At 38.2% G+C, this 117,669-nt stretch overlaps 4 protein-coding genes across 10 annotated transcripts; 1 reads left to right on the top strand and 3 right to left on the bottom strand.

Moving 5' to 3' along the window:
- Window positions 1–8,157: 8,157 nt before the first annotated feature.
- On the bottom strand, window positions 8,158–27,473 carry LOC132128836 (protein FAM110B-like). Of its 4 annotated transcripts, none has more exons than XM_059540200.1 (2): window positions 27,320–27,473; window positions 8,158–11,679 (listed from the first exon to the last, which is right to left on the bottom strand). In XM_059540200.1, the coding sequence occupies exon 2, from the start codon at window positions 11,183–11,185 to the stop codon at window positions 9,833–9,835; it is 1,353 nt and encodes a 450-aa protein (XP_059396183.1). In that variant the 5' UTR covers window positions 11,186–11,679; window positions 27,320–27,473; the 3' UTR covers window positions 8,158–9,832. The 4 variants fall into 4 exon arrangements, with proteins under 4 accessions (XP_059396183.1, XP_059396184.1, XP_059396182.1 ...); XM_059540201.1 differs by lacking the exon at window positions 27,320–27,473 and adding an exon at window positions 26,656–26,772; XM_059540199.1 differs by lacking the exon at window positions 27,320–27,473 and adding an exon at window positions 20,341–20,479.
- A 12,897-nt stretch (window positions 27,474–40,370) lies between these two features.
- Window positions 40,371–47,227, top strand: LOC132129634 (cytochrome c oxidase subunit 4 isoform 2, mitochondrial-like). Of its 2 annotated transcripts, none has more exons than XM_059541275.1 (5): window positions 40,371–40,419; window positions 41,825–41,924; window positions 45,933–46,100; window positions 46,664–46,795; window positions 46,869–47,227. In XM_059541275.1, the coding sequence occupies exons 2-5, from the start codon at window positions 41,825–41,827 to the stop codon at window positions 47,000–47,002; spliced, it is 534 nt and encodes a 177-aa protein (XP_059397258.1). In that variant the 5' UTR covers window positions 40,371–40,419; the 3' UTR covers window positions 47,003–47,227. The 2 variants fall into 2 exon arrangements, with proteins under 2 accessions (XP_059397258.1, XP_059397259.1); XM_059541276.1 differs by lacking the exon at window positions 40,371–40,419 and adding an exon at window positions 41,441–41,583.
- A 3,113-nt stretch (window positions 47,228–50,340) lies between these two features.
- Window positions 50,341–77,330, bottom strand: LOC132129633 (bcl-2-like protein 1). 2 transcript variants are annotated; one of them, XM_059541273.1, is made up of 3 exons: window positions 77,116–77,330; window positions 73,972–74,676; window positions 50,341–50,558 (listed from the first exon to the last, which is right to left on the bottom strand). In XM_059541273.1, exons 2-3 carry the CDS (start codon window positions 74,545–74,547, stop codon window positions 50,415–50,417), a joined length of 720 nt encoding a protein of 239 aa, XP_059397256.1. In that variant the 5' UTR covers window positions 74,548–74,676; window positions 77,116–77,330; the 3' UTR covers window positions 50,341–50,414. The 2 variants fall into 2 exon arrangements, with proteins under 2 accessions (XP_059397256.1, XP_059397257.1); XM_059541274.1 differs by lacking the exon at window positions 77,116–77,330 and adding an exon at window positions 76,208–76,412.
- Window positions 77,331–77,926: 596 nt separating this feature from the next.
- Window positions 77,927–115,343, bottom strand: LOC132129492 (brefeldin A-inhibited guanine nucleotide-exchange protein 2-like). Of its 2 annotated transcripts, none has more exons than XM_059541116.1 (39): window positions 114,963–115,343; window positions 99,918–99,948; window positions 99,577–99,700; window positions 98,873–99,019; window positions 96,588–96,767; window positions 96,129–96,444; window positions 95,873–96,010; window positions 95,656–95,789; window positions 95,130–95,263; window positions 94,495–94,729; window positions 94,182–94,275; window positions 93,918–94,057; window positions 93,265–93,373; window positions 93,010–93,190; window positions 92,817–92,928; window positions 92,524–92,729; window positions 92,351–92,435; window positions 92,018–92,189; window positions 91,771–91,922; window positions 91,391–91,519; window positions 91,139–91,297; window positions 90,640–90,787; window positions 90,427–90,523; window positions 90,302–90,342; window positions 87,679–87,848; window positions 87,397–87,548; window positions 85,047–85,219; window positions 84,790–84,950; window positions 84,577–84,707; window positions 84,349–84,478; window positions 83,981–84,116; window positions 83,621–83,759; window positions 83,213–83,270; window positions 82,888–83,002; window positions 82,079–82,218; window positions 81,770–81,941; window positions 81,533–81,671; window positions 81,066–81,183; window positions 77,927–79,415 (listed from the first exon to the last, which is right to left on the bottom strand). In XM_059541116.1, the coding sequence occupies exons 1-39, from the start codon at window positions 115,126–115,128 to the stop codon at window positions 79,251–79,253; spliced, it is 5,529 nt and encodes a 1,842-aa protein (XP_059397099.1). In that variant the 5' UTR covers window positions 115,129–115,343; the 3' UTR covers window positions 77,927–79,250. The 2 variants fall into 2 exon arrangements, with proteins under 2 accessions (XP_059397099.1, XP_059397098.1); XM_059541115.1 differs by having other exon boundaries at window positions 94,176–94,275; window positions 114,963–115,342.
- Between the last annotated feature and the right edge of the window lie 2,326 nt (window positions 115,344–117,669).

Below are 117,669 nucleotides of genomic sequence, written 5' to 3' on the forward strand. Positions count from 1 at the left end.
GTCGTGTGCAAGCCTTTTTTCATGTTCGGTACTGTACTTCACATTTTCTGCTTGCACAAACTCACTTCATAGCATTAAATCTTGCCCATGTTATGGAGTAGTGCATTTTTCATGAGTACTGCAAGTGAATAACTCCAAACAGAGAGACGGGAGAATTATCAGGGGAACTGCAATGAGGTCAAAACCTTTAAAACAGTATATTAAACACTAGAATGTTATCAACGTAGCCCAATCCTGTATGAACATCTTTTACATATCACACACATGTAAAAAGTATGTCAAGACAAAAATAAAACATTTCCAATCTGCCAAAAGACAAACACCGATGCTGTAAATGAACATGTAGTGCATCCTTATGACAAACTATCGAATATTCCTCCTATAATTCCTCCTGGCTGCCTGTGATGACTCTAAATTGAAACAATGCTCATTAGAAAATTACATACAATTCATTCTGGATTGAACCAGAGACTCTTGTTTGACTGCAGTGTAAGGAGAGCCCACCTGCAGTTCTACAGACAAATGAAAACACAAAACAGTCTTTTTGTGCGCATCTTGTTCTCAGCCTCAACCACAGATTTCCTCTGACTGTAAGATCTCATGCCTACTCAAATGACCCAGTTTGGAGTCATTGCCTTTGAGACATCACTGTTTCTTTTTGAAGACAGCTTGAGCTGCACAGCATGACATCCCCATTAGAAAGAGAAAGAGAGAGAGAGAGAGAGAGAGAGAGAGAAATAAAACTTCCCAAACCAGTACAAAATAGGTATATAATATTATAAACAGGTAAATTAAAATAAAACACTTTAAAATGTGTTTTCTTTGCATGAGAAAAATAGTGATATAGCCAATCAGTGCAATAATAATAATAATAATAATAGTTATTATTATTTTATTACTAATTATAAATTAATCAATCAGTTTAGAGAATGGCTGGATGGATAATTGCGGACAAAATGGAGCATAAGGTGAAATTAATAAAAGTTTCATTGGTTCAATGCTTATGTCAATGTGATTTTTCTCTTTAAAAAAATGTGCATTATCTACAAAAATAGCCTCAGATTGTTCAGAGAGAACAATAAAGTCCATGGAAGTCTTTTCTTCACATGTCTCTTCTGGTTTTAGGAAATAAGCCATTTTGTGCTCATGAAAAATTATGTAACAGTGAGATCAAAGAGAGACTAAAATATTTGGACACTTGCAAAATATGCCAAATTTATGTTAAATAAAGTTTAATGAAATGCCAGGCCACAGGATTTCAATAGAGCAAATGGTGACATTTCTCAGTTTATGCCAGTGTATGAATCTCTCCGTATGAATCACTGCTAACTTGAAAGTCATTTGTATTTTTTATGTCTGAAAATCTTCACCCACACAAAGAGAGAGAGAGAGAGATTTACAATACTGAGCTCTAAACTGAGAAATAGGGAGTGAGACAAGCAGCATCTGAAAGTTGCAGGCGCATCTCTTTATGCACATTATGGGAGCCAAAAGTGGGCTAGATTTTGCATTTTTAATTAGAGACGGGATTTACTATCTGTAAGAATCCTCTACTGAGTGAATGGAGAAGGAAGTGAGAGGACTAGAGAAAGAAGAGGTTGTGATGATGCTGTATGTCTGATGATCTCTGTATCTCTCGTTTTTCTGCCCTGTCCCCTTTCTTTATTGCATCTGGCTCAAGATGGCTTTCTAGATTTTACAGACATATGTTTTAGTCAGTACATGATCTAATAGGTCTGTGTTTTTGGCTCTGTCCTCAGGTTCCCACGCAGCAGATAAACTGGAAGCACATTCTGCATCACACAGCTGTTGATGTCACAGTCCAGAAATCTGTAAAATCATAAAAGAAATCATAAAAACATACTGTAGCAGTGCACTGCTACAACAAGAACCGTTTGAGGAATATTCCAGGTTCAGTACAAGTTCAGTTCAAATTCACTGCACCAAAATGAATATGCAACTAAACCCCGCTTTTAACCCCAGGTACGTTTCACACTTTTTGGGTTATAAACTTTTGCAGTGTCTTTTGCAAACTTGTTTAGTGTGAAACAAAGCGCTGTTAGAATGTTTGTGAATGTGAATCAAGTGCCTCGTGTCCACGTGCTTTCGACAGTCATGGACACAATACATATAAACAATTGTTTCAGCATTTGCGAGGAAAACTGTCTATTAACTATTTCAATTGTGAAAAGCCACAATAAGAATATATAGCCACAAGACGTAAACAACAAGACGTTAGTGTGAAGACACTTTGCTGACATTATATAACACAATGAGACGACTCTTACATGACGAGAACAACACATAGTTTAACAGAATCATTAATTCAATACATAAATTGAAATGTGCTTCATTATAAGCTTCACATTTTGGTATTTAAATAATCCAAAATGTTCCTCTTTTTACTTCCATTATAGGTTTCTCTGTATAACCTCTATTCCTGCTTCATAAAAAGTTGTGGCAATCCACATTATGCCACAAATCAAAAGTGTCCCAAATCTGTGCATCATATCAAATACACTAAATCCTGGCCACATAACCACTCAAAGCACAGTGAGGATTGACTCAAATAAATAGACAACTTTCAATTAGTGCTTTGCAGCTTTCCAATTATCTGAAGTAGATTCTCTTAAATAATTTATGCCCACAACATAATAAAGACAAGCAAAACTACTTTCATTTCCAAAGTGATAAAGGAAACTATTTTGGGTGCACACATAAACAGACTCCGAGATTCAAACAGGAACCAGCCAAACATTCAAGCTCTTATCTACTGAAACACCTGCCATCAGCAGGGAGTCTTAGGACCTAGTCATTTTACATAATGATGCAAAGAGGACTTAGAGTTGGGCCGAATTATGTATATCTGTTCTTGAGGGAGGGAATGTGAAAGTAAAGTTTACAAGGTAATGAATGTTCAGAGACAAGAGGAAAGAGGAATTGAGCCATGCTAAAAGCAAAAAAGTGGGAGCCTGAAGACAGTAAAATAAATACCTGTACATTATTTTTGTCATATATTACTTTTATTACATTTTCCAGTTCTAATTTTATTCTGAAAGTGAACGAAACGTGTACTATCAATTTTAATGTAAAAAAAACTTGTCCTTTTCTGCATGACATTTAATAGTATTATACTGTAAAATTGCATGAAATGACCAATAAACAGAGTGACCATATAATTTCTACAGAATTTTACCAGTAAAATTCCAATTATTATTTACAGTGTGTTGGCAACTCAGAAACGAAGACCAGGAGACTCTTGGGTAATCTTCAGCAGGATTCTTTATTGAGAACGCTCTGCGTGGCGCTGCAGTCATCAAAAGTCTAACTTGTCCCTAAGACATTGTAGTTTATGTACATTTTAAGGGGGCGGGATACACAGAGGTGGAGACAAACCTAAACAAAGCATGCAAATGCAATCAGGAAGGTGCCAGACACTGACATCTTCCCAGCCTTGATCTCATCAGCATAACAGTGTCATTTAAATACAGAGGTGCCTGACAGTATCACTGATACCTTCACATTATCATAGAGACAAAAGGCACAGCTGTGTCTTGAGTTTAAAAAGCCAAATGGCAAGGAAGAGACAAAAGGACATTATCTCAGACACCTGATTTTCTTGATTTACCTCAAAATGTATATCAAAACGTTTTCAGTTCATATGCTATTAAATTGGAACCTAGATTTAACATTTTAGAAATTTGTAATCCCACAAGTGTAACAATGAATGCTTTGCATGAAAAAACCGAACTGAAGTCTGAAGGGAGCATGGGCGGATCTACAGGGGGGCAAGGGGGGGCAGGTGCCCCCCCACTCTAGAGCCTTGCCCCCCCAGCTGCCCCCCTAACTTTAATGATCCAAAAACTGTACTTACAAAAACAACCCACCACTATGTCCAATACATTTACCAAAAGTGAACAATTTAATTTTTAATTTTAAATGTATTATTCGCCCTTCCCCCCTGCCCCTCAAATACTTAGTTACGTCCCTGATTCAAACGTGCAGAGCGGCGTTCGCTCAGTCTGGCTCATACACACAGCGAGTCTGCTTCGGTGCGGTGGCCCTGCAACCAGAGACTGAGCTGCCCCGGACAGATCCTCTGAAGGTGAAGTGAGTTTCCCCAGGTGTAGTTTAAACACACGTTTAACTTAAAATTAAATTTATAATGAATGTATTGTATGCTAAAGACGATTCAGCATCAGCAAAAACAGCGAGTCTATTACGTTAGGCAAAATCAGCGGTCAAATCGCTCCCTCATGATTTGTAAGAGCACTCTTCTCTTTGATTAGCCTGATTTTGATTTTAGTAAAGACAAGAACAGCTTAATAAAAAATATAAAATATTGAGGGGCAGCGCTAGGGCTGGGCTAATGGGGCTTAAGCCCCGAAAGTTTTTAGTAAAGCCCCGAATATTTTGCTAACTTGTCTTTCTCACAGAGCAAAACAATTCATCAGAAAAACAAATGTGAATAAGATTACAGCGGCCGCGATTAACTAATCATGAACAGTGCATATTACATTTTTATTTATAACTTTCCATTTGCATTAAAGGTACTTTTGACGTGCTTTTGCAACGTTGAGCATTGTAGCCAATCACAGACATGTCTGTTGATCACATCGGCCAATCAGAGGCGTTTAAATGAGTCGCTGTGCTGAAGATGTGTTTTGCGCGAGCTCACCGAGTTCACGTTCGCAAACCTGTCATTATTATTGGCAATAAACTTAAGATGCAGATAAGAGATTCACTTGATATTATTATTGATGCTGCTCTGATGCACTACATTACGCAACGCTCTGTTTGTTGTTATGAAGACTAAAAGTTCAGCGGTCTAGCTCATCAATGTCAAAATTATTAAATAAGTTAACAAATGCCTGGTAAAATGTAAGTAAATAATTTAATATTTGACTGTTTTACAATAGAAAAGTTCAACTTTTTTTATCTATTTATTAAATTTTGCCTTTTTGAATTGAAAATATGCTATAATTTCCTTGATTCATTTATGTAAATTAAAAAAAATATGACTTGCAAATAGTTACAATTATTTCACTAATACAACAAGCCTTTCTTTTTCTTTACTCTCTTAAATCACTTTAATAATTAATTAATTACTTTAAATAAAAATACCCAATTTTAGTTTGGGCTGTTACGTTACAACACACAATACAGTGCCAGTTAGGAGATCGATCATTTGATTAGCTAAGCCTAAGCAGTCCTATTAAATCCAATTCCTCTCAGATATCACAGCAATGAAACCAGGTTACAACTGGGGAAATAACAAATACAATAGAACTAAGTATTCTAAACATAACTGGTGTGTGTGTTGTGAATTAAAAAAACGTTGTAGTGTGTAAGGGCATGATTAAACAATAACTACTGTAGTTTAAAAGTGTTTTTGTGTGTTTTTTTTTAAGCAATTCATATATAGGGATTCCATGTACCCCTGCCACCCTGCCAAGACCTCTTGCCACCCCTTTGCCCCCCCATGCAAAATTTTCTAGATCCGCCACTGGAAGGGAGGAAGTGACAACATCTGACCTGGTTTATTAGTGGCTCATGCCTAATTAAGTGCCGCTCATCCATCAGGGCCATGAGCCATTGATCTGTTGAGTCTGGTTCTTCCAGAGAAGGATGAAGGACCGACTGACACATATCTGACTTTCTGTGAAAGCTCATTTGGACTGTTTTGAATTTAAAATAATCATCTAACAAATTTGTATTGCTTATGGTTATTTACAGGCTTGGATCTGGCTTTTTCTGCTTGTTGTGTGCTAGCCTAAAACATGTCTTGTTTAAAAAAAAAAAGAAAAAGCCATTAAGATGCTGCCCGTGTTGGCTGTTGGTTTATTTCACAATGACCACATGAACTCACAAATCTCAACTGTTAGTCTGAAATAATGAATAACCATACAGTCAAGGTTTGTATATTTTTAAGGCACATTTTACAACTTACAGCAAGAATAGCAAAACAATTGGGTCAAAGTCCAGATAAGCATGGTGTTCAGCTCTTGGCTAACACTCCTTTATCTCATGGGTTTAAGCCAAAAGCAGACAGACATAAGAATGCACTACATTTCCTGAAGAACTTTCCCTAGCCAGCAGCAATGTCTCTCTGCCACTATTTACCGCTTCTCGCAAACAATAAAGCCAAAGAAGCAAATTTCACTGCTTGGGCATGATTGTCAAGCTACCCTCATCCAACAAGGCCACAATTTTAGTTTTCCACTAGTCTTTAAAATCAGCTTCCATATATTAAATATGTGTTAAATATATCTGTTGACTCAGAAAGGCAAATCAAATGTCCATAGGGTTTAGTCAAAGTTTATTCTCACCATCGATAGATTCTGATGCTTAAGAACTGAACTGAAATAGATCTGTACAGCGTATCTCTCTGACTTCAGCTGCTGACAGTCTGCTCTGTAAGCAGATGAGTAGTGAGGGTTAAGTGGCTTCAGCTTAGCAAAGAATGAGGCCGATGAGAGCAGACTAACCAATACTCAATCCACGTCCAGTTAGATGCAGAGGGCATGGGACCGTGTATGTGTATCTAATCAGCTTTCAACCACATATCTACCCGACCCCTGTGAGGGGGCCCGTGGGTCAGGTAGTGAGATACATTGGCACCGGCCCTGCTTTGTGGTTTATATCAACACTCGGCACTTGTCCCTCACTGTAAAAATACATATAATTGTGAAAAAATTTATAAAAGGGAAAGATTATTCATTAATACACCTTATTTTTCTCTGATAATCCTACTTAGTTCCTACTTACTAAATGCTAAATGTCTCATTCACCCACTAAATTGCTGTTAAGTCAAGACAGAAATGTCTCATTTGGTCACCTTTTCATTCTTTCCATGGTTTTAAATGACTCTTATTTAAAACATTTATTTAAAAAAATCAATAATATCAATAATAATTTTAACCTCACTAAAAAATAACTAGCAAAGATGACAAAAACAACAAAATCAGAATAAATACAGCCAGTAAACAGCAAAACATAAGCCTATAAAGGTAACTGCTTAATTTATTCATGCTGCAGTGAATGCAAGGTACATCAACACTGCAAATTCAGCAACATTGTTCCAAGTACATTTGGGAGACTATTCTTTGTGTAACCTGTTTTATATAGAATCAAAGTAATTCTCCTCTGCAATTTAAGAAGCCTCTGGATAAAATGTAATTGCTTTTTTACATCCTCATGGTGAAATCCCAAAAGTCACTACACACTAGTCTAATCGCTGCAACATGTTTATTACTTGATCCCACTGTAATATCTAGCGAAAGCAGGAGAACAGTGAGCACTTGAATATGATTATAAGAGCATAATGCAGTCACTTATGAAACTAAACAAATTCTTATTATCCAGAAGTGAAAATTTAAATCCATTGCCGGAGGCTCAAAGGTGCAGAAGTGTTTATTGCACTTTGTGTGTTCCTGAATGAAGCAGCTGGTGTTACAGTAAACACTGTGTGAGTGCACATTTCCCTCGGTACTCACTCTCCTGTCTACATGCGTTCACTATGCACACCGTAAAACACTCTTCACCCCAAACCAACTCACTAAGGAAAAGCATTATCATAATCTTACTCATCCTTCCACCACTTTCTTGGATTAAACTGGGAGGTATTTCAATAAAAAGTAATTGGCCTGTAGAAGATGCTGTTAATCACACCTCTGACCTCTTCATCATCTTCCAACATGGTCACATCTATCTCTCTCCCAAGTTTTAATTCTCTGCTGGTCTGCTCAAGGTTGGTCATCATTCACAGGTGACTAGGGCAACATGCTGCTGCTGGAAAGAGTCTCAGACTCATCCTCAAGGAACAATATTTTACAGTATATAATAAGTTTGAAGAGATGAAAAATATATTTATTTCTTTTTGTCCATACAATAAATTTAAAAGGGGTCCAATGTTGTTTTAGACCCAGATTACTTCCATTGCATAGCCAAAAAACATTTAAAACTATCTCTCTCTCTCTCTCTATATATATATATATATATATAGAGAGAGAGAGAGAGAGAGAGAGAGAGAGAGAGTTTGTCAAGATCTTCGGATAACAGTATTTGTTAAGTTCAGGTTTGTATTTTGCCTCATTTGTTTTCTGGTAATCTAGATCAAGGTTTAAACTATTCAAATCATAGAAAGAACAAAAAAAGTCACAACTTGTTTTCAAAAACATCTCTTTATTGACATCTTCAAAAGACCGATATTGCATTTGACTCTTCCCAAGTTGATGGTAAACTTCAGAGAACAAGCAGAACCATGTTACCCTCTTACTTCAAGAACTACTGCACTGAACTGTTTGAGGGTTTGTACCTTTGTCTGTATTCTTTCAGCACAAAATATTTCAATCAATAAATGTTTTGCATTTACCTCTTCATGCACTTATGGCTATATTTAGATTGCACAGTCAAGGAAAAAAATTTACTTGATTATTGTGCTTCTTTTAATTAAGCAAAACTTTCTCTCAAAAACTCCCAACCAAAAGTGAACATTTGTGTGGCCTCGTGACTTGTCTATGTGCACATATTCGACCAACTTCCATCAAAATAACATTTGTCTCTTCGTAAGGCTTTTCTTTCGCACTACAAGTGTGAAAACTCTGCGGTAAAAAAAATTAACAGCTTTGATTCCCCCAAGATTATTGAGCCAAACACAATATCCCTCAGTTTTGTCAACTATCAATCCTTACCTGTCTTACACAACTGTTTAAAACATCACCTATCCAAAACAGAAAAATAGGCAGAAGGAACAGTCACAAAAATAGAAAACCCACACAAATCATACATAAAAATTAAGCTGAATGGAATGAACATCTATGTGTTTTGGAATGCATGTTTAAGAAATGCACATCGTGCAACTGTGCTTTGCCACGTAATACAGCTGTACATGCAAGTGTGCATGCTGACAAGAGAATCTCACGTGCTTATATTTTGAAATTCTAAACTTATATTCAACAACAGTCTACCAGCCATGTTTGCAGAGGAGCAGCTCCTCTGTGGAAGCACTTCTTCACAGTATCATAGTCTCACCTTCAAAAAAAAGTCTACACTGAACATCTGATGCACTTGTGAATTTTACACCTATGGAGCAAAAGTGTATGCACAGTGAGCAGGGGTTTGTATGGGCCTCGGTTTCTATATGCGTGCACTTTAGGGATTTGCAGGCGGTCTCTGTTCTAGGTGTGGCCTACTTAACTCATCCCTGAGGTCTTACTACCACCGACACCAAATGATGACCTCATAAACACAAGCATCCAAAATGGCTTCATTCATTCTTAAATTCTTCATCCAATACAAAGATTTCTAAAACTAGAAAGTACCTGCTTGATTTCCAATACTATGAACACAATGGTTCCTACAGGCATTAGCTTAGGCCACGGGTACCACAGCATTGCTGTTTAATAAAGACTTTGTACCTAAAAAGCACCAGCACAGCAGATCGACTGCTGCCTTCATCGTCATCCATTCAGCCACTCTTTTAGTGACTTTAGCTTTAGTCTTATTGCTTAAACCAAAATGTATCAAAGTCACAGTGCTGAGAGTCTGTAGTATTCCACATCTAGAGGTACGTCATCCTTGAAGATCATCAGATGCTTGAAAAACAACAGGATGTCCATGTAAATTCTATGTAACAAACATCATGAACATTATCCGTATAGTGAGGAAAATACAAACAAAACAAATATTTGTCAGTGCCTTTAAACATCTTCAAACAATAACATAATAAATATTAGGTGTGTGACAGACATCAACCAAATACTACAGTAAGTCTCTGTCTTATTTATGCTCTCTGGTACTTGTGGGTGAGTAGACAACCAGAGAGAAGCTTCTAGACATTGGAGATGTTTTGTGAGACATCCCGTGCTTGTCGGATACCATAGAGCCACTTAATGACACGTGCATTCCTCTCAATGACAGAAATGCCGTAGGGAACACGCTCACTGGGCTTTATAGGCCCATCGTCATCATCGCCATCATCCTCCTCTTCTCCTTGCCGTCCATCCCCACACTCTGAGCTAGGCGTACTGACGCTGCGGAGTTTGGAGACTGACACAATGTCCGAATTTGCCCGGGCAAAACGCTCCATGCCACCCATTACTTCCACCTCATCTGGGTCCAGTCCACAGTAGTTGAAGAAGCGCTCCAAGTCAGCTGTGGCCCGAGAGTAGCGGTCGCTCAAGTCTGACTTGGAGCGGTGAAGGGAAGGGTGCTTTCGGGTTGAACCGGGACGTGACCCTCGAGAGCTAGCTGAGGAAATCCGGGTGAAAGCGGGGGAAGCCGGGGACAAAATGCCAGGGCGCAGAAGCAGTGGGCTAGAGGGTATGCAGGGGGATGAAGGGTGAGCAGCCAAAGGTTGCTGCTGAGCAGAAGATGTGGGAGGGGCCTGTGGCCGGGCTATCTGTGGTTGAGCTACTTGAGCTTGTCTAGGTTTGGGTTGTAGAGGCAATCTCTGAGGTTTCCTGATCTCTGCCTGTGGTCGCACATCCACCCGTCGTACAGTTACGGAGTTGGGGGTCCCGTAGCTACCTTGTGACACCAGTCGGGGAGCTCTGGCTGGGACCGGAGGTGGCCTTCGGCTGGGCTCTGCAAGTGAGGGTTGATTGATAAGAGGAGAAGAAGTGCGAGAGGAGTTGGGCATTGAGCCAAGGTGTGCTTTGAAGTTAATGCAGTGCTGAGGTTCTACAGATTGTCCACTACCGACACTCTGACCTCCAGAAGAGGGTGAGGAGGCTGAGGGAGAAGTAGAGGATGGAGTAGGTGAAGATGCAAGTGGTCCATCATAGACATTAATTAGATTATTGAGTACTTCAAGGTTGAGTTGCGGTCCTCTGCTCATGCCATGATCCGGTCCTCTGTTCTCTGTCTCAAGTAGCCGCCGGGTAATCTTCCTTGCTGGTGGAGTGTTTATTCTGCATTGCATCATCATGCTTGGTGATAACAGCGGTTTGCGGATGACTGGAGGTTTCACAGGCTCTTGTCTAGTAAGTGCCACTTGCTGACTCTTTACGTACTTGGCCTTGTCTGCTTCCAGGCGTTCAACTGCACTCAGTTTCCGTGCTCCTGGCTCGGGCGCTCTGCGGAAGTAGTCCGGGCCTTTGTTGAGGATTCGGAAAGGCATGGCAGAAGTGAAGGGACCCCCAGTAAGACGACCAACTGTGGGATGAAGGGTCTCCACTGGCATGACTGGTAGCAGTGGGATTAATTTAAGAGGTGAAATGAAGGGTCAAAGTTTCTGTTGTTCAAGAATGTCTTGCAATCCCAACAAAGACTTTTGTAGTCACAGGTCTCTTTATTCCTTCCCCTTTGAATTTTAAGATCTTTTTCCCCACCTTCAAGGGCCCCTTTAACTTTCTTACCGGTCTGAACACTCCTGCTGGTGTTACTTCACTCTTTTTTGTGTGTCTCTTGCCTCTATTATCTGCTCTCTCCCGAGTCTGGTTCATTGAATTGAGGCCCGTGTGATGGGGTCGTAAAGTGTCGCATTCCACATCAGTCCGGCTGAGTGACCCACCAGGAGCAGGCAGATCCTGAAGTGAGCTCCTTGCAGCTGAAAGGTTAGCTGAACAGTTCTGGTGAGAAACGGTGTCTCAGTCCTTTCCTCTCAAACTCCAGATGTCTTGTAAAACACTCCTTAAAAACCTGATCCTCTTTTTCTTGTAATCCTGGACTCTTTTCCTGGAGGAAGAAGAGAGAGAGAAAGATGCTGTCAGACATGGGTAGTCAAAGAGAGGACCTCCTTTCGCTCCCTCTGCTCCACACATATAACAGATACTGGAGTACTCTAGGGCGAATGGGGCAGACGTTTGGTTTTAATGCACTGTCTAGCCCCTCCCACTACACTACATGCGCAAGCAGCCAATCAGGAAAGAGAAAAGAGTTCCAAGCACAAGAGGTGGAGAAAGGAGTTAGCCAGCAGCCGACCTCTGATTGGTCGAGGGCTAGAACGCTAACCAATTGCACCCTTCCCCCACTTACAACAAACAATCCTACTGAATTTTTATTTAAATGTGATTCTTTGAAAAGAAACAAAAAAGAAAAGGGCAGAGCTAAAGAACAGCTGCAATCTTTTATATTCAGTTGCATCAAATAGTGGTGTTTTATGAAAATATTTAAATGTCCTCCTTCATCCCAGTGTTCATGAGCGCACAAAGGCACTTTGTGTAGTGTCTTTAAAGAGTACATTATAGGCAGATTATTAGAGCTGAAACAACGAATCGATTAAAATCGATTATTAAAATAGTTGTCAACTAATTTAGTCATCGATTCGTTGCTAAATAACTTTTATTTGCCGTAAGCGGCTCATTTCGTGCATATTTCAAATCTGCGGTGACCAAAGTGTGGCAGTAATGAGCCACCGGAGGTTTTACTCAGCCAGTACAACAGGAGAAGTAGCGAATAGCCAATAGCTGGCCTCGTTTTGTCAAGTGCTTCCCGAACAGCGTCTCTGCAGCATTCAGCAGGATGTGGGAGTACTTTACTTTGAGCCTTCAAAAAAGAAGAGTAACCTGTAAACTCTGCACTACGGAACTGTTTAAGGGGACGTTCACATATCGCGTCTTTTGCGCGCTCAAGTTCGTTATTTCCAACACCGCATCGAGTTTTTCAACATTTCAACTTTTCAGAATGCAGCAAGCGCACCGCGGGTCATGTGACAAGAACTAACCAATCAGCTTCATCCTTTCCCGTAACAACGTTAAAAGCTCAGTCAAGATGAAAGGAACAGCTGATCATAGTTGTATATGGATTTCCACTTTGAAATAAATTTAGTAGCAGAGCTACTGCAAGCGATTTTTTGAGCTGCAAATCCATTTATCCTTTGCTGAAATTTCCGCGTCTTCAAGGAGAGAGCACGTCATGGTTGCTTAGCAAAGGCAGACGCCTCAGGGGCGCTTCTGCACGAGCGCTTTGGAAAGGAGGAGAAAGTGGCGCGCCTAGCGTTTTCCACGCGTTTTTAGGCGCGATATGTGAACGGCCCCTAAGACTTTCATTTGTGCAGATTCTCCAGTACAATATTGTTTGCAAATGTTTAGTCGTAAAAGCTGATAACATTGCTTTTTAACAGTTAACATTTAAAGCTTTACAAACATGTTCTGTGATCAGTTTGTCGTTTACCAGTTCAAAATTCAGTCGTGCAGCCTAATTATGACTGAATGAGAGAGATAAATGTTTAAAGATATTTGAAATACACTTTTTTTCTAAGTATTCACTGCTCTTTTTCACACAGCAGGTTTTTTGTGTGTGTCCAATTTTTTTTTCTGGACAACCTTCTGATGGATTTTACTTTAAATTGTGAGTTCCATTCAGGTTTCATGCCATTGGCACTTTTTTCGAAGGATTGTTTACAATTTCACAGCAAAAGCTATAAAGCTGTTTTCCAGTAAATAATAAAATACAATGCACTGCAATTTTATTCTGTTTTATCCTTATTCTTCGTGAAAATATGTTCTGAAAGATTCCTTAATAAGCTTTGTCCGGGATGTTAAACTACTTTAGGAGCTCTAAGGACTGCCATGGTGAAAACATTTGATATCTCCTTGTGAAATTTGCTAGAGTATGGGTCAGTGTTTTGATTGCAGAAGAGTTCGACAAAGGATTACTAACACAATAAAACAACTCCAGGTATATTTTTAATGAGGATATGACAATGCAAAATGGTTAAAATCTCTTAAAAATCTATGCTGAAGGATAAAGACCATTTATTAATAATTTACTTGGGGAAAAAATGGAAAAAACTAAAATATAAGCACATAAACCGATTAATCGTAAAAATAATCGACAGATTAATCGATTATCAAAATAATCGTTAGTTGCAGCCCTACAGATTATCATGTTTTATATTCTTGTCTCAGACTAGATCTAAGAAAAGGCTCATTTAAATCTGTCTGTAACACTCATGAGCATCCACACAGAAAAGCTAGTTTTATATAATGTGGTAAAACCTTTTTAACTTCAAACTATAAACAGAGAGAGCGCTGTTTTAAAATCTGTGCTGGCTCAAATTGAGACATTTTCCCTCATTCTCTTCATCACAACTTTGCTTTCATATTCTCTTGATCCTCATTGTCAAGGGAGTGAAGGCAATTTGCTTTTTTCCTTCCCTATTCTTCTTTTTGTTACTGCATTAAAGGTTTGGATTACATCATCAAGAGCGCTGAGAGGCTTGATCCTTGGCGTTCATCATCATCATTATATTCAAATACACATTTTTAATTAATCTTTTTATAGCATGACTTCTTGTCTGGGCCCTCATCCCTGTTGTGCTCCCCATCCCCTTCTTTCACTTAAAAGATAGAAAAGACTAAATACAATAGAAAGACAGACATATTCTCTAATCAACAACAGTTCTTTTGAAACCCTAATTACTGAACAAGGTGAACTGCCTTTAGAGAAACCTACTAATAACCTCATTGACATTTGCCTGAAAGACTGAAAAATAAATAGCCAAAATTGTTTAATGAGCTACTTGACTTGCTCTGCAATTATTTCCAACATGAAATCAAAATTGACCCCATTCGCTTTCTTAATAGTTCCTTGTAATATTGTGAACATTTTATCAGTGCTTCTGTCCGTCTTTATTGCAAATCTTAATCAAAATAAAGTAGCTTGCTCTTCCGCTGAAGTTTCAAGGTTCGATTGATAATTTTAACTTCAATATTATGTTGATTATCGTTTTAATCTATGTAAAATGGGAACATTTCATGTAAAAATTTATTGACTTTTCAGGGTTATTTGCTTTAGATACAATATTAAAAACCCTTACTGTTGACACCAATGATTCCATTCTGGTTTTTGAGTCGTTCAGACATGTGATTCTGACTTGTGTGTGACAGGAAAGTGACAGGTAAGTTAAAAGAAGGTTACTTCTTTCATTGAGAAATGCCTTGTGTTGTGATGTTTCCATTACTATGGAAATATAATTATTTTAAACATGCTTGGCATGTCTCTTATAAGTGGCTTATTGACAGAGTAATGCAATAAATGCTTATCCAGGGCAAATTCTGTGATGCATTTTGATGATGCACACACACATAAACACATACAGCTGTCTCTCAGTGGTCAGGCTTTTAATAGAAGACACAGTTGCTCAGGATCCTGCTATGCTGCTAGGGGCGAGGCAGCTCTAGTGACCAAAAGCCAAAATGGATCATCATTCCTTCCCCTCCACATCTCTGTATTCCCCTGTGCTACACTGGCCTTTACCAAACACCAACATGGAGGAAAGCTCTTCCACAGGGATCACAGACTACAAGCATGAAGGCTTGTACATATATGGACAACAATCAAAGCTAGCAGAAATTCTAGGCCTGCTAAGTCATCAGTGCCCTTTTCTCAAAACAATTTAACTACCTCAGGCATCATTGCGATAAGCACACAGACGAACAGTCAATTCAACATCCAAATGATTCCAATTTAAACGATACACTAAAGATGTTTTTGGAACTATAATATTTTGTTAAAATAAAAAAGAAATAAAATCAAAATCACTGTTAAACTGTTTTTAAAGGTTAACTTCTATATATGCACACTAAACATAAAATAGGGTTAATTAACAAGAAAATAAATATCCAAGGCTGGCTGATATGTATCCAAAATGAACAGATACAAACAAATGTTTAAAATAGATCTCTAATATTGGCAGATAATATGGCTACCAAAATATTGTATATCTCTAATCCAAACAGAACTTATACTGAGCTTGAGCAATGATTAAAAATAAAGTTATCTTTTAATAAGCAGGGTTTCATTCCCAATTGTGAGTGGCAATCCACCAGCTGGGAACCACTGTTTAGAGCAAGCAATGATTCTGTCCAACAGAAGTTGAAATTTTACACATCTTACAACACACTGTGATCCCAAAACCATTAAAGTGTTTAGGTCTCATGTAAAATATGATCCCCAAACAGAAGCAAACACACAGTGAAATGTAAGGGCCAAAGGGGCGAGGAGGGTGGCACGAACAGCCCACTGCTATGGGCACAAGTGAGGTGTGAACTGATTTAGATAACAGAAGCATTTCAGCACTGAGCCAACTGGACCCAGAACACTGAGGACATGGTGAGAGCCAGGAATACACACACTTAGAGCCACACACACCCACGTCAGACTGCCACAACCACAGAGACACACAGGCATCTCCAAAGCAAACCTTGCTGGGCACAAACTAAAGATCTGTTCTTGATTTCTGAGAGCTGATGTAATTTTCCCCACAGTGTTTAGTGGTGGACTGGATTGTTGGTTGAGCCACAAAAAAACGTGAATGGAAAATGTTTGCTAACGGCTTGAGCATGGCATCTAACAGTGATGTTTTTATGGGTGTTTTTAAACCTGAATGGATGTGTAATGTTCGTTTTATTAGTATTTAATGATATGAGGTACACTAAATGAAGGAAAATTTGATGCAAATAAGCTTACAGTAAATACCATGGACAAATGCACTGGGAAACGGCCAGTCGAGCATGAAGGTCTACAGCTGCAGGGAGAAAGCAAAAAAATGACCTCACTAATTTTGGCTGAAAGAAACTCAGCAATGTAATTAGAGAGCAATTCAGCATGACTGGAGGGAATCTGCTTTTTTAAGAATATCTTTTAGTTACTGCTGCGACAACAGGCTCAACATGAGAGATACACGTGAGTGGGGAAAATAAAAAAGAACAAGGAAGAGACAATACAAGACAGAAAGTGAGGAAGAGAGAAGCAGGTTGGATATCTAAAAAAAACAAAGATGAAGAGAGAGATAGAGACGGCATGTTGGTAAACGGTAATTTGAAGATTTTTAGTTTTCTAATGTGAGTGGCACTTGTCAAAGCAAATTGCATCACCACCATGTCAAGGTCTTGCTTAAGTGCTAAAGTTTATTTTTTAGTCCGTTACTATGTTGTTGCTAGTGTGTTCAGCTCAAATTCATAAGCCCAGTCTCTATCAAGGTCCTTAGATATGCTTGCTTGGGTGCTCCTTTTAATTTCCATAATATGTTTTGATACGTTGACCAATTTAGCTTGACACATCACATCTTTCTTCAAAAAACCGGATTTCAGTAATAACTCAAAATGCATCATAATTTTGACTGCACTTTGTGTTAGGGAAGAATAGCTGTACAGTTGCCAGGCTTTACAAGTTGTCTATGTAGAGGCATTTACGACTCTGTGACTGGAGACTGACAGCTCTAAAAAGATCAAAACCAACATTTACTGTTCCTGGCAGCCCAGAAGGATTCACTCTGAGGCTGAGTCACCTGTGCAGTGTTACAGTTACGCTCCTGTTCCCTAGGCTACAAACTTTCCATCCTTTAAACGGGTCAGGAAGCTTGCGTGAATCTGTTCAGGTATTAGGCAAGGACTGAGCATAGAAGATCTGAAATCACTATGAGTAACGAAGGAATTCAGGAATCTCTCCCAACTGGAAACATGAGCCATCCTGCTGACTAAAGCGGACGTTATTTAAGTAAAAAGAGAATTAATATGTCAATCAAACTCATGCAGAGACGTTCACCAACTGGTGTAGAAAAGAGACATGGTGAGGAAAATATTACCTTTGCAAGGTTGGGTTTTTTTTAAGCACGTTACCAAAAGAGGTAACTGATAAGGAAAGTCAGATAAGATGAATTTTGGAAGAGCCCCCATAAACTACTATTTAGCAACAATTGTTCTCACAGTTCTCAACTGATTTATTGATATCGGCTTGTTTCAGCTGTATTTAGAGTGAATCTGAGTGGCTGTGCCCTACAGATGAACCTCATTTGTGTAACCACTCACTTAAAGATTTGACCTCTTACATGACACTTTAGGTGTTAGATATATGTACAAGCTAACTATATAATTCCCAATGGTTTTTCCTGATGGCTTTTACTGCATTTGACAGAGTCACACCTCTCACTCAACTCACCTCAGCGACTGTAATAAAGACACCCCAGAGGATTCAAGCCTTTAGCCTGATAACCCTTCACACTGCCTCCATCCATACTACCACAAAGCTCTATCGGTGAGAGACAGCTGGTTATAAAGGGTCTTAAACAGCCTTCTCTTCTCAATTTGTGGCAATGCACAACACAGCTGTTTCCCCTCCGTCCACAGCAGGCCAGGATGACCTCTCAACACAACATCATTAGACAGAGCTGGTATTGTACTAAACATCCCACAGCAAGACCAGGATACAACTAACACTGAATATCTGAATGAGCCCTGAGGATATTATCATCATTCATCTCCCATTTATAAAGTCAGCCAATATATGAATCCCTAAAGAGATGTAAACACAGTTTACCTCTTTGCCACATCTCACACTCAAAGTTTATATAAATTTAAATAAATACATTTATGCATTTAGCAGATGGTTTTTTTCCAAAGCGACTTACATTACAATTTTCTCCTAACGTGTTCTCTGGGATTTGAACCCCTAACCTTGCACTTGCTAACGCAGCTACAGGAACACTAATAATATATAAAGCATGTTAGAGAGGAAACAAGCAGAGAATAGGCTCGGTCCATTCCTTCATTTCTCATGTTGACTGTAAAAAGATAATCAGATAAGAGCAAAAAGTCCATCTGTCTTTCGTGGGCCAGACACAATGTGAGCATAAATACCCCAAATTTTTCCTCCATCCATCACTTTTAAAGTTCAAATCAGAGAAACCAGATTAGATCAAATCAGATCCCTGGAGTTTGGCTGAATGTCACAAGCGATTAGGACACTCAAGCAGCACAGCACTGCTCAGACAGATGTATCTGACCCCAGAGACCTGGGTGATCTGTCACTTACATGACTAGTGATTTACCGTTTCCACCAGATAAAGCTCTTCACTACCAGCTGCACTTTTGAGCAAGGACACTGTGGTGGCAGAGGTCATTTTAAAATCTCATAATGGCCTGATCAGCCCCTAATTACAACCATGCCAACCCTGTATCTGTCAGACTCTGCCATGACCTCGGTGTCCTTTAAATGGACCCTGACCCTGTGGCCTGCCTCAGGCCTGACAAAGTGAAGCTGATAAATGTCACTCACACATTCTAAACACTAAAAACACATGCACACTCACACCTGACAGAATAACAGTCTGCCACACAAAGCACACCAACACACAGAAGCATATATCTGTGTGTGGACACAGTGTGTAATCACAGAGATGGTTTAAGTGTCAGCCCAGTGTGTTGTTTTTACCTTCTTCCACCGCAGCTACCAGTTCCGCTTTCCCACAGTCTCTCTCCCTCACACACACACAGAAACAAAAGAACAACAAACAACTAGTAACTACGTTTACAAAAACTAGAGCACAACACAAACATGTCCTCCAAACACACACAGGCAGAGGTCACGTATTAACCCAGTTTGACCAATAAATAAGCCAGAACTGTCAGTGAGTTAATGGATCACAGATAGGGAAAGAGAGAGAGAGAGACAGTTTTCCTGCACAAATATGCAGACAATATGACAGTTGATATTACACACACTGATTAATTTCTCAATCACAACTATTTCGACAAACTGTTGACATTCATTTTAAGGATGTACGATGTATCATTTCATATTGGATATTTAATTGTTGATGCTCATTTTCCCTTTGTTTACATTCAAATGACATTTGCTCATTTAAAGGTAATCTTCAAAACACTAATAATTTATAAAAACTAATTAAATGCCCAAAGATGAATGCCCATTTTTGTACATATTAATCTTGTGATGCCTAAATTCATTTGCAGAAAAAAATATTTAGACAAAATAATATAAAGAATGTAAAGAAGAATATACTTTGTTAAATTAATGAATATAATTTGCCAATTATCAGCTTTATAAATAAATATCAGCCAGTTTTTATTTTTTATTATTATTATTTTCAGAAAATTACATACAGCACACGCACAAACCCAACACAATCCCACAACTGAGCTCAAAAAAGCAAACCCACAGACATCCACTGTTTTATTGCATATAACAAAAGTCCTGATGGGAAAATGCTTGAAGTTTATCTGTATTTAATTGCCCAAAAACTGAACTCAATCACCCTACACTCACACGATTCTTACAGATCCCATATAAACAACCATTATGTCTTACTAGGTAATCAGTCCAGTCCCAGCATGCTCAAATTAGACTCGCTAGACACTCACATTCTTCATAAATGAATGATGAAATGAGAGAACATGAGTTATACATGAGCCTTACTGTTACGGCCATTACAGTTGAAGATAAAAAGACAAAAAAAAAAAGATAAGTAAATAAAAAATACAAAAACTAATATAAAGCCAGGGTTCAACACAGTCAACACAAACTAACTGCAGAAAGCTGAGACTAATCCACTAGTCTCTAGATTACTGGATCTCTGTTACAGGTTGCTTAACTTACCAGGACAAGTGTTTTCCAAGAGCAGAATGAAACTCTCAAGCTGTCGAGACTTTTGAAGAACGGAGCTCAGCAGAGAGTCGGCACTCCAGCGAATGTGTGTGAGTCTGTGTGTGTGTGTGAGAGTGTGACTGACACGACAACTCAAATACTTCTCCTCCTCCTCCTCCCACTTCCCTACATGGCTCCTCCCAGCCAATTCTTTCAGGAAGAGCTGGGCTGGAGAAATACAAGCAGGAAGAACAACTCTTCCCCATGGACACATGAATTCATTCAGGCACCACAGAATGTGTTTGTGCCTTATTTACTCCACAAATCCTTTGCCTATTCTTGGACTCAAGGGTTTCCGATTGGAGTTGCTGCTTCCGATCGGAGTTCACCTCCTGGATATTTGTGCCGTTCATTTCCCAAAACAGCTCTCAATAATATTTTCCAGCATTCCACCTCAGACTACAGGAGGAAGTGATATAAGACTGTCTATCAGCTTCATCAAAGTAAAAGGAGCGCTGAAGTGGTGGCCATAAGGAAATCCCGTCATTCAGTTGGACAATTTCAGGAAGATTTCCAAGGAATTACCTGAGACAGACTGAAGAGAATCATCTCGTATGACTGTTTCTGTTCTGGGAAGCAGACCACAAAGAAGAATTTGTGGTTTCTTGGATCTCAGCATATGAGTCTGGATTTAGCATCACCCTCAAAACACAAGTTCATCCCATAAAATCCTGTAAAAGTGGACTGGATCCAGCTCAAAGTGACAGAAATAAGTGAAAGTTATGAAACAACACTTCATTTTCACTGACACGCATGTATAAAACTCACTTTGGAGACTCCACCTCTCCTTTTTAAGTAAGATTAACTAGATTATTTAAGGAGTGGTTGGATGAAGTCTGGTTTGGCGGACCACTTTTGTATGAAGGTGAATGTAGATAACAGATAACACCTGCCATTAAGATGCACTACAAATAAACAAGACCGACCCAAACAGCTCCTCCTTTTCAGGTCTATTCATTCAGTCAAGTGCAGGTGTGGATTCTTACCCCATTCCTCTCCATTTTGCTGCCTTTGAAACCCACACCCTCATGCCAAAGGGTCAAATCGTAATCACAATACCCACAGACCGTCTGCCTGTGGCTACTGTAAAAGATCTCCATGGGAATGGCTGAAGCTCTGTCTGCGTTGAGGAAAGTTCATCAGCCAGATGCTACCAAAGCTGTGAAATAGGGGCGTGAATGATGGAATCACAGGAATCAATTTGCCTAATTTACTTGGTAAAATTAAACTGATGATTAATTAACTTAGCAGTGTATGAAAACACTGTCTATACAGGGATCTGAAGTGAAAATGCACATTGAGTTGCATGTCATTTTTGCAATGTGTTCCCCCAGATGGAGAAAATGAAGCAACATTTCACTGTCAATAAACAATGATTAAATTCACTGTAAACACAGTGATAGTGTGATAGAGATCTTAACAAGCACTATCAGTGCTTAATATGAAGGATTTTTTCTGCTTTCCCAGGCCAAAACCTGCCCTGCTAACATTTTCACTGCACACCACCCTCATTCCCCCAGTATATAATACATATATTTTATATACTTCATGTATCATGATCATATAACTTATAATTAATACATTGGGTGTATAATGTATTTTTTAATTAAATATATATGTATATTTTGTATTAAATGTATATATATAAAACTAAATATAATTTATTATTAAAGATTTTATCAAAAAAAAATTTTTCTCTCAGTGCAAAATACTTAAATAAATTTTTTAAGAAAACTCAAATTCATTTAAACACAGCGGACTGTTTCAATTAACACTCGATAATCAAACTGTTTAATTATATTTATTCACTATATAGATTTAAAAGTAGGGCATGTAGTCAGTGCCCTGTGCATTAATCAAATCACCTTTAGTCTGAACTACTATGAGATTGTTGACATGGGCTACACTAGTTACAATGTTATCTAATAATTGTTTGAATGCACTTTCATAACCATCATCAAGAGCTGATGACCACAGAGTACTTCTCATGTCTGCCATCAGATTTCCTTTTCTGTTTTAATCTCTTCAAACTCTGTTTAGGGAAGAAGACCTCTGATCCTTCCCCTTAACATCATAAATTCATCCCTGCCCAAGTAAATGTTTATGGTGAAGCTGCTTATGTTGCAGGATCAACGTTAATGTTAAAGAGCCTGTCTGCCCTGTGTGACACATTGGTAACGCTGTCAGCACTGATCTGTCTGGGTGCTCATCTGAGCTGCTGAAGAATGGCAGTGTCTTTGAGAGAGAGGATTATGGAGCAGTGCAGGATTACTACTACTGCCCATCTTTCATTCTGAAGATCACAGACCACGCTGCAGGCTCTGAGCGAGACACACACACACACACACCCCTCTGTGAACCTGCACGTACACATAAACATGATCTACTGATTAATCAAACAGTGATGAAAATGACTGTTGGCTACGATGAGCTCACCCATCATAACAAGCTGTTTACATACTTTACAGTTGCATTTAAATAAATGGTTCAGATTTCCATGCAGGTTACATTTCTTATCAGAGGATAGAAGAGAGATGGACGCCAATCCAATTCCCTCTGAATTCAAAAGTGGTGTTATAAGGAAAGAATCTCTGTTGTTGTTGTTTTTGCACAAAATTCTGCAGTATGGATCTACCCAGCTAACATAAATTTGGTAACATTCCAATTAAGTAATTTATTATTAAAAGTAATGTAATATTTTTAATGTAAAAAAACTAACATTTTTGCAAACATTACGGGAATGTTACTCTTGCTCAGAATGTTCTGAAACTAATAACATTCAAAAAAAAACATTAGATGAACAACTAAAATATTTCAGAAAACTGAACGTTCTATTAACGTTACTGGAAGAAAGTTTGTTCATAACATTAAGGGGAAGCTTGCCAGAACATTTGCAGAAGTTCTGAGGATGTTCCCTGTTTGCTGGGTGAACAACCTCTCTAGGGGCGGAGCATCTAAACTGCGTTTTCAGAGTTTTCAGCAGAATTCTGTCTGGAGATTATGGTTACAAGTGGGTGGCACTGAAAAGATTGTTTGAAATTGAGCCTGCTTCAACATGTGCACAGCCACACACACACACACACACACACACACACACAAAGAAACAGTTTGCTAAAAAGGCCAGGCAGGTCAACACTGCAGATTTGGAGGCATTGCACAAAAACAAGAGCACCTGAGCCAATCAATGCATGGAGAAAGATGGAGATCAGGGGTGAGTGTACTCTCAGTCGCAGTGTCATACTGGTGAGGAAGCCAGATTCAATCTCTCACATACTGGAAGGAAACATGGCCCTCTGGGTAGGGCGGAGGGCTGCCTGGACTAGTGCTGTTTATCTTGGGAGGGCAGGTTCTAGGGTAGAGACTTGAAAGAGCCAACTCACATTCCTCAGGAAAATTAAAAAATGGAGATTTAGAAGAGTGCATAAGGAAAAGAGAAAAGCTCGGTCTCTTCCAAAAGTGTGGAAGTTGTATTTAGTTAAAGCAAGTGGGTGGTTGATGTGGCAAACTTCTTATGGGTCAAAAAGCATAATCTAGAGATAAAAATAAGACTAGACTTATTAGTTGAGTGTGCCTGAATTTCATATTTCTAAAATTTCAGTGCTCATATTATGTAACTGTCATGATGTTCGCCTCTGAATAAAATATTTACATTTATTAATTTAGCAGATGCTTTTATCCAGGTTGATTTACAAATGAGGAACATCTAAAGCATAAAAGTCAACAGTACAGTAATCAGGTATACATTTGAAATTCAGCCTAAAATATACAAACATTTGTTGATTAGGAACTATTTAACTCATAATAAACTTAATACAGGGGTTGGTTAAATAGACTTTGTGTCACTATAATAAAAAAAGTTTCAAACTCCGTTAGAAATGTTTGCTCATTGGAGAGGAAAAATTGTTTAGGACATTGGTTCAAGATGTCAAATATAAAAGATAAAATATAAACAGAAATTTTAAATTTATATCTTTCAGTACTATTATACCTAAAAACATCATGTGTAATTGGGAATGCCAAGACAATTCTAGCTGATTTCAATTAGGCCACAGATGTATGTGTGTATATCTGTTTATGTGTGTGTTTATGTCCCATTATCAACCCATCAGCTACTGAGAAATCACACAATAAACAAGACATATTATACACTGATGCCCATTCCAACATTTCACTGATTTTTTTTTCCTTTCTAAATGAATCATCATCATTTGTTATTCATTCTTTAAAAACTATCAAACATTTTAGAGTTTTAGGAAAGTTTGAGATCACTCAATGCATCAGATTCTCTCTCTAATCTTCTCCACTCCGCTGAGTGCAGGATCATTTTATCCACTGGAGCCTTGAGGCTGTCAAATATCACAGAGAGAGATTGTGATGCTTCACATGGTTTGCAGACTAACTGGCTTAGGACTTAGTGGCTAGTCTGTGGTTGAGGGTATGTGTGTGTGTGTGTGTATGGTTTGAGAAAACAGACTTTGCTCTGGAGGAGACAGAGAATATGCAGACTACAGCTTAATCACTACTAAACAGTAACAGTCCCCCCCGTTGTCTATCTCTGCTGATAGACCTCCACTTGCCTCTGACAGTCCCAAATTGGAATTTGACTTGCGGCACATACTGAAAATTCACAAAGCACAACCAGAGGAGACAGAGGAGACGAGTAAAGTCATGGACTCAGATTGTGTTTCGACATCCAGACTGCTCTCAAATTTCACAACAATGTGGAGAATGATTTCCACAAAACTGACATCAGGACTAATACTCAAGAGTGCACAATCTTTTTGCCATGTGGCTTGCTGTGGGTCTTTACTCTATTCAAATACATCTCAGGCCTGTTTAGACTTCATTTTCCACATCCAGCATAAAATTGAGCACACAAGCTCTTCAAAGTATATGCATTCCCAGTGTACACATTAAGGAAGGAAAATGCAGACAGAATTGTGATTAAAAAAAAATATAAGAAAAAATTATTTTAAAAAATAAAAGAATTGTGATAATTGTCATAAAAAATTTAATTTAGTGTATAAATTCATGTTTTATGCCTTAATTTGATTACCCGCCATTTTTGATAATTCATTTGTATTACATCATAATCCAGAAAAATTAAAACAGACAAACAGAATTTCTGAAAAGAAAAAAAAAAACATTAAATACAGCATTATTGTAGTATTATAGTATTATTGTACTTTTTTTTTTAAAATAAATAATTAAATGGTTATTAAAATGTAATTAAATCATTAAAATGAGAAACATGGAATTTGGGGAAAATAAAGCAGAATTTGGTGAAAACTAAAATGGGGCCTTAATGTAATTTGTGATAAGCTTTTAATAAATTGTTATAAATTTTAATTGTAAAAAAAACAGAATTCAGGGGGGAAAAACTAACGGAAAAAACCCATAATTTAATAACTGTCTACAACCCAACTATACCTTTAAAATAAATATCCCATCATCAAACGAATGAGGATAAAAAACATGTGAAAATACACTAAAAATAAAAGGTCTCATTAAATGAACTTGATTCTTTATATTAATATTTCTAATGAAGGATAACATCTAAAATGAAATCTTCAGTCATTATACCACAAAGAAAAGGGGCACAGCTGCCAGAACACATAGACATGACATAGAATGGCTGGTAATGTTTGTTTGAATACTTCAGGCCTTATCGTGTACAGAAAGGTCAATAAGATGCAATTCCCTATTTAGACAGACACTGAATGATAATGCTAAGGTTATCAACTAACAGGGAATTAAAAAAAAACATACCCTAATCCCTCAGTTTCCTTAGCAGTGGAATCAGGTCAGAACAACATAAATAGTAGTATATGTGTGTAAAGTAAAACAAAACTGCCAAGCTGTCTTGTTATTTGATCTGTTTCACTTCGATTGGTGACTAAAGATATAATATATGGGCAGACATCCAAAATCACAGGTTTTTTTTTTAAGCATTAGAGGAATCTTGTACTTTAGCAGCCAAATAACCACACACTTATTAGTTTACTTTCCTGGATTGCATCAAAAAATTCTCCCACTGACAGCTGGGATTCAATTACATGGGAAACTGTCTGAAAGGTTAAAGGGGGAAAAAAATGTCTCAATCTCAAACTTCCTTATTAACAAAATACGCTCGATCCAACCACTTAAATGTAAAAATAGTGCAAAAGAAACAATGTCTTAGATAGGAAGCACCTGTCACTTCAGACTTCTGTTCAGTTATTTAGTTTCTTCAGTGAGCAGTGCTGCAGTCAAGGACAAATCACTCACAGAGAATGTGTGCGGGAAACCTTCACTCCAGGACTTGCCCTTGTGCTCCACTTAACAAGACTGCACATTCATTTTCACCCTGCAGTAAAAGTGCCTATCACCCAGAAGAACTGATTAGAGATGGGCAGGCTGATTCACAACCGCGAATCGGTTCTTTCGAACAGTTCATTTTCAAAACAAATGATTCAGGGAATTACGTCATCACGCATTGGCAAAATAACTTTCTGAAAATGTATCATTCAGTTCATAAAAACACAACTATCAAGAACACATATATCATCTGCGTTTACTCTGAACAATATAAAAAATAATTTACATCACCCAGAATCATTCAGACCATCTGTGAACCGCTTCAAAAGATTCGCTAAAACAAAATTCCTCTGATAACGTACATATCGTGCACTTATAAAGGCATTACAAATCACATGATCTAACTGAATGTGCTCAATAATAATTACAAAAAAAAAAACATGTGAGTGATGACATTTCGATCGTCGTTTATTACTTAGACATTAAGTGAAATATATATTAAACTAGACTTTGAAAAATTATAATGTATTTTCAGCATTTACACAGATTCTGATGCTATCGTTTTTGGCTTCAAATAATCCAAATTCATTCGACTATCATAAACGGTCATTGAGTCTTCATTTTTACCACTCACCTGCAGCGTTTCCAAAGCAGACCAGGAACGGGTAAGACTCAAACAAGATTGTACCGTATGAATTTAGTTAATAGCTAAAGTGTCTTTGAGACAAAAAGTGAGTGTAACTACATTTTCACAAGCCGATTGAATTTCTGCGGGGAATATACCATTATCAGACGATAACACATGAGGTTGCAGTGTTATTGTGTTATTTAAAAAATAGGACGTTAACGGTAACACGTGCTTCAGTTTAACACCCAAACATATGTCTGTTATTTATTTATATGTTCTTACAATAAAACAAAATACAGTTTAGGACAAGAAAAGGGGTTTGTGTGTTTGCACATGGTGTGAACACCCCCAAAACTGCGATTAATAGTATGAGCCGAATCCCGCCATTGGTCGCTTCCCATTTTGGAAAACGCAGGGAAGTTTCCAAGGTAACCGCCCCTCAATGTGTTACGTATTACGTAATTGTTTGGACTCCCGAAAAACTCTGTACGTTCAAATTCAAATGTCGTACCTACTCAAACAGTAGTAACAGTATCTGGGTCAAAATCCATATTATAAACATCATATCATTTGGTTTTATTCTGGCGAGAGAAGAATAAGATGAATAGTACTTTAGAAAACTTAAACTAAAAGTGATTAATTTAAATTCAAGCCTAGATTATTTTTTGCAGCTCATTAGGACAAAAGCATATGGAGGACCAAACCTTCAGAAATGTAAAATAAATACATAAATATGTATGATAGATAGATAGATAGATAGATAGATAGATAGATAGATAGATAGATAGATAGATAGATAGATAGATAGATTAAACAACAGGAAAATAAATAAAGAAATAAATAACTTGATAAAAACAAATATAGTTCATTTGTAATAAAATTTAACCCTGCATTATTTTTTATTTACTTACTCTCTCATTTATTTGTATATTTATTTAATTATTTATTTTTAAATGTATTTATTAATGCATTTATTTATTTCCTGTATATGTATTTATTTATTCCCACATGTATTTATTTCCAGATTGTAGTTTGAGTTTGTAGTTTAGTTGTGTTAGGTAAACAGACTACAACATGTGTGGAGGCTCAGCCAGCTCCAGACAGGGGTGTTATTGGGGGATGGGGTTAATTCATTAACTGACACAGACTCACTAACAGTGTTAGCTCTCCTCTGCATATACAATGGGGCTGCTGATAAACTAAAGTAGCAGAGGGTGAATTCAAAGGGATTTCATTAACTTAAAGTGGACTTCCACATTTTGTCCTCTTTATCTGCTATGGAGAAGCAATTGTGAAGACAAAGAATGCATTAATTTAATTAATTTAAATAACCTCACTTAAAATTACAGATTTATTTTTTTATTATATATATGTGCATATTTATGGTTTAATATTATATGTTTGAAGATGATTCAGCACTTAAATCACCAAATAAAAAACAAACAAACAAAGCAATACAGGCACTGTATAAGGGAATATATTGCACACATCTCAGTTAAGATTACAGATTTTATTTTTGTTTAATATTTTTAATATAAATAATGCATATTTTATATTGTAATATAAATCAAGAATCAAGCTAAGCAATACAGGCATTGTAGAGGAATATATTGCATCAAAGGTTTTACACTGCTGCTAATTGAAGATGAGGTCTGAGTAGACAAGTGGTAATTAACGAGGAGATGCAGAGAATAAGAAAGAGGTTTTGAAAAAAAGCAGCAGCCTGATCTTTAAACCTCCATTACTCACTCCCACTCGGGGCTCTGAGAGGCCAAATGCAGTTTGAATCCATTGTTCAGTGCTCGGTTTAACTGTTAACCATGACAGAGGAAAACAGAGAGCTCTGAAACACAAAGACATCGTCCCCATGGGCCATGAACCTCAACCGTCAATCCTCTCTCCTTACAAACATTTCTCATTAAATACCAACCTACTGCTGATCTGTCTCTCTACTGAAATTAAACTATTGAAAAAGTGGAGTATATCAGTTCCACTTCCAAATCACTCTATCACTTGTATGTGAATCATGTGGTTTGTATATGTTGACATGTAAACAAATGAGCCGTACCACCATTAATGTTATGTAAGCTTATTGCTTTATCTTTATCATTTTATTTTTATCTGTGAAGAGAAGTGAATTCTGTCCTCCCTGAAAAATCAGTTTTCCTGATTTTAATAAAGTATATGAGCAAATAACACCATCTGTTTATATCTTTACTTCCATTTTGAGTCCTCTCTCTGAAAATTGTTTCCGTTTTATTCATAACCCGTGGGCATGAATCAATGACAATTAGTCTGCGGTAGTCAACTCTCCAATTTAATATTCCTGAGAAGCTTCTGAGAAAACCTGCCTGATGATCCTTAATATATGAGCTTGTTGAGAGCCAAGTTATTGTCTTTTTTCAATGACTTCAGTTAACTGAGCCAGGAATTCATGTTCTGCTTAATCTAGGTCCAAAATCCATATTTATAGGAGAGGAAAAACACACCTTGACACACTCTCAAATCTTTTGTTGTTTTTATCAAGCCATGCACTTCCCACAGAGGACTGGTGAGGTGTTAAACATTCTCTCACACAGATCTTGTCTCGTGTATATGTATATGTTAAGTTTTTTGTCAGGCTGAAACAACACTTGTTTATCTGTAATATCTCTTTATTCAAGGTTTTCTTTCATCCTAAACACGTAATATGCTCATAATCATAATTCAGTAATATCAACATCAATGATACCTGACATGATCAAGTGTGTATATTCTGTTATTATTTACTCCCCCTGATCTCATTCCACACATGAAAGCATTTTTCTTCTTCCGCAGAACACAAAAAACTGATATTTGGAAGAATTTGGGTTACCAAATAGTTTTGGATCACATATACGTCAAGTGCATGAGGGTGGAATCTCAAAATACCTTCTTTTATGTCCACAGAAGAAAGAAAGTCATGCAGGTTTGATACAACATGAGTAAATGATGACAGAATTCTCATTTTGGGGAGAAATGTCACTTTAATGATAAATGATCATCTTAATAAAGATCTGCATGACTGCTCTTAATTATATATTGAAATATGAATACACATCTTTAATGTCCTTATCATATTCTCAATGCACATCTAACAACTGCATCTCTTACTTGCACTGAGACAGGGGCTGACAGAAAGCCAATCCAGGATGCTGCTATTCAGTCACCAATGACAGTTTCTCTCTCTCTCTCTTTCTCTCTCTCTCACACGGACACACAAATACACTTCACAATTTAATTATCATATAAAAATGTTTTTCCCTTCCCCTCTCTGTCAACTAAGTACCCTGACTCATTCCCATTGGATGTTGGACCCATGGGAAAGGATGCTGCTGACGATGGAGAAGGATCTCTTATCTCTTACCTTTCATTATCCCATGGGTGAAAACAGAAAGAGAGTGGCAAGATGAAATAGGAAAGATAAGGCCAACAGCTTTGGATAACAGAAAACCACTGCAGAGACAGACAATGAGAACACATCAGATGACAACCATGATTAGCGTGTGAGATGTTTCATAGATGATAAATCATTCCATATACTGGACCACAACCACGCAGAACCCATTACAGTTTCATAGATTTTAAAAGAATGAAATTGCCTAGTGTGTGGTGCTTTGAGATACAATCCTCTGAAAATGTTTTGACTAAGCATAAGGTCACAGTCTGCTGACTTCCCATAAAGCTTACAAGAAAAAGAGCAGTGCATTGTCTTATCAGTGCGCAAACACTCCTTTGTTCTCACTTTATTTTAAGCAATAGTTATTACCAAAAATAAGCATGCTTTCATTATTTACTCATGATCATTATTTCGAAACGCATATGACTTTTTTTCTTCTGTGGAGATGATGTTAAACAGAATGTTCAAGCTAGTCTTTTGTATTATGAAAGTGAATGGTACTAAAAATACCCTTTTGTCAGAAATTCAGCATGAAAATTGCAGTGACAATGTTTCAGATATTACGGGCTGGCATATTGGTGCCTGTATATTTTACACGTTATAACTGTATATTTAATCAAGTGATATAATGTTAATATGGCTACTCAAAAATAAGATACGCGAAACACCATCATGCTAACACTAAAATAATACAATAAACATTAACTAAATATCATAAAATGCAACACACAACTCCCTATTTTACTTTAATAATAAAAATAAGAAGAAACAAAATTAAATAAAACTTAATCATATGTTTCACGCTGAGACTTCTGTGAATGTCCTTATACTGTTTTCACCATTAATTATATGGTACAATTTTAACTAGCAAAATCCATAAATTTGATTACATATAACGCTAAACCATTCACAGTTTTTAACCTTATATGGTAAGTTAATGTACAGCTGATATTATTCAACACGTTTTTACTGTAGCATTTTTGGAGTTTATCTTTTTCATTGTGAACATTCTTCAAAATATCTTCTATGTTCCGCAGAAGAAAGAAAGACAACATGAGGGTGTGTATAAATGATGACAGATTTTTATTTATTTATTTTTATTTTTTGGGTGTACTGTCCCTTTAACTACTGTACCTGACTTCTGTTGTCTCTCATTTCTGTGGTCTCTGGTGTTCTCCTGTTCCCAGTGGAGTGAGCATGAGTCCACCCAGCAGGACCATGACAGCAGAGACTAACACTGAATTAAACGAAAAACTCACTCACATACAGATGCACCACCTACTCTCTGTCAGGAATAGATACAATGTAAACAAAGTCAAGGCTGCTTCATGCTCATGAGTATGTTTATACACTAGCTTGCACGTATACAAATCCAAACCACTTTTGTGCAAGGCATTTTGTTGTTTAGGGTGTTAAGGCATGCTTGAATTACACATCTCAGAATGTGGGTACTGAAGAGTGTATTAAACTTCACTGGCTCTTGTCAGGATTGTTCATGTGAAATGTATAAGTGCATGAGAAAGTAGAAGTAGAAATAGGTAGAGTTTTGATGTTAATGTTCATACAGGATAAACACTGAATGTAAATATGCAAAAGTGGTAGACTAATATAAGATTATAACAAAGAAGAAAACAATGGATGATGATGATTACAGATCTTCATAAAAAAATAATAATAATAAAAACCTCAAAGCTGTTAAAATAAATTGTTATTATAAAGTACGTCATTTCTACTTTTTCATGCTTCCGCACTTTCATCTTTTTCCAAATACCACATCCCACCAAATCTAAATCCTCTTTCCTTTTCTTCATCTAGACAAGCAGCTGCTGTCCTTCTCATTGTGAATGGAAAGGCCCAGGAGAGATGGAGGAAGAGTGCGACTAGACGCCACAGGTCAAAGGTCGAGACTGCATGTGTCATATTTCTATATGGCACATTAGTTAGACATATGTACATACCTACTAATAATATATATATGTATATATATACATGCACACGCATATTCACACACACACACACACACACACACACACACACACTCCACAAATTCTTTTTTAAAGTGTCTGTACAGTTTGGTCATATGTTTGTACATCTTTGCAACATTTTAAACAATATCAGACAAATAATTTGTTTGTGCAATATCAAGATAAATGAATAAATTATATAATATATTTGGATTTAATTATGCCTTCAGTAAGATATAGAAAAAAACATAAAAAGATAAAAAAAGAGGAGATTAACTTTTCTTGAACACTCAATTCACTGATAATAAAAGTATTTATTATTTAGTTTTATATTTTGAATATATGTTCCTTTATATATATATATATATATATATATATATATATATATATATATATATATATATATACAAGTATTATACACATTACAACACAATAGGTTTACTTATTAATAATATGGTATCAACTAAAATTTAAGAAAAAGGAATAAAGACATATTGTTTATACACTATAAAATATACACAAATATATAGCAAGGAGAAGATGCAGCAGTGTTATTTTAGTTTACTGTTATTTTAAACAGTGCTTTATAAATACATTGACCTTACAGTCCAAAGGGTCATATTTGTATTGTTTTATTCCACCCCCTATCTCCCGAGAGCCACTTATAGTATTGGTAAAGTTGGTAATACTTCACAGTAAATACATTTGGTAACACTTAACAATAGTAAAGTGAATTCAGGTTACAGTAAATAGGACATTTGAATTTGCACACAAGTATGTTTGTTCTTCTGAAGTAATATTTGGAAAGATCCTTTCTGCTGAGCCGTGTAAGTGTGTATGCAGTATGAGTGTTTGCTTTACAGATTTGGGTTTAACATGTAAATACGGGACAGTGGGACCTGTTCGATAGTTTTCCACAAACACACAAATCCCTTTGGTTTCCTTCTTGTGTAAAGCTTTTACATGTACATACACCTCTGATGAAAAGGAAAATGATTTCCTTCTTCACCTAAAAACAACAGCCAGAAAACCCCTGCACATGCAATACTTGCTCCACTTGTTTCAGATATCTATTCCACTGAAACTCCTCATGAAGCAAAAAAAAAAAACTATTTCTGACTCAATGTTCATTTCTTCCCTAGAAAGACCATTATTTGATTCAATATGCACAAACGGCACATCATTTCTTAGAATTATCTTATTTCCTGCAGCTCAAATGTGCTAGCAACATCAAAATCAATAATTGCTTTTATCAAATACACAGATGTATGTTCAGTAACAAAGAATCCTGTTCATTTTTCAAAATGATGAATAAATTTTTTGTTTACTTGAGACTTGCTGAGACCTGATGATTGAATCAGTGAGATGTTAATTGTTGCATTCAGTTCAGATCAGTCAAAAACATTGCTATGTTACATTTGCTTATCTTTGTAAGATTTCATAACATGTGAATCAATTTTTAGAAAATCAGTAAGCATAAACAGATTGAAAGCATACAAATGAACTTGAACGAATAAGAAGCCAATTTGCTAAAATGTCAAATAGTTACGAATTACCATGAGATCACCAGATATTAAGTAAAGGTAGTAAAAGAAAAACATATGTTTACCTGTGTTTGGCAGAGAAAACTTGTTGGACTAGCAAATGGTGCATTTTAATGCTTAAAAGATGAGATATGTTTATCAAGTCACCTTTATTTATATGGTACTTCATACAATGCAGATTGTGTCAAGGCAGCTTTACAGTGTTAAACAGGAAAAACTTGTGCTGATAATGCAAGAAGACAATAGAAAACAATCGGTTTATTAGTTAAAGTCAGTTCATTGTTGATTCAGTTGTCTCATCATCCAGCTCAGCTCAGTTCTCTTCTGTGCAGTCAATAATGTTGGCAGAAATTGTGCTTATCTCAGATATATCTCCTCTTGCCTTTATGGAACGTTTTAGTACACATTACATCAGGATTATAAGATGATGAGGAAATGATTTGAATAAATATGCATGAATGAAATCTCTTTGGTATAATGTTGAACGTGTTGTCTATGTTCACAGTGGTTGTTTAGGAGGGAGGGGCACTGATGTTACACCCTGAAGCCTTAACCTCATTTGCCTCATTACGTCTCGTGCCAACAGATAATATGGAAAACTCTAAGCAAGGTAGCTCAGCCTGATAATCCTGTCATGAAGATAACACTGAAAGCTATTATTATCTCCAAAGGTTTGGCACTGCCAGTTCGAATAGAGAAAAACAAACAGTGAGAAGCTCTAATTGGTGTGTAATGCAGGTCAGTGTCCCATCATCCATCAGGGCCATCATGGAGTGCATCATATGACATCCCATTCACTACTCTGAAGCATAACCTCATTGAACAAGAAGCAGCAGAGGAGGAGAGGGTCCAGATCAAACACAAAGCTGTAACCACACATGAAACGGGCGACAAAAAGAGCAGCCACTTTTAATGAAATGCAGTGGGAGAATGACCCATTTACCCAGCATGCCCCGGGGTTCTGAAAGGAAAAGACTGTGTTATGATGCCAGTATGCAAAGTAGGTTGGATGTGAATGGAAGAAGGAAAGGAAAAGTGAGAGAGGTGGCACAGTAAACCAGGACACTGGCACAAGAAGGTCTAGGTCAAAGCTGGCTTTATTTTATCTGCCCTTGGCCATAGTTTTGAGGGCAGGACTTCATAGGTTCACCCACATATTTATGGCCATACAAGGGTTGGTGTAAAGAGAGTGAATAATACATTATCTCTGAAGTAGTGCTCTTGCACATTTTGGCATGCGAAGGCATTTCCCCACAAGGCTGAATGAACCGCAAACAAACAGAAAGCAATAAAGCATCTCTTTAAATTTAACTTCTGTGACAAAAATAAAAAGTTACATACAAAGTACACACACACACACACACACACACTCATAAATCAAATTATTACAAATTATTGTTTTAAAATGTACAAACTTATCTGTAAACTGTAAATTAATGTCAAGTGCAAATGCTGTAGTCAAAGCTTCAGTTTAAATTTGTACATGCAGTTATTTTGTTCTTTTTAAAAACTTATGTTAATATGTTGTTGTTCAAATTTATTTATTTTTAATTATCTTTTTTATACAAAATCCCATTCCCCTGCCTTTACCTAAATTAAATTTTCAATATTTTAATTAAAATGAAAACATTTTATTCTAAAACAAACAAACAACAACAACAGCTAAATATAAAAAAATGATTGATTAAACATGTCAACAATTAAAAAATAACAGAAACCATGTACGTCATGAGGACCACATGTCCCCACAAGTAATATTTTGACCTTTTTGGGTTAATTTTTAGTGCCATGTGGAAACTAGCTTATAATTCATACGGAATTAAGTTTTGTTTTTGTTTTTTTATCTAAAAATGCAGACAATTTAGTTTGAGGGGCTAGGTTTAGGGTTAAGCGATAGAAAATGCAGTTTATACAGTATAAAAACCAGTTCCTGCACATCCAATCCTGACGGTTAACCTGAGGCACAGTTTGAGATCCGAGTTCAACCACCCCATTGCGGTACTACATAGAGAGATAATAACAGAACACAAAAAACATGGAATGGTTGTGTATTTATGTGTGTTCATGTGTGTGTTTCTTGAATACTCATTAGATTTATGAAATAACTGACATGCATATGTGCTTGCAGTGAAGTGGGCATCTCATGGTCTGCAGATAAACTATTAGTGAGTTGCATATGTTTGGATGTGAATGAATGGCATTGGGGACCAGACTGACTTCAAATTAACGGTCAAAAGGGTCATTATGCTTCATTCTTCACCTCTGGCTTTTTGTTGCTTTGTGAAGGGGCAAGACAATGCAAGAAGCCAGGGATGGGGAGGGAGAAGACAAATGGCATATGAGTTTCCTCTAGAGAGCAAAAAATGCAAAATATGAGCATATAACAGGACTGAGCTGGAGGAAGGGGGCTTGGAGATAACAATGGGTTTAACGACAGAAGCAGGGGGTTGTGGACACTCAGTATAAGCTGTGTTTGGTTGGGGGTGGGCAGGGACACGTGCCATTCTTGGTGGGAGGGGACAGGATGGAATGGAGCACAGCCAGTGGTGCCCGGTCCGGCCCTCTGCTTTGTTCTGTCAGCTGTTGGTGTCATAGTCAACACCCGAGAATCAGTGGACCCCAAAGGGACAGTCACCACCTAAATACTCACTTAAGCCCCTTTCACACTGCCATTCCGGCAAATACACGGGTAAAGTGTTCCGGCCATTGTTCCCGGGTCGCTAGATTTTGCACTTTCACACTGCCAGTGATTACCCGGGATATGTGCGTGCTTTCACACACAACCGGTAAAGATCCCGTCACGACACGTGACATCAGGGCGTGACGTGTAATGTACGAGTCGAAAACATTAGGCACGTTATACTTTCACTGAAGCAAGAAAATGATCTCGCCATCAGCGCGGAAAGTGAGGAACAAACTGATCTCTGCTTCATTACAGTTTGCCCATATTTTTTTGACGCGAACGTTGATCTTTCTTCAAAACAGCCGGTAAAAGAGTCGCGTGATAACGCGCGTCATCACTTTGACACGGCATTAGATCTGGCTTTTGTTCACACAGCGCTCGTCCCGGGTCGAACCCGGCAATGTTACTAGGTCCCCGACCCGGGTTCAATGCCGGAATCAATCCCGGGACGTGGTTGCTTTCACACAGAAGGCGACCCGGCAATGTTCCGGCAATATGCCGGGTCCGACGTGCAGTGTGAAAGGGGCTTTACACAGTTCTCTGCTAGGGTGGGGTAGATTGATGTTGAATAAAGAGGCTTTCAACTTAAAAAAGATTAGACATAAATGTTTAATTGTAGCTGCCCTACAGAAGATGTTTAGGGACAAAATGAGTAAAATTCCTTTATTGAGCTACTGATTTCTGAAGGATCCTGTGACACTGAAGACTGCAGTAATGGTTGCTGAAAATTCAGCTTTGCTATCACAGGAATAAATAACAGTTTAAAATACATTCAAAAAGTTATTTTAAACTGTATTAACAATAATATTTCACAGTAGTACTTTTTAACTGTATTTTTGCAGCTCTGGTGAGAATAAGAGACTTTCAAAAACATTCAAAAGTGTTAATTATTCCAAAACTTTGGTCGCGTACAAACAAAAATAAATTATTATTTATTGGGCATGTAACTTGTAATTTTATATTTCAAGCACAGCTGCCGATAGTGATACCGAAGATTTAAAACTGATAACTTATCTAGCATGAAAATAAAATTATATTAGAAATTTCAGAAGACAGGTCACAAGAAATGTACTTTGTTAGCAGATGTTTGTGTAAGACAAGAACTATTTTCCCTCCACTCTTTCTGGCGCTATTCAAACAAGATTACAATGTAATAACAGAGAAACAATGCATCATCTGAAGTTTTTCACTTCACTAAATAATGACATGAATGTAGCATTTACTGTAGGCTCATAGGTTTTTATACTGTTCGGCATAATAGTAAACTATAAAAGTTGTTAAATGATTGAAAGTGTTTTATAATTATTGTTAAATGGAAAGAAAGAGAATAGAGTAGGACTTGGTTAGTGGCAGTTTTATACACAAAAAAGATAAAAAATAAAACAAAATTTTCTAACAAGTGAAGGTATCATATAGAGTTTGCAGTCATAAAACCATGAAGAGTGTTCAGCCATGAATTCCCTCAGGAATTTCCAATGGGTGTTTAGAGCAGCAGTTTTGACTTACGAGTGAAATAAGGTCTGTTGTTAACATTACTTGAAGAGACTTTAACATTTTACTGTAACATAAATTAGACAGATATACCACAAGTTAAAAGTAGTTTGTTTGTTAAAAATATAAGATGCTTAATAACTACCACAAGGATGTTAGTTTACTTGCTTGAAAAATCAGTTTAGCCCTTTTATTGCAACTCAACACCTAAAAGTATAGCATCAGTAGGCCTATAACACATGTGACACTGCGTAATTTAAGTTATAGAACAATATGTATCTTAAAGTAGTTCACCAAAGACCTTAATTTACTCAGGAATAACTATATTTAAAACCCAGAATGTATTCTAGATGACATTTGGTGAATTAGACTTTGGCCTACAGATTGAACAGTTCAACTGAGGTACAGTTTGTGAAATTGTCAAGTCTTGAATTCACATCACAAACAAATCTTGTACATAACAGTCCTGCTCCTGGTTTGGTTTAGACCCATGCAGTCTTTGAAGACATGTTCGGTCAGAGCTGCAGTTGACACCGTGTGAGGCTTACTGCTGCCATCTAGAGGCTTCTGATGCTTTTCACATGAGTAGAGTTCTTACTTTTGTTAAAAAAAAAAAACTTTTTTAAAAAATATACATATACCTTAACATATATGAAAATGAAAATTGAAATGCATAAACTTACTTTAGTGTAATATTCTTAAATCTGAAAGGGATAGTTCACCCTAACATATACCCTAAAATATATTGTAAAATATACAATGAGGTGTAAAGACACAAAACAATTGGTCTGTGCAAGAAACTGAACAGTATTCATATCGATTTTTACATTTGATTCACCGCAACGTCTGAACTGTCCTGAGCGCATTCATGTCTTCTTCTTCAGCCAGCGCGTAATATGTCTTCTTCTTGCTTTATGGCAGATCACAAACTTATAAGTGCATTAACCACCACTTATCTCTCAAATGGACCACTGACACTCTACTGTCTCAGTTAGAAGTGTCAAGATGCAGAGAAGATGCAGTGCGCTCAGCACAGTTCAGACATTGCAGTGAATCAGAGGTAAGAAACTATATAAATACTGTTCATTTTCTTGCACAGACCGATCTTTTCATGTCTTTACACATCAGTGTCACATCACATCATATTTTGTTCAACAGCATGAGAAAGATGATTTTGATATAGATTAACTTGTATTTAACATTCTTTCGAGGCATTGAGATATGAAATAATTCAAATGTGTGGCAACAAAAATGTTCAATAATAACTTGACACCTGCAGTTATTATTCAGAAATTCTCACTTTTCCAAAACACTATTTGGTTACAGTAAAGCAGAGAGAACTGAGGATTTGAAGAAATTACATTTAAGAAAACAGTTTAACCGTGTATGATTGTCTGATCTTTCTTTAGATATATCTGACACTGGAATATTTTACAGCAGGCTTGTCCTTATTTGACCCTGACCTGGCTGAGCAGTGAAACATATTCCCACATGCAGACTCACTACAAAACTTCTGAGGCAGACTTTAGCTCAGGTTGCATTGGGCTAAACCCAGATCGGGACTAGACATAAGCCAGATACCCCCCCCCCCCCATCTTTTACTCCTTTTTTTCTGGTGTTTTCTTCTTCCATCTGCTCTATTCTCTGAATGTTTGCTTCCAAGAACTAAATAAAATTATCTGTGGATTCAAAAAACAAGTCTTTATGGGATCACAACTAAACTGCCATAAAATCATAACAAAACAAGCACTGGGCATTTGATATGTGAAGGGTTAAACTTCAGCACAGACTTCTCAGTGAACAGTGAAGTCACATGGTTGTCTCAGATGTTTACTTGCACAGTCTCTCTCTCCCTCTCTCCCTCCTTACTTTCTTCACCCACCCCAGTGTTTTCATGGTCAGTCAGTGTCAACAGCCCAAGCAGGGACATACGCATAAGACAAAGCAAGTGTGCACTTCTTATTTGTGATTTTGTCATCCTTATCGTCTTGTCCCTCAGGAAAACTGTGAGTACGATGAGGGAACTTTCTAGAAGGAGCAGGGGGAGAAAGACAATAAGCATGGACTGAAAAACGGAAAGAAAATGCCAGTATGTGCTCTTTCACATTTAACTATGAAAAATACTTTAAATAGTTCAAAAGATGCAAAAATTCTACAGCAAGAGAAACAGCTACAGAGTATTCTTTAAGCTTTTATAGAAATTGATGAGTAGGCCAGCATTCAACAGCATCGCAATACTGATAAGCATACAAGAGTTTAATGCTTTTACATAATGACTTCTTTGCTTTTACTGGCTGTTGTGATGATCATGCTGTCGGTATTTTTCCAGTAGAAACTCCTCCTCAAATAATGTTAATTTAAAAAAAAAACAGCTATAGTCACACAAAAATACATTGTAGAACAAAATACAGCAGATAATTGACTTTTACAAACCATTTGGTAATTGTTTGAGAGTTAAGAGTCTATAGGGGTCATTGTGAACTATTGGTTTGGACTTCTGCAAGTTTCCATTTTAATTATTTTGTCTCTCTGTCGCTGCACATAGAGGGTGCAAAAAGTTTTTAGCTTTGCACAGATTAATAAAAAATGTTGTATGTTCATTTGCTTTCTAAAAAAAATAATTAAATAAATTATAATTTTGATTTGTTTTTGTTCAACAAAACCCAAAATTTCCCAGAACTGTGCATCATAAACTCAGAATGTGTATTTTTTAAACCATGGATGGTGGAGATTTACTGTAAAATGCAGTGCCTCCAAAGCTCTCTCAAGCACCACCAGCTGGTCGTTTTCAGGCATTATATCAGATGGTCTAAAAACGCTCTGGTGGACACACGTTATTTGTTCATATATTGTCAAGCATATAGCCTGTTTGTCCATACGAAGCGGGTATTTTAAAAACCGCAGCTTTTTCTATGTGGTTAAGTCTCTTATGCATTTATGCAATATAACTTGCCAAACCAAAGGATTCCACACATAGACAGTAAAAGATTCCACACCATTTAGATACGTAATTTGCGTAATTCATAGGCGGGGATTATGCTAATTGTGAATGAGCGTGCGCGCGCGTCCTATTTAAGAACAATTGGAATTCATTAACATTAACATTTAATCAAATCTGACTTTTACGAACTACGAAGTTTTTGTGAATCCGGAGGAGAATTTTTGTAAAGGTTTGTTTTACGCGTAAATTAATCAGAATTAACTTGAATATTGACGAATGTTTAAGAGATGAGGCCTATTAAAAGGATGACGTTCAAGTTGTCTTAAGAACATACCAGTTTCTATGTAGATCACATAAAAGTAAAAAATGTAGTTACACAACTATGTGCGTTATATTTAACCTAAATCTGACAGGTGTTGTGGTCTTTCTGAGAGGTTTTGAACGTGTTTTCATTTTCTTTTGTGGCTCAGATGCTCCACGTGACAGCCGGACGTGTAGCGGGCCTTTTGTCCAGATGCGGAGGGGCTGCATTCAGCTCCAGCAGTGGCAGGATGGCCAGTCACGGGCATGGTAATGTTAAATGTTCCTTAAAAGAACAAAATAAAATGAATACATTATATATATATATATATATATATATATATATATATATATATATATATATATATAATATATCGAGGGCTTGGAACCAGAGGGGCGTAAGTGGCATTTGACAAACTTTACAGGAGAGCCAAAACAAAATTTTGACCACACTTCAATCAACTGTATTTATTAACCTTCAACCACAACATTGCAACCACTTACATACTTATACGAGTAAGTTCTTAAGAGAACATATTATGGCATATTAACACAATGAACATATTATAAAACCTTGCAAAATCTTGAAAATATGGCAAGAACATCAAATACGCCTTTTTGGCACCAAACATTTCCAATTATTCTAAAGAAAAATAGGGCGTATCTGCTGATCAATGCAGAAATGATTGGTAAAAACATTGGTTAAAAACACTCTAACTTCATTACTTTTCATTTTATTTAAAATACTGTATACATAGTCATTTAATTTCATCATTTCAAACTGTTTAACATTTCATTTCTAACCGTTTAATTTCAGTTCTCATTTATGAGTTCACATTCAAGTCAAACAGTTTAACATTTAATTTCAAACAGTTAAATTTAAAATTTTATTCATGAGTTCACATTAATGCATTTAATTTCAAACAGTTTAACATTTAATTACAAACAGTTTAATTTCTCTTGTTTATTACACATTTCACTTTTTAGTTCACTTTAGTTGAACTAAAAAGTTCACTCACTGCCCACTGTCAGAGTGTTATAGAACTCTACATAACAGTGGGGAATACTCCCATTGGTGCACAGGGTGAGTAGGTCTTTTTTCTTTAAGGCACTGATCCCTGGAGGACTTTCATACAATGAGCTGGGGTGTGTGGTTCTGGTGCCGCTTGTTGGCTGTTGTGCCACCGTCAGTTTTCGGAAGTTTGGGGCGGTGAAATCATACTTGAAGATTGTGTTTGGTTCATCTTTCGTGTAGCGGAACCATTTAATCTTCTGCCAATGAACTGATTGTCCCTCCTCATCTTTTGTTCTGTTTTTGAGTATGTGGTTGGAGAGGGACTTGAAGTCCAGAAAGTCCTTGTGTTCAAGTTCATGTATACTGTATGGGTCGTTCCTTCTTGCCATTCTCACAAGTGTGTAGTAGCCATCAGGGGAGTAAATAGAAACTTTTCTTCTTGCAGTTTCCACTGCAGCATGCACACTATCACACTCCATCTGGCTGTGACCAGACTCCATGTATTTATGGTCAATAGTGGAGAGGGTCGGTGAGCTGACAGCACGCAGGCACATGGTGCTAAAGCATTCCTGTTCTGTCCACCACAAGTATCTGAATAAAGAACTGCATGTTTTACATGTGGACTAAGTTCTTTAGTCCACCATATCCGTGTGATCGAGACAGAAGCCCACCAGGGCGACGCAGAAGACCACCACATCCATGCGGTCGAGACAGAAGCCCCCCAGGGCGGCGCAGAAGACCACCACATTGGGATTGATGACATAGGAGAGCAAGTCTGGTTAGGCAAGTCTGAAACAGCGAACATGAACAAGTTAAGGGTGGCCTCCATGGCCAAGACAGGATCAGTCGAGCACTCAAAGAGTTCGGCTGAGACGTGACGAGGCTCTGGAAGTTTCGCAGAAACGAGAAGAGGCTATGGTAGTTCAGCCGAGATGAGGAGAGGCTCTAGTAGTTCAGCAGAGACATGGGGAGGCTCTGGTAGTTCCGCAGAGGCGTGGAGAGGCTCTGGTAGTTCCGCAGAGGCGTGGAGAGACTCTGGTAGTTTCGCAGAGTTTAGACTGGATTCAGGAATTCACTTGACTCTGCTCATGAAGATCATTGGTGATTTGACTCTGCTCATGAAGATCATTGGTGATTTGACTCTGCTCATGAAGATCATTGGTGATTTGACTCTGCTCATGAAGATCATTGGTGATTTGACTCTGCTCATGAAGATCATTGGTGATTTGACTCTGCTCATGAAGTTCAATGGTGATTTGACTCTGCTCATGAAGTTCAATGGTGATTTGACTCTGCTCATGAAGTTCAATGGTGACTTGCCTTTGTTCATGAAGATCAATGGTGACTTGCCTTTGCCCATGAAGATAGTCTGTGACTTGAATCTGCTCATGAAGATCAATGGTGACTTGCCTTTTCCCATGAAGATAGTCTGTGACTTGAATCTGCTCATGAAGATCAATGGTGACTTGCCTTTGCCCATGAAGAACAACGGTGACTTGACTAGCCCTGACTCTGGAAGGTCAACGGTGACTAGCCCTGACTCGACTCTGGAGATTCAACGGGAACCTGACTTGACTCTGGAGGGTCAACGGGAACTTGACTCAACTCTGGAAGGTCAGCAGGAACCTGACTTGACTCTGGAGGGTCAACTGTGGCTGTCATTCTGTGCAGAGGCGCTGAACAAGCAGCCATCTTGTGCCATGACTCTGGACCGGCGGCCCTCTTGGGCCGTGGTGCTGGACTGGTGGTCATTTTGGGCAGTGGCGTTGGGCTTGCGGCCATCTTGCGTCGTGGCGCTGGGCTGGCGGCCATCTTGCGTCGTGACGCTGGGCTGGCGGCCATCTTGTGCAGTGGAGCTGGACTTGCGGCCATTATGGGCAGTGGAGCTGGGCTGGCGGCCTTCTTTGGGTAGCGACGCTGGGCTGGCGACCATTCTGCGCAGCGGCGCTGGGCTGGCGGCCATCTTGTGCAGCGGCGCTGGCGGCCATCTTGTGCAGCGGCGCTGGCTCGGCAGACGTGTGCCTCCTCTCCCCTCTCCGTCCGCAATGGTGAGACGGCGGCTCCGATCCGTCCCTCACGAACCCAGGGTCGAAGGGGGGCCATGGTGGAGAGCAATGCCTGACCTCCTCTCGACCACTCACTCCTCTGCGACCTCCCCTGGTCCCACGAAAACGACCAGGCGGGTTCCTTCAAAACCACTCTCTGTCCCGCTCGGTGGCTGGGGAGGAAACATCAAAAAACATACCGCTGGATCTTAGTAGATGGAGTCCTTCTGTGACGTTCGGGACCCAGTGAGACACAGGAAAAGAGAGATCCAATAGCAGTAGGTTTTATTAGGGTATTCCAAAGAGAAGTGAACAAGCAGGGGTCAAAACCAAAAATCCATCCAAACAAACAAAAAAATAAACAGGAGAGGAACAGGAACGGGAACAGGAACTCGGACGACGAGAAAAACTGGGTAACGGAAGGTAAGGAAGGAAAGGACTCCATGCAGACAACAGGAAAAGACTGGAAAATATAGGGAGGCTAATGACTAATAAGTGAAGGCACCTGGTGCAATTACTGTGATGAAGGGACAAGGCTAGTGGGAATTGTAGTGCCTACGGTGAGGTGCCTAAGGGGAAGTGAGCCCACTAGTGGACACCCAGGACAAAACATCTCTTCATCTGTCACTTCTTCACAAGATTCATCCGTTTGCTTCATTATATTCATCAAAATTTGTTCTGCCTCAGACAGTTCCATGTGTGCAGCATGGGTGTCAGCCATTTTAGCTAGTGCTGTTTAGGGGCCCCACCCACTTACGCCCTTCTGGCTCTGAAAAATACTGTAGGCTCTTGTATTGTTCAGAGCTAGAAGGGCGTAAGTGGACTTGCGCCCTTCTGGCTCCAAACAGTGTGTAGGCCATACATGTATTTTTTAGAGCCAGAAGGGCGTAAGTGGACATACGCCTCTCTGGCTCCAAACAATACTCAAACTTTTGTGTTAGGTCTTTGTCGTTTTGTTGCTTTATTCAATACAAGTTGATTTCTGATGCGTCTTTTTGGCACAACTAAATAGAGCTCATCAAGACCTTTAATTTGATATATAGAACTCATTTTCGCCCAAAAAGCCACATACGCCCCTCTGGTTCCAAGCCCTCGATATAACTAGGATGATCAATGAGTGGGCATTACATCAGTGTCATATTTATTTATCAGTCCTTGTTTTCCTGCATTATATTTCCCCCTCATTAATCAATTGATAATTTCCTCCAGTTTTCAAAGTTGGGGTGACAGAACAGGCTGATATGTCTGTACCCCTGTACTGTGACCGACTGGACACTCCTCTGCCTGATAGACCATACAAAGACCTGCTCAGTGCTGCAGACGAGAGCCTGAAGCAGAAGGAGAAAGGTCCCTGGAACAGCCTCTCTAAAGAAGAGAAACTTGCCTGTTAGTACTGCTCCTGTGTATTTTATTCAGAATTCTTTATTCTCAACATAGAGAGTCCAAATTCAATGAGTAGTCAAATGTAAGCATTCTGGCGCTTTGATATTCTAGTGCTAGAAGTTGATATTTATTTTCAGCAGATATTTACATTTAAAATCTACACTCTCTGAGAAAATGGACCAAAAATATTGACATCTCGTATTGCACGAAAGGGTGTCTAAATTAATGTCCAGTGAAGTGCTCTCTAAATTAAGGCTCTCCTCTTCAAAGCACCTGCCTCTCAGTAGCATTAACAAGTACTGGTAAATCATGGTACATGACATGGCTACATGTACCATTGTTTATCGCATGAGATCCAAAAATAAAGTCTTATTTGGCCAACTTATAAATAAATACAAATAAATTAAAAAGAACAAGCCCTGACATGTCCTGTCCCAACAACTGGCCATTTGATGGGGGTTTTTATGAACACCAATTTTATCTGATAGGGCAAATAACAAAGACAAAATCATGGGTAATCCCTTAAATATTTTGCAATTTTTATCCACTGTGATCCTCAATGACAGTGTACAGGATTATGTTTAATGAGACATATGCGGAGATGAAGAAACCAACTGGTGAGTGGAAGACTGTGTGGGGCGGCATCTTTTTCTTCATTGGGTTCACTGGCCTGGTTGTTCTCTGGCAACGGTATTATGGTAAGGGATCATCTTCTGGTTTTTAATTCAGTGATTTATGAAGTCTGAGTTACAGTCAATCTTTTGTGCTCAGTGTATCCCCCTCATCCTCCAACCCTTGCTGACGAATGGCAGGCTATGCAGGTGAAGAGGATGCTGGACATGCGGGTGAGCCCTGTGGAGGGTTTCTCAGCCAAATGGGACTATGAGAAGGGCCAGTGGAAATAGATGAAAAGAAATGCAGCTGAGTGCAACACGTTAAAGCCTTGCTACTTACCAGGCTTTCTCCTTTGTCAGTCTTCATGCATTACTATGCAGTTCTTTTATGCAACATTTGAATATTATCCAATGGGCAACCTCATAAAATTTGAGCAAGCGAGAAAATGTTCACAACACTGAATGAATTGCAAGTGTTTCCTCTTGACTGACAGAAGTAAAACTTGAAAGAAATCACATCTTGTGTATCTTCGTATTCGTTCAACAAAAGAAACCAACATAATAACCACAAGAGTAGATGTCTTGTGAATTGAAATGGGTTTTATTTAATTTAAACGATATCAGACATTTAAAAAAAAAGTCTAAGACATAAAACAATTAATTGAGGGGTGAAGCTGTTTAAATAAACCCAAAACTTTAAAAAAATAGTTTCACTTTTGTTCTATTGTTTAGGTTAATTTGTCTAAATACAAACACAATAAGAAACAAATACATTTCAAAAGAAATTATAATGGATTTTAAGGCCATAGGAAGGAACAATATGCGTTTACACCAAATATCATAAATAATATTTTCAAATCCTCAAATGCTTTAAATATTTTCACTAAGCTATGATGAGCTAGTCTAATTGTCATTTAAGTTAACTAGTTTACATAGTGTAGTGGCAATGCTGGTACATTTCACTCTTAAGCATACTGTCACACACACACAAACTCTGCAACATGACTGACAGACAGAATGACAAAGCATGCAAGCAGCAAATTTCGTAACATGGAATGTATTCTGTGAAATCAGTGTCTACAGAGCAGCAAAAAGTGTGAGGCTGATGATACACGAGGCAACTTTCTAAATGATGTTGCCATTAAAGGGCAGCCAGGAGAGAGAGACAGGCCCTTCGACCGATTTAGAGTATCCAGATAGAAATGTGTTGTCCATTCTCAATGGGAAGTGCCCAAGCAACAATGCTCAAAAAGTTACCCCGTGTATTGTCAACCTAAATGTTGGCAAATAGAATCTGATGACTCACCAACTATACTCACCATTTATTCTTTTCAAACTTAAAGGCAACATAAAACTTAATTTCAACCCATTTTACTTACACAATGTTATGAAGGCCTACTTCTGAGGAAAAAAAACTGTTATTGCCTATGTTTTTATTAACAGCATTAAATCATTATGTAAACTATTGGCAGTATGCCAGAAATGCTGTATTTAAGAAAAGAGAAAGCGAAGCACGTCATTATACATACAACATTGAAGATTACAAAACGATTTCCCTGTTTGGATGAATACAGACTGAAAATGGGTTACGATTTTGATGTTGACTTTAAGACAAAACACTGGGAATTGCATGTAATAGTTCTTCGTGAGAGTGTGTAAGGGAGTAGGATATAAATCTTTATTCGATCCGCAGAACTCTACAGACGTCTCTTTTCTAGGTTAGGCTTCAAAGGACGTTATGCTTAGGATTGGTATGTTGTGACTGACACAACAAAAGATGTCAGCTTCCCCACGAGATCTCCACCAGAGGCGGAAGCCTTCAAACACACACCTGTACCCCCATCGCTTTCATCGCTTCTGTTTGAATCAACCCACGCGTCAATCATTACTATTCGGAAAAAGCGAGGGATATTCAACTTGACGTCCTATTTGAATTAATAATGGTTTGAAGCCAAAAGATAATTTCTCCACATCTCCGAGCGCTTTAACCAGTTTGACACGAGCCGAGCGTAAAGCAGCAGGTGCGCGCGCGGACTGACACTTGTGCTTAACCGCTCTGACAGCGAGTTTAAATGAGATTCGGCGGGAATCAGGAGACGGAGAAGACGAAGAGATTTATCCCAACTATTTTTGAGGTTTGCTTTCGAAAACATGATAAATTAGAATTTGAGGAAAAAAACATACAAAAAAAAAAAAAAACTTAACCTTAATCTCAATGTCACAAATAATGAGTTGTCAAACACTAAGGTTTTTGTTTTTCCGCGGCAGCACCATGATGCTATCTGACCCAATATATGCCTTTCATCCAGGATTCAAAACATCATGGACCATTACACGGTAAGGATAAACTCAAATCCATGAATGCTTCAATATATCTGTGGAAGTAACGTTTTCACTTGGAAATGTAAATGCTTCGGGACCAAAAAGTAAGACTAGCATTTTAACTTGGCTCTGTAAAGTTAAGTGTGCTGCAAGTTTTCTGCTTACTAACAAAACCAATGCAATTGACATTGTATATCTCAAATTCCAAATGAAACAAAAACTCAGTGACTATTATCTTGTCCCAACTGCTAGACCAGTATTCTACTCGAATCCTCATTCCCAAGACCATACAAGACACAGAGTGCTCTTGTGGCAATATGGTTTAATCTAATTACTTTCTGCTTAATGTGTTACATTTTCTGTGTACACAGTGAAAGATAGCCACACATACATCAGGAGTGACCTGCTTAACTTACTCCTTGTGTATCTGTGTCTCCTCTAGCTCTAGTTACAACAATCTCAAAAAGTATAAAGAGTTTCATCTGAAGCTGAAGTTAGGTTTAATAAATCAAACATCAATGAACTGCAATGAACATACATAACTTTCTTTCACAATAAAACAAGTTCTGATAACTGTTGGTCCTTTTGACAGTTTAGATGCTTTCAAACCTGCCCACACAACCTGTAGTTACACACATTTAATTCTCATCAAATTTACATGTGAAAAAGAACAGAACAATAATTGAGGGGAAAACCACACTCGCACACACACACACACACGTTTCACCTGTTCTCCACACCTTCCTCTAATGGTAGAGAGATTACAGAGGAAGCAGGCACTCACATGTAGTGCCGACCCAAAAGGCGCCTCTCTGTTTTGAGCTGATATCTGGCACTCCAGACAGCAACAACATTCTTTAAAAAAATGTCAGTGCTGATTTAATGACTGAATACTTCTGATTCAGTTCGGATTCAACTACTTCTCTCTCACTGGGTCATCAACTCAAGAATGACAAACAAGCTTAAATTAGATTTAAAGATACAAATTTTGTATCCTTGCCAGTTGTATCCAAGACTGTTGATAAAGCTGAAAATAATTATTTATAACCACAAAAACAATTATAATTACAGACACAAAGAATGAAGGTTTGGACAAGCGTTTTTCTTAGTCATTTTTCTCGTTTCGTTAAACAGGGCTTAGCTTGATCCTAGTCCGCTAAAAGCAAAGTCCCCTCATGCAGTCTGGATCATGTGATATCACATCAGCAATGTGCTCCACTCAGTCAACAGTACATGGTGGGACATGGGATGTAAACATCAAACTTCTTGGCAATAAAAGGGAAACAAATAAATCCAAAACAAATGTATTTAAGTTCCTTAATGTTAGCAGGAGGTCTAAACGAAGCAGTGGGTGTATTTGGATCTTCAGTTATCCTGATCCTCACAGGCGTTTCTGTGCGAAGAGTGACCCGACCACAACACCCGTGAGCAAGGTCATTCCCGCCAGCAACCACTTCTTGAAGTTTTCTTGTGATTTTCTGCTCTCTGCTGCTGCATCTTTTCCAAAGATCTCTGCAAAACGTTCCTGCACAAAAAAAAAAAAAAACTCATATAAACATACATGTGTATATAAAAGTTAACTAGAAAAAAAAAAAAAAATTAATAATAATTTATATATATATATATATATATATATATATATATATATATTTATTTATTTCACTTTTTTGCCAAAGCAACATTTCTTCATTTTTTTACTTGTCAACAATCTATTACCACAGCCCCATGAGTAGTACAGCAAAGGTAACATTCAAGCTCTGTACCAAATATTGTTACAAGCTATTCACAGAGGAGGAAAATATTACTATGCTCAACTATCCAATAACACACAAGCTCATTTCAGCCAACCATTGAACTCCTTCAGTGCCCCTCCCCCAGGCCTTCCGATAATCCCGCCCTTCCTGTGACTAGTTTGTGTGCACAATAATGTGTTCATACGATGACCACCAGGGGGCGAGATTTACCATGCCTCTATCAAAGACTTCACTAACCCCCTTTCTCAGGATTCTGTAGCAAGCCCAATTTTATCTGAAAAGCTGAAAGTGGATTTCAGGTTTTATACAGTAACCCGTTTCTTCATGGAACACACACAATAGTAGAGCACACCAACTGCAGACAGGGGTGAAATAACTCAATCGGGACACTGTAGTAAAAAGCAAATATGTCTCAAATGTACATGTGTTCATATCACCCTGACAATTTCTGTGAAGACAAATTTTTTTTTCCTCTCAACATTTTCTCAGTAGGATCTTCGGATTCAGTCTCAATACAATATGTTTCAATTGCACTGCATTTTTGTCAGAGGTCTTAAATATTCGGTCCGAAAATATTCAGTGCACATAGTGGATTACAAACACACACACATCAGAAACCCACCCTTGTTTTCTTCTCAAGAAGACTGATGTCATTCTCCAGTCTTTCCCTTTGCCCTAGTTATCTACGCAAGCTTGAAAATATGGGAAGAATGTGGAGGACTAGATGAAACCATCCAATGTATTCAATACATGCAACTGTCACAACACTTATCACTCATTTATCAGTCTTCGTCTTTACGATGAAACAAAACTGGCGATGACACAGCACGTAGCAGTGTGTTTGACTAACTTGGCGTGTATTTTTTATTTTTATTTTTTTAATAAAAGAGCGGCAGGTGGCTGATGACTGGTATAATACAGATATATTTTTAAGGCTATGTGATACTACTAAACAAATTAAAATGCAAAATGTATAGTAGTATCACAGACTTAAAATATCAGTATTATATATATATATATATATATATATATATATATAATACTGATATTTTAAGTCTGTGATACTACTATACAAATAAAAATGTGAAATATAAATAAATTATATATATATATATATATATATATATATATATATATATATATATATATATATATATATATATATATATATATATATATATACACACACACACACACACACACACACATATGTATATACATATACACTTTAAAAAAGCTTTCAGAGCAAACTTTGTGTATGGCCAAGCAGAATAAATATATTAACCAATTATCAGCTACTGCTAATTAAAATCCATCATGAGTGCAAAAGAAATGATGGTAAGAAGAGGAAAAGGGATTGGGGTATAACACAGGCTTGACTCAAACTCTGCAAATAAGTTTCATATGTATAGTGGTTCAGTAAATCTGAGAATGTGTGATAACCACTAGACCACAGCTCTATTACTTTGTGACCATATTTCTGCATATTAATGCTCTTCATACTCTAATGATAGCAACTACATTATTTTCTTTTTCATAGAAACTGATTGTACATGATCAATGCACTAAAAATATTATGTGCAATAATACAAACTGGGAGCAGCTAGGAGAGGTCATATGGGTGTCTGATGGAAGAACAATTTAAATACAACTGACCTATGGAAAATGACTGCATCACACAAGCCTTGGTTATATAATCTGGGGTGGAGCTTTCCAATGTAATGACAGGTACTTTTTTTTTACTGACAAAGAGGCTGAAAGAGTTGGATGAGGAGAAGGCAGTAAGAGACAGTCAAACAGGTGGAGTGTGTTTTGATATGTGACAGGTGTAGTTAAGGAGATGTCTGTCACATATATGTATGCAATTAAGTAAAAAAGCAAAGAGATTTACATTTGAACAAGACGAAATTCATAGGAATTGATTTCGTCAGTGTGAGGGAGGGGTGATGGGAGTGGCGGAGGCTGATAACAGACCTGCAGTTCCAGAGCAGAGGGGTTATCACAAACAGTGACGCAGCACATGACATCACAAGTCAAGACCTCACCTCACTTTCACTTGCAGCTGACACAGATACCCTAAAACACTCACAAAAACCCCTTATATAAACACAAATCTATGATAAACATCTGCAGCAACAACAACTTTTATAATAATAATACAATTGTTTTTTTTTTTTTGTTTTTTTAATCAAAAGGTGATAGCAAAGGCCTAGCAACCATACTGAACAGCCTATCTAAGTGGTTTCTAAAGTTTTCAGTGTGGTTGCTCACTGACCTAAGTCAAAAGATCCCACATTCAAGTCTTTATGTTATTATGGTCTCTGGATTCTGGAGCCAATTGCATAAAAGTTTTAGACTGCTCTTACAATTTAGTCATTAATTTTTTCTTTAAAACTAATATATATATATATATATACACTGTCTTAACATAAAGACTCCTCTTTCAATATGTTTTTCTTTTTTATTCTGGTCTGATTGCTTAGAAAAATAACAGCATACAAACAGCACAATTTAATGTTTGAATCATATCTGTAATATAAACAGTGAAAAAAAGTTCTAGTCAAACAACCCCTTAATCAAATTATAAGCAACAGCAGTATGACAGTCATGCTCAAAGAGCAAAATTCCACTTAAAAGAAAAAAAAACAAATCCAACATGCTAATGTGCATCCTACAAAACGTTTACAATCCTATAAGAATAATCGAGAATACAAATAATCTACCATGTCAATGTACAGTGACTTGAAGAGTAAATATAATTTCTCTCAAGCACTTCCTCAAGTACGCCTTTGTCAAACTTAGGTAGTTTAAACATGAACCACACTGACCTCATCATGAATGGGGAACAGAGAGGGTGTGCCACAGTCAATGCAGGTAGACAGCAGTGGAATTGTTCATCATGCATTAACAGGTACATGAGTAACCCCTGCAGGAATGCTAACAGAATGATCTGACAGCAGAACCAAGCCTAATGCACACACACATTAGTGAGTATCAGTATGTGCAACTGCGAGAACACTGTGTGAACAATGTAAACTGGTATGACAGGAATTTGTCTCTTTGATTACGGTCCAAGTCATAAATCTAAGACATGTTAAGGCATGCTTCTTGGCAGTAAGATTATGGTGCAAAAACAGCACTCCTCCTACAGTGCTTTATGTGGTATAGGGTATGTGCAATAAAGTACAGGCGCAGGCAGTACATGTGACGGGTGGATCCAGGAGGGGCAGATATGGAGGTGTGGCTTAACCTTTTGAGCTGACATCTTTCATGCTGGAGTGAGTAAGCAAAATTTCTGTCTCATGCACAATATGCTTTAATGAACTTGTTATCAGCTGAAACATCGCATGGTTTTGTTTAAATCTCCAAGAATAAGTAATAGTGATGCTTGCCTTGAGCCTCCACACCGTCCTTGTGATGCAATTTTCATCATCAGAAGTGTCCACGGACATCTACGCACTCCGTCAAAGTCCATTAATTCAAAATATCTTTCAACTTTTACTATATATAGACATCGATTAGTACACATACATGGAGCATACTGAATATGGTAAATGGAGGCTCAAACTTTTTTTTTTTTTTATGTGTGATTCATACAGATATGGATTCGATTCCTTTTACAATCTTTATGAATTTTTTGAAGCAAGAACGTTTCAGATGTTTAGACTTTCAATGGAGTGACGAATCTCTCAGGTTATCTTTGTTTCTTGAAAATGATCTAAAGTCTTATGGGTTTGGAATGACATGAGGACGAGTAACTGATGACAAAATTCTAATTTTTGGGTGAACTAACCCTTTAACACAATGTAGGGGTTTAATAATCCCAAGCCCACCAAGCCAGGTACAGCACATGCCCTGACATGTGTCTGACAACACAGTTAATATGCCTGACCATCATGACAGCATTTATGACAAATTTTTTTAAACAGTTCATTTACCAATGTGACTCTTTGTATATCTTGCAGAAACACCTTAAAATATCCACTCCCAAACTCACACTGATCCACTAGGTGAGACAGAGTAAGAAAACATTTGTACAAACACAATCTGTCAGGAAAACCTGATTTTTATTGGCTCCAAACAACGCTGAGGTTGTGTGAACACTCCCAAGAGATACTGGCTGCTAGGCAGCGGTGACTGCCAGGCGTGTTCCATAGCCCTGTCTTAACAAAGAGCACATACAAACCAGGCCCTACAGGAGAGAGTGAAACCAGGTGCAAGGTGCCTGTGTTCTGTTAGTTACCCAAATAGAGGCCAAGAAAGGGGCCGATTCTGTTCCTGAAAGGAACACTGTGAAGGAGAGGTACTAGAGGGGTATAAAAGCTGGCATGGATGATTAGACCGCAAAAACACAAAGTCATCATCACCAGTATGTTACTACAGTAACAATACAGCTACTGAGATACTCTGTTGACATCAGTGTATTACATCAAGTCCGGCCTCTTCCTGTTAGAAGAGGAGCAATTTGTTCATGAAAGAGTGTGTGTGTGTGTGTGTGTGTGTGTGTGTGTGTGTGTGTTTGGGAGATTATGAGAGTTTCGTACAGAGAGTTCCGTTTGGTTCAGTTGAGTCAGAGAACTGGGTTTCTCCACTGTTACACCATCCTGACCTCTTAGCCCTTGCCATGGCGTTTGTGAAGCCAGACACTTGTTTTCTGGAACAGCTTGTTCTGTTTTCAGCCAGATGATTGATAATGCACACACTTATTAACACGTTTCATTCAAAGCACAGCATGGTCACTTCTGTACTGATTACAAAACACTGCTGTGTCTGTGTAGAAGTTAGTGAAGGATGGGTGGCCTTTCTTATAAATACTTTTGTTTCAGCCTTTTCTTGTTTGATTGAGAATCCTTTGAGAAACAATGAGAATAACTAGATTTGTACATATCCTCAAGAGAATACCCATGCTAGCCTCCATGCTAGGGTGTTCTATATGGTTGCTTATTGACTATTTTGGAATAGTCTCCAAACAATTTTATAATAGTCTCTATTTGTGAAATCTCCAAAAAATTTAGTTTTGACCGACATTTAAATTACGTGTTTCTAACTTCTGCATCTTTAGCTCACATCACACTAAAAATCTATTTAGCAGGTTGGTCCAGTTAACAAGGACGCATGTTATAGAGTAGATTATATATATATATATATATATGTATATATATATAAAAAGTTTTTAATTGAAAGCCTCTACATTGAGCTGCACATGAAAATCGCATACTCTTGATTAGGTATTTCTTTTGAATAAGTAGTATGTTTTATATTAGGGATGTCCAGATCCGATCACGTGATTGGAAATCGGGCCCGATCGCGTGGTTTCAGACTCGATCGGAATCGGACGTTACCTCCCGATCAGGACTCGGATATATATATATATATATATATATATATATATTCTCATTAATTTTTAACACATCTTTTGTTATGCGGTGGCACAGAGTTAGACCCTTTTGACTCCACACAGAAACAGCGACGCATGCGGCATGACATCACTTTGTTTTCAATAGCTGGTGTGAATAAATATAGATTCAAACTCAAAGAGACATGATAGTTTGCGCATGACCTGATATTTCATTCGGACTCCGGATACAGCGAGATGAACATCACAGAGCGCTAAACTCTCATGCAGTGTGTGTTTCATTCATACTCGAAGCCGGAGCACGCTCTCGCACTGATATCAGGAAATTCCTAATATGGACAAAAGCGTCCAGCTATGCTGTGGTGCGCACAGGAAAACAGAAACTTATGCAAACACGAAGACGTTAATATACGATCACGACAATAAATTGTTCTTCAAGTCATCTCCAGCAGGTGATAAATAAAGTATGAACAATGCAGTGCTGATTGACATAGTATTTATTACAGTATAGAAACTATTCTGCATTATTATGTGATAAACAGTGTTTATAGTATGTAAACAAATCATTATTATTTGTTATTGTCCAGCATTTATAGATTTCTAAGCCAATTAAAAGCTAGAAATTAGAGAAAAAATAAAGTTGCCTATACTACCAGTCAGAAGTTTTTGAACAGTAAGCTTGTTAAGGTTTTTTTTTTTTTTTTAAGAAGTCCCTTCTATTAACCAAGCCTGCATTTATTTGATCCAAAGTACAGCAAAACAGTAAGATTTTGAAATATTTTTACTAGCCTATTTAAAATAGCTGTTTTATATTTGAATATATTTCAAAATGTAATTTATTGAACATCCTGGATCTGTTTTTTCGCTCTTCTTTATTCTTTTTTTTATGTATTATAGAAGTATCGGATCGGGACTCGGTATCGGCAGATACTCAAAATCAAATGACTCGGACTAGGACTCGAGGACAAAAAAACCTGATCGGGACATCCCTATTCTATATAGCATGAATGTAATCTGGACATAATACATTTGTGATGTTATCATTGTAATGTGACCTATATATGTCAGTTATGGTGCTTCACTGCCATTCACAACTCTTCTCCCATGGCCTCATTGGAATAGATAACATTTAAACTATATCCAACCCTACTGATGTCCAAAGCATAAACAACGCAGGTCAAGTTACACAGTTTAATCCTTATGGTTATGGGTTTTTTCAAATCCATAACCATAGGCAATCGTAATAATGATTCCTAGTAAGCACCACTGAAAGAGCTCATCCTGGATATCTACAGCCTGAGGCCAGAAACCAAACAAAGCTGCCAAGTTCAGATGAGACACCAACCTGTAATGTTAAAGAGGTTTTCCTAGAACAAAGCTCTGAGATACCGTCTGGCCTCTTTAAAATGCACCGAGCTTAACTGGTGAGACAAGAGGAAACCAGTGGGACTCATTTCTGCCATGAAGCCCACACACCAGCACTGAGCAAAACAACTGCAGAGAGGCCGGAAGGACAGGATTTCCTCACGATCGCTGAGGAATGCTGGACACTCTCATTGTGGAAATCAGCTGATATGAAATGTGCTTTTCAATTCCAAATGTGTGTCATCAAGAAAAGGACTTTCTGTTTCTCACTCAATCTCTGCTGAGTCATTCAGACTTCGAGCTGAAACCAGACATTTCCAGTCCACGACTGAAGGGATGGTGGAGAGAGTGAGGAATTGAGAAAATAAGTAAAAAAAAGAATACTGAAGCAAAACAAACCCAGTTAAACTATCACAAGGCAGGATACGTGACAGCCATGGCCATTTGAGAATTACACAAATGTTGCAAAATGAACAGGATGTCAATTTTTACAGAAGGTGAAATTACCATTGCAACATTTTCAGGGTAAAAATAAACATCAACAAGGTCAAAGACCGTGTTTGCCACAGTTACTTGATCTCTGACCAAACTGATGGTCATCTTCTCTTTAGTTCAGGTCAACAATGTGATCTCACCTACTCTAAGAGGGTGATGCTGTGAAGACACATGCTTCACAGCAAATGGGTTTCTGATGTCAGCTTGGGATTTACAATTTTAGATGTCAATGACATCAGCATGCACCAACAGGCCAGGCAAACATTTTTCTAGACATTCTCTCAATTTTTATAGAGAGCAAGTATCTCTGTCTGGTTTATGACCAGTGGGTTTAGTGGTTCAAAGTTAAAGCAGTGTTCTGATTCACCTCCTTTGCCAGCTTCCTATGGAATATGTAAATTAAATCTCATTAAAACCATTTTTATTCCTGGGTTAAGATACATTTTTTCACACTTGTTATTCTGAAAGGATGCTATCACCCCTTTTAATTCAATTCACAATCCTGATTTGTGTTGCCTTGATGTAGAGTGTGAAACAATGCAATTCTAAAAAGAGTTTATAGACAGACAACCATTCACAAACTGCCTAATTTCGTTCAAATGACCCGGAGCTTAACATTTTTAGCCCAAAAGATCAAGTTCTAAATAGGGATCCACCAATTTTAAAACGTTGGCTGATACAATAAAGTAATAATTTTTGTGTTATGGCTGATATTACAATTCTATATTATTTTGTCTGAATAAATGAAAAATGTATCACTATAATCTAAATTCTATGTTTTAAATGTCACATGTGATTTTAGGCATCATATTATAATGTACTGTTTGACAATTTTCCTAAAGGTTACATTTAAAAGTGATATTAAATCATCCAGTGCATAAACGTTTTTATGAACTGGATGATAGCAAAGATAATCTAAAATGTAAAAATGCTGAAAATAAAGCAAAATAAATAATATTGACCAATGAATGAACAATAATACTAATACTTTAATATCAGATTTTATAATATCAAACACTTATACTCTGGCAAAACAGACACCAAGAAAGGGTTCTTGAACTGTTCAACATTTGTTCAGTAATCCAAATACAGGAAGCAGCACCCTTGATCAAAACCAAACAACAGTTTCCCAAACACAGAAAGTACAGTCACCCTGAAACCACAGCAACACTGGCTTGGACAGATGATTTTTTTCCAGCAACTTGGTTGTTTCAATCACACTACCTGTTCTCAGTTTATTAACTAATGTCCTACATCCAATTTTCCCAATTATGTCAGTCTGTGCCCTGAAACATCCTAAGTGTTTCATTATGTTATTGTTTAGTGAGAGGTGAGGACACCTGAAACAAAACACCTCAAATTTAGCTGACAATTAGAACAACAAAACAGACTCCACTAAACCCTTAGCCACAATTTAGACCACAGAAAATCAAATCAGATCACAGCATGTAAAGTAATCCAAGCAGCACACCTCCATATTTTATTTTAGGTCACATATCTGGAGGATCTGTCTGTGGGAGGTGTCCTTTGTGCTTGCCTGGCAATGTGGCCATGTTTGTGCGTACCGTAAATGAATTAAAGAGAAGATTAATGAGTCAGTAGAGTGGGGCTCAGACTCCAATCTGTTCTGTATTTCACCAGGGAGACATCACCATCAGCTCTCATTCTGTCAGCCAAATCCCAATGAGTTTGGACACACACAGACTGCATACATCCATATGTATATATACAGGCCAAAACATTCATGTATGTGCTTCGACACACATGCAGCCAGATTTACCAGCCTCTGACCTAAACCTGCTCTTACAGGCAGACATAGCCTCTGGGGATATTTGTCAAGAAACAGACTGTAGGACTTATGCATATTGGATGGTGTTAAAACAGGGCATGCATGCAAGTACAAGAATTGTGTGATGCTAAGATATAGTCATGCTCAAAAATGGAATGAACTATGTGTTGGTCAATCCCTTTTGTTGGAAGATTTCACAAAAAAAGTAGACACTGTGGTAGCTTAACCAACTCAAAACAACTAATGTTCAACCAATCTGTCAACCACTGGCAGTAGAAGGAGAGTTCATAAATCCTGTTTGAAACATTTTTGAAATTCCATTTGATGACGTTAGTGGAGCAGAAAATAGATTTCTGAGGAGGAGAACAAGGTGGAACCCAGATCGAAACTCCTAACAATATATGATCCTTGCGTGCTGACAAAATGAGTCAGAATGCACACTGGCTAATTTTGAGCTACACGAAAAATTTATTTATTTTTTTTTTAATCAGATTTTAGTCAAATTTGAGATTGTCACAAAAATGTGTTCATTAAGACCTCTTCTAGCGATCCCAATGCTTCAAATTGTAGTTAAACATCTAAAATGATCTTTATTTGTGCGTCTTCTGAGAGGAGTACCTTTTCTAAACTAATTTCTCGTGCTGACTGTCATCTAAAGTGTGCGAAAAATATACACATATACACAAAGTATAAGTCTTCACGGAAACATAATCTGTTGTTTTAAGTGAACGTTTGGGAAACTGTTGGGGAAAACATCAGTTGTGTAAAATTAGATTAGATCTGTGCATTTACAGTAGGTCTTAATATAGGCTGCCTCAATGTTAATCTAATTATAAAATAAAAGACTGAATCACTCGCTGCTCTTGATTGAACTGCTTTTGTAGTTTCAGTAATCCGGTTATTTGTAATGAACACACTCAAGGGATTTTTACGTTTAATTTTTTTTTTTTTGCTTTTTACCCCCCTCATATTTGTTCTACGGTTTGTTTTTGCACTGGTTCTCATTTATAATAACAAGGATAAAAAAAATAGCTAAATTGTGACTATTAATATAGTAATTATTATTAAGAAAAGAACTGGAGGAAAAGATCCATTGCAGGTGATTTTGCTTTGGAACCTCCAGAAAACTTTAACTGGATTTTTCTCAAAATTGATTTTGCTGACTTTAAACAGGTGTAGCTCAGTCATTTTATGAAAATAACTTATTTTTGAAAAATTGCTCATTGTGGCTCATTTTGCCAGCACAGGTCACATACATGACTGATGACAATCAGAGAGGATATGAACACATTTCATCAGTCTCTTCAAATCCATGCGACTTCATGGTCAAAGCCTTTATTCACAGCTGATTCTAATCCTACTGATGGGGCATCAGATTTTTTTCTCCATAATATGATTTCAACTAGAAGCTATACAGGAATGAGAGAAAGCTGGATAGAAAGAGAGGAGCTTTACTGAAACCAGGGAAAGGGATGGACATAATATAAAACATACAGGATGAATAATGAGTGAGAAAGAGAGAGAGGGGGGAAATTGCTCATGACCTGATTTTCCACCATAAGCCAGTTCAGTCGAAGCAGAGAAACAGTCATGTTATGTCCAGAGCGGCACAGGCTAGAATCTGATCTCGATCTGACTCCTAATATGGTCTCAGACAGGTATCACTCAGACTGAGCTTCTCACAGTCCTACTGGAGACTGTCATCTCTGGAAATACTGTGCTGAGCTCAGGTCTTGGATGACTCCATCTCTTCATGTCTTAAAAAAGTATAAACATATCTATATAAACGCAAACAAGAGCACACCAAGATGATAAAAAAAAAAAAAAAAAAAAACTCCCCCCGTGCTCTGCATAGCTAGAGGATGATGTTCATCACAGCAGGTTAGGAGCAAAAGTAAAGCGCAGATGACCCTTTATGGAAACAAAGCACATTTGTTTTCACACAAAAGTCATAATTCTGTCAGATTAAGAAGTTTAATGTAGTTTATGCTCTGTGGAATGGCAACAGAGCCGCTAAAAGGTTAGCGGGTCCTTTCAGTGGGCCGTTATTTGTGTTATTAGAGGCTAATTGCAGTGCGGTTCGATGATGCTGGCTAATCCTGGCTAAAGTGCATTAGAAGAACCGGGCTTAAAGGTGCAGGTCGCTCTTCCACACCACTGACCAACACACAGAGCAGATTGTGAGTGTGGAAATTTTTAATTAGCTAAGAGGAGCTTCAGCTAAGAAGCTAAATCCACTCGAGTTGAACGTCACACATGTATACAAAAATATTGGCATCATCGCAAGATCACAACTAGAGATCGACCGATATGGGTTTTTCTATAGCCGATGCCGATGTTTAGAGGTCAGGGTCAGCCGATGGCCGATATGTGCTACCGATTTTTTTGGGCCGATATCTTGAAGTTTTCCCCTTCATTTGCATGCTAAAATGTCACACTAATAATAAGTGGATGCACAACATTTCTAAACTTGTCATCATTTATTGAGCACTGACTTGAACCAGCTCTCAAATCTTAATTTTGTGCACTGCACGGTATTAAAATAAAAAATGTACCCAAAGTTAACCAAACAAATCAATAAACTGACCAAGTATTAAATATATAAAACAAGTAATATATATATATATATATATATAGCATTTATCAAGTAGAATTTTTCAAGTTTGTTGGAACATAAATGTAAACTTAAATATACATTTAAATAAATATGATTTAAGAAATAGAAATCAATTAAACTGAAAATTATAAAAAATAATGTGTATATATATATATATATATATATATATATATATATATATATATATATATATATATATATATATATATATATATATATATATATATATATATATAAAATAACAGTGGTGCTGCAAACACACTAGCAACCAGCAACATTTGTGTTTGGTATAAATGACACAGAACATCTAAAGTGCATTCTAATTTCAAACTTACATCGCAGTCTGTTCATTATTAAAATAAAGTACAGTCAACCAAACATTTTAAAGATAACACTGGTCAGTTTAAATAGACCGTAGTATATCGGTCCTCTCTGCTGTTATGCCAAGGACGTTTTTGCTCATGTGAAGAGGATGATCTTTTCCATCTAGTTTACATAAAAAAAAATATATATATATTATAGTTAAACATTCAGATACATTGCGAATATGGAAACATTTGAATATGTGCAGAACGAGACGCGAGCAAGAACCTCCAAATACATCTAGTCAAATCCGTGCTCGCACGTCCTCGTATGGATCGGATCATTTTTCGGATCAGCAAAAAAAAAAAAAAAAAAAAAAAAAAAAAAAGGCCAAGACAAATAAACATACGTTTTGTTGTTTTTTTATTAACATTAAATTATTAAATTAAAATATATGAAATCAACTTAAAGTGCACATGGCATAATATCTTCTTTTTAACATAATAGCCGGACTTCTCATCTTCCAGTGTGCTGTGATGAAGTGAGCAGTTATCGTCACAGAGCTCTCCGTCCCCCTGGACGTCCACCCGTCTGTCGTGAGCGCAACAGAGGATGCTCAGGATAGTTCATCCACAACTTTTTTCTTCTCCTGTTCATAAAGATCTGGCACAATCTTTTCACTCTAACCTCTTTCCTTCATTATATCTGACAGGGAAGCCAAAATGCGCGGGGCGTTCAAGCTCCTCCGTTCCTCCGCTCGCCATGACCACTGAGTGTGGACTGAACATGCTCAACATTTTTTTTTTTTCATAAATCAATCCGCAGGTCACGCGTGTGCAGAACCTAAGAACGGATCACGGATCAATGATGATCCATTGCACCACTACTATAGTGTCATTTGAAAACGTTGCAGTTGCGTTTTAAAATACAACAACGAGCACCACGAAACCATTTAAAGAGGCGCATTCAGCGGTCTCCTTGACGGGAAACAGTCAACAAAGTAAAATGATCTCCAACGTATGGCGCGCTCTCTTCATTTTATCAAATGATCATAATCACATCTATTCATTTTACAGTCCTGCTACTAGCATTTTATTCAGACTAAAACCCCTTTAATTCGGGTGAGAAAGCTTTTTTTCAAATTGGCTTTTGCACATAATAATAATACCACTGCAAACGCATTTTGCAGCATTAAGGTTATTAATTGATCGTTAATTTAAACGACGATCGATCATGGAAATTATCGAATATTGACATCCCTAAATACAAATGAGTTGGATGAAAAACTGGTTATTGTCTGCATCAAACCATGCTTCCGAACAAATGTCATTCACCGTTCTAGGCAGCTCCAGGACAGCTGTCTCTCCGAGCACGCTGCTGTCTGGAAGCGGGGCGGAGTAACGTCAGAGACGGTTTACTTTGGTAACGTCACGCTGCAGTGTTTGTTAGAGCTGCCAACTTCTCCACCCCATTTACAGAGTGAAATTCTCTGACTACCTTTATCTCCCAGGACTGTTGTTGAATCTTCCAAAAGTTTTGGCTTGGGGTCCTTCACAGCAGCACTTTCCATGCACCAATAACACGTGGCTGCCCGCCGACGTGCCTGAATAAAATCGGCGCTACTAAACACGGATATCGGCCGATGCCGATATATATAAAAAAATGACAAATATAGGTCCGATATATCGGTCGACCTCTAATCACAACAGAATAATGTGTGTGGGAATACACTAGGTGTATTCAAAACACTTAGGTGAGAGAAACTAGCGACAACACTGCTAACAGACACACAAAAAAAAAAAGTTAAATTCTGTAATTTGAATTTTGATGCTGCTCTTGATTGGTGGTCATAATGAAAAAATTATTTTGTTTCATGGAATAAAGTCACATGGTTTTAGAGCAAGTAAACGACAACATTTGTATTTTTGGGTGAACAAACCATTTAAAAGATGTAAAAATTCTACATTTTCATCCTCTACCGCTAACTACATGGACTACAATTCTGCCCTCTTTCATGTTTGGGATGCTCCATCTCCACCCCCAACCCCCCCGTGACCCTGGCAGAATGGATCAGCCCAACCTTCCTTGAAGGTGAGGCCAGAACCCTGTCTCCCCCCGCCTGTGACATAAGAGGAGTGCACTACCATCGTGGCAGTTCTTTTCTCTATCTCTCTTCCCCCTCTTTGTCTCTCACTCGCTGGTGACAAGGCTGCTGGAACAAGACTGAATCACATCTGTTTGCTGCCATTTTTACTCAGTCAGCCACACACAAACCAAGCACACATAAAGGCAAGTGCATGACATGGTCCAAAAATGAAGTTGCCTTGTTACTCTCTCCTAAAAAGAGAACAATTCAAATTTTGGTGATGAACTCAAAGTCAGGAGTGAACTACAACCTTAAGAATAGCAATGTGCAGCGCCACTGGCAACAGCAACAAATAAACAATATCTTAAGCACGAACTGACGATGAGGTCGGTTTCAGTGTCTATGGAGGATAACATCACATCTGGATCAGCATTTCCACTGCTACTGTCACGGTGTGTTTACAGCCAAGCTCCACACCTGGACAGTGCAGGTGTGCATGTGTGTGTGCACCCGCAACTCCTTTGTTTAAGGTAATCACATGCTCAGCATGCGCTATACCTTGAAATAATTGCGCAAATGTGAGGCGTGTGCCTGTAAACACGCATGAAATGGAACAATAATGCACAAATTTAATTTAAAATGCGACATGTGCAATCCAAACATAGACACAATTGACCAGGAGCACAAAAGCAGACGTATACTGTGTCATGCGACACAGGCGCAGAGCGGGCAGTGCTGATGTATCGGAGCTTGACAAATTATTGCGGGAGGAGGGTCGCAAACACGCATGGTCATCACACCTGCCAAATCAACAGAGATGACCAGTAAGGTGGAGGTGTGATGGATGGACAGATAAACGCAGAAGGAACGAGACAGAATGAAGGGGTGAACAGGGACACTAACAGCAGTGACGCGGGCATGTTGTTGCATGTCTGATCTGCAACACGTCTGCCCACATGAGACCGAGGGAAAGGCGGGGGAGATAGACCATAAGAAAGAAACGAATGAAGGAAGGACATGAGATGGAGGCGGGATAGAAAGTAAAAGTGATGGAGGATGGGGAGTAGGGGGTGGTCCCGTGGGTGTTCCTTGTGCAAACATGATAAAAAATTTGACGAGCGAGTGTGTGTGTATACGGTATGTGTGTGTTTGTATTTGCATGCGTATATGTTTGATGAAACTCTCTGTAACAGCTATACGTCACACAAAGACCTCTGTTGTGGTGACAGTGATTAAAACGTGCTAAAGGCGGACCTTTGTTTATCAGCATGCATGAGAATATCAGTACTAGGATGTGTGTGTGTGTGTGTGTGTGTGTGTGAAGTATGTAATTAATGATTGGCTGTGTTTATGTCACTGTTCTAGTTAGGAGCAGAGTGATAGTGAAGGAACCTCGCTGGACACTAATGAGGGTTTCAGGAGGGACTACTATAATACACACACACTTAAAGAGTAATAATGAACAAAGCAGGTGTAATAAGAGTGAAAAAGTATGCACTATGTACTCACTGTATTGTTATTTTGCCCTCCAACTCTCATCAACTGCAAATAATTTATCCTGTACTAGCCTATATGAACAAAGGCAGTTACCCTGAGCACATTCACATATAATTCAAGCCTAATTGGCAATACCCCCAACCCCCTCAGGCAAGGGACTCCTGTAGTGGAGACTCATTAACATCAGTCATTTCTTTTCCCAGTCTCTCTATTGAGAGGGAAAACATTTTTTCAAAAATACTAGAACTGAATGACACACCCATGTGTTCTCCTCTAGATGCAAAAAGTTAATTAATGATTAATGATTTTTAATAGTAAAAATCATTATATCATTATATTTGTTATATAACAAATAACAATAATGTTAGACTGAGTTGGTTCCTTTTAGTGAATCAAACACATACAGCTTTTAACTGTATGTGTATGGTTATACACGTGTTTGATTAGTAGTCCAAGGAAACAATGGGACCTGAAATAATTTGATTTTTAACAATTCTCATCCATGTGACTTCATGTCTGTATCAGTCACCTTTTTTCCTTTTATCTCAATTCCAAATTTCTGTCCAACCAATATTTTCTGCCACTCACAAAATCATTGTAATCATGCACAAGGAAAAAGACCTGATGTGACCGCACCTCTGGGCATTATTACTGTATCACAGCAGATCTCCCCAGAGCAGGAAAGAGAATAACAGCCTGACATGCAGGTACTGCAATACACCTGCATCATACAGCTGCCAACATATGCGTAACTCTGCGTAGTCAAAGAGAACGATACATAAAGGTGGTTGTAACTGTGGCTGTGTGGGAGGGGGAAAACAAGTATGCACAAAATAATCCTGAATATGCGAGAAGTGTGTGAGTGAGAGTGAAACTTGAAATGGGCATTCCCAGCTTCTACCTACAGCAAGGGGACGTCCCATTGCATAGAACAACACTGCCGTCACCCTTTGGTTTGTGCTTTTAAATCTCACTACAATGCAGAAACTGAGATTGATAAATATCATGAGAACCAAACTGTGTTGAAAATAATCACTAGAGAGAGTTCGACCGCGAAATAGAGCACGCATGTGTTCTTTTATTTGTGCATCCTGCTGCCACTGCGCTCAGACGAATTACACTGGCCTGACTGAGACAGAGCATCCTAAAGACAACTGCTGCTTAAGTTCAGACTGAAATTGATGAGGAATGCGATAGAGATGAAGAGGGTTGAGTGGGAGTCTGCAGAAAGGTGGCCTACATTCATATAACACATGCACATCTGCCTTTTGAATGTCAGACATGAAGACCTCATTTTCTTTTCCCATTGAGGAAGTGACACGAAGCGCACACTCCTACAATTTCTGCTCAAGATGAGTCAAAAACTTCAGCTGTTTGCAACAGGATGTGAAACCTCAAGAATTCATTCATAAGCCCATTGTAGTGCCATTCAACTCTTCAAACTAAGCATAATTAGGGCTGGGCGATATGACGGTATATATCGGATGGACTAAATTAAAAGTATGAAACGTGAATAACAGCATAGGAGCTCACGTCACGTCACATTGCTGTGCGCAAGGCCACGAAAACTATTTTGATAACTCAGCCCCCACATACGTATGCAACCCAGCTTTTCGGACACACTTTGGGAGCTGACGCTTGAAACAGACAGAGGAGGAGGTTTAGATGCTCCAGGCTTATAGGGTTTTGAAATGAATGCGTCTTTATCATAGCTAAAGGGAATGACAATACTATAGCAGATGAACAAAAAAGCGAACATGACACATGAGCATCTTCAAGCAAAAGCCAGAATATATTAGTTAAAACGAATGTTACTCAACTATCGAGAAGAAATAAAGCAACCTCGGCATTCGATCGCAGGCCTTTCCGCTCCTTGAGTTCTCTTCAGCGCTGGAAAGCTGGTTAATTTTCCCAAAAAGATTGTAGCCAACTGTTAATCTCTTTAACAAACTTTTATATTTTATTATTTTGACCATGATGGCATAGAAAAACAAAACAAATGTTTTTTTTAAAGCATACTGTTGATGAATATGCAAGATTAATGCATTAATGTTTTTAAAGTACAAAAATCTAAGTTTCAAAGTCAGTTTAGAAAATACGTTAGAAAATATTAAAATGTTAAAATTAATAATGTTTAATTATTGGGTTTAATTGATTGAAAGTATATTTTTGTAGACAGAAAAATTTGATTCAATTTCATTCCTTAAAATTAAATATGATGATGAAATACTGACTGAATTTAATTAGTCAAAAGCTGTAGTAATTCAAGGCTGGAACTTTCCGTTTATCCGAATATTTGTAATTGCACATTTAACATTTAAAGATTGTTTGTTGTGACTGTTGTGTTCTCATCCCTAAGATCACACGCTGAGAGATTCAAGATTAGGGCTGCACGATGTGACGTTTAAGCATCGATATCGCCATGTACGAATCCACGATAGTCACATCGCAGGATGTGCGATGTAGGCTGTCATAGTTGATCTGTTATTCATTAACTGTACGGGCCAGCTGCTCCCTGGCCCTTGACGAATGTTATTCGTGGATTAATTGCACAGCTTAACCATCATAGAGTGAAAGTTTTGACAGGGCAGAGAGAGAGAGAGCGCGCATGCGCGAGAGAGCATTAGAGAGAGAGAGAGAGAGAGAGCGAGCGAGCCCCGGCCGCACACTCACCGTCTTCAAACAACACGAGCGCTGTCTTGCTCTCTCTCCCTCGCGCATATTAACCAATTGACACGATGGTGTCGATGTTTAAATCATTTAAAATGATAATGTAAGTGTGCTCACCCCATTTTTGTTTGTAAGAAAAAATTTGATTAGATTTCATATCGCAATATATAAATCGCAGAAAAATAAAATATCGCAATGTAATTTTTTCCCAATATCGTGCAGCCCTATTCAAGATCCAAATTTATAGATAAAATGACTTGAATTTTGTGTTGGCTTTTACTTTCTACACAGTTGCGGATTCTTTGTGCAATCAAGACATCACAACATGACAACAAAAAGGAACGTCAAGGGAAGAAAAACAAAACAACAAAAAAGATTTTTCAAGTGACACATTGACAAATGAAAATGAGCATCTAAACTACACAAAAACAACATTAACAAAACCAGTCTGTCAATCAGAATCTGCTCTCTACAACATCCAATAAACCAGCCTTGTTAAAAATGACCTTTACAATCCACTTCCATATCTCACCCGCACTACCCAGCCAATCAGATCGCAGCCCTGACACAAAGAGAAAAAGCAGAGTTGGCCAGGACCCCTCCATTACCTTCCACTCGTAAAACCAACATAAAGAATAACCATCACAAAGGGTTTTCACATGACTTTACTCATGCCACCTTTCATCACTGGACAGTGGACCGAGGGAAAATAACACAGTGAAAAAGTGAAACCAAAAAGTCAATGATGAAAGGAAAACAATGACAGAAACAAACAAACAAACAACAACAAAATAACAGTCAGTGCATTCCCCTCGATTCTCAACCATTTGTGCTCGTCTCCCACATGCTAATGACTCTGCTCCATTCTTTGATCAATAATCAATTGAAATCAATAATCAGCTAACCAGTGGCTGTGGCTCTGCTATCTTATCTACCATTCCTTTCCCCTCCACAGAGTTACAGCATCCCCACCCAGGCCCAAAAGAGAGTAGGCGCTAAAAACAGCCCCCGTCTGGACCCAAGGGAGCCAGCTGGTTTGGCCATGCAAAACAAACTCTTTCATTGATAACATCCATTTTTCCTGGACTATTACAGTCTTTTAAAAGCTTAACAAAATATTTGAATCTAAAAAAAAAATCTTAATGGGATAGATCACCCAAAAATAAAAATTTCTGTCATTTTCGAATCCTCATGTTGTTCCAAACCGATAGGACTTAATCTTCAAAACTAAGGGTGTATTCACACCAGGAAAAGTCCACTAGTTCACTTGCTTTGGTCCGGACCAAATACAATGTAGATTTTTTTTTGTTTGGTGCAGTTAGCTTTCACACAGCCCTTTTTGCAAGTGAACTAGAAATTGTAAAAAAAAACTACACATGTGCTAAGGTCATCCATTTATTGGACAGAAATTCTCAAGCAGGACAAACAGGAAGTGCAAAAACAGGCTAATCATGGAGATCTTTTGTAGTGCTATTTTTATTCTTTTACTGATTGGTGTTATCAGATACTAAGGCACTATGAATAAACTTATGAGCATGATATGAGACAATCTCATACAATGTTTTAATTATGACTAAACTCTACAGATATACATTTTTTTAAAGATATCAGTTTAGTTAGTTTAAACATTTAACCTAGATAAATGTGCACTATAAGGTGTCAGCGTTGGGGCAGTCGTGGCCTAATGGATAGAGTCGGCCTTGTACCCCGAAGCCGAAGGTCATGGGTTCAAGTCTCAGGTCCAGCAGGAATAGTCGTGGTGGGAGTGAATAAACAGCACTCTCTCCATCTTCAATACCACGACTGAGCTGAGACTAGGGCTGTAGCTATCGAATATTTTAGTAATCGAGTATTCTACCAAAAATTCCATCGATTAATCGAGTAATCGGATAAAATGTGTTTTTGCTTAATTAAAGTACAATATTAATTATGCAAGAGAAAATAAGACTCCTGGGTCTTGTGACGGTCACGGAGGGTTTGCACATTCAACAAGGACGTTAATACGCACACATACGCACAAACACACACAGAGACTGTTTGGAGATACAAGAGTTTATTGTAATTATTGATCAGAGAGTGAATGAAATACCTGTAAACTATGTGTATTGTTCCTGTGTAGCGTTTGTCCCGTAATTTTTAGAGTCCTAGTAAGAAACAATGGCAGGAATTATTGGTTCCGCTTAGGGTGGGAATCTACCATGTATTAATTGAGCGTGGGGGTTTCAGGGGCAACGTGGCCGAGTTATTGCTGTTATTTCCTGTTTAATGTGAACGAATTAATAACATCAAAGTAGATTTATTAAGTAGAACATCATGCCAATATGTTTCTTTCAGACTCAGTATATTTAAGGGAACATGTGTAAAGTGTTTTCTGTGAGTTTGTCCCTCCACATGTGGTAACGGTGCTGGCCCCCAGTATAAATGTGAATGTCTTTGTAACGGAAGGTAGTCTGTGTTCGTTTCTGCACTGGAGAGTGTGGCCTGAGGGTTGCAGGTATTTTATTCACTCTCTGATCAATAATTATAATAAACTCTTGTATCACCAAACAGTCTCGCTGTGTGTTTGTGCGTATTAACGTCCATGCTGAACGTGCGGTAACCTCCGTGACCATCACAGGTCTCTTAAAATGAACAACTAAGTTTCCTTTTTTAGAAAAAACATTTTTTTTATTTTTTAAATGCATAGAATGCAATGCATACATCAAAAATAAACATTTAATTATTACCCATTGTTTCTCTGTCTGTACTTGTACTGTGAACAATGACAAGAAAGTTGACAGATGAATTAAGTGCATTTAAGTGCACTTAAGTGCATTTAAGCATTCAGCTGAACAATAGTCTTTAACCAGACTTTTATTTTGACGGGTTGACGTACCTTTACATTTGACGTACTCTTTACGTTTGCCCGCGCCCTCAAATCAAAACACTGCTGACTCCTTGCAGTATGCGATGTTGGACGCAGCACTTGTGTCTCCTTCCGCTTTGTGGGTGACCGTTGTGTCACATTAAAAAAATCATTGTGAAAGAACCTGACGTGAGATTTAAAATAAATTAAAAGAGGCTTCGAGGCAGAGGAATTTTTTGTAATCGAGTTACTCGAGGAATCGTTTCAGCCCTAGCTGAGACCCTTGAGCAAGGCACTGAAACCCCAACTGCTCTAGTGCTGCAACGACGCGTCGAAGTCATCGATTACGCGTCACACTGTTTACATCTCACGTAATGGCATACTGGGAATGGGGAAAGTTGCATTCTATCACAAAAACAGAGACCACTGTTCTCAAAAGTATGGGAATACTTTAAACAGAGGCCAAATAAAATGGCCCTTTGTTTCCTTTGCAAAACCGATATGGTGTACCATGACAGCACAAATGCGATGCACGAGCACCTCAGAGGAAAAAATCCTGGCGCTCTCCGGTGTTACGGTTTAACTGGTTACCGTGTGATCTGGTTATTCAACTTCCTGGTTCAGGTCTCTGCTGCAGATGTGATGGAACGACCGCAGCAGATTCAGCGATTCTAAAAGTACAAACTGATGTGATATTATTAAGTGTCTAATAAACGCAGACTTGCTCATTGCATGATTCTGATATTCTTGTAAACAAGTTACAAGGTATTGGTATGATCACCCGTAGCGGCTGAAGTAAGGATAAAATAAAAAAAGTCTGTGTTGGCGTGGGTTTCGAACACGCGTTAGGGGCGTTCACATATCACGCCTAAAAACGCATGGAAAGTCGCGCCGCTTTCTCCTTCTTTCCAAAGCGCTCGGGCAGTTTCGCCCCTGGGGCATCTGCCGTTGCTAAGCAACCATGATGTGCTCTCTCCATGAAGACACGGAAATTTCAGCAAAGGATAAATGGATTTGCAGCACTAAAAATCGCTTGCAGTAGCTCTGCTACTAAATTTATTTCAAAATGGCAATCCATATACAGCTATGATCAGCTGTTCCCTCATCTTAGCTGAGCTTTCAACGTTGTTACGGGAAAGGATGAAGCTGATTGGTTAGCTCTTGTCACATGACCCACGGTGTGCTTGTGGCATTCTGAAAAGTTTAGATGTTTTTAACTCGATGCGACCGCGTCGCTTCCATTTTGAGCGCACTTACAATGGAAATAACGAACTTGTGAATATGTGAACGGCCCCTTAAAAGACAGCGCGCCACGAGACAACAGTCACAAACCACCGAGCTACCCCGAATCAGCTCCAGATCTCTGGAAACCATGCTAAACCATAGCAGAACCCTGACTACATTTTATGGTTCGTGATGCTAAAGAACATTTCATGACGTCTCAGACAACTGTAAATTTGTGGCTACTGTGGTTTAATTATAAACGCTATCATAAACTCATATTTACCATAGTAAAATCATTTTCTTTGCCGATTTATTTTTGTATACTGTAAAAACTTCAACCAAATTGGTTGAAAATATTATATTAGAAGTTGTACTTATATTTTTTTTGTAAAGTTATCCAAAGGATTCATTAGCTAATCATAATCATCAAAATAATCAGAGTAGTCTACTAATCGAAAAAAATAATCGTTAGATTAGTCGACAGAAAAAATAATCGTTAGTTGCAGCTCTAAACTGCTCCTAATCAAACAGTTGGTGGTTACCATTGACTTCCATAGTATTTTTTCCCTTCTATGAAAGTCAATGGCAACCACCAACTATTTGATTACCAGCAATCTTCAAAATATATTCTATGTTCAACATAAGAAAGCAACTCATACAGGTTTGGAACGACATGTGGGTGAGTATATGATGACAATTTTCATTTTTGGGAAACTATTCCTTTGTCGAGTCCTTTAAACATACTCTTTTTACATCAAGGTTGGCCAAGAGTGATTTAAATCCAATTAACAGATATCTTCTGATCAAACAGAAAAATGTAAGATGGAAATAATTTGAGACCATAAACCTAAACAGATTACATATATAGAGGCTGCTTGTGATCAAAATGAAGAAAGCTAACAGGGTAGGAGAAAAATACAAGTAACTTTCTACTCACCCATCCTCCTTGGCTCTGGATCCAGGGCTGAATTTTGTTGTCTAGGTAGACGGACATCCATTCCGCGATGCTTCCCACTAGTGGGCTCATCTCCTTCTCCACGCACTCAACACACAGAGCCCCTCCAAAGGCAAACAGTCCCACGATGCGGCCCCAGTTGACGCCGTCACGGAACACCTCATCCATCACGCTCTCGAAGCTCTGGTACGCTGTGGCAGGCGTGATGTGGAGCTGCGAGGACAGGTCATTGAAGGCTTGGGAATAACGCAGCTCAAACTCGTTGGCAGAATCACGAAGCGCCTCCTTTACAGCGTCCAGACCCCCAGTCCCGTTCGTCTGATGCTGGGGGGTTGAAGCGGGGGACATTGGTGGGGTTCCAGTGGAACCAGTACTTGTTCCGTTCAGGGAGCCATTAACGAGGGTTGTCGTTCCTGCTGCCCCCTCATCATCATTCCCTTCCGCAGCATCAGTCCGATTTGTGTCTTCTGTAAATTCAATGTGGTTGTAGGGGTAGTTCCTCTGCGAGAGTTTATATTTAATAAAAAATACCACCAGTTCTCTGTTATAGTAAGACATAATTCACGTTGTTGCTCGTCGTTCTCTGATGTCTGAATATCCACTTGCTCGTTCTTATAACACAGTGCACACCCTTGCGTCCTTCTCAGGCTTCTGCCGACGCTCAGGGATGGTGCAATGGCTCATACCCTGTGGTAAGACAACAGTGCAATGAATTGATCCGCAAATACGCAATCATTTTCACAAACAGGGAGAGGAGGAGGTCAGGGTGAAACTTTGGAAGAGGTTAAGGGGCACTGAAGATAAACTGTTTTTTACACCCTCTAAAGCCCTCTTACTTAATGTAGAGGCTTGAGCAAAGGAACAGATGGTAGCCTCTCATCACCTGCCTCCAAATGAAAAACATGGACAATAACCTCTCTCACCTTATCCAAGACATGGCTAAATGTACACTGACCTTGACATGAGTGAATTTTAAACAGCATTGGGGAAGAACAGCCAGCGTGGCCAGAATTATGATTCCCTCATTTCAACAAATATATAACGGACCTTGATTGTGGGGCCAGAAGAACCAGTCTCAAGAGTCACAGACAAAAGATACAAAAGTGCTTCAAAACATTAAAATGTTTTGACAACTCATGTATAATTTTTAAAAAAAAATAATAATAATCTTAATGTATTTGTAAAAGCTCTGCTAAACAAACAAAATAGACTGGAATTAATACATTAACTTAAAATTACATAAATGTTTTATTACAGATCAAATCTATACCATGTTTAGGAATTACAACGTCTGATAAAGACAAGAGAATCATTTTGAGACTATAAATGGATGAATGTTTGGATACTATAGATAGATAGATAGATAGATAGATAGATAGATAGATAGATAGATAGATCTCACAAGTAAAGAGATTTTTAAACAACTTTATTATTAGATACATGGATTAAGTGAGAATTTTTTGCTGATTTCGTCTATTCATTTCACATCGCGAGCGCGAGCGTTGACGCTCCTGGGAAAAGCGCGAGAGTTCTGAGGAAACACTGGATGAGCCAAACACGTGCTGACAACGAGGCCACATGAACATTCCAGAAGCTTCTCTGTTTGTCGTGGGAAAAAATATAATAAATAAAATACTAAAATAGCATATTTTGCTACTTAACTAATGACTCATGACAAATGACCCTCTATCCGAATATGACGCATATTCTCGCCACATCCTTTCTTCCACATGTAACGTTACTGTATATGTAATGTAATGTATATGACATGATGTGGTCGCACTTACTGATTGCTGTCGCTGGATTGATCAGCACAGACTTCCAAGAGTGAACTATTTAAGATTCTATTTAAAGGAGACACGCGGTGTGTTTACAAACACAATGTCCGCTCGCGCACAGCACTGCGCACATTCCCACACAGAGTCCCCGCGTGCATGAATAACATTACATCCTAGACGACCACAAAGCTATTCACTGTTTTATGTTAGGATTGTCAAGAAACAACTTTTTTCTCTTTTAAAATAAAGTCTACATACAGTAGTGGCTAATATACAGCCATACATTTAGACCGAGCCAAATCTTTTATCGACAAACTAGTTAGCAATTACCTAAAACGAAGTCTATCGTCAACATTTTTCTACTTTATCACACGTTATCGTGCTTACTGTAAACGTTTAAGATAATGACAACACGGAGAGTAAAAGAGCATTCATCTTACCATAACACAGTCTGCATACTCCTCTCGTAGATTAAGACAACCAAGCAAACAACTCCAGTGGGTTTAGGTGAATGTTAGTTATAGATTAGGCCACAATACCAAATGGAAACTGCGGCAGATCAAAGGCAATACTGTATGAGGAATAAACGAGCCAGTGCTGGATATTTGTGTTTAAAGCAGACCTCCCCTCTCCCTCTCTCACTCTCTCTCTCTGTGTGTGATAGGAGATCACATAAACGACGCTCTCGCTGTCTACCCAACCATTACGTAATAAAGGCTCGTTCACAGGCCCATAGCACAGGCCAAGCGGAAACAAGCAGCAGTCACTTCTGTATTTAGAGCGAGACTTTTCAAACCTTCAGAGAACAGATCACACAGAATCACTGATGTCCGAGAAAATGGACATATAAAGGACAAAATCCGTAATTATCAGCCAAACATTGCCGCTGATCACAAGCATAGCTCGAAGCTCTCAAAATGTCACCCTGAAGTGAAACTCTGGACCTAGATTATTTTATAATGTCGTAATATTTTATCGGTCTGCATAAAGCTAACGTTAGCATACATTATTTGGGCACGTAAGTAAAATTAAACACACCTTTATGTTTTATTTTCGATTGAATGCAATGAATTTCTGCACGCATATAAGTCATGAGAAACACCATAGCAAGAGAGCAAATTAACAACAAGCCCTTTATAACTGACGGTTCTTGCTGGCCAAGAATGCATTTCCTATTAAATTTAAGTCAACTAATTTAATGTCAAATCTTTCCCCCGTCGGCTAGTTAACGTTAGCCGTGTAGCAAGCGTCACGGAAGATGGACTGGATGTACAGGGAAATCGTTTAGAAACGGGGAAAGAGATACAGCTCACATCTCAGACCCCCATTGCAGACATTTGGTACTTACTCGGATATCTGGAAAGGCAAATTCTCCTGCATGATCGATGTCGGCGTGTTTCTCGTCGACCGGAGCTCATTCGGTGTAACGTTAGAGCCGCTGTCAGCAGAGCTCGGTACATTCAGCAGCGCTTAGTTCCGCCCCTTCAGAGCTGCTCTTTAAACTCAGGGCCTGTTCATACATTACAGCAGACACATCAGATGTGGACCGAGTAACGTACGGAGTAACTATTTCAGTCAATCCAGAGTCGTTAATTAAAGCTTATTATCATTTGAAAAGCAACATTCGATTATGTTTTCAAATGTTGAGACGGGCCATTCAGGGCAACTGCTGCATGACTAAATCTGAACGAACTGGCAACTTTTCCATATTATAGGGTCTGATATAAATTATAATCTAAATCTTACTACAAATATTTAGATATGCATACTTAACTGACGTTATGAATGTACATTTTAGATGCACACTAAACAAAGAATGGCAGAATTACTATGGTAACCTTTGTTACCTCAAAATGCGCGTGGCGCGTCTGTCACAGCGACACCCTGTGGCGCATTTACACGAGTACAAATCTTCGCTATATAAATGAAATTCTTCGTTTGATATGCCGGTGTTGTCATGATATAAAGCAGATGTTTTCTATCTTTAAACACTCAGGGACCCTCCACTCAGACTCGCATTCGAACAAGAGACCCCTAGTGTAAACTTTACTACATTATATATGCATTTAATATTGTTATACAGACAATGGGAAATGCCATAAAAATGAGACTGCTCTTTGAAAACCTTAATATAGAAGAAACGTACAGGTAGGAGGAAATTCAATGGTTCAGAATTTCAAACTTTATTGATTACTTCACCAAATGCTTGTAAGATTACATCACAATATGTAGAGTTTAACATTATTCTGTATATTTTACATGAAAACTTTACACATTGTATTTCTTCATATACTATATATATTTATATTTCCCAGTTTCAAGGGAAGTAAAGTAGACATCCATAGTTGCAAGGGAAGGAATGCTTTTCAGAAAATATTTAAATGCACCTCAAGAATGAAATACATCCTTAATGAAAATGAATCGGGAGTTGAATCTACACTGGTAATACACTAGTAAAGTCATATGTTGCTGGGATCGAATGAAGATATACCTGGATTATACAGTACATTTGTATTCCTGTATTTCTTCCACTTCACTCGTTTTATGGTAATGACATCAGTGACTGGCATCCATGCTGTAAACCGATTCAGTCTCCAAATCAAGAGTGAACATCACTTGCAAAAATAAACTGTAAAAAAAAAAATCCAAGCAAACTTCTAATATCCATTAGATGTCTTTAGATTTCAATGATAAATATGAACCAAATAAAAAGAAAGAAAAGAATGAACAAACCCTTAAAAACAAACAAAACAAAAAAACAAACAAAAGAGCAAGATGGCATTTAAGGAATAGTAGTGTAGTAAAATAAACACCAAATGCTTTGAAAGCAACCGTTACATTCTTAGGAAAATTTGGGCTTTAGTGTGAACACACTGAAACCAAATTAAAAGTTAATGGTTTAATTGTATGATGAATCAATAAAGGACATTGATAATGGGCATTTTTGGACCTTAACAAATCATTAACAAATATGCCATTATTCACTGGCACAAGCTCTTTGCACACTGGGTGTCATTTTCAAGCTCTTAATAACAGGAGATGGTCTTATTTCTGTATGTTTATCTTGCTTCAGCCTTTTAAAACAGACAAAAATTTACAGATAGGACAAAAGCCAAAACAATTAAATCAACAGACGGTCAGAAACCAGATATACAGTAATACTGGTAATAAATTATTTTCGTAGCCATCCAGAAGAAAGTCAAAAAAATAAACAAATATGACTCATGACTCTTAACAACAGACAGATGACACAGCAGAAGAGTCACCCTGCTGAGTCACAGTGCTGTTCTCTCATAGGGGAGCGACTGATGGTAATGAGTCAGGACTGGCAGAGGAGAGTATGGGACAGACACGTAACCATTCTGTGTTCCTGTACAGTCCTTTAAATCACAACAGAGGCTTGTACACGCAGACCATCCATACCACTTCACCAGACCCGCTCTCTTCCCAGTTCGTCTTTGATTTTCCCAGTTCTGATCCACATTATGATGATGAAGGCTGAGCTTGGCCCAATTCAGGAGCGGCGATGTGGAAGACGAAGCCGATGCGAAGGAAAAATCGCCGCAAAACAGCACGAAGTTCTGGAATGAGGTCAAACTGCATCATCTCGCACAGATGGTGGTAGTAGCAGGAGGCATGAGGCTTGAACTGAAAAAAAGATGACAATGTTAGACATTCACGGGCTGACGCCATTTTATTTTATTTGAAATTTAATTTGATTGATTTGGATAGTAGTGTGTCTGTGTGTTTGAGGGGGGGGTGGCGTGTGCAACACTTTTTATGATGGATGGATGCACATTTTTTGGACTTCAAAATCTCTGCCACCATTGATGGCAATGAATTAGACAAATGAAAACATACAAATTAGAAATGCAAGACAATAAAGCTTGGAACAGCCAGGACATTTTTTAACACCAAGTTTGTCTGATAGAGGAAAGGCATACACCTAGAATGTCTTGAGAAAATCATGGGGTAATTTTCTTTTTTGGGTGAACTATCCCTTTAAATTTTTTCAGTTTGGGTTTAGCAGAGTGTCAATCTGGAGTGGAATGCCGCTGGGAGAACCTGATATTATCAGAACAGTGATGAATGGAAAAGTGTATTTTAGTTATGGACAGGGAAGATACCCAGGGCTGCTAGTAGTTTGTCTGCCTAATAGCGCAGTTCTCTTTTACATATAAAGGTCATCACACTGACAAGCTGGCATTTTAGCAGAGTGCTTCCTGTAATAAAAGCCTTAACTCAGACCCCTGAAGGATAAGATAGATATCCAAAACAAGTCTTTTCCTACAGGAAATAACACCCATTGGCTAATTATCAGACTCACCTGTATGGTTAATTAGGACACAATTTTTTTACAGTCTGTTTTTCCTGCTCTTACATGGAACATGCCAATATTTTACATTATAAAACTAAGATCTAGTAGCTGAACCCAGCTGGATGTCTACTTAAAGGTGACATATGAAAATCGGACTTTTCCAGGATTTAAGTGCTTATAATCAGGTCCCCGGTACATCTACCAACCAAGGAAACGTGAAAAACATTAACCCAGGAACTTTGTTTTGATAAGTTTTTTTCTGCAAGTGTCTGAGAAAACAAGCGCATCTGATTTTGTTCCCTTACTAATATTACCACCCCTTAATCTGTAAGTTCCCACTCACGGTGCTGTCATTTCAATCTTGCCAGTGACAAGGATGTACCAGCTCTAATGCCATGTCAAAATCGAGCAAAGCACGCTAACGGTTCTGTCTTTGGCTGCACACTGTTTGGAGTCCCAGCCTCAGAGGAGACAAGAGAGCAGATTTATTGATTTATTTACTGTATTTTGCTGCTGCCACACCGATCTAAAATAAACATACAATTTCTTTCCCAGCTGTTTACCGTCACAGACATAACCGACTGTTTTTGCAACTCGTGTGTTTTTAACGTAAACTTGTATGTGAATGAGAACTTAGTTACAAACAATAATTACAAACAATATGTCTTCTTTAATGTCCGACTCAGTATGAAAGGTAAAAAGTGTACCACTATCTTTATCCATCTAATCAGGGAACTCGGGTTAAATTGTAAAAAATAAACCTGTGTTGTCATGACCATTTTAGCTCAGTAAAAATGTAACACTGCACTTGTGTCCAAATATGTTGAATATTTCAAATGTAAAAATTAATATATTATTATTATAATAATAAAACACACACGTGGTAATTATGACATATTTATTGGCTGGTGAGAAAAAAAGTTAATTTTTGGCCCTGCATCTAATGCTCTGGTTCAGTGTTTGTTTCTGTATGTTATTACTTTGTCATCAGGCAGTCTGAGTGTCCGGGTGAGGAGCAGCAGCAGGAGGCTTGTCCAGGCTTCCCGGTGACTCTCTGAGGTAAGACTGATGAAGTAAGCCAGGGCTTCACTACACACCCTAAATCAAACACACACACACACACATATATCATTACTGTCCCAATACCTTCCCGTACAGCATATTTAAATCAGAGAACTTGACTTTTGTGACTCATCCCTCATCGTTTTACATAAAACAGTTCCTACTGGTTTTTTTTAAGAGTCATACAACTGATCGGATTATTACACATGCAGGGTTGAGTGCAGCACCTATATGAAATCATGCTCTTGATGTTACTATAAATGAAATAATCATACTAAAAAATAAAAATGAATCAACTCAGACTGTATTGTATAAAAGTAGCTGTCTTTGTGCTGATCTTGGTGAGCGGGCGTGATTGATGAATGAGGCAAACGGCTGCACTCACTGCAGCAGACGTGTCTGGATGTCTGGCCAGGAGTCTCGCAGCTGCGTGTCTGAGTACATGCGAAAGAGGATCCTCAGACTGCATGCCAGGCTGCTGGTCTCCTGCTTCAGAAGATTCGGTTTTGACTTCCCCTTAAAGCCTACATGCAAGAATAATAAAAGACACAATAAAAAAAGACAGTCTCCTATAAATGACAGCATTACCACAACCCAGACGAGGAAATAAGAGAGCACGGACCTGCTCTCCAGAGCGCTGTCCTCTGCTCATTGTTGGAGTTGAAGTCCTTGGCAAACCTGTGGGACTCAAGGAGGCAGTCAAGCAGTTTGAAGAGGTGCTGTGATGACAGCTGTCTGTACATGCCCTGATCGACCTCTGTCTCTCCCTCTTCCGCTTGCTCAAGTACATCTCGCTATTGGGAAACACACAGAGACAGAACAAAACACACTTAAGTTTAGCAGGCTGTAACTAAGCCATGGTATCAACACCATAAAGGACTGTTCACACATAAGAAAAAGATTAGTTTATGAAGTTTACTTTCAAACACACCTGAGCAGCGGCCATGTTCTCAGCATCCTCCCTCTTGCTGGTGGCCGGGTAGAATACAATGTTATCTATGGTCTGAATCAACTCCAACTGTACAACACACTTTATAAGAAGCCCTGCAAACAGCCTGTGGTCCGAGACCCCTAGATCGGAGTAAGAGAGTAACGTTAAAAGTAAAAGGACAGAGAACTCTGGACAGAAAAACGATGTGTAAAATGGCACGAAGGATTGGCAACAAGGTTGTCCAGTGTTGTTTTATTTCACATTCAGATCAGCCTCCCATTTATTTCTCAGTGACCAAAATCAATTCCTGGATATATTCCTTGGATATATATCACAGTAGAGAACAGAAGTCGGTCGTGATTTCCGTTTCATGCTGACTTTAAAAGAGGAAGAGGTCATATTGTTCAAAGAGATTGTGGCTGTTGGTGAAAACTCGAAATGATTATGTGGCTATGGCAGCTTATCACTTCTTTATCGCCGTCATGTCAGGACCTGATTCAAGTCCTGATTTATATTTGAATATATTTAAAAATGTAATTTATTAGTGATGTCAAAGCTGAAATTCCAGCAACCATTACTTCAGTCTTTAGTATCACACGATCTTTTCAGAAATCAGTCTAATATGCTGATTCACTGCTCAAGAAACATTTTGACATTAATGCTGAAAACAGCTGCTTCATATTTGTGGAATTGAGGATCCTTTAAATGCATGTAAAGTTCAAAACAACAGCATTTACAGTATGTGAAGTAGAAATCATTTGTGACCTTGTAAGTCTTCACTGTCACTTTTGCACTGCAGCTGTACGTACTGGTTTGGGATTTTCCTTTCCAGGTTTCATCACTGGCGGTGGACATCTGACTGTGTCCTCTCTCTGAAAGAGTCCTCTCAAAGCTACTCTGTGACTGAGAATCAACCTCAACATCCTAAAAAACACATAGACAAGCACACACATGCATGCATATGAAAACCAGAGCCTAATATGCAAATGTCTACTAAATGGCAAGCAAAGCAAATTAAGTGTTAGCAGAACGTAGGGCACAATGTATGTCAGAATAAGGGCTTATAGGTGCTTGATTGTGGCTTATTACTTGTGTGTGTATTCACAATATTGATTTATGTTACTGTGATCTCACCATGTGTTTCCCTTCTCCCACCTCCTCTTCCTGTCCAGCTGGTCGCCATGTCAGCAAGCTGTTAAGAGCAAAAGTCAGAACCAAACTAAGAGAGAATTTCATAAGTAGAGCTACAGGAGCCTCAACAGCCTGTTCAAACGCTCTCCGATTTCAATATCAGTGGTCACGTCAACACCTGTCAAGAGTTGGAATATGTCTGCGCGACAGATTTAGCTAGATAACACTAAAAAATTATCAAGTGTGATTACTTGAATTTATTCAGATTAATTAGCCTATCATGTAATTTATTTGAATGTTTTGTTGTATTTCATTTTTTAGAGATCGACTGACAACACTAATCAAAACACATCCAGACAGAAGGCCGTTAAGTGTCACTGAAACAGATGGTGGTGAGCAAGAGTATCATACGCATGAGGGCTGGTGGTCTGGAAGATATCCAGCATGCAGGCGCAGGTGACGTCCCACACCTCCAGACTGAACTTCTCCCCGTTCAGGATCACCAGGTTCTCCAGACAGTTTGTGCCTGACCTCGCCAGCTGCTCATTATCTGAGAACAGAGGCGGAGCTGTGAGTGTAACACACTAACACTTTCCCTGTATTATTTAAAACACTACCACCCACTGGGCCAATATGCTTCTCCAAATGTGACGTGTAGGTGTCACATTTCAAATGTCCATCTGGAATGAGGTACAGCAAGTAGCAGGGCACTGTCTTAAAATTCCTAAACTCTCCCTCAGGATTAGTGCAACAGCTTGAAGAAATCCTCACCTTGTTTCACACACCACTGCAGCTGTGCAAAAATATCCGCCAGCAGCACCTCGCTGAGAGGCTCGTAGAATTGTGTGAACACATCGCAGATAGCGTACAGGGCGTGGTTACATGTTGTTGTCATCCATTCGGTTTTCTTAAAAAGAAAAAACATGCGTGTAATGCATCCATCTTATTTTACCTTTTGGAAGATAATTCCTATCAATATGCAAGACTTCCGATTTATCAGCCACTGTGCTAGAAGAATAACAAAGTGCCTTGCACATTCAACATTCGAACAGTTTTTCTTCATTAAATTCAACAGACTTGAAATGAGCACTTCCCTGTGCTACTGCTCTTATAGTATTAAAGTTGTGATTAATACTCACTTCAGTTTGCTGCTCAGGGAGCTTCATGTTGTCAAATATTCGGAAGATGATCCGAAAGAGGTCATGCCACCAGTGCTTCTCAAAGGTGTGTCCGTAACTCTTCATGATCTCAAACATGACGGTCAGACCCCTGCATCACACAAACACTCTCCGAATAAGCTCCAAACATCCACATCGTTTCTTTGGATCAAAGTGAAGACCATAGCAGGGTTAGAGATGGGGACCCACCTGGTCCTGATGTCTAGTTTGCAGCGGTTGATGATGCAGGAAAGCTCAAACAGGATGGGGAACCAGCCTCGCACCCAAACACGGTCACCAGGGGCCACATTCATGTCATCACTAGTGTATTCCCTCAGTGCCTGGAAAAGGGAAAATGACTGAAATGTCATTTTTTGAAGCTCAGTCGTCATGGGTAACAAAAGCTGAGGTGACAGCGCTCACCTGCGGCCGGTCAGACACGTATTTAGCACAGTGGCGGATGAGCCGAATGGCCTCCATACTGGTGTCAGGAAATGCAGCATTACATACAAACTCTGACAAACATTTGACTGCATCCTGGAAAGAGTCGATGGCTGCGGCAAAATGCTGCTGAAATGTATTCACTGTGGAGGAAACAGAAAGGATTGACATGAGAATGATGTTTTGTGTTTTTAAATGTTTAAGATTGAAGTGTATAAAGTCTGTTTTCTGGTACTTACTAACAATGTGTCCTGTGGTTTGAAACGCGAGGTCCACAATGTTCTCATCACGATCTGATGCTGCTTGATGGAACACAGAGAAGATGTTCTTCCAGCCAGAGCGGATATTAGCAGCCTGGGAGTTCACCATCTGGGCCACACAACGTATCACCATGTCCCGGATAGTGGGCGACCTTCAGAATGGATGAAGAAGTTACTGCAGAAGAAACTGAAATGCATGGCTTAAAATGGCAAAATATGCAAAAATAATGACTTCAGGTAGGTTTCCTTGAATGCTTCACACATCAGAGAAACTGATAGTTCTGCCCCAAACTTGCTATTGAATTAGCTAATGTTGCATTGTCAGACTGATTGTGTCTTTCAAACTGAGTTTTGATGGCACCACAGAGCCAGAGTTAGGACTGCATAATTAATCAATATAAAACTGAAATCATACATGTATTTAAAAGGCAAAGGCTGCAATTTATTTAAATGAGTATATGTGCCGTGTAAGTTCTGCATGCAGGTTTTCCATCAAAATAAAAGTTTGATAGTTTAATGTTTAAAAATTACTTAAATATTAAATAATAGTAATTAAATATTAGTTTAGGTAACTAACATTTTTCTTAAATATACATTTTCACAGTGAAATATTACAATAATAATAATAATAATAATAATATTATATATAAAGTTTTTATTTAGTAATTTTTCTATATTTATTTAGTAATAATATTATTTTATAATGTATTGATATATAAAAGGACAACATTTTTGGCAAATTGTAATAAAAATTGGCAATCACAGCAAACCTGTAATTTTTTTTAAATTGCATTTTAAAAATCACAATCTAAATTTTAAGATTAAGGGATAAGAAACACTTTACCTCTGAAAATTAGCGATGCACCTGGTCGAAAAACGAAACTGCTTTGTAATAATTATTTATTGTTTTATTGAATAATACAAAGTAATTTTGAGACATTTTAAATTTAACTCACCAATTTTAATTATACTGAATAATAATAATAATAAAAAACAAGCCAATAAAATACACACTTTTATTGAAATTAACAATAAAATTGGACAGAAAATATATTAAATATAAATATATTATTTTAATTCAGAATCAGATACAGAGGGCTTTTTTTGTGACTAATTATCCAAATAATGTATAGTCCTACAAAGCTATTATTATTATATATATATATATTATCAGAGCTATGTGAGCAGAGCATAGCTGGGAGCAGACTATGGAGGTAAATCAGTAGCTAAACTTGAGAGGTTGAAGATCTGAATGTGAGAACTTGTCATATTAATATTTGTATTTGTAAGTTAAAATTTACACTCACAGCTCTGATGTGAAGAGTTGAATCTTTCAATTTGCACACACAGACAATGATCAAAACACCCGTGTTTTGAATTGGAAGTTGTAGATTAATAGTCACAAATGTGTAGAATGACATTCACACAAAGAAAATGACATACACACAAGTTTACGACATATTTACTTTTGCACTTTACTTCAGTTTCGCTGCACAACGTCAAGTCGGCACTTACAACCTCTCAGATCTGGAAGTACAAGGTCAAATCCTAGCGCTCTGACTTTTGCTACTCTTTTTGCGGTATTCTGTTGCAAAACTCACTTGTGTACTTGTATATGCAGATGTGAGAGAGCAGAGCTGGGGGCGGGGCTTTGGTGCGAATGAGAACATTTTATTGGTCGATGCCCGACCAATGAACAACGCCAATTGTTTTCACTGAATATCCTTAGCTTTGACAGGATTTTAAGACACTGCATTCATTTTGCCATTCAGGTATTATCTAGTAGACAAATAATGCAACATATTTGATCATTGTCTGTGTGTGCAAATTGAAAGATTCAACTCTTCACATCAGAGCCATGAGTGTAAATTTTAACTTACAAATACAAATATTAATATGACAAGTTCTCACATTCAGATCTTCAACCTCTCGAGTTTTGCTACTGATTTACCTTTATAGCAGACTTTGTTTTTCTGAGCATGAGCGCTACATGAGTGGAGAGTTCACATGTGCAGTGAGCAACTCAACAGAAAGCACATTCATAGAGTGGAATATTGAGTGGAGCGTCACACCGCGCAGTGATGACACGCTAGGAGGAGAGTGAAACCTGCACACTGAACACTGCTGGGAGGTGTGGTGGGCTGTTTATTTACAGATCATATTTTCCACTTTTTTTTCTCTTTCGGCCTAAAAACTGAAAATGCCATTTTTGGCCAACTTCTGAAAATTGCACACTCCACCAGTAATAACATGTTTCATCATGTCGCAGCAATTTGCCTCATTACTTTGGCTTTTCTATCATTCACATTTCTAACTTTCCTCTCCTCACCTGTTCTTCTTCATGATGTGTTCAAATGGCCTTAAAAAGTCCTTCTGGAAGCGGAAATTGGCCAGTTCTCCTTTCTCCAGAAACTTCATAGAAAGTTGTCTCAGGGAGTCCACAGCAAAGATGGCCACATCCACATTAGGATTACAACCCACCTGCCAAACCAGACATAAAACACAATCAGACAACTGTTTTACTGATTATCAAATCTAGAGAAAGACATTCACAACAAATATTCACAGAGCAGCAGTAAATATGACTGCACATTTAGGTAAGGCTACAGACCTTGTTGAAGTGATCTCCGATGACCTGCCAAATGCGTGACCACTGCAAACGGATGCGATTCATGTTGTAGTAGGAGATCTCCACTATCTTCTGAAGACTGAACATGCGCGGCTGGTGAGCAGAGGCCAGCTCGTCCATGGACACCGCACAGAGCCAACGCACAAAGTCCACTGGAGATAGAGCAGAGTTTACAATTAACACAAATCTCAGTGACATTTTTGCCCCCAGATACAATTTCTACATGTTCACTTTCTACTGGCAGAACACATTTGTTAAGAACAGAGTATGTGTGTGCAGCAAATGTAAAGTAAAACACCGTGGGTTGGAATGAGTCAGTTTGTGACCGAACAATTCAATAGCATGTACAAAAGGTCAACATGAAATTAAACAATTTTTACTTCAGAAATCTCTATAGCAGTCATCAAACATCTGTTTTCAGAAAAGAACTAAACCAAAGCCCCTCCTTCAAAAACCTATAATCTAGCACAGTTGTATTATATGCTGAATGTAAAATAAACTATTTCTGTCCAAAAAAGAAGAATTTCAGAAGCAATTCTGACTGAACAACCCCACCCCTTGTGAATCACTTCCTTATGATATAATGGACCAAATGAATGAATAGACTATGAGAGAAACCCAAGCTATGGTGAAAAGGAAAATAGCATGGACGCCCACTTACACAATAAAAACATAAAACTGAACTGATTTTCCATTACTCAAGGAGCTAAAGATATGTTAAGAATGCAGCTGTTCCTGTTCGTTTCTTGGTAAATACAACGAAAACTGACTTGAGTTAACATGAGCATAATTACAAGTATATTTTTCCACATAATCAACCCACACATATTCTCTCAAACAGGGTTGGGTTATTAACTTGCTACACGTAGCGATGCAAATAACCTAGCTACACTTCTCAGTAGCGTGACAGCAGCTCAATTGTTTTCAAAATAGTGTTGCTTCCCAGTAAAAAGCAATTTTTTTTCCAATGAGTAATGATGTAGCGTGACGCAAACTTGTATTTCACATTGTATAGTGCATAAATATGGACTACAACGATTTGATTTGTGAAACATGTAAACTTTCATCCTTGTAGTAGCAGTAGTCCTTATTTATCAACACGACTGCTTCAAAATAACAACTACAAAGTGAACCACGTTACAATCAAATCACTCTATATCAAACCCCTAGCATTTTTTCTCTCATTTGCAGCATTGGGGAACATTCATCACCTTAGGGATGTAACAATTAACCGTGAGCCGGTTGAAAATCGATTCAAATATGTGACGATTCAAATCGGTTGAAATGCTAAACAAATCGCGATACAACTGGAGTAGGAGTTTATATGAACATATCTCTGAGTTGAACTCAGACTATCTTTTTTTTTTTTTTCATCTTTTCTCTGAGTGATCTCATAAGAGCAGCTGTTTTACAGTGTCTGCTGTTAGTACAGTTTCACAAAACTTAAGTCAGATCTGTTTTTGCTTCAAATTTCGAAATTAGTCTAATTTAGATTAAAAATTACTCATGCTGCATCTTTGTTTGGATCATGATTAGAATCCAGTGTTTGCCAGTGTTTAAATGGAAAGATCACAGACAAAGCCTTAGTTTGTTCATATTAAGAGATTTCTTTTATTTGTGTAACTTGTTTGATTTGGGGTTTGTTTTAAAATGTCAATTAAGTTTTGTTACGTTTCAATTTCACAAAGAAACGTGCAGCAACAGCCTAATAAAACGACAGCTTTTTATTTACCGTATAATGTCTTCAATCTCATTTTGTAAAAAAAATAAAAATTAAAAATACGTGAGAAAATCAAATCGTGAGGTTGAGTTAATTGTTATATCCTTAAATACCATGTTTTCAAATGAAATTAGAGCATTTTAAATAAATGTCAATTTATTTGTTCAAACTTGTCCTGTCATATCCTGTAGCTAATTGAGACCCTCATTGATTTCGTGCTAGATAAATACTGCTGTAATAACTATCAATTAAAGATTAGGTGTCAGTATGATTTAAAATAAATGCATAATCTTATTCAGCAAGAATGCATTACACTGATCAAAAGTGACAAAATTTCTATTTAATATAAATGCTGTCCTTTTGAAAGTGCTATCAATCGAAAAATCCTAAACAAATGCATCCTAGTTTACAGTACAACTGTTTTCAAAACTGAGAATAATAAATGTTTCTTGAGCAGCAAATCATCATTAGAATGATTTCTGAAGAATCATGTGACACTGAAGAGGATTCTAAAAATTCAGCTTTGACAGAGGAATAAATTACATTTTAAATTATACTAATAGGAAATGTATTTTAAATTGTAACAATATTTCATAATATTGCAATTTTACATTTTTTGAATATATAAAGATTTAGTGAGTATAAGTATATTTTTTTATATATATATATATATATATATATATATATATATATATATATATATATATATATATATATATATATATATATATATATATATATATATATATATATATATATATATATATACAAAATTCACCAACCATTAATTCTTTTAAACAGTAGTGTATATATTTAAAATATACTGCCCCCTTAAAAAAAAATCAATACTAATGTTGTTACATTAAAACAAAACAAATACCCTACCAATTGCATTTCCATCAAGCCTGGTGGATCCAGTGAAGATTCTGGCACACAAAACAGAGACGGAAGGTCAGACGAGGAAACATAAACAGCAATGTTTGTATGTTCGTATTGTGATTTCAGTGCACCTGTCCACAGCCACCACAACACTCTGAGAGCTCGTCTCCCCCACGGACTCCTGGATATGAGCCATCTGACGCTTGTCTGGACCTCCAACCAGAGTACCTGCAGGAGACCAATGATATTGTTTTGCTTCCATAAGAACATCATCCACACACACCAATAAACAGACTGAACACTTCGGCCCCATCCATGAGCTCTTAACTTTAGTTGTGACTTACCTAAGCTGAGGGGCATGAATTCCTCTCCCCCTGATGGGAAGCCCTTTATGCTGCCTCCCTGGTCCCGGACCACACTGGAGATATAACGCGTCTTCACCCCTGTCCCAATCAACTGGGCCAACTCCAGCTGACTGATACACCTCAGAATCTAAACAAAGAGCAGGCAGATGTGTAGAGGCTGGAAACAAACTTTAGCAGATCAGTAGTTTTGGAGGAGAGCAGGGGTTTAGTTACAGTTAGTTGCGTGACTTTGCAGGATTTAACAAAATGACCTGAATGACCTGCTGTCCTGGGGTGAGTGTGAAAGTGTTCAGCCCAGTTTTCTATTTTGTATTCTACATTTTTGGAGCAAATTCTGCTGATTTGTTCACTAAAGATTAAATTGTCTAGCTGGATAAAAAAAAATTATTTTGCAGGAGTGGATTTGGAGTAATTGGAGCACACTTTGAAGAGATTGTGGACACTATGCTCAACTCCATTTGCACACTCTGATTCCCACCTCATGCCAGGAGTTGCCCAAGTAGTTTCCATCGGTGTGGGCGACCATGATGAGAGTCTTTATGGTGTCAATGTTCTTCTGCTTCATCTCTGTGATACTTGAGCTGGCAGTGAGCAGTGTAAACCGGGCCAAGGCCTGGATATAGGCATCTCTCTCCAACTGCAAAGAGAGTGAAATAGAAAAGAAAATAAGACCAGAAAGAGCTAAATTAAATGGTATGATTTGCCATATGAAAAGTGTAGAAACACAAACCTGCATGTTGAAGATGCAAGCGATCCTGATAGCACATCGGATCCCCTCCAGACAAAGAGACGCCACGTCCTGATCATCACAATCCTGGAGTCCTACACTGAACGCCGCCAAAAGAGGAGTCCAGGCCAGCTGTTTTACATAGATCAAAACGCATAAACATACATACTGAGAAATGAACACACACAAAACATACTTTCAGAGTTCAACTTCCTTTTGACCTTTTTGTAGACTGATGTGTGAAACCACATCCTGGAACAGTATCAGATCCTACCTACTCCATGAACTGCTCATGATCCTTTTGACCTAGCAATGACTTTCTGTTCCAGTACTCAATGGCATAGAGCTGTTAAGACGTGTTTTTATTGGACATGTGGCAGTACCTTGAACATTGGCCGGACGTGCTCTAGGTGAGTGGCACTGAAGAAGGGAGCCTGAGCGTGACTTACTGCCTCCATCAGAGCTTTAGCCGTTTTGGCCATCTGCTCCATCTCCATGTTATACAGCAGCCTTCTCTGCTTCTCATTGGGTACATCTAACAGGAAGACAAATAGCTCGCTTCAGCCTTCAACAGGGTTTTATTCAATTCCATCAAAGGAAATGACAGGTATTTTGTTGAGCGGCTCTTACTCTGTTTACTGGATTTGGGAGTGATGGAGTATTCTTTGCTCTCTTTCATTGCAATCTTCTTGCCTGCAATTTCATCGTAGATGGAGGACAGATACTCCATGGGCAGGTCTTTACTGTCATTAATACCACGGTTCATTTTTATGTACTGCTCCTTCGTCATCTTGTTCTTCACCTGAAGAGAAAACAAAAACAAAACGAGATTTTGAAATTTTGATGTTTGCAAGAGTGTGGTTTTGCATTTGGCAAGGTTCTGGTTAGTTGCCAAGGTGTCTTAGCAAGCACAAAGCAAAGGGAGAGAAGGGAGACCGTGAGTAAACAATAACTAGTCTTTACCTGTGGACTGTGCAGGTCGGTGGTTAACATGATGATGGAGTAGGCCAGAACATAAGCCGTGTCTGCGCTGGCAAACAGAGTCTGCCTACAGAACAACAGACAGGTTAGTGCAAACAAAAACCCCAGCAGGCTTAAAAAATATAAAACTCTTCCACACAGACTGCAAAACTCACCCCTGATTGCACTCCAGGTAGCGGGCGGCAAACTTCTCCATGAGCCTGTCGATTTTCTGGGCTTCACCCGGAAGCCTGAAGCCTTCCAGGAAGGCACGGAGAGCTGACACAAAGTCTTTGCCACAAAAGTCCAGCTGGTCCACGTAGCTGTACATCACCTCTTTATTAAACTTCACATTCTCTCCTAGAAACTCGCCAACTTGAGTCTGATCACATGACACAGCACAGCCTAAGTAGTACAAAATGTCTCTGTCCACTAATTTATCCATGTCTGAAAACAAGCACGAACTTACCGTGTCCAGTCGCTCCTCCTGTTGCAGGAACTGTGCGATGTCCTCCGGTGAGGTGCCCAGCATGCCTTGCTCCTGCAGGTATTGCAATCCTCTTTTTGGTTTCTTGTTAAATCTTTAAGAGACATAGAAATGGTCAAAGAAAAAATATCACAAAAGAACCTAAAGTAACAAAAAAAAAAAAAAGTCAGCTTACAGCTCAATGCCATGCTCGATGATCTCTTTCTGATGTTTGATGACCTCGTACTGCTCGGGGTGATCCGGATGAACTCCGGAAGACACAGTGGAGTCCAGAGAGCTCACACTATCTCTGCGAGAGGAAAGATGCTCCTGGAGCTTCCCATCCGCACTGTCGCCCTCTGCTGGACGCTCCTGACCTGCAGAACAACACAGTCTAGACTTCTAGAATTCTGATGATGCAGACGATTAAAACACCTCAGTGCTGTCTTACCAAGGTTGGCCTGCAGATTGGGGTTGACGTACATGTCTCTGCTCCATTCCACCATGCACTTCAAAATGGATACCAGACACTCCAGCCCTTTTTTTCTCAAACTCAGCTCCTGCAAATGAATCATTAACTGATTAACACTGAATTAATTACTACAAAGCAACAGTGAATCATGCGCTAGCTTTTACTTGAGAGTTTTGTGCTGTTCTAGAATTATTTTTAAAATGTAGTATTGTGGCATTGCTAATATTGTTGGCTCCTTATGAATAATAACTTCTAAAAAAAATAAAAAATACAATTTCTTTTAATATTTTTTTACCACATTTTAAGTAATTTCTAAATAAATCATCTGTTTAAATAATCTAAATTATATGACATACTGTGATATCAATAAAATGCAACCGGTTTTTACAAGAGATATTTGTACTCTTCTGGTTCATTTCTAAAATGGTTTTCTGGCACTGCTAATATTGTTGGTCTATTTTTAATGATTAATTACTTGTGTTGATATTTGTACCTTATTTAAATGGTTTCAGATCAAAGAATCCTCTAAATAAAATCGACATTTATGGCATATGCTGTATTATGCACATTTAAATGATTACCATGTCATGTAAAGCATACTAATGTTGTAGTTCAAACATGATGATAGCTACCTGTAATGGAGTCATGCCCAGCTCCTGTCCACTCCTTCCCTGCGCGATTTTAGACAGGTCATTTACCAGCCGCTCAAAAATGTTGGCAGCGTTGAGATCACAGTCATAGTTCACGTAAATGTCCACCACACATTGTGCATCTGTGAGAAGAGCAGCAGGCGGATTCACAAATGGGTTTGACATTTAAACCAATAATGTGTGAGACATGTGTGTGTATGTGTGCATGTTGTGTGCAAGTGTACACTGAGGTGCACCAACCCGCACATATTCGTGTTAGAGTCTGAATGACCATCCACTTGTGCTCAAAGGAGCTGGATGACGTCTCCAGGATCGTCAGAAAGATCTCCCTGAAGAACACCTAAAGGAAAAGAGACAAAAAAAAGAGGAAATTAAAATTATATTTTAGTTCTGTAAAAAAAATATATATATTTTTTTTTAAACAATTTATGTCTGTAAAGCTAATTTCATACATTTAAGCACAAGTTTTAAGATTACAGGTTTTAAAGATCATGCAAAATAAATTTAGTCAAGTGTCTACAGCCTGACAGCGTGTCTGAACATCTGATTTTTTTTTTACCTCAATCTGCATCTTAAGGTGCACTTTGAAGTGAGAGAGCAGGGTGAGGAAGATGGCAAGAGACAGCTCGAACACTTCAGGCACAGAGGAGACCCCGTTTTTGGAGAGCGCCACACACAGGTACTGTTTGATGGCGTTTACAAACATCTCATGGGTTCGGAACACAGGTCCAGCTCCCTGCAGCACTGACAGCAACAGCTGCAGGGAAACCACCTTAGAGCGCAACTCATGGGATCTGGAAGAGAGGGGATGGAAAAATGACAGCAGCATGAAACTGAATACTTTGAGTCTTGGACGAGTCTTAACTTTTATAAAGAATATGTTTTTGGGTTTGAGACTTTAGTCTTTGCAACTTTAGGGGTCTTATCTATTCACAAACAGTTTGTAACGCTCCAAAGAGAAAGGAAAAATTGAAATTGCATCATATGACCCCCTTTAATTTAAATTTGTTCTAAAGGGACTATAAATGGTGGAAACGGAGCACTCAGACCTCCAACAGCAACATCTCAGTTTTTATGATCACACTACAGACAGGATTTGTCATTTACTGGTTTATCGCGTAAAAATACTTACTTGACTGATTTCTCATGTAATATTCCATCTACTGTAAATAAATCTCCTCTCCAGGTTCTTACTTTGGGTCGGGTGGTCCATCAGCCAGGGGCTTCATGGAAAGCTTGCAGAGGGAGCGGAACACGAGGAAGGCGTCTTTCTGTAGGATGTGTGAAAAGCGGGCAGCTGTCTGACTGCCCTGAATGCTTTCTGCATCCTGTTCGGGAAACAAACAAAATAACAGTTAGACCACAATTAAAAAGGCTTTCTGGACAATGTCTTTACACACTTATGTTTAAACGTTTGGCATCTGTGAGATTTGTTAATGTTTTTGAAGTCTTTTCTTTTTGTTATTATTATTTTTAATAACAACATTGAAAACAGTTGGACTGCTTAATCATTTTCTGAAAACCGTGATACATTTTTCAGTATTTTTTGATCAATAGAAAGTCCACAAGAACAGCATTTAATGTCTTTACCGTCACTTTTGCTCAATTTGATCACTTTACGGAGCTGAATAAGAGTATTAGAAAAAAAGAAAAAGAAAAACGACTGACCCCACGCTTTTGAACGGTCCTGTATGTCTTATTAAACAAATGAAAAACACACCAGAATGTCTGTGGAGGACTCTGAGCCACGGTCATCCACCATTCCATTCATCTGCTGTGTGTCGACTCGAACAACAGGGGTTTGGTTTCCCGATTTGAACACTTTGGTTTCTGAGTCAGAATGTTGATCTAAGCCTGTGGTAGAAACAGATGCAGGAGTGACTACTACGTCACAGCTCCCCATGAAGCTGCAGTCAGCTATTTCCAGTGAGACGCACCTCCTTCCACAGAGCTATCTCCCAATCCACTGTCCGGCTCCGTCTCTTCCTGAACCTCAGTGCCTGCTTCTGCCTCCTCTCCCTCAACACCTCCTGCCACTGATGAAGTCATCTGGTCTGACTTCTGAAGCTCTTCTCCTGTAAGAACAGTCAGATTAAAAACAGAATCTACTACCCAAATAAACGGCATTAAAATACCTTTCTAAAACAACTGGAAATATAATTGAGTCATTTCTCATGTCACGATCCCCTGTACCTGGATGTTCAATTTCCTTTGTGCTCTGTTTATCAGTAGCCAACTCCTCCTCTGACTTGGACTCTTCTGGCTGGCCATTGATGGAGGATGAGTCTTGGGGGGTGGAAGGAGTGTAGGGGACCCCAGGGGGGCTGAGTGAGGGGGTTGGGGGTCCGTTCTGTTCTGAGTGGGCTTGTCCGAGGCATGGTGATACGGACCCCCGACCAGGAGTTGGGGAAGGATTTTGGGCTACAGGTGAAGGGTTACTGGATACTGGAGAAGGATTGTGCAGCTGCAGATGTTGTCTGTCCTTCTCTGCTTCCTGAGCTTCCAGAGCCTACAAGAGAGCCATAAAGTCAAACCTAGTTTCCAAGTTTTAGTCTAATTTTTCTAAAGCATAACGTCGCTTCAAGTTCTTTTATCCAAATAGAGTTGTGTTGAGTCAGCAATATGCAGCAGCTGGAGATGCTTTATACTAACCGCCTGGTTCTCCATACGGGTGAAGATGACATTGAGCATCTGTGTGAGAGTGGCCTTGGCTGTGGTCTGGTTGATCAGGTTGCGGCTGGCCAGGTAGATGTTGTAGCAGGTGCGGACAGTGAGGAGAATCGTTCCCTCATGGATCTCTATGTGTGGTGATGTCACAGCAGTCAGCAGAGCCTGTAGAGCAACACAATGCATGATGAAATTATAGATAATGCTAATTTATTCCAATACAGTGAGGTCCAAAAATCTGATAACTTTTTTTAGGATCTCAAAAAAAATTAATAAATAAATTCTACACTATTTTTGTACAGTTGTACAATATTTCTAGGTCACCTTATTAAATGAGTAAATTTGAGACACTGATCATGTCAGATGTTCTTCTTCCCCTGAACACTCAAGATGCTCTTTGGATTCATCTCAAATCATGCTGGAAACAAGATCATTGGTTTTACACAAACATTTTAAGTTCAAGCATCTTGAGTTCTGCTGCCGCTGAAGTAATAAAGGGACAAGCCAATTACGAAGACAATTTCAAATTCAAATTAAATTCTTCACTTAAATTATAATTTTAAGAAAACGCATTTTAAAAACCCACCGAGATAAAAGTGATTCATGTACAATGATAAATTTATGGCTTGGAGAATTATGCAGGTAAATAATGAGATTGATGAAAACAAGACCTTTAATGGATGGCTTTCTCAGATAATCATGTGATCTTATGTACACATCTGGGTGTGAAAACTGCCTTTATCCAAACCTCTGCTATCTACGTACTTCGTACTTTTACATATCATGCTTATCTAAAATGATAAGTGATAGGCTTAGATCAAAGAAAATGGTGTAAGGTAAATCACGGTGTTCTTAACTCATACAATTGTTTCGTTAACAAAATTTCCTCATGGTGTCTTGCATGACTGAAGTAGTGCTGAAGTAGGTGTTCTATACAGAAGCAGCTTTGATTATTTTGGCATGAACTTACTGCAAGGTCAAAAAGAGATGAATGATCAAACTATGAATTCACACTATATGGCAACTTTTCTTCCCCCCAAAAAATGTCTTAAAGAATTTACATTGGTTTGAATTATTTTAAGTAAATTTATTGAATGTTGTTTAAAATTATTATTGATTTAATGTCTATAATATATTTAATTGTTTTTGAAAGAAGTCTCTGATGCTCACCAAGACTGCATTTATTAAAAAAAAAAAAGTAAAAAAGTAATATTGTAAAATATCATTACAATTTATTTAACAGATTTTGATTTTATGAGCCTTTAGAAATCATTCGAATACCGTAATTCCTCAAATAAAAGCCGGGGCCTTTATTTATCTGAACTGCAGAAGGTAACAGGCTTTTATTTGAAGCATGCTTTTATTAGAGGCAGGCCTTTATTTCTATTTCCATCTGTTTGATAAGAAATTGTTTTAAATAACCCATTTTAAATTAAAAGCGATAGCGTTCCAGTGGTCAGAGATCATAACATTAGCACAGAATCAATCACCAAAAGAATCAATTCAGTTCAGATGCGCTCTGTGTCAGTCTGCTTCACGCTAAATCACACATGCGCAGTATCATCAGCTCCTCGGTTCTCGAATCGGATGCGTCCGACAGAAACGGTTCTCGGTTCAGTGTACTGGTGATCCGAAAACCGATGCAACCGGTTCTTGACTCGAGAACGAGAAACGCTCCGGCAGTGGGCGTGTACGTTTGTTATCTGGCTCTGCTGCACAAATTTCCCCCCGGCCTTTATTTGTCCGTGTTGACCACGCCCCGAGCCACTATCAGAGGCCCGGCATTTATTTGACTACCGGTTTTTATTTGAGGAATTACGGTATGCTGGTTTGGTGCTCAAGAAACATTTCTTATAATTTTTAATGTTGAAAACCGTTGTGCCACTTAATATTTTTGTGGATTCTTTCATGAACAGAAAAACAGCATTTATTTAAAATAGTCTTTGTAATATAACATTGTATATACTGTATATATATAACAGTGTTTATAGTGTAACATTATTTGTTACACTATAATGTAACGTTATAAATGTCTTTATAATGTCACAGATTTAAAGCATCATGTGCCAATATCCTTGCTGAAAAAAATAAATAAACAACCTCAACTTACCTCAAACAACAACAACTTACCTCAAACTTCTGTACAGTAGTGTATGCATGTAATTTACTGTATTAAATATATTTGCATTAAATCAACCATAAAAAAAGAATTTCAATATCAGGAAGTGCCTGTCTGAAAAAACGAACTGGTATGATGGAGAGTTGTTTACCTTAATGATCTGTAGCTGTACCCCCTCATCAGTCTGGGGTCCCTGGAAGCAGTTACAGATGGTCTCCACCAGCCGGTCAATCAGCCGTTTTCCTGGAGCGCCGCTGTCAGGGGCATTCCCTGTGATGTGCCCATACGCAATGAGTTTCTGTGATGAATAAAAGAAACGTCAGGTATGAGTGGAATGATTCAATTAATTAAAATAGCAAAACTAGTAAACTGCAAGTTACATAACAGGAATGAAGTAGAACGAATGTAATTTTTCAAGTAAAGAAATCCAGCATCAATGCTGAACAAACGAAAACAGATCCATTTGTTCAGACACTGTAGTTACTATCTGAAATATCTATATCATTTGCTGTAGTAATAATGGGACGTTTGCCAGAGACTTCCTTCTGCAACATCTGAGAGTAGCGTGAGACAACATACGCAACAGAGGTAAATAATACAGTGCAATGCACATTAATTCATAAAGTGTTTGAATTCATTCAATATTCATAATCAGGTTTGTGTAAGCTTCATGATCTTAGTGATCTCACAAACAGTTTTTTCTTGCAGACTACAAAAAAATAACTTTGAGTCACAAAAATTCCTTTTTACAAGGATTAAAAAATGAACAAGTTTTAAAACAAGAGTTTTAAATGTATAAATGTTGAGTAAGATGAAACATTGGTGTGGAGTGAGGTGAATGAGGACTCTGTGTACCTGTAAGCAGTCGAGAGATGTACTGACAATACGAGGAGACTTGGACTGACATGCTAGCTCGAAAGGCAGGACGTACTTGTCAGCCTCAATGTAGTTGGCTCTAGGAGGAATAACAGTGCCATCCCTGGCACATACAAGATTCACAGCACAGGTCAGTCAGAGGGAAGAACCATGCAGCACTGAAAAATACTTCATTCACTGGATGTTACAGCATGTTAAACAACAACAAACATCTAGAACATCTTCATGTCAGTAGCCCTTTAACGTTACTGGAGGCCTTTTGTTCAGCATGGACATCAATGCATGGATGTTGTATGTTAGGATGAATACTGAAAACTTACTTCTGCTTTTCCAGTTCATGCTTGATTTCATCTAAAAAAAAGAAAAAAAAGAAAGAGAGAGAGAGAGACACACACAAATTAACACATCAGCTCATGTCTATGTCACACCTCAAGCAGAAAGTGTGCTAATTCATAAAACAACTAAATGTATTGGTATTCACATTTACATTAGGGTATTAGAGTAATAGGCAGACACTAGTCTTTTCACGTATTCAGACTGTGTGTTCAGTAGGACATCAAAGTGAACTGGAGGATGAGGTGGAAATAACATCTATCACAGAGGCAGCAATATGTGCCCTCATACTGCCAAAGCAAAAAATGCACACACTATCCCTAATTAAAAAAATATTCAGCAGCAAGATACAGAAATGAACCAGGGCCGGTTGTGCTTTCCATTAAAGGTAGTAATGAGACTATCTGCAGGGAAATTATGTCTATTTCTCACATTATTAGCAGAAAATTATGTCCACATTTATAGCTGAAGTGCTATAAACTTAAATTAAAGCAATGATTCACCCAGAAATGAACATTCTGTCAACTACTCAACCTAAGCCTGTAAGACTTTTTTCCTTTTATGTGGGACACAAAAGGAGCAAATTTTGCCTCATGTGCTGGTCGCTCATTTATTATGCAATCACAATGAACAGGGCCTGGACCTTTAAAGCTTCAAAAAGGACCAATGCACTGCATAAAAGTTATAAATACTGTATGCATGCCTGTGTGTATGAAAGCCACTGATTCCTGAAACTTTTTCTGCATTCTGACAGACTCAGGACTGCAGATAAATGCTATACTTTAATCTCTGCACAACTACACCTGCAGATTGTGAATAACAATGAAAATATCCCATCTCATCTGTCCAAAGCAGGCAATTTTAGGAGAGTACTACAATGCATGCATGTGATGCTGCTGACCAGAGTTGGGTGTAACGGGGGTTACTTAAAGTCAAGTCAAGTCACCTTTATTTGTATAGCGCTTTAAACAAAATACATTGCGTCAAAGCAACTGAACAACATTCATTAGTAAAACAGTGTCAATAATGGAAAATGATAGTTAAAGGCAGTTCATCATTGAATTCAGTGATGTCATTTCGGTTCAGTTAAATAGTGTCTGTGCATTTATTTGCAATCAAGTCAACGATATCGCTGTAGATGAAGTGACCCCAACTAAGCAAGCCAGAGGCGACAGCGTCAAGGAACCGAAACTCCATCGGTGACAGAATGGAGAAAAAAACCTTGGGAGAAACCAGGCTCAGTTGGGGGTAGGGCTGCACGATGTGTCGTTTAAGCATCGATATCGCGATGTACGAATCCACAATAGTCACATCGCAGGATGTGCGATGTAGGCTGTCGTAGTTGATCCGTTATTCATTAACTGTACGGGCCAGCTACTCCCCTGCCCTTGACGAATGTGATTCGCGAATAAATTTGCACAGCTTAACCATCATATAGTGAAAGTTTATAATTGACAGGACTGAAAACCACATGCAAGTTTAACAGGGCAGAGAGAGAGGGAGCGCGAGAGAGACAGAGAGAGCGCGCGAGAGAGACAGAGAGAGCGAGAGAGAGAGAGAGAGAGAGAGAGCGAGAGACAGAGAGAGAGAGCGCGCGCGAGAGACAGGGAGAGAGAGCGCGCGCGAGAGAGACAGAGAGAGAGAGAGCGCGCGCGCGCGCGAGAGAGACAGACAGAGAGTACATTGGAAGTACCATCAATGTTTATAGAAATGTATATGGATTTATTTTGCATGTAACTTTTTTTTTCTTATGAATATATATGTATTTTTGTTTTGTTTGTTTCTATTCTGCTATGTACAATGCTTTGGCAATATGTACCTTTGTATGTCATGCCAATAAAGCAATATGAATTGAATTGAGAGAGAGAGAGAGAGAGAGAGAGAGAGCGAGCAGTTTTCAAACAACACGAGCGCTGTCTTGCTCTCTCTCCCTCCCGCAGATTAATCAATTGACACGATGGTGTCAATGTTTAAATCATTTAAAATGAGAATGTAAGTGTGCTCATAGGGCTGTCGCGGTTAAGAAATTTCTGCTGCGGTTATTTTGGGTGGCTCAATAGCGCGATATGCGGTATTACCGCCTTTTTTTTTTTTTTTACCTTATTTATCCTGATTTTACTGCATACAAAGCTCTGTCGTTGAGTTGTGTACCATATATTGTTGCTTTTTAACTGACAGAGAGACATGTTTTAAAACATTTTTGTTTATTGTTAAATGCCAAATGGCAACAAGAACATGCGTTTTCCCATTTCTAAAGTATCACATGAATTCTAAAGTATCACATGAAAACAAGCAATAAGAAAATGGCTTAGAATTCTTAAGTAGGCTATCACATGAACAACGTGTAGACCTAAGTGAAAATACGAAAAATAAACTAAATATTACTTAATCGGTAACGTAGGCTATGTGATTTAGACCTGGGTTATCATGTCCTTGTTGCGTGCTAGGAAAACCAACATATTAACCTTATGTGGTTTCAGGGAGGATCGCACGGGGGTAACAATATTCCCTGCAGCACTGAAAACCCTTTCTGACGGTGTGCTCGTTGCACAAATACACATGTATTTGCGCGCGACTTTGGACAGCAGTGGAAATCTAGACTGATTATCGCGCCACCAGGACAGTGGATTCGCGTTGGAGTCGATGCACTCCTCATGCAGATAGCGTGTGAGCTCGTTATCTGCTCGCACTCTCTTTGGTATGGGCGCTGACGCAGAGGTTGTCCGTGACTTCAGCAGGTCTCCAAGTCTTTTTCTTTGCTGCAGGTGGCACCACCGCTTGCCCTTCGTCTCCAACCACTGACGCACTAGCAGCAGTCTCTTCGTCCTCCACTCCCACCATCTCTTCGATGAGTGCGGATTTTGTCTCAGTGATATTGATATGATCGCCCCTATATCGAGGATCCAAACAACAAGCCTTTGCCAAAACTTTTTCTAAGGCAGCTGGTTCATACTTCCCCTGTAGAACACTACACATTTTTTGCTTTATGTCCGATGTTAAGGTGGTATCCTCGTTTGATGGTTTAAGCATATCTTCTGTCAGGAGTTTCAGGACGGGTTTGACTGAAGACACTGTAACGTAGCTCTCGCCAGACAGCAGATCCGTAAACTCAGCCGCGGGTTTCAGTGCTGCATTCACGGACTCAAGGACAGCGATGTCCTGCCAGCTTGGATTTAGATGTTGGTGTCTCCGGTCATCCAAAACTCTTCTAATAGCCGGGATTTGCTCCAAAACCCTTTCCACCATTTTCTGTTTGGTGCCCCATCTCGTAGCGCAGTCCTGAAAAGAATATTGGCCGTTAAATCATTGAATTAGCCAAGGACAACATCCAAGTAGGCTACCAAATTAATTATAGACTAGGCAACATTTTAAATTATTTATTCGTTTCAATATATTTTTACTAAACAAAAAATACATTTAAATTATCCCGACTGTAAAATAATGCATATTAGGCTAAATTTTGCACAGACAGATAGCCTATCTTTATGGACGTTAAATTGAGTTGAAGTTAGCCTAAATGTTTTTTCTTTAATTTATCTTACATTTTGAAATAATTTTCGTTTTAAAATATTTATTTTAAACGAAAAATACATTAAACCCATCAACAGACAAGTAGGCCTATGCTATTGTAACAGTAGTTTAAATTGTTTCTTTTATAATTTCGTTTTTTCTTATTGCCTAATAACATGATCGATAAGTTAGCAAAGTTTAAATTTTATAACTTACCAGTATGAGGCCATGCTGAGGAATTTGAAGTTCCGCTTGTGCTTTCGCTAGATCTCTTCTCTTCAACCAGCTCTGAGAAAATGTACTGACCAATGTGTGACACAGGCCCATTGATCGGGCTGTGCGGTCCTTTACGCTGGCCATTGCATTTGTAACGGCCAAATGTAAATTGTGGCCAAAGCAGTTCAGTCACGGCCAGTTTAACTTTCTGACTGCTGCAACGATGTTGGCCCCGTTGTCTGTAGTGATACAGGCCAGCTTATTTTCATCCAGGGACCACTCTTCAAATGCATGCCGGAGAGCATCCGAAATATTGTCGGACGTGTGGTTTTCGGGCATAAACACTGTTTCGAGACAACGTGATTTCAGAATCCATTCCATGCTGAGATAATGAACCGTTAGACTCATATAAGGAGTCATATTGACACGTGACCACATATCGGTTGTGGCAGAAAAGTAATCGACATTCATAAGCTCGCTTTTGATCGATGTATTTACCCTGCTGTACATTTTCGGCACAGCAGTTTCTGAAAAATATGTTTTGCCCGGCAACTCGTACTGCTTATCAAATTTTTCAAGCATTGACTTGAATGCAGGTTTCTCCACCGTGTTGAATGGAACCATCTCCTGAACTAGATACTACGTTACAGCGGTTGTAAGGCATTTATGCCTGTTACCTTCACGGCTGTATTTTACAGATTTCGCAAAGGCTTCAGCTACTCCTAACTGTCGGCCGGTACAGGTCTCAGCTGTTCTCTTTGATGTTGCTCCACGACCTGATGCTTGAGGGCGCAGCTGCGCTTCAATAGCTGGATGACAGTTAGCGAGATGACACCTCAAATTAGATGTATTGCCGCGTGTCACAGGAACCTTTTGCCGCAAATTTTGCATATCGGCTCATCTAAATTGGCTGGCTCGCCCTTTTCATTGGGTTGAAAGCCGAAATGTTCCCAAACTGGCGACGTGACATTGGGTTTTGGGACGAGAGCGCCTGCCATCGTTTCAGCCGGCCTATTCAAAACAAACGAAGCACCATAAAGCTAACGGCTCGCGAGAAAATGACAGACTCGTAACCATATTGTATCATTAATTTATTTAACATGGAATGCACAGTGACAAATTGAAAAAAAACAAGAAGGCCTCAGCCTCATAAAAAAAAAAAAAAAAAAAAAAAACTGAACACTGCGGTTGCCGCGGTTTCTGCGGTTGCCGCGGTTTCTGTGGTTGCTATCTTTCATCTGCGGTTTGCTTGTCAATAGCGCGGTATTACAATATTGCGGTTATCGCGACAGCCCTATGTGCTCACCCCATTTTTGTTTGTAAGAAAAAACATCGCAATATATATCGCAGAAAAAAAAAATATCGCAATGTCATTTTTTCCCAATATCGTGCAGCCCTAGTTGGGGGATCAGTTCTCCTCTGACCAGGCGAAACCAGTAGTTCAATTCCAGGCTGCACCACAGTCAGATTGTGCAGAAGAATCATCTGTTTCCTGTGGTCTTGTCCTGGTGGTCCTCTGAGACAAGGTCTTTACAGGGGATCTGTATCTGGGGCTCTAGTTGTCCTGGTCTCCGCTGTCGTTCAGGTATGTAGAGGTCCTTTCTAGGTGCTGATCCACCATCTGGTCTGGATACGTACTGGATCCGGGTGACTGCAGTGACCCTCTGATCTGGATACAGACTGGATCTGGTGGCTACGGTGACCTCGGAATAAGAGAGAAACAGACAAATATTAGCGTAGATGCCATTCTTCTAATGATGTAGCAAGTACATAGGGTGTTATGGGAAGTGTTCCCGGTTCCGGTTTACCTAATTAATGCAGCCTAAAAATCCTTTAACAGATTTGGATATTAAAAGCATATTAGTATGTTATGTGTAAGCCAGGTTAAAGAGATGGGTCTTTAATCTAGATTTAAACTGCAAGAGTGTGTCTGCCTCCCGAACAATGTTAGGTAGGTTATTCCAGAGTTTAGGCGCCAAATAGGAAAAGGATCTGCCGCCCGCAGTTGATTTTGATATTATAGGTAACTCAAGTTTTGAGAACGTAACGGACGTAGAGGATTATAATGTAAAAGGAACTCATTCAAATACTGAGGTGCTAAACCATTCAGGGCTTTATAAGTAATAAGCAATATTTTAAAATCTATACGATGTTTGATAGGGAGCCAGTGCAGTGTTGACAGGACCTGGCTAATATGGTCATACTTCCTGGTTCTAGTAAGAACTCTTGCTGCTGCATTTTGGACTAGCTGTAGTTTGTTTACTAAGCGTGTAGAACAACCACCCAATAAAGCATTACAATAATCTAACCTTGAGGTCATAAATGCATGGATTAACATTTCTGCATTTGACATTGAGAGCATAGGCCGTAATTTAGATATATTTTGAGATGGAAAAATGCAGTTTTACAAATGCTAGAAACGTGGCTTTCTAAGGAAAGATTGCGATCGAATAGCACACCTAGGTTCCTAACTGATGACAAAGAATTGACAGAGCAACCATCAAGTCTTAGACAGTGTTCTAGGTTATTACAAGCTGAGTTTTTAGGTCCTATAATTAACACCTCTGTTTTTTCAGAATTTAGCATTAAGAAATTACTCATCATCCAGTTTTTTATATCGACTATGCATTCCATTAGTTTTTCAAATTGGTGTGTTTCACCGGGCCGCGAAGAAATATAGAGCTGAGTATCATCAGCATAACAGTGAAAGCTAACACCATGTTTTCTGATGATATCTCCCAAGGGTAACATATAAAGCGTGAAGAGTAGCGGCCCTAGTACTGAGCCTTGAGGTACTCCATACTGCACTTGTGATCGATATGATAGATCTTTATTCACTGCTACGAACTGATGGCGGTCATATAAGTACGATTTAAACCATGCTAATGCACTTCCATTAATGCCAACAAAGTGTTCAAGTCTATGTAAAAGAATGTTATGGTCAATTGTGTCAAACGCAGCACTAAGATCCAATAAAACTAATAGAGAGATACACCCACGATCAGATGATAAGAGCAGATCATTTGTAACTCTAAGGAGAGCAGTCTCAGTACTATGATACGGTCTAAATCCTGACTGGAAATTCTCACATATACCATTTTTCTCTTAGAAGGAATATAATTGTAAGGATACCACCTTTTCTAGTATGTTGGACAGAAAAGGGAGATTCGAGATTGGTCTATAATTAACTAGTTCTTTGGGGTCAAGTTGTGGTTTTTTAATGAGAGGCTTTGAAGGTTTTGGGGACATATCCTAATGACAATGAGGAATTAATAATAGTCAGAAGAGGATCTATGACTTCTGGAAGCACCTCTTTAAGGAGCTTAGATGGTATAGGGTCTAACATACATGTTGTTGGTTTAGATGATTTAACAAGTTTATACAATTCTTCCTCTCCTATAGTAGAGAATGAGTGGAACTGTTCCTCAGGGGGTCTATAGTGCACTGTCTCATGTGATACTGTAGCTGACGGCTGAATGGTTAAAATTTTATCTCTAATAGTATCGATTTTAGAAGTAAAGTAGTTCATAAAGTCATTACTGCTGTGGTGTTGGGAAATGTCAACCCTTGTTGAGGCTTTATTTTTCATTAATTTAGCCACTGTATTGAATAAATACCTGGGGTTATGTTTGTTTTCTTCTAAAAGAGAAGAAAAGTAATCGGATTTAGCAGTTTTTAATGCTTTTCTGTAGGATAGGTTACTTTCCAGCCAAGGAATACGAAATACCTCTAGTTTTGTTTTCCTCCAGCTGCGCTCCATTTTTCAGGCTGCTCTCTTTAGGGTGCGAGTATGCTCTTTATACCATGGTGTCAGACTGGTTTCCTTAACCTTCCTTAAGCATAAAGGAGCAACTGTATTTAAAGTGCTAGAAAAGAGAGAGTCCATAGTTTCTGTTACATCAAGTTGTTCTGAGGTTTTGGATATGCTAAGGAATTTGGATACATCAGGAAGATAACTTAAAAAGCAGTCTTTTGTGGTAGAAGTGATGGTTCTTCCATACTTGTAACAAGAAGAAGAATTTACAATTTTGGCTATATGAAGTTCGCACAAAACTAAATAATGATCTGAGATATCATCACTTGGCTGCATAATTTCAAAACTATCAACATCAATTCCATGTGACAGTATTAAATCTAGAGTATGATTTCGACAATGAGTAGGTCCTGAAACGTGTTGTCTAACCCCAATAGAGTTCAGAATGTCTATAAATGCTTATCCCAATGCATCGTTTTCATTATCAACATGGATATTAAAATCACCAACTATTAAAACTTTATCTGCAGCCAGAACTAATTCGGATGTAAAATCACCAAACTCTTTAATAAAGTCTGTATGGTGCCCTGGTGGGCTGTATACAGAAGCCAGTACAAACATAAAAGGGGATTTATCATTAACATTTGTTTCTCTGGATAAAGTTATATGAAGCACCATTACTTCAAACGAGTTATACTTGAAACCTGCCATCTGAGAAATCCTGAAAACGTTTTTATAAATTGAAGCAACACCTCCCCCTTTGCCTTTTAGACGCAGCTCATGTTTATAACAGTAATCTTGGGGGGGTGGACTCATTTAAAATAATGTAATCATCAGGTTTTAGCCAGATTTCTGTCAAACAGAGCACATCCATTTTATGATCAGTGATCATATTTACAAAAAGTGTTTTCGTAGAAAGGGATCTGATATTCAATAAGCCAAGCTTTATCATTTGTTTATCCGTATTGCATCTGTTTTTTATTTGTTGAACCTCAATTAAATTGTTAATCTTAACTTAGTTTGGACGTTTTTTGTATTTTCTAGTTCGGGGAACAGACTCTACAGTCTCTATAGTGTGATATCTAGGTGAAAGAGTCTCTATGTGCTGAGAATTAACTGACCTCTGTGACGTGAGGCAGCTAGCAGACGGTCGGGTTAGCCAGTCTGTCTGCTTCCTGACCCGGGCCCCAGTTATTCAAGTATAAACACTAAGACTATTTGCCATATTTCTAGAGAGAAGAGTGGCGCCACCCCAGGAGGGATGAAGACAAGATCTCTTTTCAACAGGTCAGGTCTGCCCCAAAAGCTTGTCCAATTGTCTATGAAACCTATGTTATTCTGTGGGCACCACTTAGACATCCAGCCATTGAGTGATGACAATCTGCTATGCATCTCGTCACCACGGTAAGCAGGGAGGGGACCAGAGCATATTACAGTGTCTGACATCGTGCTTGCAATTTCACACACCTCTTTAATGTTATTTTTAGTGATCTCCGACTGGCGAAGTCGAACATCATTAGCGCCGGCATGAATAACAATCTTACTGTATTTACGTTTAGCATTAGCCAGCACTTTTAAATTTGCCAAGATGTCAGGCGCTCTGGCTCCCGGTAAACATTTGACTATGGTGGCTGGTGTCTCTATATTCACGTTCCGTACAATAGAATCACCAATAACTAGAGCACTTTCATCAGGTTTCTCAGTGGGTGCATCACTGAGTGGGGAGAACCTGTTTAATGTTTTGATCGGAACAGAAGAGCGGTGTTTTGACCCACGACTACGCTGCCTCACCGTCACCCAGTTGCCCTGCTGCTGGGGCTCTGTTTCCGGAACCGAACAATGTACAGGAATCCCTGATCTAGACGCATCCAAAGCCGTATCTAGAGCCCTAACATTCTTACTGTCCTCAATTAAAGTTTGGATGCGTGTCTCTAATTCTAAAATCTTCTCTGTCAGCCTAACTATTTCCCTGCATTTATCACATGTGAATCCCTCATCAGCGACAGAGATAGATAAACTGTACATGTGGCAAGAGGTGCAAATAACAATAGCAGGAGAAGCCATTACTCACCGTGCTTGATGAAATATTCTTACTCCGGTTGTTTGATGAACTTGTGAAAAACTGGAGCGAGAGAGAGGAGAGGAGAAAAGAAAACAGCGATAGGTTCGAATGAAAACGCTAATGACAAGCTAATGAGTGCTAACGCTTTGCAGGTGTACTGCACTCACGGATATAAAATAAAAGTGAACGATCAAAATTAATCTGAATAGATTGATCGATAATATCAGAAATATGGTGTGAATTAAGTTATATTTTATCACTTTAAAAAACAGAGAGTGATAGTACGATAAAGAAAAATAAAAATAAATAAAAACAGCTACACTGAGCTACGACTAGCAACAGAAGGCCAACAGGAAGTAGAGAAAACACTGTCCAACAGCGACACCCGCAGTCAGGAGGTGGCAAGGGATTATTGCTCATTTTTAGGTAATTTAAATTAATTACAGTTACTTATAAAGTACTTCCGTTACATATGGTAAATAATTTCAACAGTTGTAAAATCAATATTGAATTTGAAATCTAAATTTACCTTCTAAAGATAAAATTGAATGCAACGTCTTTAACCCTCTGTGCATCAGCTTGTTTACTTTCAGTTTTTCCTGATTCACAGAGAAACCTAAAATACTCAGATACAGATAAGACTAAAATCAATCGAATCTAAAAAGGGCCTACTTTTATTCGTGTACACTGACAAAAACAACAAAACATTGTGCTTTTGCAAAATAAAACAAACAGGGTGCACTTTCTGCCGTCTAGGTCTCCGTGACCAACTTTCTACACCCAAGAACTCAGCGAATATTTGACAGAGACATGTGAAACATGTCTTTAGAAAGCTTGTGTCTACTTTTAAATGCACTAATTCAAATCGAAAACCAATATTTTCAGATTATGTAATCCATTTTAAACTGTACAGTCTTTCCCGTATATAAACGTGAAGCGTCTACTTTTAAATGAACGAAAACAAATATTCTCTGATTATGTAATCCATATGAAACTAAAGTGAGGTACAGTATTTCCTGTATATGAGCTCTTTATATGCAGTCACCTGCGTGCAAACACCCTCATCTAGATACAAAAAAATAGAAAAAGAATAAAAATAAATCAAGATAAGTCTAATTTTCATCGTTTTTTAAAGAAGTCCTGCAATGAGGAATTTACCTCAGAAGAACAGTGCGATCTGACATGGCTTTATTTAGCAGAGAAGATCATTTATGTAATTTATTCTTACCTACATTAGTTAACATGTTATTTTTACATAAATACCTGTATGGATTTTCCTAGTTGGGCTTTTCCCGAACATTTTGCCCAACTGAAAATGTATTGTTAAACTTTTAAGCTTTTTTGTTATTCAGATATGTTGTTTTTCAGAGTATTTCTATTTGTTAACCAAAGAAGGTTAAATTTTTTTATAAAAATGTTTAAGTATTACAGTTGTTTGAAAGCTAAAAGGCTAAACTATTCTATGTTTGACTCAGATTGAAAGAATTATTAGTTTAATTTTCTATTAAGGTTTTTTCTATTAAGGGATTTTAAGATGTAGCCTAATTAGTGATTTGAATAATTAAGTTACATATTGAGTAACTAAGTTACTTTTCAGACAGAGTAATTAGTAAAGTAATTTAAATACAGTATTGATGTAATTAGTAATAGTAATTAATTACTTTTTGAAAGTAATTTACCCAACACTGCTGCTGACGTAAAACACGCATGTGCTACGCTTTGTTTTCAAGCAGAGGAATGCACACTCATGTGCTGTGGTACTCTTGAACATGCATTGGAAACTGACACGGAGGACAGGAAATTGTTGAATAAAGTTGTTGTTTTTATTTTCTTTCCACACAAAAGTAATCTCCTAAATTCATATAATTACAGTTGAACCACTGATTTCACATCGACTATTTTAAGATTGTCCTTACTACCTTTCTGGGCCTTAAAGGTATACTCCACCCAAAAAGAAAATGTCTTTAATCACTTACCCCCATGTCGTTCCAAATCCATAAAAGATTTGTTCATCTTTGGAACACAATTTAAGATATTTTTAATGAAAACATGGAGGCTTGAGACTGTCCCATAAACTGCCAAATAATTACATTGGGATATGTTTTGTACTTTATTTTACACTTTGATTTGAGAGAAAACAGCACATTAGAAAGGATAAGTGTCTGTGACCCGTTAAAAATATTAATATTTGTTTCTCTGGGATTAATTTTACATGCGCAAAAAGCAACAAAAACAGAACATGAGATTCACATGGTCTTCATATCACATCACGCACCCGCAGCGCTTCTGCAAGCAGTGAACAACATAATAAAGCTAGGCTATTTATAGTGAATAAATAGGACTATATGAGAAATATATTTTTACTTGAATAATAAAATATGAAAATGAATGAAAAATGCAGTTTCAGTTCATTTTTATGCTGTGCGAAAGGAAAAAAAGAAAGAGGCTTCTTATTTTTCTTTAGGCTTATTTTATGCACAAAGATTTGTTTTTATTGTGAATGTACACAAAGGCAAACTGTTTACAATTCCGATTATCTTTATGACTAAAAGGATTAGTTGATTTCACTGTTTGAAGGAAACAATTCCAGTGATTGCGCTGATGCTGCATGCAGCACACAGTTAAGCTTTGCTACCTTGACAATGCAGCCTGTTCATTCATCATAATAAAATACAGTCAGTCAAACATATTGGGAAAAACACACTGCTCAGTTTAAAAATGTAATAAAATCATACTGTCATGATGTTATGCATAATATTTTGTTTAACATTGATATTGGAACGCGAAAGAAGTAGGCTATAATAATGAATTTGGCATTCACATACATCGCGAATACATAAACATTTGATTTTGTGTTGAATTAGAGACCCAACGTTAGTTTCATTTTCTTTTTAGCCTAAATGAATTCGTTTTGGCTTGTCGTTTATGTTGCTAGAATTTCTTATAGGCTAATTTTTATTCTTGTTCTTTTTAAATAGGCTACTGTTAATTGAAAGGATTTGTTGTGGAGTGAGGGGAACTAAAATATAACTTACATTGCAGTCTATGGGACAGTCACAAGCCTCCCGGTTTTCATCCAAAATATCTTAAATTGTGTTCTGAAGACGAACAAACTTTTACGGGTTTGGAACGACATAGGGGTAAGTGATTAATGACAACATTTTCATTTTGGGGTGGAGTAACCCTTTAAACGTTTCAGTTGTTGTCTATGCAGGGACAGAAAGCTCTCACATTTAACCAAAAATAGCTTAATTTGTGTTCCAATTGTGAATTCCAATTCTTATGAGTTTGGAACGACATGAGGGTGAATTATTAATGACCGCATTTAAATTTTTTGGTGAACTATCCCTTTTAACGGGATGAAGAGTTAAAACATCTTGGTGAAGATTCCTTTAAATACACTATCATTACAAATCTTAAAATCAGTTCCCAACATCACTAATTACCTAGTTGTTTGTTAAATGGTTAGTCAACTATCCCAGTCCATCCAAAGTCCAATTTGTAAATAAATTGTTCTTTTGTGCTTCGTCTTTTCAATGAATCAGCCAATATGGTTCACAAGACGGGTCTGAATGATTCATTCATGAATTGGTCAGATCTAGTTCTTGAGTTCAACTCACCGTTTCAGTGATCACAGCGGATAACAGCTCACTGAAGGGGAAAATTATCATCAATTATCATGATCAATCTTACATTTCTCACACAAAACTACTCAATTATCACTGTCGAATACCAGGAAAACCACAACCAATTACATTGTTCAAACATTTCAACCCGTTCTGTCAGGAAAAGTCAGTCATACAGAAAAAAAACCTGAGAGTGAATAAATCAAAATTTTCAGTTCTGGGAGAACTATTCCTTTAAAATAAACAAGGTTACTGGGATGAGCAAGCTATTTATATAGTTTTTGGTGGCTCTGAAGAACGATCAAAAATATATCCTCCTTATTCATTATCAGACAGCCATCTGCTCACAAGAAGGTACAGGAAACTGAGCTTAAGCAATAACATTTCACAATATGCACAACATTTTATGAACTTTTTTTTGTAACCTGTATCTGGCTACCTGTTATACTCAAAAGTGTTACATGTATTCAGACAACACATCAAAAGAATGCTAACTGAATAGTGCTAGCTAACTGAAACTTTACCTAAGCCATTGCCTAGCAGTGAATCCGGGTGGCAAGTGGACTGTGTAAATAGGTCTGTATGTTTATCAGCCTCGTTCACTCACATGACAGGGTAATGAGGGAGTGGCTGTATGAATGACGTGCTTCAGAGAGCATTCAAACAAACCCACTAGGAAGTAGCATTACATTAACAGCTAAAAGGATGAACACTACAGCTCTTCAATGACTTTCAATAACAAACCTAAAACATACCAAAAGACAAAACAGCAGTTTTCAATAAAATGCATGGGGATCTTTTGTTCAGATTAAAGTATTTTTAGATTGACACTTCAGAACAAAGGTTAGAGTTCGGAAAAGTGCAGTAAGAAACTAGATCCTCCAGTCTCCACATGTGCTCATTAACTTTATAAATAAGTAACGCAGCTCAGACGGGACGAGTCAAATGAGTCTAACCTGCATATCCAGCTCATACATAAAAAGAGGGACAAATACACTGGGACGTTATTGAATAAAACTGGGAATTCAAAGTAATCAGCTAATGCCCATCACATATGTCACAAGAAAAACAGAAAAAAATAATTAAAAGGATAGTTCTTGAAAACTTTCATCATTCGCTCACCTGCCGTGTCCATACAATGTAACTCAATGGTGACCAAAACCATCTGGTTACCAACATTCATCTTTTTTGTTCAACAGAACAAAATGGCATGTTTGGAAATACACGAGGGAGAAAATTATGACAGAATTCTAATTTCTGGATCAATGATTAATAACAGCAGTTAAAAATCGGCCAGATGTCAGACTGAAAGCCTCAGAGCCCCTTTATGTCAAATTATGCAATGAAACTGAATGGTGACTGATCAAGCCAGGTTTAAGACAACTCTTTGCGTGTGAATAAATAAAAAATTTTTTTTGGAGTGAACTGTTCCTTTAAAATGTTACTCATCCTACAGATCGATTCTTTAAATCAGTGAGTGATCTTTAATCAATAAGCACCCAGTAAATCACCAATCTGTCAAAGTTGATAAAACAGCAACAAAATCGGTAGCTTGTTGGTTAGCAGCTGATTCCAGCAAACACATGCTAACAGCTCGTTATAAACAAAACACGAGGTGCTGGAAACACAGCCAATCGTTTACTCAGCTGCCAACCTCTCGTTCATAATAATGTTCCATTATAAAGCCGATTGAAAGCATGACAATTTCAACTTGAAACACAACTGAGTCCTGACATCTGACGCGCGCTGGAATGACTACAGCTCGCTAACCAGACTTTAACCTTAATTTAGGATTTCAGGGGGCAGTGGATGATTCTTTGTAGTGTATTTGAGGCCTGAGAGGTTAAAAACCAAAGCAGCTCACCCAGCGCCACTTGACAGGCCTTGCGCAGCTGTCCGTGCTGGCTCCGCTTCAGCTCCTTATCCGCGAGGATCTTCTCCAGCGCTCGAGACAGAAACATGCTCTTGGTGCTCAGGCTCTCTGTCTGCATATGCCGTCGATGGGTTTCCAGCTCTTCCTGTTCTTTCATCTCTCGGTAGACGTGTTAATGTAGTCCGTCAGGCCGTCATCGCTGGCCCGTTCCCTGCAGTTTGGCAGGGGTGTGAGGTTACCAGGAGCGGGCCGATGTTGTCGCTGGTTCAATCGGGGCCAGTTGGACGCTGCTCTCTCAGCACTGCATCGCCATGTTGGCCACACGTCACGTCACGTGACCCACAGGCTCTTACACTGATGTGTACATCCAGAGCACGAGCACGGTTCGGCTGAGGTGGAAATCAATGGGTCCTGTGTTTAGTGGGCAGGTTGTAAATAAAGTTAGTAAGTTGGAATGTGTGTGCTCGGTCATCATATATATATATATATATATATATAGTTTAAATCAAAATTATTCAACCACCTTGACCTGCAAGACATTTTGCTGTGGAGAACATTTTATGAAATCAGTTCAACAAAGGCATCAGTAAAGTATTAGAAGAAGTTTGTTAATACACTTTTGAGTGATTCTGAAAATGGAACATTGATGAATCATGATAAAATTCAAATTGGCTCTAAACATTCATGTTCAAAATTATTCAACCCGTGCAGAATCTTTTATCACCAGTAAACGCTGTCTGTAAGTGTTTAGAGGCTTCTGTCACCTCTCAACTACAGTTTTGGCCCATTCCTCGCCTGAAAAAGCTTCCAGATCACTGATAATCTTTGGTTTTCACTTTGCCACTGCTTTCTTTAAATTCAACCAGATGTTTGCAACGAGAATTAACCCTGGAGACTGAACAGGTCACTCAAGAACATTCTATGACTGATCCCTGAACCAAGCAGCATTAGAATTGGATGTGTACTTTGGGATGACTGTCCTGCAGGAAAGTCCATTGATCATCAGCTTCAGTCTTTGCACCAAAGGCATCACAATTCTTGTCAAAATGGCCTGATACTTCAAAGAATCCATGATGTCCTTCATACAGTCATGATCTACAGTAAAGAAACCCCATAACAGGACTGATACACCTCCAAGTTTGACGATGGAGATGGTGTTCTTCTGCTTATGAGCTTTGCCTTTTTTGCAGCAGACATACCGCTGATCTATGGGTCCAAAAAGTTACAGTTTGGTCACATCACTCCATAAAACATTCCTCCAGAGCTCCACAGGTCTACACAAATGAATTTTATCAAGTTCAAATTGATCAAGAGTGGTATTCATCAAGATGAACAAGTCTCAACATGAAGGCCATACTTGTCTAGTGTTCTTTTTACACGCTGCATTGCTCTGATTAAACATTTTATGATATTGTGCTTTTTCTTCAACACCCTCAAAGGTTTTCTGGTTCAACACATGTTAAGATAAGGAATAAGGCTGAGAGCTGTGTCTCTAGGAACTTTTAATGTCTTGGAAATCTTCATATAGCCTTAGCCTTTCTCAAGTAATACAATATTTATTCTCTTTAGCTTTCGTGAGATCTCTGCTGACATTTTTGCTACTCAACTTCAATACATGCATGGGCTAACTGTATGTGTAACAGCTCAAACTAATTCCGTTTTTAATAGTTTCTAAAGGCTTAACTGTGTTTTTAGACTGTTTTATTCCCCACCATGCAAATAAGTGATTTAAAAACAGCAATGTTGAATGGGGTTGAATAATTATGACATAGCAGTATTATTAAAAAATCTTATAATTTAAAAATATTACATTATATATTGACAATATCACTTTTAATATGCCAGTGAACTGTTAAAGATGCAATTTTTATTTTATCCTGGATCTTAAGAAAAGCTTGCATTTATAAAGTACTGCGGTCTCTGAGGGGTTGAGTAATTTTGATTGCAACTGTGTGTGTATATATATATATATATATATATATATATATATATATATATATATATATATATATATATATATATATATACATATATATATATACATATACATATACACACACACACACACACATATACACTCATAGTTACTAATATGTACTTTGGACTTATTTGTATATGTATAATATTAACTAACACATTAAAATGATATAAAACAATAAATTATATATACTGACCAGACATGCTGGAAAGGAAATTTTAGGATAACATTTGTGTCATCATGTGACCTTCCTTGTACCATCTGATCTGTGTATTTAAGAAACATATGAATAGCTCAAACAGGTTGTTATTATATTTTGTTTTTTCGATATTATCGTAAAAACAAACTTCTTTTTTTAGTCACTAACCAGCTTTGTAAAGACATGCTTTTTTAAACAAAAAATAATAAATCATGAGTGTTTTAACTTGTGCAAAGGCAGATATAAAAAAATAGAAAAACAAACTTATTTATGTGTTAGATCAGTTGTACAAAGCAACAGTGCTGAAGCAGGAGACTGCTGCTCCATGCTTTAACCACAGGGTGGCCTCCTGACATCAGAGTTCAGCCTCTGAGATTTAGGGTGTACTCACACTAGGCACGGTTGCCATGAACCGGGCCCGAGTACGATTGTCCCCCCTCCCCACTCCCCCTCTGGCCTGCACTCACATAGGGTTTCAGCATTCGTGCCGGAGCACGCTTACGTCATTATGGTGCGCGACG

The sequence above is a fragment of the Carassius carassius genome, chromosome 46 (assembly GCF_963082965.1).
Source record: "Carassius carassius chromosome 46, fCarCar2.1, whole genome shotgun sequence".
Classification (NCBI taxonomy): domain Eukaryota; kingdom Metazoa; phylum Chordata; class Actinopteri; order Cypriniformes; family Cyprinidae; genus Carassius; species Carassius carassius.

Coding starts and splice junctions, on each gene's coding strand:
- LOC132128836 (XM_059540200.1), bottom strand. CDS start 11,185: ATGCCAGTGGAGACCCTTCATCCCACAGTTGGTCGTCTTACTGGGGGT.
- LOC132129634 (XM_059541275.1), top strand. CDS start 41,825: ATGCTCCACGTGACAGCCGGACGTGTAGCGGGCCTTTTGTCCAGATGC. Junction 41,925..45,932: donor GATGGCCAGTCACGGGCATG/GTAATGTTAAAT, acceptor CAGTTTTCAAAG/TTGGGGTGACAGAACAGGCT. Junction 46,101..46,663: donor TAAAGAAGAGAAACTTGCCT/GTTAGTACTGCT, acceptor CCTCAATGACAG/TGTACAGGATTATGTTTAAT.
- LOC132129633 (XM_059541273.1), bottom strand. CDS start 74,547: ATGTCTTACTATAACAGAGAACTGGTGGTATTTTTTATTAAATATAAA. Junction 50,559..73,971: donor TCCAGAGCCAAGGAGGATGG/GTGAGTAGAAAG, acceptor TTTTTTGTGCAG/GAACGTTTTGCAGAGATCTT.
- LOC132129492 (XM_059541115.1), bottom strand. CDS start 115,128: ATGAAAGAACAGGAAGAGCTGGAAACCCATCGACGGCATATGCAGACA. Junction 92,436..92,523: donor TACCTGGAGTGCAATCAGGG/GTGAGTTTTGCA, acceptor GTTGTTCTGTAG/GCAGACTCTGTTTGCCAGCG. Junction 81,672..81,769: donor GACAGCGCTCTGGAGAGCAG/GTCCGTGCTCTC, acceptor TCTTGCATGTAG/GCTTTAAGGGGAAGTCAAAA.